Source organism: Leuciscus leuciscus (genome assembly GCF_965113295.1).
Source record: "Leuciscus leuciscus genome assembly, chromosome: 5".
Classification (NCBI taxonomy): Eukaryota; Metazoa; Chordata; class Actinopteri; order Cypriniformes; family Leuciscidae; genus Leuciscus; species Leuciscus leuciscus.
In genome coordinates, this window is record NC_138729.1 from 44,077,593 (window position 1) to 44,221,771 (window position 144,179).

Consider the following 144,179-nt stretch of genomic DNA (forward strand, 5'->3'; position numbering starts at 1 on the left):
ATTTCTTGAATGTACTCTGAACACCCACTATTGTTGTTTAGTTTGTGATTTGCTTAGATGAAACCAAACAAAATGGGAAGTGGTGAATCACCTGTCATTATCTCAGAAATCATCTTTATGTGTTTTTCAGTTATTAAATAATGACAGTCTGCTCTCAGACTTTATTTTGCATAATAAATATGCCACTGAGATAATGAGGCATTTGATTTGCTACATCATACCTGAGAGGGTTTGTTCTGTTGTTGTCTGCTTTCGTTCCTGTGGGACGGTATGAGACATGCCTCACGGGCTCCATCAACTGCACCATCTCCGAAACCTCCCTCGTGCTGTTTACAGTAAACACTCGCCGTTATGCAGAATGCAGTGCGTTTACTTCACAGGGAAATCATTTTTTAAGTGTGCCCAGAACTTATTTTAACAGAAAACGTAGGGTTAATTGTGTTTTTAAGCAATCCTACTTTTCCATCTGTGATAGTTGGGATCCGATGCTTGTGTCTTTCCCATTAAAGGAATAGTTTGCTGAAAAATCTGAATTTGAACTCTATGACTTACTTTCTTCTGCTTATAGTATTCAGAGGATGTTTCAAGCTAAAAGGGGGGGACATGTCTATTTATGTCAATAGACATAAAAGTCTATTGACAGAAATTTTCAAATGACAGATTTGATTGACATTTGAAACACTTAGGATGTATGGAGGGTTTTTTTTTTTGTTTGTTTTTTTGCTTGACATCCACGGTTTTACTATAGTTTTATGTAAACAGCAACAAAAATGTATGGCTAAACATCTCCTCTTGTGTTCCCATATAAAATAGAAATTCGGATGATAATGAATTCTCCATTGGTTGAATTCCACCTTTCAGTTTGAATCTAGAAGCAGATTCATCTCTCCAGCTCTTCAACACAGCGTGTCTCTTACTCACTGTTCAATCTTCATTCAGGTGATTAAATGCTCATTGATTCTGGTTCTGTGTTCTTTCACTCAAGTCTTCAGGTCTGCAGTGGTGAGAAATCCCTGCCAAAACATTTCTTCTTCACTCCTACTCTCAGTCCTCTCTCCCTGCCCTGTGGCACTGTGATTATTATCCTCACGCTCTCTGTCATAAATCACCTTATCTTTACTGGCTGTGACAATACTTCCCACTTTACAGCCACAACATTAACCCTGGGCTGTATGACTTTCAGTGAACATGCCATATTCTCTCTCTTTCTCTCTCTCACTCACTCACTCACTCACTCACTCTCTCTCTCTCACTCACTCACTCACTCACTCACTCACTCACTGTGGATCAGGGACATACACTACTAGTCAAAAGTTTCGAGACACCTACTCATTCTTTGTAAGGACTATTTTCCAGGGAATTTTATGGAACTTATATATCTGCCTGACAGGTTTTGGCAACTCATCCATCAAAAAAAAAATCACAAAAAAAAGAAATAATAATAATATATATATATATATATATATATATATATATATATATATATATATACTAGCCTACTATTCAATGATTTATTAAAAAAAAAAAAATTTTTTAAAGAAATAATACTTTTATTCATCAAGCATGCATTAAATTGATCAAAAGTGACAGTAAAGACGTGTAATGTTAGATTTCTGTTTCCAGTTTGTTTCATCAAAGAATACTTAAAAAAAAACAAAAAAACATTTATCATGGTTTCCAGAAAAATATTAAGCAGGACAACTGTTTTCAACATTGAAAATAATAAGAAATATTTCTTGAGCAGCAAATCAGCATATTAGAATGATTTCTGAAGGATCATGTGACACTGAAGACTAATAATGCTGAAAATTCAGCTTTACATCACATAACATTTTTTAATTTTAAAGTATATTCAAATTAAAAAACCATTATTTTAAATTGTGTTTTTTTTTTTTTACTGTATTTTTAATCAAACAGGAGATTTTCTTCAAAAATATTACAAAAATCTTAACCCAGACTTCTGGACGGTGTATATATAAACAGAATGTGAATGTAAATTTGACATTTGGTTTAATGTCTGTACAGGACATTAGCTGTGTTGAGCATCATTGATGCTGATACTTATCAGTGATTCTTGCATTTCTTATACAATTACTATAAAGTAAATGATCCATTTAACGTTATTTAGACACTTAAAAACACATTTATACTAAACCTCATTGCATTAGATAACAAAATATCAAACCAAGTGGCATCTGCAAATGCAATGCCGTTCATTCTTTGTGTGTTTCACAGCTGTGCAGTATTATGAGAAACCATTCAGGGTGAGGGCATCAGCCAGAGCTGTAGGGAGGTTCAAACCTCTGAGATAAGGCCGTGAGGCTCTAATGTACGATCCTCTCTCATTCCCTTCACCAGCTCCAGGGAGGATCTTAACCTTGTGCTGAGAGGAGCAGGATATCTGCCTGGCTTGGGTCTCTGCCATGCCCTCACTGGAGGAGTGTTATTAGATTCTGCTTTTCACAGACACCATCAGGTGCCTTCCAGACCCCAGCAGTCCGTCCTCACCCTCCCACCCACACACACACACCCACACACACACACACACACACACACACACAGACGGCCAAAACATCTCAACTGAGGTTGTGATATCCAAAATCATGCAAACATGTCTTAAATAAACATACGTCTCCCCATTTAATTTGGCTTGGTTCTGTATGCATTTATAATGTTGCGAAAGATTATTTCAAATAAATGTTGTTCTTATAATCATATTAGAATGATTTTTGAAGGATCGTGTGACTCTGAAGACTTGAGTAATAATTCTGAGAATTCAGCTTTGACATCACAGGAATAAATTAGGCTACATTTTAAAATATATTTTAAATCGCATTGCACTTAACTTACATTCTAGGGACCTGAGATGTAAATAATCTATATTTGCATTGTATTTTTGTATTTTTTTCCCGTATTTTTAGCTATGATTATATTTTTGTTCTGTTCCTACAAATAAACTAAAATATAAATATAGCTGCAAGCAGCAATAATGGGGCCAAGCACAACGAAGGCACGATCAGTCATGACTACATGGCTGGGAACATCAGACCAACTGCAACAATGAGCAATTAAAGACATTAAGAAGATTCACAATGGCTGAACAATCATAAATAGTGACTAGAATATGATTTAATGGTTTATCACTTTTGACCAATAGGTGGCGCTGTTACAAAATTGATGTGGTGTGGTCAGAGTAAGGTGACAATGATACTTTGGTGTCAATATGCCAAAGCATTGCATAGATACATCCTCAGTCAGAGTCGTTTTGGCATCATACCATCAAGTTTGTTGATGCGGTATACGAAAACAGTTTTGTTTATCGACACAAAATCCATAACTTTTTTGCAGGCATGGTCTTAAGATGATACGATTCGGTTTTGGTGAAAATTAGACTAACCGTCAAGGAGGACTTCGAAAAAGGTTTTGAAAAATGGCGGACAAAGGCAATGTTCTCGGTATGACCCAAGGAATCTATTTAGACCAGATTCATTACTATAAGCTAATTTAAGCAAAAATTATAAAAAAAATTGGAAATTTGATTAACTTTTGACCAAGGTGACACTCTCTCAAAACTTTTTGAGTACTTTCAGGGCATGGTGTCGAATACACACACCGAGGTTCATAATGATACGCCAATGCGTTCGTAAAATATAGCATTTTAGACAAAATTCTAAATGGCCGATGCCCAAAATGGCCAATATGGGAAAATTGGGTATTGTTCGACTAGGCATGATGCACTGAATCAAAAGCGTTCAAAAGCGTAAGAATTATAAGAAGAAGACCCCACACCTCTGGCGCTTGGCCCCTAATAAATAAATAAATGCTTCTGAATGAGATGTGCATTCAATAACTGATGTAGGCTATATGAAAATATCATGTTGAAGGTACAGTATGTTGAATAGAGCAGATTTCGTTGTAATGTAGCTTCTTTAGTGTGACACAGAAGTGATCACGTTAAACTTAAAATATGTGAAATGTTTTTAAATTGTACATTTACATTTTTTAATTCTTATTACTTGGTTCAATTTACTAACAAGTGGTAGGTGTGGAATCCACACGCACCAGATGTGGGCCGGATCTGGGCCGACACTGTTGTTAACTGGGCTGCAATTTTTACGTCACTGTAAATAATGTACCCCTGAACGGCTAATAATGTACAAATACAAAACAGAGCCACAGATGCTATGTAAAAATGTAAGTAAATGTATTACTATTAGAAGTGCATAATGTGCAGTATTTACTGTAGTTATTTTTCAAAAGGATCTGTAATATCAAGTTCATGCCTGACTGGTCTAAAAGAGAGGCTTGTTTGACTAAAAGCTTATCTAATTTAGTGATGAGCTGTAAGCTGACCTACACGCCCCTGTGACGAGAGAGAGCCAAGGGATTTCCTTTCCTTTTCCACCATCAAGATGGACAATGTTCGGCCCCCTCCTCAGGCCCAGGGAGACCGCAGCGCTCCCTCACTGGCATTGTGGTATATTGTGAGTAATCTGAGATGGCACCAATAATTAATGGTTACGTGGGGCATGGCATCTGACCAGTCTGAGCAGAAGATGCCGTTTTTAAGGGCCCCCTCTGCAGGGTCACCGGCCTGCCGCCTTCCATTTACGTTAATTGCATCTCATCACTCCATGACGGCCCGAATAGAATACTAGCTTACTGAATACTGATCAGTGTAAGTGGAACATGATGCATTATGCATTTTAATTTCTTGTTTGGATGAGTCTATCTATCTATCTATCTATCTATCTATCTATCTATCTATCTATCTATATGTCTTGTTTATCTATCTGTCTATCTATCTATCTATACTGTATATCTATCTGTCTATATGTCTGTTTATCTATCTGTCTATCTATCTATCTATACTGTATATCTATATATCTGTCTGTCTGTCTGTTTTTCTACCTATCTATCTATCTATCTATCTGTCTGTCTATATGTCTGTTTATCTATCTGTTTATCTATCTGTCTATCTATCTATATCTATCTATCTGTCTGTCTGTTTTTCTATCTATCTATCTATCTGTCTGTCTGTCTGTCTGTCTGTCTATATGTCTGTTTATCTGTCTGTCTGTCTGTCTGTCTGTCTATCTATCTATCTGTCTGTCTATCTATCTGTCTGTCTGTCTGTCTGTCTGTTTTTCTATCTATCTATCTATCTATCTATATATATCTGTCTGTCTGTCTGTCTGTTTTTCTATCTATCTATATATCTGTCTGTCTGTCTGTCTGTCTGTCTATCTGTCTGTCTGTCTGTCTGTCTGTCTGTCTATCTGTCTGTCTGTCTGTCTATCTATCTATCTATCTATATATATATATCTGTCTGTCTATCTGTCTATCTATCTATCTATCTATCTATCTATCTATCTATCTATCTATCTATCTGTCGTCCGAGCCTTTCTATGATCAAATTATCTTGTGATATATTTTGTATTAATGCAGATTTTGTGCAATACAAATGGAGATTATACCACAAACAACAATAAACGATTTAAACAATACTATTCTACATCGTTGTCAATAAATATGGTTATTTCGTGTTTTTTTCTATTTGGGCTACATTTATTTTAATTGTATATATTTTAATATACCCTTAATCATTTATATATAATTAAAATACAGTGTATTTATTTTAATATCATGTTTAATATAATGTTTAAATAGTAACATTTTCTTAATTCAGTTCATTTGTCACACTGAACATAAAGTCAAGTGCATTGCATTCTGATTCTGTGGACAGTATAGTGCAAGAGACTGAGTTAGTAGGTTGTTCCCACGCTGTTTGAGACTCTCACCGTGATGGGTTTTCAGAACCACCTTGAAAAAAGTGTATTAATGCTTTAAATTTCCTCATCTATAGATCGCCTCACATTCCTTCAACATTCTGCGCAGCACCTGTGTCCTTGTGGATCTTATTGTCTCATTTAAGAGAGATGAAGAGATGCATGGAGAGATGGAGTAACCCTCAGTTGAGCTAATCCAGGGCCTCTAAAGAGGTTTAAACTGCTCTGGTTACATCTAATCTTTTTGCTCAGACCCAGCTGAGCCTGAAACCTCTTCTCCATGATCGAAACGTACAAATAAAGGTCTCTCTCTCACCCGGTGCAAGTATGAAAGGCGGCTATGTGCTCTGTGGATTAGAGTGGACTTTCCCCCTCCCGGTTTCTCAATTAGAGAAAGGATGAAATAGAGGAGGGAAACAAAAAAGACCTGAACTGTTTGCCGAGTAGCTGCTCTATACTGAGCAGGGGGACTTTTCAGAGGGTTTGTGTCATTTTTAGGCAGTATCATCTTAGCATTTCACTTGGTACTCCAAAGAAAAACATGACCATGATGCCATAATAGTAAAATCAGAAAGACTCTTAAAGCTTCTAAAATTGTTTGGAGGAGAGCGCTCATTTATTTATTATGATTTTCAAATCCTTAAAGGTTCACCCAAAAACGAAAGTTCTGTCATAACACTGTAAACCCGAATAAGTTAGCAGAACTCAAAAAATGTAAGGCAATCGATTGCCTCAAATTTTTTACGTTTTGAAATTCAAAGTTTAAGTAAGCAGAACTTAAAATTTTAAATTTGTACTTAAACATTTCAAGTTAAGAACAATTAAAATCAGAGTACACTATTTCATACATTTAACTTCTATTCTATTCTAATCTCAATGTGAACACTTTCATTAGTATTAACTTATAGTTTTAACAAGCTAGTTTGCTAACATGTTATCATGCTAACAATAGTATGTTATACAGCACTTGCTGTATGAGTACAACAATATAAAGATTTAATTTGCTCTCAAATCAAGCCGCATGCACCACTTGTCACCATGATGGTAACTATACTAAAACCAACAATAACAGAAATTCTTCTAAATTAGCATAACAACACATTAATCACTACTAAATCTCCCACTTAACATTAATCTTGCACAAAAAAACATTATATTACACTTAATTTTAGCATTTACTCTCCCATTCAAGTGACATCGGCAAAGCATGCTGGGAAATAGACATCCCAGCCGTTTCAGTTAAACTTAAGTTTGTTTAAATTAAAATAAATAATTTCATAAAACTCAAAACAATGAAACAGTTCAGTTTACTTAAAATATATCAGTTCTGTGAACTTGAAAGAAAAAGAAAGTGCTAAATATTCATAAAAGTTAATTTGACTGAACAAATTAGTTTAATTTAAGTTTGTCCTACTCAAACCAATTAATTATTTTGAGCGTTATGGTTTGTTCCAAACCTGTATGAATTTCTTTCTTCTGCTTAACACAGAAGATGATATGTTAAAGAATGTTGGTAACCGTTGATGGACCCCATTGACTTACACATTTTTCCATAGGTCTACAATGGAAGTCAATCAGGCCCATCAACTGTCTGGGTACCCACATCTTCAAAATAACTTCTTTTGTGTTCAGCAGAAGAAGGAAATTCATACAGGTTTGTAAAACTTGAGGGTGAGAGCTGCCAACTCCCACGCATTCAGCGTGAGACTCACGCAATTGACACTTTTCAAACGCTCTCACGCCACACATCCATTTTCTCACGCAGACAAAAATCGTGAAGCAAAGAGGACACTGACACCGACAGACAAGACGGAGCAGGTTACTTATGATATGAAACAAATTCTCAGCTCTCAGATACAGTGCAACTTTCCGAAATGAAAATGCCTTATACATAATATCGATCAATCAGTGTTTTTCAATCGCGGAAAGAGGTCAATAAACAGCTCTGGAGATCAATAGTTACATAACATTTCACATTTACCCCAGTAAAGTTAGCACCAAATATTTATCCAAAGGAATCAATATTGAATCAAGATCGTAATCAAATCACAAGAATTGAATTGAATGAAATTGTGAAATTTGTGTCAAGCAATAATAAAAACAGTAGCCTTCCAGTCATTGTACCATGTCAATTGTAGCCTAACATGTTGTCCTGAAACTTTAAAAAAATAAAAAAAATAATGTTTTTTACATCCCCCAATCCAACCACCCCTAAACAAAACAAAAAAAGATTAAATAAATAAATAAATAAATAATCGAAATGTCAGAAAGATTTTTAAAATATTCTCACACTGTTTGATGATCTTCTAAATTGCTAATTTGCTATCAGCCTCCACTGTCAAATAAATAACCTCAATAAATAAATAAACAAAACTTGTTTAGGCTAATTATCGTTTTCCAGTCAATAAACAATTGATAATCAACATTTTGGTGGATGTTCATTTTTTTTTAAATACCAGAGTAATTAGTAATTGTTATGTAATACTATTTTTCACTCTTTTGCGAAAGAAAGCAAACGAGAAAGAGAGACTATTCTCCTTTTACTTGTTGGTAAGTAAGGTTAATAAATTAGCTTTTTTAACTTTTTTTTTCCTTTCAGGCAATGCTGAAGACAGCTCTCCTCCGCCACGGGGCTTTTCATACTCGCTGTCGCATGTTCTGATTCCGTTCGCCGCACGCGGGATTCCGCGGTTTGTACAGGTACCGTGTTTACATTCCTATAACGGATTGCGCAATGTTTGCTTGAGCTTTTACTGATGATTCCGTGCACAATAATCGTCCGCGGATATATGTTGTTACATCGCGCGCTGTTTTGTGCTTATCAATGCTTCAGTTGGTTGTGTTTATGCGATAATGTGAGCAGGTTTCTGCTTGTAATGAAGCTGTCAGTGGTTTATCACAGCTGTCAACACTGAATGCTTCACTCATCCACTGCAGTCATGCTGACAGACTCATCAGCGATCTGTTTTGTCTGGACTGTAGGGTTCGGACAGTTACAAGCTATAATCCATACTGTAGATCTACACTTATGGGATTACTATTAATGTCTGATTCGTGGTAAACTTGATGACACAAAGTGATAAAACTGTATTTGTGCATATTGTGGCCCCAAAAAGCAACGCTTAACGCATGGAAGTCATTGCATATTGCATTCAATCACTGAAATATCAAACTGGCAGTTCAATATTTCATTTTTTTTATTTTTCTTAAAAAAATGTTTTTTTGGCTTTTCAAGTAAAACAGTACATTAAAAACACTAATGTTGTACGTTTAAATTTTTTCGACCTTTCTGTTTGTCTAATGTAAGTAGAACATGCTTATAGTTATTATGATAAACACACCTGTGATTACGCAGCTAGGACAATTGTGTGATCTTGATGGAAACTGACTAAAATAACTCTGTAAACTATGAAGCTGCTAGTCAATGGCCAGCAGCGTGTATAAGTTAGGACGTTGACGTCAGATCAGGTTCAGTGGTATCACAACGTCATATTTAATGATCTAGTACAGTGGTTTTGCAACTTTTCAGAACACGAAGTATAGTCACTCACTAACATTGTTCAGTTCTTTTTTCAGCATTGCGGCAAATAGAAATCTTTTTGAGTGCTAAGGATGTTTAGGATATGCATTGCAAGCAATACATTTTTATTATTTTAAATATTCCTGTAGTTCAAATAAATCATGCAAGAGCCTCATCAGCCCCTTGACTGGACTTTTGCAGATCTGTGGAAGAGTTTTATCAGACATAAGAAATGAAACATTGAAAAATAACACTTAGAGTAAATGTTTCGGTGACACTTTGCAATAAGGTTCCATTTGTTAGCTTTGGTTAATGCATTAATCAACAATGTATAACAATGAGCAATAGATTTGTTACAGTATTTATTAATCTTTGTTAACTTTAGTGAACAGAAATACAACTGTTCATTGTTAGCTCATTAAATAATGCTGACACACAACTTTTGATTGTATAATGACGTATTAGTAAATGTTGAAATTAACATCAACACAGATAATACATAATTTTCATTGTTATTTGATGTTAACTTACATAGTTAATAAATGGACCCTTAGAAATTGTTACCCTTTTTTATTATTTTAATTGTATGTCAAATTCCAGGTCATGGAATTCTACTTAAAAGTTTGAGGTCAGTAAGATTATTTTGTAAACATTTTAGAATAATTAATACTACTTTTATGCAGCCAGGCCACATTCAATTGATCAAAAGTGACAGTAAAGACATTTATAATGTTACAAAAATATTTCTGTTACAAATAAATACTGTTCTTTTGAGTTTTCAATTCATCAGTGAATCCTGAAAAAAAAAATCACAAAAATATTAAAAACAGCACAACATCAATGATGATAATAATGTTTCTTGAGGATTTCTGAAGGATCATGTGACACTGAAGTAATGATGCTGAAAATTCAGCAAAAATTCTAATTACATTTTACGATGTATTCAAATAGAAAAGTTATTTTAAATTGTAATGATATTTACTATGTTGTTGTTTTTACTGTATTTTTGATCAAATAAATGTAGCCTTGGGGAATATAAGAGACTTCTTTCAAAAACCAAGAAATCATATAGACACTAAGTCTATGTACTGTGGTGCTCTAGAACAGATTACAGTGAGCTTTAGAGAGACAACATTAAGCAAAAATGTAGTCACTAAAATTGTATATATAGATATGCTCCTTTAAACCACTCCAAAAGGCACAATTTTGATTCTGTCCACTGCAAAACCAAACACACTATTGTGGAATAGGCATGTCTGAAATTGATGCATGTGATGCATGTTGTTATTTATAAGAAATGCATCATTTGTTTGCAGATTCCATGTGGTTTAATATTTTGCATCCAATGCAATTAAATGCATACAGTTTAAGTGTGACTTAAGCAAGTTCACATGAACCTGTCTGTCCAGTAAACCTCAGTATCACTCCATACATCATTGCAAGGAAGCAGGTGATAATGTCCACAGATAAACATGTTACCTGCAAGTCTCTTTGGTAATCAGCTCTAAAGCCCCTTAAGTCCGGGTGCAAAGACAAAGTGGCCACCATCACTTCCCTCACACGCAGCTATGCATTCAGCCCTTATCTGTGTCAGCCTCCGCGTGGCATTCACGCCATGGGCAGGAACAATGAGGCCTGTCGCTCGCCTCCGTCAGCTTGAGTGACAGTGGGTGTGGAAGCACTTGTGTCTGACTTCAGCTCTCTATCTTCCACAGAGCTGTTTTTCCAGTCCAGATACTCCCCCCTTCCCTCCGTTTTCCTTTACCGATGCACGGCAGCACAATAAAGGGTGTGTGTGTGTGTGTACCCCGCACTTCCTCCTCTGTTTGTTTAACTGAGCTTTAGAATGGACCTGCCGGCCCGTTTGCCACATTTGTTTCCTCCACTGGAGAATTTGACTTTTTTTTGGCACAAGGGGGGTCGAAAGAAACGCTGACTAATGAGTATGTGGGTGTTGGGCTCGGTGAGGTGGAAATGTCAATGAAGTCCAAAATAAGAATGAAGAAAAGAATGACTAATATCCGAGGTATGATATCATTAAAACCAGGGAGTATAGGCCACAGCTCCAGCACACAGCCATCAAAGTCATTCTACTCCCTTTATGTTCTTTTTATTATGATTCATTAATGTTTTATCTCACACACACAAAAATTGGATTACATTCAAACATTTGATAACATTCCCAAACTAGATTTTTAAATTGTGACTGGTGCTTGTCTGTGAAATGGTTGTTGGTGTTTTCCAGGGCATTGGTATTCAGTTGCTAAGGTTCTCTGAGTGGTTGTTAGCATATGTGTTTGCTTACTGACTGGATCTTCTTAAGAATATCTCTTTTTTTTTTTGATAGATGAACTCTATGCACAACAAATTTTAAAATTATAATCTGCTTGCTGTACTACTCGGATTTACTTTTATTGTAATCCTAATCCTTCGAAACTTTACTAGCGAGACGCTGGTTTGCTTTAGCTGAGAAACACGGTTTGCGTATCATCTGGCCATACATTGGTGGAATGTCTTGACGTTTCGTTCAGCGATGCGTGAGGGCTTGCGCTCTTCAGAAACAATTACATAATATGACAGAGAGAGGTCATGTTTTAAAGCGAAACACTCACTGGAATGAATAATTCACTTAAAACGCAGCGTGAGTCTCTGTTCTCTCTGCCATCTGTGATGTAATCAGCCTGGTTTTCTTTACATTAGTGCTGTTTTGGACTGATTGTTTGAATGAATTCTCTTACTGGATCATTGGACTGAAAACTTGTCCGGAGTTTAGCGTCTTAAAATGATATGTTCAGTTCTCTTGGTTTTTCTGGTCCGGATCAAAAATGAAAATTTAAATATTTAGTTCACTTAGCGTTCACACTGACATTTTTAAAGTGCCCCTTTTTATGCTTTTTCAGACGTTACCTTTCATGCAGTGAGTAATAAAGCAGTTTGTGAATGTAGAAGCTCTACAAAGGTCAAAGTGCACAATAAATGGAGTTATATTGTCTCCCAAAAGAAAAAAAGAAAGAAAAACTGCCTGAAGTGAGTCATCAGTAATTCCAGCCTTACTTCCTGCACAACCCTACGTAGGTCTGTAACAAGTGTGCATAATGCCCATCTAGGGTCTTCATTGGACAGCAACAGATGGTGGTTGAATAAAATGCTGCGTGGAGTCAACCAATCAAAATGCGGCATGAACTCAACCAATCAGCATGTTCAGCGCCCAAGTCCCACCCCTGAAAGTTCCTGAACTTTGAAAAAGTACTACCTGGCGAGCAGGGACTTTCAGAGGGGTAAATATTTCCCTGTAACTCCATTTAGACCCTGGTTCCTGCGGTGTAAACACACCGAGTATCACCCTAAAGCTCCTACTTCCCGGGGAAAGTTCCTGCAGTGGAAACGCGGCTTAAGACATGCTTTCAAACACTAGTTGTAGCTACACCTATTGTCGACATGTCAAGAAGACGCTGTTTTCTGCACTGCGAAAGCAAATCCAATTTGCATGCGCATCGATTCAATTCAAACGAACTGCAGTTGCACCTTTCGTTTTAATGAAACCATATCTGCAGTGTGAACACACCCTAAGCCTACATGATTTTTGCCTGGTGGACAGTAAAACAAATGAAAAAGCCTTAAGTCTGGTTAGATGGGTAATAGCACAATCTTTTTGGCCTTTTGCGACGTTTTTATTTACAGGGAAGAAAATGGAGAACACAAAATAATAATGCTAGAACTTAACTTGCATCTCCTGTGTGCACACCTCAATGCACTAACCACAAGGACACATCTCCTGAGAATCAAACGCAAGGTAATAAGCCTTCTTCTCAGACTTTTATTTTTTATTTTTATAATGCTTTGTCACAGCAGCGCTTTAAAGATGGCATCCACCTGCTCCACGAGGGCAGCAGTAATCACATTCTATATTCCCACAATCTGCAGGATCTTAGTTGGGCTTATTTATGAATGGCAGCACATGACAGTGGTTTGGGCAGAGGTGTGTGGCTGCCCATCATTGAATCCACTGATTCCACAGAGAGAGGAATGCGGACCGCCTATCCTCGATCTTTGAAGCCCACATTAAAATGACTGCTGCTCCCCCTCCTCCGGTAGAAGTTGCAGCGCAGGGGGCACAGATAGAGCCTGTGTTTGATCTGAAGGTCGCCAGCCCTTTGCCTGTGTTGAGAGATACCTGGCTGACGTGGCTGCTTCTTATTTAATAACATGAAGGGGAAGCGAACTCTCTCTCATAATTAGGCCTAATTACCAAGCAGGTGTTGACAGACGGCCCACGAAGAGACAAACTGCCTTTATCCAGAGTCTTAGAGTCAGATTACTGGAGCTGTCTTATCTGTTACACCAAGAGAGCTGAAAAACGCTCTCTCTTTCCTCCCATCAGAAACAGGCATTCTCATTTCATATCTGCCTTTGCTTGTACATTTAATTACAGATCCTAAATAATTATGCACAATATTGACATTCATAATAATTATGATTCAATGATCGTGACTCATAGTCATGGTTTTGCTGTCAGATGTAATAACCCTATGGTAATAACATTATATCACTGTTGAGGGAAATATCTTGCGTGAGGTAAAAATTGATATTTTGGATGGATATCAAAAATACTGAAAAAAAGTCCTTCAGATGTCTTTATAGTATGCTGATTTGGCGCTTTAGGAACATTTCCTCTTAATATTAATGTTGAAAACAGTTGTGGTATCTAATATTTTCCAATAGAACATTCAAAGGAACAGCATCTATTTGAAATGCAAATCTTTTTGTGAATGTCTTTACACATTTGATCAATTTAATGTATACTTGCTAAATTATAAGTAGGCCTAAGTATACTTGCTTATGTTCAATGAGCGTTATGTCCTGAGCGTTCCTGAAACGTCAGTGTGAGTAAAGTGGTAAAACTCAACTGTGGTAAATGAAGTAGTCTTCTCTTAATAGTCTACTGGTTAGTGCTGTGGTTGACCAATATGGGGTTTTTATTGGCTGATTCAGATATCTAGAGAGCGTGTTGGCTGATGGATGCTGTAATGCCAATAAATATAACATACAGTCCACTAATTTAATGGGATAACTTGTGACAAGTACTTGTGGAGAACAAGAGTTTCACAACAGCATGGGAACTTTTTCACTGTTGTATGATTCACTCCACTTGTTTATTTGCTATATAGAATTCCAATTCTGTGTTTTGTAACATTGTAACTTGAGTATTTTTGTTAACAGCAAAAAAATATATATATATATTGTCTGAAATGTCAGGTAATTGATATAAAAAATTCTGTAGAAAAGCTAGGCCTATATCACACTCTCTCACTCTTGTTAGTGTAATTCTTACTCAAATGGATAGTTCACCCTAAACAAAATCATAATTTATTAACCCTGATGTTGTATTATATATATATATATATATATATATATGATTTGTTTTTTGTCCATGCAATTGAAAGTCAATGGGGTCCAATCAATGTTGTTTGCACCCGATATAGTTTCAAAAGAAGTTTATACAGGTTTGGATTGGAATGACATAAGGGTGAATAAATGACGATGAAATCTTTATTTTTGGGAGATGTATCCCTTGAAATATACATTATACAATTTAATAATGCCAGCAAATGAACCCCCCCATAACTCTGTATGCGTTCTGCTCTCCTCTGTCTCTATCCATGTCTCTATCCTTTATGAAATAATGATCTTTCTTGACTCTTTGGCCTAGTTCCTCAGCCTGTTTTTCCACTCCATCCATATCTTTATTTCTCTCTATCTCTGACTGACAGCACCGTACGGCAGAGGTATGTTTTGATGCGTCGTGTTTGCACAACGAGAATATGCGTTTCCAGACCCGTGTGTCAGTGAACTTCACAATACGGGCATGTTAATCCTCTTTAAATCTATGAAAACCTCACTGTCATATGGACGATCGTCCGATAGTGCATTCCTCCAGGGTTTTTTGGGGGTTGGAGGAGGGGGGTTATTAAAGTTTAAGGTGCCTATATTATCCTATTTGAAATTCTTAATTTTATTTTGTAGGCCAGGAGGCCTTCTACAATCGATTTCCATGAATCCCATCCAAGGTCAAAAAACACATTTAATTTTCTCATAATATAGTCTGCATCACCTCATTTCTCAAAGAGTCTTAAAATGGTTTGTTCGAAAACGTAGTTTCTCTAAACCCCTCCTTTCGGACAGCACAGCCTATCGTGATTGGTCTACAGCTCACAGCACGTGAAAGGAAATGCGTATTACCATATCTGAATTTCAGGCTTCCTCCTTGTATACAGTATACACAATGATACGAAAGATGGCGTTGGTTTTTCCGTTTCAATTCAAACTCTTCTGATTATTCTTTTCACTCCTCTATAAGAAATCTTGCGAGGAGCACTGGTCGAGGCAAATTTATGGTGAAATTATTGTCTTTCCACTTCCGTATTATGGCCCCAAAAGTGCTCACTGGACCATTCAGAAGCTTAGAATGGCGCCTATAACCAATGCCATCATTATGTTTTGCAACAATTAGGTTGCGAAGGTCTTGAGACAGCTCTTTGCTTTTACCCATCATGAGATGTGTCTTGTGTGACACCTTGGCAATGAGACCTTTTTGTAGGCCATCATTTGGGACTGAACCAGCTGTTATTAATTTCCACTGACAGGGGGCTGGATTGCTTTTTAATTACTGTAAGTTTTCAGCAGTTGTCTTGGCTTTCCATGCCTTTTTGCACCTCCCTTTCTTCATGTGTTCAATACTTTTTCCCTGTGTCATTTCACATTATTACACTTAACTTAATTTCTGAACTTATTTTTGTTTGTTTCTTTGTATGTATGGCTTACTTGGGTTGTTACCAACATCTGGTGAAAATTTCATGTCAATAGCACCTTTGGAAATATATTTACTGAGAAAAATTATGACGTGTTCAATACTTATTTCCCCCGCTGTATAAATATAAATTAATAACTTTTTTAAAACAAAAATTAAACATCACTGAACTTACTTAAGCCAGACTGTGACGCTATTTTCTTCTGGAAACAAACTTTTTTGCATTATTTTCCTGTTATCTCTGTAAATCAAACTTTTCCAGGCCTCAGCTACCACTACAGTGTTTGAGAGTGGGTCAAAGTTACGACGTTCGCAGGCAGCCAGTGAAGACCATATGCTGGCATTTTGCAAATTTGTTACATTTTTGTGTAGGTATGTAACAGGAGGCGAGACTGGAATTGCTGACAAGACAACAACAGTTTCAACAGTTCAGAATCAGTTTTTTCTTTTAGGAGATAAAACAATTATTTGTCGTACAAACATATCTTTAAAACTTTGCAGACATTTTCACATACAGCTATATTACACACTGCATTAAAGGTAATATTCAAAAAAGCGTAAAGAAAAGGAAAACAGTACTACTTGTTGAATGTCAGGATTTTTATTTTATTTTTTTGCAAACTGCTAACGCTAGAAGCTAGTTTAAGATGTATTAGTATTCCTCACTTACCCATGATCCCCTTGTGGCTGGAGACTGTCACTGCTCTTTGAGCCAAAATGTCATGTTTGTATAATTATATGTATATAAAGTCAAGTCATATTTATTTGTAAAGCACTTTTTACAATATACATTATTTCTATTGACTTTGTTTCAGTATTGTGTGTGCAATAATCTTCCGAGTGTCTTCTTTAAAAAGAGACCAATCTGTATTCCAAAGCATTCATGAATTTAAGTTCAGATATGCTCAAAAAAGGGGGTCACAATTAGCAAGTTAAAGGCCCTATTGCAATTTTTTGGCCATTTTCAATGATTTCTAACTGCACTAGAAAGGTAAATGGCTTTAGTTTAAGATCTAATTCAGCTGGATAGACAGTTCCCCAAACCAGAGTTTTAATTTCAACCCCTATATGTGCAGTAGACAGGGTCTGGCTCCTATACAGGCCTGATGGCGACTGATAGTCACGGGTTCTAATCCCACTGCCTCCCTCCCAGCTCTCCTGTAAGAAACTAGAGGGGCGTTTAGTGACTGTCCCCTTTGTGAGGGGTTCATATGGGGCGGCTGGGGGCTCGACTCTTAATTAGGAAGGTAGGGCAGTGAAGAATCTCCGCTTGACAGATTAACATGCACAATTTAACCACTAACCTTCCGAAATGAGCTACCCCAAAATACCTGTGGGTCCGGTTTCAGCACAAGGGCAGAGGTGACCAGAGATGACACTGAGCAGAAGGGTCTTCATTAACCGAGCGGCTCCGTATCTTAAATCAGCAATATCAGTCACCACTCAAAAGGACAAACCTGGCTCAGTCTGTGGTTATGTAGTTATTTTTTGTTTAATTGTGTTTCAGTTTAATTGGTGAAATTGTTCGCTTCCCTTTTAAATGGTTTAATTACTAATATTATGGTTATGAAACTTTTCTCTCTGTCAAGTACCTGAAGCATTTCTAAGGTGAGTCGAAACTTGAAACTGACATCTTATGACGTCTTGCAGGTTCAAAACCACATCAATGTGTCAAATTTTGAACGTTTTCTTTTATGAAGACCTCAACAGATGTAGCTTTTTTGCGGCCATTTGAAAGGGATTTGTCGCTGACATCTAATCGTCTAATTTCCGTCTGGATTTTTGTGGTCTGTTGCATCTTCACTGTGGCCCTCCCTGCAGCCATCAGCGCCGTTTGCGCTCGCATGTGCTTTGAAACCCTTTTTTTTTTTTTTTTTGCTGTTGATGAAAATAAAAATTAAAAAGACTGTTTCCAGTCTGTTTACGGTGATTAAGTTGTCTCGCTATGATTTATGACGTATTGAGCAAGAGGGTTTACAAAGGAGAAGGAAGACAAGGGAAAAAAATAACATGATCACATCTTCCTTTTGCCCAAAGGCTTTTAGTGTTTACAGTGTTAACCAAGAGATATTGGTGTATTCATAGGGGATGGTGCTAATAATTATGAGTAAGTTGTGTAAACAAATTCCACCTGTGCTGGTCATGTGGTCGATACATTTTTCTATTCTTTTTGAATGTCAGGATTTTCTCTTTTTTTTTTTTTAGGCAAATTGCTACAAAATCCTAGGATAAAGATCACTGATGTTACTGTGGTGATGTCCCGCCCTCCTCCAGACCCGCTGTACATCCTGAGGGGTTCAGGGGCCACAGTGAACACCCTTCACTTCTGCTGTGGTGGAGATGGACCCCCATTTCTCTACTCTGGGTCGGTGTCAACTTATTATATGAACCTTCAACATTTTGGTTGCCTTAAAACTGTCATGTTTATGGTAATCTTGATGCTTGTGTGCTTTAGGTCAGGTAAAGGTGCAATCCATGTCTGGAACCTGACCACTAGGAGAGCAGAACATGTTTTAGAGAGCCATGCTGGGAACTCTGTTATCTGGCTCCACACCTTCAAAGACAGCAGCAGCAGCCTCATCAGGTAGAGGAGAGGGGGTGTATGGTCCTGTTTACACCTGGTATTAAGATGTGTTTTTGGTCGATCGGATCGCCTGTTAGAAATGGTGAGAGAACTTTGTGCTTGGCAAGTTTTTCGCCTTCAAACCAAACTTGGGTCTCAAGCTGACAAAGTTTAAATCCCGTCTGGCTAGTGCACTTCCTGTAATGTTTACGCATTAAGTCAGTAGACAGAGAGTTGGTGGATTTTTTTTTGCTGTTCGAACGCTTTCGACCACATGAGCGTTTACACTATGAAAGTAATCTGGTCGAATGCGTTTTCAACTACCTCTGGAATTAAGCGCCATCCGCTTGTAATCCGATTAACCAAAATGCATCTTAATACTAGGTATAAACAGGGCCGAAGATGTGTGTCACCGCGTAGCCTATCAAACTGCATTATTATGTGACCATCTAAAACGCATGCATCAAATATGTTAAGCTGTGATGCTCAAGAGACTTGGACTGTGGCCTCCACTTCAAATCTGAACTGTGTGTGGATCACTTTCCCCTTCTCTGTTTTCAACTTTCAGTCCTCTCTCTACTGTCTTAGTCTAGGCCAAGATCTGGCCAAACTGGTTCAGTTAATTTGTGATATTCAGTGTGATTGCTATGATAGGTTTGTGTTTTTGTTCTGCTGTGTGTGTGTGTTTGTGTCTGTGGCTGTCAGTCAGGGTCGAGACATGCGGGTGTGTGTGTGGGATCTGTCCGAAGACCGCAGCACAGTGACGGACTCTCTCCTCACGGGCAGTGTGGGGTTCAGTCAGTGCTCTCTGCTGGAGTCCCGGCCCGGATCCGCTCTACTGGCCCACCCCACAGAACATATGGAGGAGGTGAGTGACTGTAGAGATAATAGCTTCATCACACACATCTCAGGACAGTGCCCACCAACACTCCGGAATAAATTTAGTTGCTTAAGGTACTGTCATCAATAGTTGGATTTTAGCCAGTGACCAATATAAAGATTCAGTGGCAGTTCTAGCTTGCATGTCACCCTGGGCAAACCACACCTTCTTATTACAATTATTGTTTATTTGTTTATTTTAGAGGCAGTCATGGCCTAATGGTTAGAGTGTCAGACTGGTAACCCAAAGGTTGTGGGTTTGATTCTCAATACCGGGAAGAAATGACTGAGGTGCCCTTGAGCATGGCACCTAACCCCCAATCACTCCCCGGGTGCCACAGTGAAAATGGCTGCTTACTGCCCACAAATCTTACCAACCTCAGACTTTTGAATGGTAGTGTATGTTTAATTATTTAACCAAGCAAGCAGTTTCATATATAATTCAGTATCAGATTTCAAAATAGCTAAATATCGACCAATAACCAAGCATTGCAGGTACTGTATGTTAAACCACCACTAGTTAGAATTATTTTAATCTGGTACTACTGTAATTTTGGCAAGTTTTATTATGACTAATTTTTAAATCATGTTGATTCTAGTTGGTAGTGGTCATTTTAGGTAAGATTCAGTCAGACCGGAGGTGTGATTTGGGCAGTCAAGCAGACAACAGAGAGCAGAGAGTGTGAGTTCTGCTCTGTCTTGGCTTTTATTGCATCCAGATTCATGTTTCACTGTTCAGTCTGCCAGTTACTCACTTGAGAGAGCTTGAGCTGTCACTCGATCTACATTTACCATGCTTCAGCTACCAGCAGCCCTGCAGCCAGACCTAACACAGAGCTTCAATATTGCTGTTATCCTCGTCCTTTTCCCTACAATGCTCCAAATGCATCTCCCTTCCTCTTTATTTCATCACTCCATACCCCCTGCCACTGTTATATTGAAACAAAACTGAACTAGATCGCTACCGTTACAATCAACAAAGCTGACGTCAGTGTAGGCTGTCGCTGCTCCAAGCCACATTGCAAAAAAAAATTCCACATCCAGCTGAGAAATATAAAAATCAATTTTTTCAAATTCTCATTTTATTTTATGTGTGTGTGTATAAATATATACATATGCATATACACACACACACACATATATATATATATATATATATTTAAATAATCTTTAAATAATCTTAATTTTTATATTTCTATGTATTTTTTTAAAAATCTATTCATGTTTATTTAAATACATAATAAAAATATTAAATTAATAAAGTTATGAAATAGATCAAATAATGTTTGATATTAAGTGTTTATTATGGAAGCTTGTGTCCGTCATAGAATAAAACCTTAATAAGCGAACTGTGACTTTTTATCTCGCAATTCTGACTTTTTTTTCTCACTATTGCAAGTTTATGTCTTGCAATTCTGACTTTATAATACGCAATTGTGAGTTTATATCTCGCAATTCAGAATTTTTTTTTTTTTCAGAATTGCTAGATATAAAGTCGCAGTTATTACATTTTGTTTTTGTTCTGTGGCGGAAACAAACTTCCATAGTTTAAATATCTACCATTTTGCTGAAAAAGGGGTATAGGAGCATATATATAACTTGATATGCAATGTAGTGTGCACTACCCTGTGTACTCTTTTCCCCATAGTGCTCAAGCATATGGAAACATTAGGTCTGGCATTTACAGCACTCTTACATCCCCCTTCCACCTTGTACTAACTAATGAAGGCCTTGTCAAAAGCCCGTCAAGGTAATAACCGTCACAAGATAACTGCAGGCAAACTACACCACTATACGTCTCTTAAAACAAATAACAATGCTGCAAGGCATGCTGGGAGTCCGGAACTCGACCTCATCTGTGTCTTCCGGTGTTTTTGGAGGCTTTCATGTTTAGCGTTCCAGTGAGGCTGACAGTGTAGGGCTTTAATTAATAGACTCGCTGTTATTTATCGACTCTCTCTCTCTCTCTTTAACCTGGGGGGATGAGAGCTGCCCTTCTCTGCTGTTTATAGTTACAGGCGTAAACACATGTAGAACGTACAGATGTGTCTTAGTGTTAAAATATGAATTGGTCTGAAGTCAGAGATGTTAAATTGAACTTGATTAGAATGATTCTTAATCATGGCTGCCTCTGCAATCAGCCTAAGACATATGGGCCTGGACCAGTTACTCAGGGGTTATTACATTGTATGTATGTCATATACAGTGACCCCAGAAGCATTTGGACACTTAAACACCATTAAAAAACATTGAAAGTCATTGCATTAGATAATATATTAAACCAAGCACACTTTTCAAGCATAAGATGTCACCAAAAAGTGTTCAAAATTGAGATAAAGTGGATAAAGGAAACTTTCTGGGTGTCAAACACTACTAGATCATGTTCATGGATAATGTGATGAACTCCACCTGTGGTTAGTCCTGTATGAACTTGAGGAGAACTGACTTCATACATCCACTAAAAATCACCTTGAGGCCAATTGTATATCATCATTCATTCGCAAATGCCTCTTGTTTTGATATTTTGTTGTTAAATGCAATGGCATTCTGACATTTTGGGCATTTTGAGACAATCTGTATGCATGTTCACCAATGCTCATCGCACCATTTTTATGTTGTTGTTAGTCAGAAACATTAGTGGGTCAGTTACTTATTATTATTATTATTATTATTATTATTAATGGTCGTGGCCGTTCTGTGTTGGAAACTGTTGTGTTTTAAATCAATTGCCTCTGTTTGGAGTCCAACGAGTCGAGACAGGCAGAGCGCAGGAAAGTGGGAAGCTGCTGGCAACCAGCCCAATGTTGTCTGCACTCACTTACCACCTGTGAACATGCATCATGGCAAACTAACAGGACTGTTGTCTCATACACATCTGTGCAGTGCATTCTTTTGAATATAGATTATTTGGAGGGTATCACTAATTTTAGTCTGGATGTGCATTCAACTTGCAGTATTTCAACATTAATAGTGGTGACTCCCTTAAATTTAGAATAATTTTTTTCTGAAACTGCACTTGGGAAAAATACAACACTGAAGATTTTAATGTGTATGATATTTTTCAGGTGAGCGTGGTGGATATGAGGAGCTGGACTCCAGTGTGCACTCTCAAACCAGATTCAAAGCTGGGGATGCTCATGTGTATGAAGATGTGGCAGGTAAGAGTCACGACACTCCCCTACATATGTCCGGAAGTATGCTTGGGGGAAAAAAAATACTTAAAAATCAGCCACCACTATATAAATTATGGAGAATGAAAGTGATTTGTTTTATGTAATGCTGGCATTATTAGTCTATAACATTTTTCATTAACTTTAGATTATAAATCTTTAAATAAATTAGGATTTTTAACTGGGAGTATACTTAAAATATATTTTTGCACTGTTGAGGTTTACTGGATTACTTGCACCATTCTAATGTTAAAAAAGTACAGTAGTTATAGTGCATTCAAGTCATGTAGAAAAGATTATTTTTCACCAGTTGAACACACATGAACATCACCACAATGTCATAAATATAAATAGGAAGCTCTTGCTTTTCCCGAGTTTACGAGTTGGGGGCGTCAGTATATATATACCACAGTTGGTATTTATAGGTATAGGCATTTAGCAGTGACATTGTCAGGCTTTTTTTATTTACAACAAATACAGCTAATTGCCTGCACAAAATATAATAGCCTTTCAACAATATAATATGTGATGATAAAGTTTAGTGGCTTTATAAATGAATCCCCCTCCCCCACTTTAGAAGCAGTGTCAGATTTTCCCAGGTTTGTTATAGTTGTTGTTTTAAATTTCGGCATTGCCAAGTGTTGCCTTTTGAGGTACTGACAAGTAAACCAAGAGCTCACAGGGTAACTGAGCAGTTGGCAAGTGTGTAAAGCAACAGAACTTATCTGATTTATGGATGCGACCTGTCCGGGCTTTTCCTCCCCCCTCTACCCCCCCTGCACTTTAATCACAGTGTTTGGACCAACTTTGCTTCAGTTCCATATATCAGCTGCCCATGTGTGTTTTGTAAACACAGCTGAAATTTTTTTTTTTGCTTCCAATAAAGAGACCTATAATTATTTTCACCGATAATTAATATCTCTTTTCTAGTATTTACGAGTTTTCCGTCTGTAACCTGAGTTAATCTCAGGTCAGTTGACAGCAAGGAGGAGTTTCCTCGCGGTTAATTGGCAGAGCTAATCAAAGCGCTTGATGAAGACGGCTCTGGCCTCAGGCGCTTTGGCTGGTTTTATCGGTGTTGTAATTCTGTTTGTTTTTCACCGACATTCCCTCATCCTTTCTGCCTGTCTTGTGTAGACAGTGGGGCTCTTAGTGCCGCCTGCCTCGATTAGAATTGATAATTATGAAGTATTAATGGGGCGCCCCACAGGTAGGTGCTGACATCTAACAGCAGGACCCTGGGCGGCAGTGAATCGCTCCAAGCTGTCATCTTTCATTTGCTCAGACTGGGAGATCTGTTACTGTCATGCTCAGTTCAGAGGTACCCGTCTACCCAGATGAGGAACCCAGCGTGAACGTGTTAAGCAGTCCTCTCTCAGTGTGGGCACACTTGGCCCGGTCACTTCCCCAGCGGCTGTAACACATTGCTCGCTCCCGGCGTCAATCAATCATGAAGCGGTTGTCTTGTTATCCTCATGATCCCTGCTGGTGCAGACTGCCGTTTCCTCAACCTCACACACACGCACACACACAGATGATCGCTATCCTCCTCACTCTTCTCTTTGAACACGTCTCCAATAAAACAGATTTATTGTCTTTCTGACTATCGGAACGGATTAAATGCCATATTAAGTAATGCTTTTTTGGGGTTTGGCTTGAGACTCACTTGGCACTTTTTGACTGTCTCCCTCTTCTTTGTTCTTATAGATCCACGTGGCTTATGATTGGTTAGAAGCGCCTCAGTCAGCGCTGTAAGATTAGAGATGCATGATATACTGTACTGATATTGGTGGCTGATATTGGGGATTTTGTAGGCACTTTATTTGGTTACACTTTATTTTAAGGTGTCATTGTTACAGTATAATCATATAGTAATAATTACCTACATGTACTTACTATAGGTTTAGGGTAGGATTAGGGTTTGGTTGAGGGTTAGTTGCATGTAATTATGCATAATTCATTGTTATTACTATGGTAAGTACATGTAACATATGTACCAAGGACACTAAAATAAAGTGTTCCTCTTTATTTTACTGTCCTGCTCCCTATGTGAATACTTTGTACTTATTATAGTAACTGCAATAAATGGGTATTAACTAGATACTCACCCTGAACCTTCCCCTAAACCTAACCTTAACCCATGTAGTTACCTTATTTCACCCAGTACTTTCTTAGGTAAGTTAACTAAGTACACGTAAGTGCACGTACTGTAAACTAAAATGCAACCGTGATTTTTAATTTATTTCTCTGTTGATCAATTAGTGTTGTTGTTAACTATAACTATTAAAAACTATTTGTATACATTTTTGTTAATTGAAATAAAGCTGAAATAAAGTATAAATATTAGATGAAAATTTAAACAAAAATTTTAAATGTTGCCGTGGCAACTGAAATAAAATAAGTTTAAGTACTAATATTACTAAAATAAGAATAAATGAAAACTAGATAGAAATATTTGAAAATAACTAATATAATGACAAAATCACACAAAATGTAAGCTGAAAATATAAACTGCAGTCAATATTGGATAATTTAATTGTTTACAGTAGTTTTTTTTTTTTTTTAGCACTCACTTAAATCACCATCAGCATCTCTAATTTAATTTCTTTCATTCTTTAAATTATTCTTTTTAATTTTCTAATGGCAACATTCATGTATAGCTAATTTAGAATTTACCAGTAATTGATCATAACAATTAAATAATTATGAATTGGTCAGTTTTAGTATCATCACTTCCTTATTTTACTTGCACTTTTCATATTCAATTCAACATATTGTGTGTATAATTGAAATGCTTTAATCATACTAAATTTGTACCAGTCCATTGTGAAGTTGAATAGGCAGATAATGTTATCGTAGCTCAGCTTCATCCAGCTTATCTACATATATCTGTTACTTGGACAGATATATAGTATATAGATTGACTATGAAAATAAAAAGCCCCTCTGGTGTAGCTTAATTATAACTGCACATGTAAGCCTACTGGGAGAGATTAGACAAGCCTGATGTCAGGGATGCAGTGATGTTCAGATATCCATCAAAATCCCCCTGACATCACCCTCCACCAGCTCTGCTCCATATGTCCTCTCCTTAAGCGTTTGCGTTTCTTTGTACTCCTCATTATAGCCCCGTAAACCGCTTTCGCTTTCATCAGCGTGTTGCATATTCTAGTAACCCTGTAGCACATCTGTTCGCCCTTGTTCAGGTGTGGCTTACACACACGCCACCCACAGTCCTTCACACGACTTGACCTAGAGGAGCTCCTCTCTCCCGGTCTTCCTTTGAAAGCCCCCAGAGATGCGAGGAGGGTCTCTGCCGGGATCAACTCTGTGGTTTCCCACTCAGCGGGGGCTTCGCTGGTGCATGGCGACTTGTTGCCATCCAGTGGAACGCCACTGCGCTCCTCTCCTCCCCTCCGTTCTGTTGTGGCTTCAGTCTGGAGCATCCATCTGATGCAGCTGTTGGGATGATGAATCTTTCCCTGAAGCTCGAGTCCTAATCCGGCTAAAGCGCCCTCTTGTAGACCAGCCATGGAGGATATAATGAATTAGGTGTCTACCCAGGGTTCCATGACCCTTGACCTGTGACATCATCAATCAGGGAGCACCTACACTTAACTGAAGTGCAGGGGCCAGAGGGCAACAGACGGTAATGCTTAACAACTGTCTATGAGGCTTGGGGATTGATTTCCAGTTGTTTTATTTTTTTTATTTCATCCTAATACACTTTCACGGTGATGTGTTTACATGGCATTAGTGATTCGAGGGGGAATTTTGTTTAAGCGTTGCAGGAAAAAGAAATATACTGTGTAAAGAGAGGACGGTCTTTGCGAAAAAAGACGAGGCGGAGAAGGGGGGAAAATGAGTCCCAACTTTTGGGCCCTTACACATATGGAAAGAATTTTTCCTTTGCCAGCTTTGCCTGTATCAAGTACAATACTATTGCCCAAGGGCAGATGATTTGTAAAGATTCCTCAAATCAAATATTGTGAAAAACTAAAATATTGTGAAATATTGTGTCACATGATCCTTCAGAAATCATTCTAATATGCTGATTTGATGCTCAAGAAACATTTCTTATTATTAACACTGTTGAAAACGGTGGTGCTGCTTAAGATTTTTGTGGAAACTGGTACTTTTTTTCAGGATTCTTTTGAATATAAGAACAGCATTTATTGTAGCATAGTCTTCTGTCACTTTTCATTTAGTTAATTGAATGCATCCTTGCTGGATAAAGTATTAATTTCTTTAAAAATCATACTGACTCCAAACATTTGAACTGTAGTTTAAGTATTTATTACAGTGTTTCTTGTTTCTAAAAAAATTATAAGAAAAGCCAATAAAAGTGTATATTATTTAACAAGTGTTTTTATTGTGATTGATGCATACACAACGTAGTGTAAACCAAGTGTGGTAAATGGCACCGCTGTGTTGTCACTTGCACAAGGAGATGAATGATCTTCTGGAGGAGGTGTGTGTGTGTGTGTGTGTGTGTGTGTGTGTGTGTGTGTGTGTGTGTGTGTGTGTGTGTGTGTGTGTGTGTGTGTGTGTGTGTGTGTGTGTGTGTGTGTGTGTGTGTGTGTGTGTGTGTGTGTGTGTGTGTGTGTGTGTGTGTGTGTGTGTGTGTGTGTGTGTGTGTGTGTGTGTGTGTGTGTGTGTGTGTGTGTGTGTGTGTGTATTCGTTGTGTATCTGAGAAAGGAGGGGAAGGACACCTCCGTTGTAAATCTTGTTGTGTAGACAGCACGCCTGCAGCTCTGTTCTGAGTTATGAGAGTGTAGGCTTTTATCAGCTCCCTCATTCTGCTTTTATCCGCTAAACTGATTTATGAGACAATATACTGCGTGTAGCCGTGTAGCTCGAGCGCTTCTCCTTGCAGATAATGAGCGGGGAACCTCGGAGGTGCTGTAAATCTGAGTAAACAAACAAGCACATGCACCTGAGCTGTCGCTTTTTTTGAGGTTAAGTGAAAAAAGGTCTGAGAGTGTTGCAGGAAGTTAGAGGTCACACTGATTGTGGCGGTATAAAATGACCGAGGGCTCAGAGTGAAGATTTGTAGTGACGTGTTCAAGCAGTTATGGGTGTTATATGCAAATATTTTTCAGAGACTTTTCTGTTTATGGTTTGCAAATATATCTGTCTACTTGTCTGTTCATTCACTCTCTAAAGCTGTAGAGTAGGGCTGGGTGTTATTGGCCACAAAAAATATATCATATTTAATATATCTCTGTTTATGTATTTGCGCATCCATCATTGATAATAACCGAGTATCAAATCATCATATTAGAATGATTTCTGAAGGATCATAAGACACCAATGACTGGAGTACTTGCTGATGAAAATTCAGCTTTGCATCACAAAAATAAATTACATTTTAAAGTATATTAAAAAAGAGAACCATTATTTTAAATTGTAATAATATTTCATAATATTCGGGGTTTTTTTTTTTTTTTTTTTTACTGCAGGCTTGATGAGCATAAGAGACTTCTTTCAAAAACGTTAAAAATAGTAACGTTTCCAAACTTTTGACTGGTACTGTATGTATATATATATATATATATATAATATAATATAATATAATATATACACAGTATGATTGTGTACATTATATACACATGTATATAATGAAGCTCTAATGAAGTGTACAGTGACATGTCGTGTGATTGGCTAAAGGCAGCATCAGATGATTAATGCTGTGGTTCATCAGAGCATGAGCAGTCTGATAACCTCTGATAAACACTGCTGCCATGAGCTTCTGTTTGTCTCTGTTCCTCTCTCTACCTCCCCCTTCAGTATTTCTACACTCCTTTTCTTGGATCTCCATTATTCTCACATGTCCTCACATCTTCTGTTTGTTTCTCTCTATGTAGGCTGATTCTGGTCCGGTTCTGTGTGCCGGGTATGAGGACGGCTCTCTGGTGTTATGGGATGTTTCCCATCGCCGTCCGTTCAGCTGTCTGAAGGCGCATCCTGAGCCAGTCATGTGTCTAGACGTTGATGTATGCAGGCAGAAAGGTATTTCTGGATCTTCAGAGAAGATTCTCCAATCCTGGACATTTGACAACCAGCAAAACCTTCAGGTTAATTTAACATGAACACAAAACTGAGCCTCTTTACTTTCCTCACAAACTTGTCTTATTGAGAACTTTTCATCAGTAAATGTTTTTTCAGTGAAATTATCAAAGGCACTTAATACCTGGTATTAAGATGCGTTTTGGTCGATCAAATCACAAGTAGACGAGGGAGACCGATTCCCATTTACACCTGTTTTTTTTTTTTATCGGTCTCTTTTGTCCACTTTCAACCACTTCAAGGGGGGAGGGTCTATGAGAGTGTAAATGTATGGACTTTTTTAGATATTTTGATCTAATAAGCTCACGGAAAAACATAAGGCGAGCATCAGCTTTCGTTTCTGTTCTGATAGCCGCAAAATCACGCAGAACAAGGTGAATGCGTGTTAGAAATCAGGAATGGTGAGAGAACTTTGTACTTGGTACGTTTTTCATCTTCAAACCAAACTTAGGTCTTCTTTAGTCGACAATGTAAATCATGTCTGGCTACTGTGCTTCCCATAATGTTTACGCATTTGGTCAGTAGGCGGAGAGTTGGTGGTCTTTTGTGGCTGTGCGAATGCATTCAAACACATGAGCGTCTACACCACAAAAGCAATCCGGTCTAATGCGTTTTCGACTACCTCTGGAAGTGGTCGAAAGTTGACTAGCTTAAACTTTTAGACCCAGTTTACACCTGTATTTAGCGTCATCCACTTGTGATCCGTGCTTGCTACACCTCTAAATTGACTTTCTCTTTTGTCGGATTTCACCAAGGTCTTGTGGACTAATGGTTAATGGTTAAATAGCATTAATGTTAACCAATATGGAAATGGCTATTTATGTATTTTTTTAGGAAACTGTTGTAAGTAATATAGCCTTTCTAAAACCAAACTTTCCAATAGTTAATGCAGTTATTTAGTTTGAGTTATTTTAATAAAGGACAGCAATAATCACAAATTGCTTTAAATTTCGAAAAGAAGCGTTAGCATTTAGATACGTCGAGATGCTCTCAAAGGCGAACTTGACCTTCATCCTCAAAGTTCAGTCAAAAAGCCTTCTCAAAATTTGATAGCGTCAATATTTTAACAGGGTATTTTAGTCCTCCCCTTTTGATGCAAACTCACATTCTGTTACAGGGCATCCACTTTTCAGGTCCATGTTCTTGTTTTTTTTGGTAAACATTTAGTTTCACTTTAAAAAGTTACATCAAGTAAAATGGGTTGCAAATGCCTTTTCAGTTGCAAAATTATAATCTTAGCAACGTTTTGTCGTTTCTTTGTCTTTTGTTGATAAGAAACAAGGATGCCAACAATTTAACCCATTTAGTGTTGGCTATTTTTGGCCAAAGTAATATTAGCGACTAGAGATGTTTTTAGTAAACTCAGTTAATAGTAAACTGCCATCAGTTAATAGTAAACTGCCATCTATCCAGTTAGCAGCTCGGTTGTTCAGTTCAGTTCTCTACAAAGATTTAATTAAAATTTAAACTGTAAAGGCGTGTGCAGAACGATTTAAGGCTGAAATACACTACATGAGTTTTAAAATCTGCACAGATTTTAAAACACTAGGCATCATGCACTTGCCAACTTTGGTTACAGAGAAAAACAGGGCATCATACACTAAACAACTCAGGCTCATAAGCTGCTTTCTGCTCAAAAAAACTGTAAGGAATGGTTCCAGTTATATTTCCACTTGAGCTTGGTTCAGTGCGGCACGTTTACAAACCGTTCTCGGCCCGGTTGGCTAAATATGTCAAATCTGACTGCTCAACATCTGACTGCCGCAGACCTTCAGCAACTATTGCCAACTCATCCTGACTGCAAATAGCGGCAAAAATCTGAACAAATGTTGTGTAGTGAATTCCAGCCTTTAGTAGTGGACAGTGAACAGGATTGAGGAGTGTATTTAGCAGGGGTGTGTACGTGGCCATGTAGACACACACCTCCTGGTACACTTGGAAAGTATTTGGCTTGAATTTGAAGTTTCCTCATGTCTGTTATATAATAAATCAGTCTCTTTTACTTTAGATTGGCAACTCTCTGCTACACTCTGATGTCATACTGTAGTTCTAGGCCAGATTTTCCCCGTGACAAAAACATCTCTTCCCCCACAATACTGTGCGCACACAAACGCTCTTATATTTATATTTACACAGCATTCTTAAAAAATGAGCACACACCGGAGCCGTGTTTTATCTTGCATAACACTTTACTCATCTGAAAGGTAATGCCTCATTAGCGGTCATATTCTCTGCTGATTTCAGGGTCTTACAGATTCAATATTTCATATTCGACTAGAAAATCTGTGTGAAAAAGCTCTGATATACAACACTCCAGTCCTGCGCATGGATTGTTATTCTTTCCAGCGCCTTTTACACATGAATGGGTGAATTAGAAATATTCCCAAACCTTCCTCTCTATTTTGTCTAGCACGCAAAATGTATTTGCAGTAATAAGCGTTTATTCACAAAATAGGATCTGTATCGACGGTTCAGTTTATTTTGCACGTCGAAAAAAAATTGATTTAAAATGTAATTCTTGGCGGAGAGGGCCTAAAAAAAAGAGGAGCTCGGAAAAGGAGTCTGCCGGGGCTTTTAAATTACCCCGAAGTGCAGCGCAGTGTGACGTCCAGACAGCCGCTGCGAGCTCTTCCCACAGGCGTATTTTTGTGTGGCGGTAGAGCTGGGGGTATCTGCCGGGTGGCTGCTCCTCTCGCTCGCCCCGCTTGACGAACGACCCGCGAGAGGTAATAAAAACATCAAAACCCCGCAGGCTGCTAACCAAACAAAAAACACATCTGCAATAAAAGGAACAGTAGTTCACAGTGGGAGGCTCTACGAAAGGCTGAGAAGAGATGAAGCAACAGGGTCTTACACCGTCCGACCTTAACATGCTGCCGACATCATTCGTTTTCTTTTCTTTTAATTTAGTCAATTTTGCCATGTACAGTATTTTAGTCAGTTTTACTCTGACTTAGATGCTGAAATGGTATCTAATTTTAGTTGTTAAAAATAGAATTTTAGTTTGAGAGAGTGCAACATTTTTCCAAATACTCAAATATTTTATTAATTATTTACATGTTATTAATGTTTAAAGCTTAAAGTAAAATTTAACCAAAACAAATAATAATTTCATCATTTACTCAACCTCATTACTTGTGTATTTGCGTCATTTTGTGCAGATGCAAGTGAAGTTACATTTATGGTGTGTATACCTTTAAAGTTTGCGATCACTATCAACCCCAAACTTTTGAAAGGTAGTGTGTCTCTGATTAATCTCATATCTGTTTTGGGTGAATTAATTAACTTGAGAGCAAACCGCTTCATTTTACTGGAGTTTATTCGGTGTCAAGCGGGTCAGTTCCTGAAAATATTGTCTACTATTGGATTGTTTTAGACAGTCATATATTCCTTTGGATTTTCTTCAAAAAAGAAACAAACATTAATGCAGTGTTAATATAGTGTTGTGTTATTTTTGTCTCGTCCCATTTCTTGCAACTTTTTTGTCTCACCTTCGTTATCGTTGTGAAATAGAAAAATAAATTGATTAGTAAATGTGTAGATAAGAAACCTTTCAGTTTCATCATTTTGCAGAGAAGTGTTCTGTAAGATGGTGTATGTGAGCTGAAGAAAGGGTTGCGGTTTTTATCAAGCAAAGATAAACAGTGGTTCGCCTGGGGTGGCCCGCCGTTCCACACTCGCTCATGGATATGATAGCCGTGGTGGTGGAATTCAGCAGCCGCATCTGTCACTGGCTTGACTAAGAGTGATTACGCTTGCGTATCGCTTTGCATGTGTGATCCCAACAGTGTGTGTGTGATGGCAAAGGCAAGACGTTTGTTGATCAAGATTTGGCTATGGGTGGTTGTCTGCGCTCCTGACTATTGACAGATGTAGATGGACAAGATTTTAGAGGGTGAGGCAGAGATGGTTGTTGTATGTGTGTAAAGATTACTGTAAATCAAGCATGGCTGTCTGTGCATGCTGTTGGAGACGTGCTGACAGCACTCACAGGTGGATCTCCACATCTCTTCACATTCAATACCTACATTCCTACCGCTCCTCTCAATTAAACAGCCCTCCCTCCTACTACCCATCCTGCGCCACACCAGGCTCCGTGCTTCAGGTATCCAGCATCTGTCAGCACTCAACTGCCCTATCAAGGGGTGTCTTGGAATGAGGAAGCAGGATGCTTTGTGAATTCCTTTGCTTTCGTCAATAATATTAGGTATTGATTTCCCTTTTTTCATGCTCTTGTGCCAACATGTTTTTTGTTCAGGTGTCCACTAGGTGTAATGCCCAATTGAGAGGTGCATGTTAAAAAAAAAATGCGATTAAAAGCGAAAGGGGTGTGTTGTAAAGCGCTGTCGCCGGAAAATGCAAACACACCCCTCATCTGTACTGGATTGTCAGGCTCAAGTGGACAAGTGATGATAACTGGTTTCAGTGGATCAGTGTGAAGTCAGTTGAGTCTGCCAAGTCCATGCTGGAGAAAGCAACATACTGTGCTTTGAACATCCCGTTCCGTTGCTGCCAAAAATCGTTCGCACTTAGCTTTTTAATTGGCTGTGCAACCAAGTGCGCTGTGAGTCATTGTGCACCCGTGTCCCGTTGCATTGCTTCCAAAAATGATCAAGGTTAACTTTCTTTAAAATAAAGTGCTACAGGAATTGCGTGTTTTTGTAGGCTAAGCCGGAAGTTAGCATCACTATGGTTCCCTCGACAAAAAGCATTTAGAATTTTCGATAATAAAATAAGATGACTAACGAATTTTAAGATTCTTACATGTTTTGTTTGTCAAAATAACATTCATAAACAAACCCAACTTTAATGAAGCCTAAATTCAATCGCCAGAAGGAAAGAGCTAAAGTTAGGCTTTAAAGTACTACACCATGTTTGCATAACTTCAACGCCACCAACACTAAGCTTCTGACAACTTTCGGTCTTTATTTAAAATCTACAAGTTGGAAAGTTTGAGTTAGAATAGTGTGTAAGAGCCTGAGTATAAACAAAACGGGGCTGTGGAAGCAGACTACTGAGTAGATGAAGTCCCATTTAGCTAACTTGTTAGCAACTGTCTTTTTCAAGACACATAAAACATAGTAAACTATTGACTTTGGGACGATTGAACTAGAAGTGCAAAAATTCTATTTCTTTTCTGGGTTTTAGGACTCATTCCTGTGACGCTTTATTGGTCTTGATGTAGCATAACCAAGTAGATGTGTTGTCCTCCAGTCCACCATTGGGCCTAAGGCAAGGTTTTGAGGTTTGTTTTTGGTTAATCGTCAACAGGACTAGCATATGTGTGTACATTGCGTGCATAGATGACCGTTTGCTATGTATACCCCATCAGGAATCAATAATCCTACAGAGAAATGAAGGATAGTTCATAAAGACTGACCTCTTTGATGTCTGTAAGTTCATTGTAGAGGATCTAAACCCATGGAGAATGGATTCCATAAATGAAAGCTAATGATATGACATTTCTCAGACTCTAAAGGCTGTGTTTGGTATGAATGCTTCCATATTGAATTTGAACGAGATTGAGTATGGGGTAGACACACCATTTAAATTCTGCATTTGTGTGAAAAAGCGATAGCCAGCCGTGCTAATTTAGCAAGACTTTTGGAGTAAACAAAAGAACTTCTGTTTTTAAACTCCCTGGAATAGTGAAAGTTGTTGGAAAATGTAGTTCATACGATTATCATTCAAAAACGAAAGTGTGGCAATCTGTAAATCATGGTTTTCTAATGGTTATTTCATGATACAGGCCTCGCAGCTCACTTTATAAACACCCATTTACCTTTTTTATCGCTTTGCTGTGACCTCTTAATTAAATTAATGTATTTTCCTGACACAAACTATGGGAAGCATAACAAACACAGATAGACACATTAACCCATCATTATCAACTCTGTAATATGGACCAGATGGGCGTTTAGTTCAGGCATACCAACCTCGACTCGGAGCGATTCATCTTTCTCCCCCGTCCCTCTTGGCCGCAGCACGCAAACCCGTCTTTCTCCTTTTCCCTTTGTGGGAAAGTTTCTGCTCGCAGGTGACATCATGACCATTCTCCAAAATTTTTAATTTGGACTATAATGCGAGTTGATTTCAGATATGAACAAAAGTAATGCTAGAGTCTTGTTTTTGCTTCTCTGTTAAAGAATAATGTTAGGGACGGTTTTCCCGGTGCATTCTTCTATACGCTTGGGTCAGGAATACCTGACTGGCTTATATCTTCCACATGCAGGAGTGACTGGCTCTGATTTTCCAGGCAGAAACAGGAGCACGCCGACAAATTCTTCACTGTCTTCTCCCGCATGAGAGCCATTAGTCTCTCTGGACACCGCTTATGAAGTCAATTTTACGCTGTCCAGTTCGATTCCAGCTTCGGGACCAGATGCATCCCGTGGAGAGACGGCTCGTACGCTCGCGCGCACACACTTAGCACACGTGTGTGCTTTTCTCCAGGAAATACCTTGAACGTCCTTAAAGGAGAGGGGCCGAAGATAATGAGCTCTCAGTAATACTTTATACGTCACATTGTTGCCCATTACCAAGATTTATCTGGTCTCCTGGCCACTGTAGATCACAGAGAGCAAGGGAAGGTAATCTTTAGCCAGAGTTTGCTTCCCTTGCACTGTTGACCAGACCTTTCAATGCTAATGTAATTCACCAGAGACTGTTAAAACAACAAGGCCTTCACAAACAAAGATTTCAGTGAAAACAGTCCTCGCACGGTGACAAAGGTAACTCACCCCACCTCCAACGCCTCTTGCTCCAAACCAAATAGTCATGCGCGTAGCGTTTTGCTCGTGCTCGAATGTTTTACGGCCGATGATTGAGGCGCTGGAGTCGCGCACGGATTTCCTCTGCCAGGTTCAACAGCTATTTAGCCGTTCATTTGCGGCTCAATCATCAGATCAGCCAAAGGTGGCTGGTGGGGAATTGCTCTCGCGCTCTGCCCCATCCTTTTTACGGATCTAAATTTGCTCTTGCTCAGGTCATTTAACAACATGCTCATTTGTGTCTGGTAAATAGTTTATGTGTCGTGCATTTCAACTCTAATCCTTTCTACCCGACTGAGACGGAAAAACGTGAATTCCAATGGGGCCGTTTGTTAATTAAAGTCCTGCATTTGTCTATTGCGGCTCATTTGGATTAATGTCTGATTTGTGTTCCCTTACAGATGCACGACTCCGTTCAGGTGACCAATCCTGGGGTCTCCCAGCTGCGTATCCGTGCCGACGGCAAGATCCTAGCAACAGCAGGCTGGGACAACAACATCAGAGTGTTTGGCTTGAAGAAACTGAAGCCACTGGCTGTTCTGCAACATCATACTGACATGGTGAATAGTGTGGCCTTCTCAGACCATCAGGACCCCCCACAGAGACTTTTGGCCGCAGGGTCTAAGGACCAGCGGATCAGTGTGTGGTCTATATATAGCAAAAGTTGAGTTTGAAAGACGGAGGCCCACTTTACCATTTCCTTCAAACTGATTGTTGCAAATTACTCTGACTTTATTTACATACTTGAACATGGTGCTAATATATTTTTTCTTTGAATGAACGTGCCTAAATTAGTGGCTGACTGCCATTCGGAGGCGGAGCTTCAACACCATCACATTTAGCAAGACTTTCAGCAGTGTTTGCCGCTGTTGACGCGTCCACGTGAACGAGTTCCAATTGGTGAAATGCTCAAGCAAAAGCAGCTAATATAAACACACTCCATCACTGTGTTTTGTTGCAGTTAGCCACAATGGCAAATAGTTATTTAAACGCGTTTTATTGTCAAAGGCAGAGCTTAAACCGTCCTCTCCGATATGTTTGCTTTACCCCAGGTTGATGTGCTTCACTAGGCGTATTTGCTCTTGAAGTCGCACCTGAGCGGCAAAGTAATCCAGCGCTGTTTTTCTAAATCTGCCTCTGAGTTTAAGATTGCCCTCTGGACTGACCTGCATACATCACACAGGGTTAATCACAAGGGCTCAGGCTTCGCAGACAGGCCTGTTTGTTAGAAAGATTCATTGAGCAAGTTTCGTTTCGTTCTTCCTTTAAGCTCATGAGCTGATGAAGGCAGCTCTATTTTCAGCCTAAAGACAAGGCTGACCTCTGTGTTCGGATGTGGCTAAAAGACAAACTAGTTGTTTTTGTATTTATTGCTTTTGCTCTGCGAAAACTGGACGGCTCACTCAGCAAAGTAGTTTGCACTTTTTGTTTTTGTTTTCTTTTTCTTTTCTGTGTGTGTGTGTGTGTGTGTGTGTGTATAAAGACTTGAGGTAACACATTAGGAAAACTGATAGCTAGTATTGTTTACACTATTTGTAAATGAGGTTCTTAAAGGGATAGTTAACCCAAAAATGAAAATTGTCACCATTTATTCACCCTCATGTTGTTCCAAACCACAAAAGAAGATATTTTGAAGAATGTCAGTAGCCAAACAGTTGAAGGGATCCCATTGACTTCCATAGTATTTTTTCCCATACTATGGACGTCAATGAGGTCCATCAACTGTTTGGTTTTCATTTTTTAAATAAATTTTAAGTAGGCATAACCAATTTCACCTAACCATAGTAGAACTGATAGCCAATTCTTATTCAGATCCAGTTCCATAAAAAAAATTAATCACTTTTGATTCTGTTACCAATTTTCAAATGCATGAACTGTTTCTTTTTTGGTGAATCAAACATGACCAGTGTAGTTTGATTCCCTAATTAATTACTTTTTAGTGATTTGCTGTGAAAAGTCATTAAAAGTTTTTTTTTTAAGATTTTAAAAAGTTTTTTTTTCTTATTTGTCATACATGTTTTTGTTGAAATCTGAAGTAATTATTTGTTAACTCTGGCTATACTGAAGACAGTAAATGCGATAAATATTGCATTACTACCAAATGTTTCTTCATGGAAAAAAATAAAAATGAAAATAATCATTAATAGAACAGTTAAACATCTTGAATTATCACTCAGAACCAGAATCAATGCAATCCTTACGATTACCATCTCTATTTTTGTTCTTCAGTGAAAAACGTTATAAAGATTAAAACAAAAACTGTTGGTTTTCATATTTAGGCGATAAACATGGTATTTGGAAACTCAACTGATCATTTAAAGCAGACATGAATATTAGGTGATTAACATGCAGAGAGTTTACAGGAGAATATTTTTGTCAGTGTATATGCGGTAATAATAGCCATCCATGGTACTAAGCTAAGTGGGATTTCATGCGTCTCAGAGCGATGGCGGTGGAACTTCAAACGGCCCACAGCCGTCCTGCCCTATAAAGCACGTGTCTCTAGGGACGTACCCAGACTGGAATATCTCATCAGACGGTACAGGAAGCTCGGAGAACTTGGAGGCCATCCTTTTAAAGGAAAAACAACAGCGGGCGAGTCGCCGGTCGGAGAGGAAGACAAAACAGTTCATTTCACAGTCCGCCTGGTCATTAGCCTTCTCCTTGTCATCTGTGGACCCTCACGCACCTTTGTCCATGACCTCTGTAGAGCTTGTCCGATTGGTAATCACTTCCTACTTTTGTAGACTTGGTGGGGGGGCACAACAAAGCCATGCCAGGGGTGCCTTCCATCCGTTCTGTGAATAAGCACATGAGTGTCTATTGCTGGAGATTTCAGCTTATACCTCCCAAGTCAATAATAGATCACTTAAGCAGTCAGTATAAGCAGAACCTCGACATGGGCCACTGACAAAAACCTGCGGCTCACTGAACAACAGACACACGCCTGGCTATAGCATGAGGGGTCAGAGGTCATCTGACCATTCTACGCCAGCTTAAACAAACTCATAGTCCCCCATAACAGACTCTACATGGCATGTTTTGCTGGTTTAAATATACTCTGGGTTCTTAGGTAAGACTGGATGAATGGATGTTAGTTTTTGGAAACAAATAATAATCCCAGGTAATCACAGTCTGAGGAAATGGCCCTTTGAATGAGAGAAACTCAACACTGGTTGTGTTATAGTAAATTATTTATAAGCTGGCAAGCTCAGTCGGAATGAAACGAGTTCTGTTGTCTGAGATAAGCACGGGGTGATTTGTTTTTATATGCAGCGTTGACAAATGGAACACAAATTCGCTGGAAGAAACGCGGGAAAATGTGAAACACGTGCATGGCTGTAGGTAAACATCTTTGCAGGGTTGGTCCACCTTAATTTTTTTTTTTTTTTTTTTTTTTTTTTGAAGAGCTGTCTTTGGACGTGCCAAGCAAGAAAAATGTACACAAAAGATAGGCTTGTCACAACAGATGTTCCAGATGCGACCCTGTGTCAGATGATTTCCAGTTATTTTTTCTTTAGCCCATAGTGTGATGTTTTACTGAGTTTTTAGTTAGTCGTCTGATAAGAAATGTCCATATGCGGTGAGTCACACCCTTGCAGGCTTTCAACATGGACTAATATATAAAACAACATTTATACAATAAAGTGTAGGCCTATTTAAAAATGTTCTACTAATATTTCTAATCAGTTTATTCATTGCGTCTCTCCGTAGCCTACACAAAAGATAGATTTGGACAATCGTTACATCTGCATGATGAATCCAGAACATGGCAGAAGACATAAAGGTACAGTTAACTGAGAAACTGGGTCAACATTTATTTGGCACAATGCAATAATGTTCATTGGGAAATGTAAGCATGTTATTTTAGGCTCTGGATGGCTGAGAGTCCTAGTGCCAGAAAAGGTTACAAACCCGGAAAGTGCAAAGGTGGGTGATAGGCTCTCGCGCTTTAGGATTTGTATATTGATTTCTATAGCCTGTTTTCATATAGCCTATTGCCTTTTTAAGCAGGCGTCACTTCTGTAATATTGTTTTATATCCAGTGCTGACTGTACAACGTAGCCTATGTCATCTTATCTCCGCACGTCATGATCGATAATAATATAGGCTAGGCTAGGCCTAATTCGATAATGTTATCGAAGTTATAAGAGCATGAAATACCGAAATATAGCTACCTAAGCCTGCATGTTATTTTTTTATGTAGGCTTTTACTTAGTTTAATTTTGTGTCTTTGCATGGAAATACTATTATCCAAGTTTAAAAAAAAAAAAAAAAAAAAAGATCTATGATATCCAATTAATTAAGATAGCCTGCTGGATTTAAGTTTTTGCAAACCACTTTTTTTGGGGGGCGATTTTTGAATTTAAATAGTTATTTTAAATGATCCATTTGTATAAACGCATTGCTATTTAATTATTAGCCTACGTTAACACGTTTATTTTAAAATGAATTATATTATGATCTAATTTAATTAAATAGGCCTAAATTATTTACCTCAGCTTAAGCAAATTTAGCCATTTTACTTTCTTCTTTTTTTAAATAACAATGTTGAATTTGTGTGTGTGTGTGTGTGTGTGTGTGTGTGTGTGTGTGTGTGTGTGTGTGTGTGTGTGTGTGTGTGTGTGTGTGTGTGTGTGTGTTTTCGAGGCGCAGGTATTTCCTCTATAGGATCAAACAGTGTTTCAATGCCGAACTTCGCACGCATCATGTTTAAACTTCAAAGACGGATACAATGTTCGGTGCATTCGGCCCATAAATAATGATCATTTTTAGAAGCGGTCATTGTTGGAAACAGCCGTCAGTCGTCATTCATGGATGCAGGTACAGACTGCGCGACCGAGGGCCCCAGTCGGCCCCTCTCATCAAGGCGAAGCGCTACCAGAGAAAACACAGATGGGTAGACCCCTGACGGAAGAGCCATGGGTCCGGGTGTCCCGGCCTTCCTGATGGGCCAAACTCATTACCTCTAGCCGGGAACAGGCTCACGCGAAGGGAGGCACAATCCTCCAAACGGGCTCTTCCGGCCTCAAATGCACTAGGGAAATAACACGTAGGCTACGCTTCACTTCACAATGAACGGATTGTTAAAAATATTTAATTACAAATTAGTATCAATATTATAGACTTTATGAAGAACTATAATCATATTTGTCATTACGTGTTTGTTGTGAGATTAACTATTAAATGGCCTATATAGGCCTATCAAATTATTATTATTTTGGCCTTTTTTTTTTTTAAATAGCCTAATATCTACGAAAAATAATACATTTTATATAGGCTATATTTCTAAACTATATTTATTTTATTTAAAAAAAGAGTCAGAAGAACATTACATTTTAAATGTTTAATTTATTCATATTACTAATGTAATTCGGCTAGAAATAGAAATACATTTATAATGACATTAATTTGTCATTATTTGGAAACATGCATAAAATGCGCAATAATTGCCTAATGAAATTCTCGTGTTTAAAGTTTTTCATTGCTCTTGTTTTTCCTTCCTTCATTTTTTCCGTTTTAACGGTCCCCATTACATCGCTGGTCCCAGTGCATCGAGTTGTTACCACAAACAAAAAATTATACGACCAATTAGTCGTCGCTCAAATGGCTGGAAACATTGTTTAACCTTTGATACTTCAGAAAGTCGTTAGCTGTCAGAGGTCAAATGGTGTGCAAGCGTTTCTTTCCTCTACCATGGGATTACCTAAATCACTGTGTACAGAGAAGCAGTAGATATACTGCCAAGCGCGGTTTGCCGCATAGGTGAATCTATTTCAATAACGGGGCACTTTTATTTACAGTGGAATTACATCAATACTGAGCAATATCATCTCTAGGCTATAATATTCTTCTTATTTTGTGCATTTCTTTTCTTTTTGTAAATCCACTGTTAGTATTAAGTCTTCTTTTTGTTCATGGACATGGTTTTTCTCTCTAGTTCTTGTTTTCTTTATGAGTCTAAGCGAATTTGCATAGTTTGACTGAGCACATTGACTTTATGGTTAAAGCAAACCTCTTTAAAAAAAAAAAGTACAAGCGTTTTAAGTAATACATATTAAAATGTAGCTGTATTCAACCATTTCATCTGATATATTTCATGATTCATGATATTTTTCATGATATTTTCTGATAAATATTTTACTTTTAATAAAATATTTTTTTTACTATCACAGGAGATAAAAAAAATTGTTCTGAGGTTGAAACAGGCCCAAACTGACAATATTGCAATTCTCTATGTGGTAATGCATCAATAATTTCTTTCCAAATGAAACATGTTTGGACTTCTGAGGAGAATGAAAGCAATGAGTTGCGTTCCCTCTAAGTAAGGAAAGAATTAGATTTGCAAATGCTAATGGAACATGTTTAAAGGTAAAATATTTAATGTTTATTTTACAAGTTCAGCACAGTCATTCTGTTCATTTATTTATTTGAATTGCTGCAAGTCAGTGCCACGTTACAAGCTTCATGGACCTGCTAAAGTTGGTCTAGCGTTTTCACACAAAAAAAAAACTATTCATTCTCAACCAAAAAAAAAAAAAAAAGAAAGTCATTAGGGCATTTCAGCACCTTCAAAACAGCGCAACATGCAAATATTCCATCTATCTAGAAGCTCGATGGCTCAAGGGTAATATATAATTTATGGCTTTTTAAAAGCAAAAACAAAAAGTGCATCCAACACAAAAGTTCAGTTCCAGTCCGTGATAATGCATTAGAAGTCTTTGTCCTCCTCATTACTCCAAACACTGCAGTTTCCACGTGCTCTGCCATTGTTCTGAATCTGAGTTCACAGGCCGTCCAGAGCTAATGTTGGGCTCATCCTTATGATCCACAACATTTGTGACATTTCTCCCTTCAATAAATATGGCAGCTTCTCTTTCCATCTGTAAGAAGCCACTGCAAAAGATGTGCCCAACCGAAAACTCAACATGTTTCGTGATTCTGGGACACACGAAAAAAGTGTTTTTTTCATTCTGTTTTGTCCCGTGTGGCTCTCGATTTGGTGCCGATTGAGTCATTATCTGGGTCCGTAGTCGTAATTAGTGGGTGCGCTTGTTGCAGAGTACATGTTGGCTGTGGCCGGGTTCATGTGGGGGTGGTAACCGTGGCCTCTGATGCCCGGTGAGGGATACGGGGACGGCCTGGTTTTGGCTCCCAGATAGTGTTCATAACTGGTTGGATACTTGTACGGATGATGGTGCAGGGTGTCGGGGGGTTGGGGGTGTCCGTCGAGGCGTAGTTCGTGGGGTGGGCTGCGGTGGCCGGCTGTGAGGGGTACGGCGTGGAGGCCGCCGAGGACTGGAAGGGCAGGGCTGAGGACTCGGGACATCAGCTGGTGAGTGGGGTCGGAGTGGAGGGTAGTGCCGCTAGGGTCACGGTCATATTCTCGCCTGCTGTCCTCTGTGTTCGGGACAAAAAAAGAAAAAGTGTAAGCTGTAAGATTTCAAAATATTATATGGTGCAAGATATAATCAGGTGTGAGTCATATTTGCAGGATTAGTTTGCACAATAACACTGTTGATTAGAGGCCTGCATTCTTAAAAATAAAGGTTTTAAAATGAGGCGTTTCCAGCAATGCAATAGAAAAAACATTTTGGGTAAACCTTTCTATAAACAGTTTTTTTTCTTAGTGAAAACGATGATTAAATTATTCTTCACACTATTACAAATGTGGGAGGCACAAGACAATGAATGGGAAAGCAATGTAATTCAGTTTGTGGATGGATTATGGATTTAAATGTGTAAATGGCACCTTAAAAATATTATATATTATTTATAATTATAATAATTATATTATTATTATTTTTAATAAAGAACCTTTTGTGCAATAGCATAGTTCCTTTGACATTACAGGGTTAGTTCACTCATAAATGCAAATGTTGTCATCACTTACTTGCCCTTATATTGTTCCAAACCTGTATGAGTTTCTTTCTTTTGTTGAACACAAAAGAAGTTATTTTAAAGAATCAGACAGTCGACGGCAACCATTCACTTCCATAGTATATTTTTTTTCTACTATGTAATTCAATGGGTGCTGTCAACATTCTTTAAAATATCTTCTTTTGTGTTCAACAGAAGAAAGAAACTCACAGGTTTGGAACAACTTGAGGGTGAGTAAATAATGACAGCATTTTTGAGTCAACTATCCCTTTAAAGGTTCTTCTTCATCGATACCAATAATGAATATTTATTTTCAAGAGTGTGTTTGTGTATGGATGCCGTTTTGAATGGCTCTTTACAAATGTTGGAAGACCAGACAATGAGTTCAGGGGGACCTGAACTGGAATGAAAAAGTGGTGTAATTTAGTTTGTTTGTGAATGATATGTGCTGTGGTTGATTGGCAGGATAAGTCATAAGTGTCCTTCAGCCAAAGAGGTGAATTCTCACAGGAAATCATTTTACACTGAGCGTAGGACCGAAAAAATCTCAGTCTGAGCATGTCCTCCGGGCATGCAGCTGTTCAAACCTTTGTGTATCGCTCAACTAGACAAATGTAACTGTTTTGCGCAGTGGAACGTATATGCTGAGAGACCAAACAGACTGGAGCCATTACTCGACTGAAAATCCTAACTGCCTTTATTTGGGCCTGTTGCTCATTTCTAGCAAATTGGCTTTTACACGGGAATCACAGCTGAATACGGTTTAATGTTTATGCGTGTGAGTGTACATTCCTGTACGCACTGTTTGATCAGTAATGGATTTAAATGTGTAATAGGCACACAATATTATCCATACAGCAAATGTGACCATTCGTCTTGTCATATTGTAGAAATGTTCATTTGTAAACTCAGGAATATTGTTTTAAAACATTTTTTCCCGTGCTAAATGAGATTTTGTTAGTGTTTTATATACAGACCTTTCTCTGTGCCGTTCTGCTGTGGGGGAGAGGACATGGGGTTCCTGGTTCGAGCAAACGCACTCATGATTTGCAGAGAGCCCGGCCTGTGATTCCGGGGCCTGAAAAGCGGGCAAGATAGAATCAGTGACATGTTCTGGAATGCATTGTTTTGTAGTGTGTATGAATGAGTGGTATGTCTAATGGTATTCTAGCAGAAATTTAATTTTCATTCAGAGCAATAAATCATAGTCTTTCAACTTATTTATTTTAGCTTATATATGCCCTAAATATAAATGTTAGGAATTTTAATTAAAAAAAGAACATCAAAATTGGTTAACTGTAAGTTACTTTAATGAAAAAATATTTATATTAATACAGCATTTTTTTTTCATATTGTAAAAATTTTTTTAGAAGTATGTACACTGTAAAAAATTATATGATCAATAAGTTATGACAACATATTTTGATGAGTTAAAGCAATTTATAAACATAAGTTAAGCAGTTTCAACCTTTTTTATAAGTTATACAAGATTTAACTAATTTTTTAAAAGTCAGTTTAATGTAATTTAAGTTGAAATGACTTAAACATCCAAGTTGATTGTACTTAATTTAAGGCAGCAACTTTTTTTTACAGTGTTTTTACTGTATACAAATTTTTTATTAAAGGTTATTAAAAATAAAGTTAATTTATTGACATTAATGGTTCCATAAAGAACCTTTAACATTCATGGAATCTTTCCATGGCACAAAAGGTTCTTTATAGTGGAAAAAAGATCTTAAGATTAAAATGTTTCTCACAAAAATGCTCTTCTATGGCATTGCTTTCAAACTCCCTTTTGGAAGCTTTATTTTAAGAGTGTTCATGTTCGTTACTATTCTAATGGTTAAGTTAGCAAAAACTAAAAAAAACTAAAAAAAAGAGTAGTAGCCTAGCCTATGGTTATATGCTACAAATTTTAATTCCTTATCTAATTTGTTAATTGCATTAATTGTTCAATATAAAAATCAAATGTCCTTATAATATTTCCAGTACATTTATCTTAGTTGAGCAGCAGCCAAAAAGAAAAAAGAAAGATTCTCACCAGTCCTCCGGATCACAGTCTCTGAATCCCTTGGCAAACGGATTGCTGGCGATTTTCAGTTGTGTTATCTGAGAGGAAGAGAGTGAAAACGTGAAAAATGTGGCAAAATTGTTCATTTATTTTTATTAAGACAATGAGATTGTTTATATATATAATAATTTCTCAATGTCCACTCAAAGCTTGTGTTATTATAAGGCGTTTTTTAAATTGTAAACTCATTTTTCTGCAATGTTACGCTCCAATTAATCGCGTATACAGCACTGTTAATGTATGTGCAGTATTCCTGAAAGGGCGTAGACACTCGGCGATTGTATTTATATTAACAATAACACATTTCAACATTTATTTGGACACAGACTGGAAACTATTTATGTTAAATATGAACACTCGAGGCTGTGGAAAAGCGCTGGATGAAGATGTGTGCGTGATTTTCCGGAATGAGTCGAAAAACAAATGTAAAGCCCGCGGTGAGAGTTAGAGATCAAGAGGTCAAACTGATAGAAGACAGAGCAGGAAAGACAGATGAAAAAGGAGAAGAAAAACACTGGACAGCTGCGCGAGAGCATCGGTGACACCACGGTCTTTATTTAGAGCTCATCTATAGTCAATGTATCGTTTTAAATTTCATTTTAATTTTGCTTTTCATTAAAATGATTTATGTGTTCAAAGTTATTACACTGTAAAAAAAATTATAATTTGATCAGTATTTTATGTCGACATGTTTTTACATTGCTTTAACTCATCAAAACTATTTTCAACTTTAAGTTATACCAGTCAGTTTAATGTAATTTAAGTTGAAATTATTTAAACATCCAAGTTGATTGTGCTTAAAAATGCAAGGCAGCTTACAGTGAACAGTGTGCTAATTATAAAAGTCTACAATTAAATACTTATTGCTTTTAAAAGTAAATTGACATCACATGAAAACAATAGTTGTTTGTATTTTTTAAGAAGCCATCAAGTCGATTCTAAAAATACTTTCACCATACTCGGATTTATTTCTAGGTTCGTGCTTTAGGAAACCGCCATGATTGACAAACATTAAATAGCTACATACAGCAAAATAATTACATTAGCACTTCTCCGTAAACTTCTAGTGGGTTTAACTCTGCCAACAGGACGTCCTTTCTAAAAAGTGGTAATTAGTGTCAGAGATGAGCACTTACTCTGTGGTTTTGATAGGCTGTGACGGCGGTAAATCTGGTCTCCTCGAACACAAATGTCTTGTAATTTTCCTCGGCGTATTTCTCGCTGTCTTTCCTAGGATCCACGTAGACCACATGGAATCTGGGCTGGTATCTGTGCATTGAGTTCAGTATGATCTGCAAGAGCAATAAATATAATTTAGCATGATTTAAAACATTAGAAATCAGGCTGTCATCGCATCTTTTGAGGCGAATTACGTGTCGCGCTTTACCAGTAGGCTAATAATAAAATAATACGTTTTATTTTCAAAGCGCCTTTCCCAAGCTCAAGGTCGCTGTACAAGTCAAGGAGATAATACATAAACACAGCATCAAACATAAATACATGCAGGCCCTACAGTACATACGATACATACATACACATCGCCTATAGCCTGCACAATAACTAAACAAATCACTACAGAGGGCTGGAAATACTATAAGAAAATATACGAATTAGTGGGGATTATTTTTTTTATTATTATTATTATTATTACTTTTTAAAGTGTCACGAGTTAGTGAAAGAGTTTTGGAGACACTGGACTGAATAATCTACCACCCATTGATGAAAGACAAAAACGAGGTACATTAAGCAGGTAAAAGTCAGATTACCGAAGAGCATACATTAATTAGGCCTAGATATAAACTTATTTGGAAAGTGTGAAGTACTTCACATTAATACATTTGTAAAATAAAAAAACATTTTAAATGTGAAAACTAAGAAGCAATCAAGTCTAAATAATTATTGGCAATTAATGTAGCTTTCATGTGGATATCAATTTTTTCCATGCTCATTTGTGTTTACGCCGTTAATGATACAACGTAGGCATAAATAACGTCCGAAATATGCAGAATATACATAAATAGCCCTACATTAATTAGTTCCACTTCCACATCATTACACAATAATATTGTTATTAAATACTGCCTTTAAATGTGCAGATTTGTCACACGCGTAATTTAAGGATATTTACTCCTCTCAGTCTTCCACTGGTCTGTGCTGTTCTCAAATAAAAAATTACAAAAGCCGAATATCTCATAATTAAAGGCAATTTACATTTATAAACATTTATTTTTTAGGACTCTGGATTAAAAAGAAAAGGTAACACCTACATGTCCGTTGTCGTCCAACAGGTTGTTGGTTAGTTTTAGTTTATCGAAGGAAACGATCTGTTTCATCCACTGCGCGCCTTTGGCAGGTGAGTCGGGGTGATAGTGCACTCTTCCTGGAGTCGCTGGGTCAGCCTTCCCCGCCACCAGCCACGATGAACTGTGGAAGGCATACCTTCAGAACAGAGAAGAGAGAGAATGAGTACTCAGTTTGCAACGTCAGACAGTTATGTTGTGATCTTTGGGTAACACTTTATAATAATATTCACTATAAATATGATTCACTATATGACATTATGCGCATTCAAATAGTAACGAAACTTTGAGGTAACGTCGAAATATGTTTATTCGTTTTGATGCAGAGAGTGTATGCATAAAAGTAGGCGTAAACGTATGTGCCATGCATAGGCTTATTGCATACCTGTATCGTTTATCATCCACTGGTAGGAAATCCATCAGGAGCATGTAATCTGCCATTGGGTCCATTCCAAATATTTTGACTTGAAATGTAGGAAACATTCGTCTGGAGAGGAGAATGCAACCCGTTGGTTATGAATAAACAATCTACTTATTTTCTATTAATGAAATCATTTAATATACATCTTTCTCTATAAATGGACTCTTTTCATTGTGATGCCACAGTAGTTTTGCAAAATGTTGCTGACAATTTGGAATTTTACATGCATTCTTATACAGACTGCACATATGTGCTTAACTGATATGCTATAGAATATTAGGCCCGCGTTACGCGCAATAATTATCTCCAGCAAACTTCGGATCTTCAATGAAACATAGCAGTTTTCTTTGTCTCTCTCTCTCTCTCTCTCTCTCTCTCTCTCTCTCATTCACAAACACACACATAACCCTGCGCACAAGGATGCATTTGTCGATTATGCCGAACAAACACATAAGGACGCATACATTATTCTGAAAACGTATAAGCCCTTCTGCATGCAACCTTCTAAAGGAAACATGCTGCATACCAGTGAAAGTGATACTGGAATCATTGTTCAGTGAACTTGAGTGTCTTTTCAGGGCGCTAGTTGTGGATAGGTGAAGCTAAAGTAGCTTTTAAAGTGCCTTCCCTTAGATTCAGTGTAGTGAGCACCTTTGGAATGACAGATGACCTTGCGCGCGCGCGCACACACATAAGCGGACAGACAACCAGGTAAAATGTCGCACTATTGGTAGCTTGTTTTAAAAAAAATGTCCCTTCATCTTTCTCTTTTAGCCGCATCTTTCACCGTTTAGCATCGAGCATTACGCAGATCATTATGAATCAAAGCTGTGACTTCATAAGGGTCATTGATGATCCTCTTATGCCATATTGCAGATAAATTAAGATCAACCTTAATACGCGTCTTTGGGCGATAAAGAAAATCACACTGTTTCTGCAGTTTGAATCAGTACTTGTAGTCTTATTATTTGTTTTAGTTAATTCATTTTTATGAATTATTGGTTAAATAAATTTATGTTTTTAAGTGTATAGCTACTTAGCATGGTGGCTATTGCATTTTAGATATTTGGATATTAAACTTAATTTGTTATTTCACAAAAATTTCCAGATTTCTTTTCTTTTCTTCCTAAAAGCATGCAGTGAAATAATTAATAGATTTTCTTGTTTGTTTAGCTGACATTCAATATATACACGTAAAAAGAAAACTACTCAATTTGAAAATTAAGCTGTCTTAATTTATTGAAATCAAATTGGTGCTAAAGTTAAAGTGATAAGTTAGTTGAAGTAGTAAATTCATTGCCATTTTTGACCACTTTTAATTCAATCCGGCCTACTGAAAAAATCAGTCTTTAAAAAGAATGAGTAGCCTAGCCTATGAATATAGCAGAAATGTTGAAAAGCTAAATGAATGGTAACAAAAGAGCTATTTCGCTGTAAAACACATGACTTAAATCTAAAATTCCATTTCGAAACATTTGTAATGTGTATAGTTTTTCCTCCAGACGCACAGCCATTCATCGCTATAGGCCTATTGGAACGGATAGTGACGCTATAGCTGATGCACCGAGAAAGAAAAATTGTTCTGTGCAAATGTTTAGCCATAAGGCAAATTGGACTGAAATATAAGTAAAATAATACATGCCTTGGGGAAAAAATGCATTTATGTGAAACATATGTCTGGGGTCTGTAGCCTATAGCAAGTATTAACAGTGAGATTAGTGTTATCGCGATGTTCTGCTACCTATCAGAATAAAAGCCAAATTTGATTCCGACGCCTGCAATGTTTTATTCGCCTCTGAACTGCTTCGAGTTGAAGTAGCCCAAAGCAGCTGCAAGAAATTAACTCTAAACTAGATGAACTGTCCATGTAGTGGTCTAGTGACCTCATTTACAAAGATGCGACGCTTCTAAAATTATGGGATGTGTCATTCAGCTCCCCTTTGCCTTCTCCCTGTATGTGATTTTTATTTAAAAGATAGGCTGATTTGCTGATAGAAACGTACCTTGGAGCATAACACTTCCTGGCTGAGGCCTGGTTATACCCAAATACATGTGTGAATTTGTATGTGTGTACGCTCGCGCGCATTTATCTTAGTCATTTAGTGTATATATATTCATTTATTTTGTATTAATTTAATCATGGTCTGTTTTGCACGAAGTAAATGCAAGCTAAAACTCGACATTCACCTGAATAAACAGACCGTGCTGTACAAACAAGACACTATAGCTATGTATATTAATCGTGAAAGCCAGCAAGGAGCCCTTTAGCACACAGGTGAGCTACAAACTGTACTGTATCTCATGCTATCTGTCTTATCACTGTGTAAATACACACAATAGACTGTTTACACTTCATTTTAAATGGCCATGAGGATTGTGCTAAGCTAATGCACTGTTAAGGGAATTTATTCAGAATCAGTCCTATTTAACTTTTTGACAATAAGATGATAAATGTGTCTTTCCCGTGCAAGAAGTCGATTTGAAGATTTCTGAGTTGCTCCTAAAAATGAGCAATAGTTTATTAATTAATTAAGAAACGATATGTAATGCTTAATCCATCAGTAGTTCAAGTACATTGATTATGAAGTACATTTAAAACATTTAATTGTATGTTAAACATTATACGTTTTTTGTGTGTTAAATAAAAAATCGCTACAAGTCTTTTATAATTTCCTGCGCGTAAAAGTCGATAAATTATTTTAAAACAAATTGATGTCAAATGATCTCAAAGTTCAGTATAGAAACCTGTCAACTCACCTCCCAGCTTTTGTGACAATCATTTCAGTTCCAAGTTGATTAAATTCATCCCAGAGCGCCTTCATTTCCAACTGTACATTAATATTGGCTACTTTAGGGTTCTTTTTGATCAGCGTTTTGTTCGGAGTTGAGCTTGAAGACGACGAGGAGCAGTTGGACGTCCCGCTGTCTCCCTGTGCCGGGGCCTGTGTTGGGTTGGATCCGGAATAGTTGTAGGCATGCTGGGCAGCCGGGCACGGCTCAAACTGGGTTTCATGATGGCTGTAGGGATCCCCAGGCGACGGAGAGAGATGGTAACTCCCGGGCGTATTGAGACTGCTCAGGCTGCTGGTCGTGAAGGCTGCAACATCGCAAAAATGGGACAGCTGCGTCAGCCACGGGCTTGATATTGCTGAAATCATTCCAAAAATTGGGTTTACAATTTGCGCAGGACTCGAGTGTAAAAGCAACAATATGCAAGTGAATACAGGAGTTCGCCTATGATGATCAAATATACAGTGATGTCCTCGAGTGTGTCGCGTATGGGAAAGTTTCCCGTTTTAATGAGTGTATCCAAGAACTTTTAGAACGATGGTCTTCTTCTAGGCTAACGCATATTGCCTAGATGAAGTGCTTAGAAAGGCCGCCTTAGAAATTCCTTCTTTTTCGCTGAACCTGTGAAACGCCTTCCTAAGTAGCTTCGTATTGATTACCGATGGTCTAAAGCTGTGCGTATATGCGCGGTCCGTTGTCTTCAAAGGCTTGCGCGCTGTGAACTGTTCCAATCGGCCTCTGTCCTGCCCCTCTGCTAAACTGAAATCCAGACTTCTCTCTTATCTCACACATAGGGCCTCCCCTTTGCGATAAAACCGGTTCTTATTTCTATTTAGATAAGGAACTGCAGGTAATGTGCCTTTCCTCGCCTTGGGACGAGACTGATTGACAGAGAAGTGCGCCCCTTATAATGGGCTTTCCGGCACCCATTTACTTTTGGATAAGTGTATCGCCCACACCACCCTCCTCTAACAATAGAATGGTTAGCTGGCACGACGGAGAGTAATTTTTTTTCGCAAAGCAAACAAACACCCGCGCAACATGGACAAACAACTAATTTTGCAAAGGAACAAGTCTCCCCGTCTATTTCTTGAATGCTATTTCCTTTTGTTCACAATTTTGCTGTTGGCCACTGCTCGTCTGACAGGCTCATCCTTGGGTTGGAGGTGGAATCGGAGTTTCCTAGATTTCTGCGGCACTTTGCAAGCTTTTGCATTGCGCGCGCTACTTAATGCTTACTTGGTCGGTTTATGTTATTGGAGGACCATGCAATGACTATCCTGCTTTACAAGTTGCAGCTAATGTGCAACTTAGGACATATTAGCCTTATTTGTATTTCTGTCTATTGTTCAAATTAGTGCACGGAGAGGAAAGCGCGGCGGTTTATTTACTCAGTGCGTTGGGCGTAAATAGTCAGAACATGCTGTTGAATGTTGCATTACAATATTAAAACAAACGTGTCTTTGGCGATAACTGAACGTTTTTTCAGTTGAACGCGAAAGTATTTAAACAAACTGCGCGAGCCCTTCAAATCACAAGGTTATTGTCAATATCGTACCCGTACCTTCCATCTCCCGCGTGACAGTGCTGTAGTGCATTTTAATGGATCTGGAGCAGTTTTGCACCACTTGCTTGTCCAGGCTAGTGGTGTGTTTGTCAAATGTTGTGTTTCCTGCTTGATCCCTCGCTGAAATCAGACAGGCAATACTGAAAGCATTTGCCTTTGGAGAAAGGGGACTACTGTCGTCCATAAGCGAGAAACCGAGTCAAGGAACACCGCTTCCACCCCTTCCGAGCTACTCCATGTCGAGAACACAGACAGTACAAACAATAAGTCGAAGTACACGAAGTTTCATTCTTTGAGAAAAGGACCTATTGGCGATGTTGGTGCTCTCCAATGTTTTCAAAACAAACTATTCCCACGGAATTTGCTCCGCTTTATACGCTCCAATTAAAAGATCTGCTCGAACACGTCCGGCTGTATTAAAACATCGCTCTTCCACACACACACGCACACACATACACACTTGAGAAAAACAGTTTTCTTCAGCCGCGGTGTCTGGGTGATGTCATTAAGGCTCGCTGGAGAAGAGCTACTGCGGGAGAGAGTGTCAGAAGCGCGAGCTCCACGCCTCCCATGCACGGTTGAAAAAAAAGTGTGCACGCTCTCCACGGGATGTTTTATTTGAATAGGACCTTGTCAATCATTGTACCAAATTTGAATTCACTGGCAAGAAAAAAAAGAAAAGAAAAGAAAAAGAAAACGTCAAGCGAATGTCCTGCTGTACTTTTACAGCAAATTATATGCTGTGACTTTTCCCACTGGTAGAGGAAAGCATTACAAGCACAGACACCCTGAACTGTACACCAGTGATCTGCACGCAGACACTCTGAACTGAGTGCTAAATGGATCCAGTTTAAAGCGGTTGACCTATCAGTGCATTCAACGAAGGTTCTTCAGTGGTTCTTTGCAACATCTGAGGCTCGCTGTATATTGTTCTTGAGCTGCTATATGGTCCTTTAAAGATTCTACAGTATAGGCTCTTCAGATCGTCATGCTTGTGGATTTTAAAAAGCTATTACACTGTAAACATTATTGTTGGTTTAACTTAATAAAGTTAATTACCTTGTTGCCTTTAATTTAAAAGTCAATACAACGGTGATTGGTTTAATCAACAGAAAAACAAAAAACACTTTTAAGTTTATTTGACAAGAAAAAAAGTGTTCTAAATCATGAAAATAATTTTTACAGTGTAATCATTTTTATTTATTTTTACATTTCAGGAAGTTTAAGAAATGTATACTGCGGCTGTAAACCTTTTTTATTATTATTATTCTATTGGAACCTTTAAAAATATAGGCTATAACTAACCCATTGGCTATTTTCACGCATTCTATAATCATTTAGTTAAGCTTTTCTTCTTTGCTTTAGGACAGTGCCCTTATACACTGATGACAGCTACTTTTATATTTATAATTTTTCATTTATTCAAAATGCTAGTTTGTGTCATGCCATTTTGCTTTTTTTCTGAAGTAATTTATTTACTGTTCTCAATGGGCAATAACTGTGAGCAAAGACATTGTCTTGCTGAAATGTTTGTTTTTTTCTTGTTGTTGCAAGTAAGTCTGTCGCCAAGCATGCACGTCTGCAGCCAGCCTTGCAACCCAAGTGCACGTGAAACGTAAGCAGTGTATCGCGTGGCTCAGGCACTTGACCCTTCTCTCTGGTATACAATATCTAACTGGTTATCGGCTTATCAAGGTTCATAATTAATGAATAGAAACAAAAGTTATGTTTTGTTGACCTGCGGCGATAGCAACCGGATTGAATCTAATTTACACTCGGGCGATTGAATAACAGGCAAAAGCAGCAGGGCTCTAATGAGATAACCTAGTTAACGACACCACTGTTTTCACTTCAGCTTAACACTATTTGTTTTTGGATGTTTATCTTACGCCTAGCATGCTATCGTTCGTAAATAAACAAATGTTCTTTTCTTCTATAAGGAAAGATCCTTAAGGAAAAAATCATTTACATGATTTAATTAGATTTGACATACAAATCCTAAAAGACTTCAAAATTATTGTTGTTTCATCATTATTTAGTGTTGCATTTTAAAGTGCTTTTGCAGTAGCATTAAAACAGACAACCAAATTGTTGCACTGGTGACGCATTCCTCATTTGACTTAGTTTTTCTTTCTTTATTTGTAGGAAAGATTGCAGTGATTGTGATTTTGTGCCAGATCAAGAGGCAGGCGTGCGTAAGTATTTCCTTCTTTTATCAGATGCTTCTTTTGATTCCAGATCACTTCATCACTGTCAAGTCGGAAGCGTCCTTTGTAAATACTCAGGTGATAACAGACACAATTCAGAGCTTGATAAAAAAAAAAAACTGGACAGACCGTAATGTTGCGTAACGGAAAATAGATCTTATATTTTGCGCAAGGAGATTATATTCAGATAATATTCATTAAGTGGCACATAGATTGTTAAACAGCCCCCCTCCCCCTCCCCCTCCCATTTTTATTTTTATTTTTATTTTTATTTTTTATAAAAACCTGTTGATTTTTCCACAGCATCTACAAGTAGCCTACAAGTTCAAAATCGGCCAAAGTCGTTCCGACCTTGAAAAAAAAAAAGCATTTAGTCTGTATCTGTCTCGTATAACCCAATTTGCCTCACAGTGAAGTTCTGTACACCCCTTGTCTTTTTTTATCCGTCTTTTTTGGCATCCGTCTTTTTTCTTTACAAATTATGTTTTAGAAAAAGAATATTTAAAAATAGACAATACTGTGTAGATTTTTAAGATTCGAAGCATTTATTATATTTTTTCTTGTATCGGCTATGCAAGCTCCTCTTTATCAGTATGTTTTAAATTAATCAATTCAATTCACGTTTATTTAGCGCTTTTCACAATAGGCCTACATATCGTTTCAAACAAGTATAGCTTTAGAGAAAATCCATGTGTCTATACAATTTAGAGTGATTTGTTATGAGATGTACAGATGAAATGTACAGTTGTAAGATAATACAAATCTTTCAGGTAGCTAACATCATTTTAAATTAAGGAAGAAACAATGAGCTCATAAAAGTAATTTTTACAAATTGTGAAAATAATGATTAGCCTACAATATAGGCTATTGAAAATTTGGCAGTGGTGCAATAAATAGTCTAATAGCCTATGTTTTTCTGAAACTTCCGTTGGATTAAAATTGACGTCCACAGTTTAATCACAGTAATACGATTGCATAAATGATGCTTTAGTGGAATTAGCATGCATCATTAATTTGTGGTTTGGATGATGTTTTCAATGGAGACACACTTCCTGTTTTGTCTCTCAGCGGCGCTCCACCAGGTGTGTGTGTGCGTGAGTGATTTCTTTCTGGATACCGTATTACATCTAAAGTAGAAGCCATTTTTCCTCAAGACACAGATAATACGAAATAAATGTCAAGTCTTTAAATGAATCATTATTTTGTTTGTTTGTTTTGAGAGATTTTGAATGTATTTGAGCAAACTCTTTTTTTTGCAAGTTAACGTCTAGACTATTGTCACGAGTTGAGGACATTTACACAGGTTGATAAAATATTTATTTATTTTCTTTAAAAAAAATCATTTTGTAATGATGGCCTTTATTGTTCATATGCAATTTGAGAACAAATTGTTATTTCTCTGTTTTAATATCAGAGCACCATTTGGAGATGCTTGAATAAAATGAAAATTACAGTAAATGTTTTAGGTAATCAATTATTAGATGTTATTTTCACCTGAAATAATGAAAGTAATGTTGAAAATCACTGCTTACAATTCATTTAGTTCGGATGATCAAATAATCAACGTTTTTAATGAATAAGTAGGCCTAGCCTATAATTTATTCTGAGATCATTTTTCATAATTTATTTTACGGCTCTTTTGTTGTTGGTAATACTTTCTTACAAAACGCCTAGGCCTATATTGTTTAAGAACAAACAACACAGTGATCATTTATGCAAATATACAGAATATATTATTAGCATTAATTGACTCGACAGTAGCCTATTAATATGAGGATGTTCTTTAAATGCTGGATGCTGCTTGTGGAACATGAGAAAATTAATTTATAAGCCTTAATTATTTACCCCCGACAAGCCGTATAAGAACATGCTCCATAATAATAGCCTTTTAATTTAATTTATTATTAAATGAACAAGATTGCTCAAAGAAAACAACTTCATATCGAATTATTTTTTAAGTGTTTTTTTAATTATCTTGTCATTATTTTCGGAAGCAGTTCTTGACATAAAAATATATAAATAAACTTTTTCGTAGCCTAAAATGATTCCCGTATACATGTATTTCTGTAGCCTATGACTTCAAGTTTTCATGTTTTATTTCGGTCTTCAGTTGTAGATTTACCAAGGTTTGTGAATCGACCAGTCTGGGGGGAAAAACTATATACAATATATTGAAATATAGGCTATTGTTTTCTCGTTGTGATAGGCTATATTTTTCTTGGTGGTTCTTTTTGTTGTTGCAGCAATATTAATAGTAATGCGTTTCCTAATCATAGTAAAGAAAACGAGATTTTCTGGAGGATGTTGATGAATATTTATGAAGGGGCATAACTCTCTCAGTGTTTGGTGAACTGTGTGGTCCTGCGCGCGGGATTTGGGTTCTGCTGGGGTAACACGAGACTCGATGCCTCATTAGAAACTTTCATATGTTAAGACATGTTCTGTATCCTTTCAAATGTGTGAAGGTGATTAACCTGCAGGGAAAGGCATTGCAAACACCTAAACAACAATAGCCCCCTATAATTTCCGTCGTCGTTTTCATGTTTTACATGGGATCTGTTTGTAATATTTGCGTCTATCAGCATCCAATGATCATGAATGGGATCCTTCCACACTGCATATATCTCCCAGTGCCTTCAGGCGTTTTTAGCTATCTCTCCAATTTTTACAAAACCCTGGAGAGAGAAAACGGTCAGATGTTAATTAGAACCCGATATCAATTAGCAGATAATAAATCATGGCGTGTCAGAGGAGCGCGCGGCGCTGATTTTCGAGCATTCATGTATGGGGACGGTATATAAAATCCTATCCTATATAAATATTAGCCCAAATCCCTGAATAAGACCCGCAGGAAGTGAGCAGTTGACCGCTGACAGTTGGGTTGCTGAGTAGATGTCCCTTGATTCCCAGACCGGTTTCACATAGCAGTCGTGTGCAAATACCCCCCCAAAATAGATTCTGCATGGCTAATTGAAAAAGTAATTGTCTTTTTGCAAATACTGCATAAAGTTGGGCGGAATGTTTTCATTCATCATGTCACACATGATTAATGAAATCTGTTTCAGAGGTAGGCTATTGTAATTTTGTGATCACATAATAGTGATTTGTATCACACAAGCCATTCGAAGGCTATTCGCGGGATTAGTTTTATAGTCGTGCATGTAAAATATGTTCTATTCCCGGTGATAGGAATGTTATAATTATAATAATACTATTATTAATAACTTGTTGTTAGTGTTAGTCAAATGACGGTTCCAACAGGGGGTTTTCGCAGCGATGCCATAGAAGAACCATTTTTTGTTTCCTCAGAGAACCTTTCAGTGAACAGTTCTTAAAAGCGTGAAGAACATTTTATAATCTAAAGAACATTTTTCCAGTATAAAGAACCGCGTTTGTGCATTGAGGTTCTTCATGAAACTATACATGCCAATAAAGAACCTTTATTTTTGGGATGGTGGTTGTGTTGGTGCATTAGATTATTATTGGTGGTAGCATACTTTTTTGTTACTATAATAGGTTTTTTGTTTATGGTTGTGAAAGTCCTAAACAAAGTTAATAAAACAATCATATTCGAAAAAAAAAAAAGATTGATGTGTTTTTTTCCCCCGTTGATTGAAGAGACCGAATACATGTTATGTTCGAATCGTATATGTACAATATTTTCTGTTCCTGGTGAGAAGCTTAACATGTTATAAGAGTAAAATTGATAACAATCAATTAATAATAAGATTATAGCAGTTGTTGTTAATTTAGCCAGGCTGTTTAAAAATCGATCAATATATCTAAATGTAGGCTATTAGTGGGGTTATTATCAGTATGTTTTATCAGTATGTTTTGAAACAAATTCATCGTCACACATTGTGGTGTTTGTCGTGTCTTTAGAGATTTTAGAGTTTTGTTCAGCATCCCTGTCATGGGATCTGTCTGTCAGAAACGGGAAATGTGACAATAACTGGGGACATGAACTGGGCAGGTTAAAGAACATTTACTGTAAACACGCTTCCTTTTTGGCTCAAAAATTCATGTTTCCTGTTAAACTGTTCGTTTTTTTATTTTGGTCATTTGAGTATTGGGACATAAAAACACAATGGTCATGGATACAATGAAACAGTTATCCTCATGTGTCCAAACAAATATAGGAATTGTTTGTCACGCACATTTTGCGCTTTAGGCAACAGAGAGTTCAAATATCAAGTTGACCCTTGAATTTGTACCCGTTGCGTTAGATGACAGTATAAATGCTTTTTTTTTTTTGTATTTTATTTTATTTTTTGCATTTATTATTTGTATTATTTGTTTTTTATTAGTAGTAATTCAGTTAATTGTTAGATTTTAGATGTACATGTATTTATTATTATTATTATTAATAGTACAAATTTGTCCACCTCTCTTAGAGTTTTATAATGTTAAGAAATTTCATAGACCACTGAACTAACTAGTACTCACTGAACCAGATGACACTTGATCTATAGCTCAGTATAGAGGAAATTTAAATGTATTTAAAAAAAATACAGTTTTAGACAGAAATGCCTACATTTGCATAATGTCATTATTTTCATTAGATCCACATTTCAGTTCCACTGACTTGTGATGAACCCTGCATTGATTTTCTCTTTGTATAATCCAAATGAAAAATATATGTAATATTTGTGAATTCATGGATTCATCTTTCCAACTGTACATTTCCTTCAGTATGGGAATGTTTGGGAGGATGGTAATGATTTGATAGGTGCCTGCTTTTAATGTTAAATGTGCAGATAATTGACAATTTCTGACAGATTTCTTATCCTTTTTTCATTTTAAACTTGGCGTGTATTTTTTTCCACTGTATCTAATGATAAATGTGGTCTTCCACAGGTTCACGCTGCATATAAATCCAGGCAGTCTTGAAAGGGTCACGAAAACATATTTTGTCGAGCAGATTTCTCACAGAACACAGAGAGACCCTGGAATGTCCCACGAATGAGGTTTTTCAGAAAAAAATCACCCCCCTCCTTTGTTTTAAAATGGGAAAGCTTTTAGCTTTTGAAAAGTATCCTTTTCCTATCTGAGCAGAGGCGGCAAGCCCATCATCACCTAACCCCTCTCCAGCTCTCTCATTGGCCAGCTGATAAATAGCTGGCATTCCTCTTACAAAAAAACCCCATGATATGGACTCACGGCCGCAGTGATCTTCCAAATTAATTAAGACCTTTTTCTCCGTCTCAGATGGATCTGGTGCAGTTGCATCTCTAATTTGTTTTAAGTTCTGAATAAAATATAAGGAGAATCTCTGTTACTATTTAATGTAGAGTCCGTATCTCACCATTTTCCTCCAGTTGACCTCTTCAGCCAGTGTTTATTTTAATATGCGAAGGTCTCATGTTGTTATTCCGGAGAGATTGCAAGCTCATCTCTTTCTTTCTCTCTTTCTCCCCCCCTCCTGCTGCTACTGCTGTCCTCTCTCTATTACCTTCACTCCGTTTCTGAGAACTGGACCCTGTTTTCAGCTGCTCGTGTCCTTGGACTGTACTGTAAAGATCAACCATGATCGACAGCAGTTAAGGACTCCATGTCTTGCTGTTTTTTAATTCTTCTCCCTAGCTCCCACTTTTCTGTCTGTTTTCTTCTGCATTTCATTCACTGGTGGACTGTAATTCAATGAAACTGCTCCATTATGCACAGGATGAGAGTTTTCGCCATTTTAAGGAGGTTGATGATCTTTGCACATGGGCACATAACTTGTTCATTTAGTCAAATTCTAGCATAAGATGCTTTAAAATCTCTGAATGGTGAATTTATACTCATCACCCCTAGTCACAATGACCAAATGATGTGGTTGGAAAACCAGCTAAAATAAAGTTTGGTCCACAGAGGGCAAAACCTAGAGGAAATCACCATGGCTCTTTCCTGTGCTCCTCATCTCTGCCATCCAGATGAAGAGCAGGAAGTCACATGGGCTTGTGAACAATATGGGGTTTGAGTGAAATGCTAAATTTGGAAGAACTCTGGTCCTTCGCCAAATGTAAATTGATAGAACATTCACAAAGAAAATACAAGGTCAGTCATTCTACTTAAAAAAAAAAAATCAATGATTTACTTGTCACTTCTTTAATAATTTGTGAAATTTACTATAGCAATTTAGTAAATAATACCAAATTTCATGCATTTGGCAGATGCTTTTATCTAAAGCGACTTGCATTTAAGGGATAGATTTTGTCAAGTATTCTCTGAGAATCGAACCCATGACCTTGGCATTGTTCACGCCATGCTCTACTGTTTGAGCTACAGGAATATGAGAGTCTAATCTCAATCAATAAATTCTAAATCAATGGCGTAATCATAACCATGGCAAATTAAATTGTTCAAAGTTGTGACCAAATCCAAATCCGTGGCACAGCCTTATGAGAAAGAAAACAGCCTCTCAGCCAATCAGATGGCAGGGCAGGTCAGACGATTACGATTAGAGTGATTCATCATCTTGACGCTGGCTGCCTCCACACGTTTGTTTTGATCTTTTTGTGAAGTGTGTTCTAACACTGAGAGATGAGGTTGCATTTGGCCCAGTCAGGTAGCTGCGGATGGTGCTGTGCACTGAATGTCTATGGAATGTGAAAGTGCATGTCTGCATGTGTTTATTCTGTTGGTGTCATTGACAGAACTGCATATATGCAGGTGCATATGTCTGAAAACGTGTGTATGCGTGCAGTTGTGTGTGAAGACCACGGCATGTTGACGTTTGCTCACTGGGACCACTCACCAGTTCTGGAAATCCCTGGCACTGCAGGAGAACCAGGGCTAAGGCTGTTTGGTGGCCGGAGTGTCATGGGAGAGGTGGAGATTGACCGCCGTGTCTCGCAAAGCACGTACAAGCCATGTGTTATGTTTGTCACGCACTTCCGCCATTTGCATCCATTAAGGCATGTTTAGTAGGTGGCACAAACATTTGAGACTGAGAAAAATAGTACAGCATGTTTCCTGTTTATAATGTAAGGGTTCATTCTGTTCTGGCATTTCCATTTTCTGAATTCCTAAGATCTTCGTCAAAACATATTTGTTCCTAATAAGGCAAAAGAAAGGAAGACAAATATAAAGTATAGTTATCCTTCTCTGTTTTGATTTTTTTTTACCTCTTCAAAATGGTTTGTTTGTATTATAATTAATGCCTTCAAATAAGATTAGTGAATATCTTATTATATAATAAGAGAATAACTTAATAACTATATTTTAAATAGTTAATAAAAGATATTTTCTTCTTTTTTGATCTTTTTACAATTCTAATTTACAAACTTTGATCTAATGTTGCATATAGTAGAGCTGAATTCAATGCAACATCTTTCTCAGAATATACTAATATATTTTAATTATAAGTACAATATTCATCATATTTTATGTTTTTCTACTGAATATTAGTGTATTTATGGTGTTTTTCTTATTGTTATACAGACAAATTATTAATTTATATTTCAGTTTATGTTATTTTAGTCTGCTGAAATAGAGGAAGTGTGTGTGTTTATATATATATATTCTAAATTAACTTTTAGATTCTTTTAGATTTAGATAGAACAACAGATTCTAAATGATCTTTCTAAATGAACAACCAAAAAAATCAAACAGTTTGCACATTAACTCTTAAACATATACTGCATTCTTGAGGATTTTGCATGTACTTAAATTAAATATTTTAAGTCTTTTTAAGGTCTGTGTTGTGTTTTAATAAACAAAAAAAACAACAAAAAAACACATGTATACAATTTATTATTTTTTTGTCTCCTTCTGCATAATTTCACAGTTTCTGAATCACCTGCCCCTCAGCACCTTAGAAATGCAATCACACACCACCCTAAATCCCTAAAATCCTTCTTCCCGTATCCAGTACATCAACACAAAACGTTGTGATTTTCTCAGGATTTTCTTCTATTTTTACTAGTCAAAAGAATTGTGATTTGTGTGAGCATATTATTTGTTTTTTTGGTCTCCTTTTCTACGCTCAGCCACACAAAATTCACAACACAGACCTCTTTTTTTACACCCTCACCCAGATTGAAATATGGAGCGAATCTTGGGCGAGCGGAGAAAAGAAAAACAGACAACAGAGTGAAGTCTCTTGCTGCAGCGTGTTGTAGTAACCTCCCATGTGGTTAAAACGAGAGGAGCGAAAACACAGTAATGAGACGAGGGTAAAAAAAAAAAAGACAGTGTGTGTGTGTGTGTGTGTTTGGGTCCAATTTCTCCCTCCATTCATCTTCACAGCCCTGGGTTTGTGTGGGACTTGGAATGATGGGATATTTGGCACAGCCCATGTGTGATGATATTTACTGAAGCGTGTTTACGCCCTTGGACCGCCTCGCAGTGGTGTTGTGCTAAAGACTTTTGCGATTTATTCTTGAAGTCTTATTTAGAGTTTCTTAAAGTTATTAGTTTGTTGAATTGTCAGGGGTTTCTAGACATGGAGCAAACGTGTGTGTGAGAGAGTGTGTGGTTCAGATATTCCTTACATTGTGGGATGTTTTTTGGTCCCCATAAGGAAAACAGTCTACAAATCATACTAAATTATAAGTTTTTTTTTGAAAATGTGAAAATGCAGGAAGTTTTCTGTGCTGGGTAGGTTTAGGGTAAGGGTTAGGGTATAGAATATAGAGTTTGTTCAGAATAAAAAAATCTAAAAGTTCCCATAAAACACGTGTGGGTCTGCAGTTTTCCAAAAAGCTGCAGCTCCCCTTTGTGGTCCTGCAGTGCTCTGCAGTGCAATGCGATGGACGTGGACAGATGGAAGGGGAACGGAAACCCTGTTTTGTGTCAGCCTATGTATAGAGCCAGGAATGATTGTCCATCAAAGATCAAAATAATTGCTTTTGTCATTTTATGTAATTTTTCCACTCAAAAGAATGCTTTTAAGCACACCGAAATTCTAAATTGTTATATTCTTGTTTCTTTTCACATGGGATATTTTTGTTTTGTTTTTTACAATAGATCATTGAATTGCTTCCTGATGTTTCTTGTTTATGCATATGGAAATTTGCAGATGGATGAAGAATTTTTGATGGGATCCTAAATGCAACATTTACTGCTAAATCTGCCATCCTCATTGAGACCACTCACATGCACAGCCGATACACTTTCAGTTGTTTGCCCATGGCACTTTAGTTCAAGTTTGTGTTTGTGGTGCGGTGATCATCAGAGGAGTACTGCTTCTCTAATGTTGTATCAGGTGACTCATCTATATTAAGCGTGTTTGGACACACACATGTTTTCGGGTCGCAGGCCTGAGATGGCTCACTCTCTCTCGTGATGGACCACTTCACCTTTCACACACCTGTCGATGCAACCTGGGTGGCAATGAATGCGCATATATGCAAACACACTTAGAGCACACGATTATGCTTTCTTTCTTTCTTTTGATCATGCATATTGGACAAGTACAAACCCTTATGCAAAAATACATACTGGAAACTTATGCAGAATTGTAAACATGAAGTTCAATGGTAATTTACATTGGAGCAAGAATCAATAAATGAACACACGCACACGCACACACGCACATTCCAGCATCATGGCTCATTGCCCGCTGTGCTTTGAAGGAGCTGCATGAATGTTTACTGATGCAAATTAGGCTTCAGAGGCAGAGCCTGTAGATTTTCAGTGTGTGTTAATGGAATGTTGAGCGAGGCAGTGGCCTCTGCTGCTTCCTGCCTTTTCCTCTCGTTTCTACAGCTCTTCTCACTACTGAAAGAGCAGATAGAGAAAGAAATGTCGACACCTATCAATGCTTAGTAATTTTCTTTTTAGATCAACAAATATGAATCCATTGTTTAGCTTTAAACAGGCTTTAATCCCCCCCAGACTACATTTGAATCTTAATTTAGAATCTTAGAGGGATCTTTAGAACGTCCAAAATATAACATTTTTTAAGTTTCTAAGACATAGGGGAAAGTGATACCCTAAAAATAAAATGTTCAGTATTTTTGTCTTGTTTTGCTATAAAAAATATCTAAACAATCTTGAATCAAGATACATTTACTTCAGATGCTAAATTACGTTATGTTTTATTTTCTAAAAAAAATATTTGAGTTTTGGAGAAAACAGCCAGTAGATTGAAACATTGCTCCTTAGGCTATCTTGATTTAATAATATTTTAATTGTATATTTAAATTAAGATATTTGTACTGGAAAACAAGGCAAAAATACTGGGGGAAAAAAACAATTTTTTCGTAGTGTATTTTAAGTGCTGTGACTGATCTTTTTTTCTTCTTGTCTTTCTTTCTGTCTTTCTTTCTGTCTTTCTTTCTTTCTTTCTTTCTTTTTCAGACAAATGAGAGTTTATACGTACTATTCATAGTCAATTAATGTTATCATAAAATCAGTATGCTAATACAATAATTCGAAAATTAAATGAAGTAATCAATTCAATTTAAATACATAATAATTAAAATCATTCTAATTATAAAATAATTCAATTGAAAACAATTAACAAATTAAATGAACAAATTAAAACTATTACGATAGTTTTAAATATCATGTCAAGTCTACTACTGTATTATTTGTTATGATACATGCAAAAAAATGCTGATAGGTGTTTATTTATTTATTTAAATGCAGTTCTCTGTTAGGGTTAGGTTTATGAATTTATCAATATGTGTTTCTAATGTACACAAGCTATACGTTTGGCAGAGAGAGTTCTCAGTGGTTGGTACAGTTACTAATACATGACCTCACTTGACCCCAGAGAGATGAACTGTAGCGATTAACAAAACGGATGGCATGATTGGCACCCTATTTTATAATAAATATGAACCATATATATAATTTATATATATTTATATACATATATATATTTAGATTTATATACATATACATATGGATATTATAATATATATGAATAAAACCGTTCGCTTCAATGTGATTCAATGGTGAAATCAGTGTCCTAAGTCAATCCTCCTGTACGTAAAGAATGTTTATGGCTTGTAAAACACCCAAATTTAGCCCCTATAAATAAACTTGCAGTGATGAATGGGTCTGTGATAGCTTCAGAAGCCTCGCTGAATCAGGGCTGGATTTTCTGCGGTGGTTTTAAGTGTGTTTTTTCTGGCTCTGCACAGCAAGCTCATTATTGCTGATGCAGATGAGCTCCTATGGCTTAAACCAGCAGCGGGTGTTTTTCTTTTAGCGGCCGTGTGTTGGTTTCTCTGCGGAGAGAGGAAGCCAGACCACAGAGGCTGACTGCACGACCCCGAGAGGCAGGGGTCAAGCCCTGCGCAGAGCTCAGGAGCTTTCTGTGGGGAAGAGGAGTTGCAGAGGTACGAGCTTGTAATAGAGATGCCAAATGAGTCTATGAAATAGGGAGGAGAAATGTCATGAAGGAGAGCTCAGATGTTTCTCCTAGACAGCAACAGTCTTCCGCTTCTCAGGGTTTTCAGGAAAAAAAAAGTTCCTTTTATGTTTTTTCTTCTTCATCTGTAACGAGTATGTATTTATATTATGCTTTTATTATGTAAGTGTATTAAATGTGTGCTTTTTAAACTGTGCTTTATGCTTTTTACCTGTTATTTTTCTTTCAGGCAAATGGAGTGTCGATGAAAACATGGGTACTTTTATATTAATGTGAATATTAATGATACATATATTAATGTGCACGTGGAGAGTGGGACTGGCAGATATCTGAAGGTGTGACTGTTTACCGCCACGCCTAATATGTTTTAATCTGGAAAGATGTGAGTTAAGGAGCTATTAGCCTTTAATTGCATTTCAAGTTAAGTCAAACTTACTGTTGGAAAAACAAACAATGATGTGACATAATGCATCTGCCGTTTCAAATTACATGGAATCTTGCTGCCATTTTTCAATGGCGTATATGTGTAGGTGTGTAACGTGCATGCGAGAGTGTGTGAGGGAGACGGCAGCTCTCTCCCTCCTGGTGGCTGTTTGTAGATGGAGCTCTCGGATCTCCTCAGGGTCTCATCACTCCTCCAGCAGTCAATGATTCAGTGGGTGGTCCATTCTCTCTCTCTCTCTCTCACTTTTTCCTCCTGTACTTTTAATGTAACAAACATGAAGCAAATGCGGGCCTCTTTGCCTACACAGCCATTAATGTGCAAACCAAACACACTCACACACACAGTGTGTCTGGAACTGGAATGGTGAAACTCTGTGATTATCGTCTACTGACACCTGTGCGGTTTGAGACATTTTAAAATTCCTCAGATCAGGTGGTTTTTCTTTGCTCCCACACCCTCTCTCGCGCTCTCTTTCTCTCTGTCTATTTCCCAGCCCTACAGCTGTACTGGTCTGTGTTGTGAGTTATATTTCTTCTGAAGTATGTGTGTCTGTATAATAGGTTGTGGCGTTTAAAGTGCCTGAAGTGCTTTGGCTGTTGTGTAATATGTTTCCTGTACTTCTCTTTACTCATTGTACAGATACATGATTCAAAATGAGCTTTTTGCCACACCTGCCAATGGCAATTGAATCGAAAACATTTACTATAATGTAAAAAAAAATAAAAATTTAAACCCTGTGACAGTGGAATAACATTTTTATTAGGAATTTTAGTCACTCTTTATACTAATTGTCTTTAACTATTATGTAGTTTCATCAATAAATAAGTTCAGTGTACTTATTGTGTTCATGATGTGTTGCGAAACACTTTTGCTGCTATTTTTTTATTTTTATTTTTTTATTTTATTTTTTTATTTGTATAGCGCTTTTCACAATACAGATTGTATCAAAGCAGCTTCACAGTATTAAATTAAAATAATACAACAAAGTTTTTTCAAGAGGAATTTATTGATTGATCAAATTAAATTAAATATCCCCAAAATATCCCCAACTGAGCAAGCCAAAGGCAACAGTGGCAAGGAACCGAAAAACTCCATCAAGTGACCTAATGGTGTCCTAAAACTCCATCAGGTGACCTAATGGAGAAAAAAAACCTTGGGAGAACCCAGGCTCAGTCGGGGGCCAGTTCTCCTCTGGCATTTATGAGCTAGAGGCCGGATTGTAGTTTGAACTGTAGGATTATAAGAATGCCTGGCTGAAGAGATGCGACTTTAATCTAGTTTTAAACTGGGAGAGCGAGTCTGAGCAACGAACAGTATCAGGAAGACTATTCCAGAGTTTTGGAGCCAAATGTGAAAATGCTCTCCCTCCTTTAGTGGTTCTGGATATCCTAGGTATGACCAAAAGCCTTGAATTTAGTGATCTTAAAGAGCGCGATGGATTATAGGGTGATAGAAGATCCGTTAAATAGACTGGAGCTAAGCCGTTTAGGGCTTTGTAAGTCAGTAGCAATATCTTATAATTAATACGGAGCTTTATAGGTAACCAATGCAGTGATGATAAAATCGGTGTTATATGATCATATTTTCTTGATCTCGTAAGAACTCTAGCGGCGGCATTTTGGACTAACTGTAGCTTGTTTATTGAGGATGCAGGACAACCAGCTAATTGCTGCTATTGAGGTGGGATGCAGGTACAGTTAGGGATAGGTTTGGTTGCAAGTTTAAGGGTCGGTTAAGGTGTAAGGGAAAGGGTTAATGGTGTATAGATGCAGTTATACAAATGTGAAAACATGTAGGTACACAATAAGTGCATTGTATCAAATTATTAATTTAAATCTTAATACATGGTATTTAAACACCAAATTTTTTTAATTTTTTTTGATAATAAGAAATGTTTCTTTAGCACCAGATCAGCATATTATGAGTTTTTTCCTGTATTTTTGATCATATAAATGCAGTCTTGGTGAACATATGAGATTTCTTTCAAAAACATTTAAATGATAATGTACTGGAATTTTCTCCCTCTTTTTTATCTCACTGCTATATTTAATTAGATTTATACTTAATTTGCCAGTGGGGTAAGAAAAATTTATCTTATTAAAAATATATTTGAAAATAAGTCTTATCTTACATAGTTCAGTAAATGTATTGCTTTAAGGATGTTTAGATGTTAACTGGAAAACTTGACTTAATATTTTCCAATACTGTCCAACTTGCGAAAGCCAATTTTACTCTCATTTGATGTGTGTTGTGCAGACACACATGGGCATAGACATCCTCATATCAAAAGTGATAATGAAACCTGTGATGAAATAGCTGGGCACTGTCCTTATTTTTCTTCCTTTTCTTCCTCCTTCTCACTCTCTCTCGCGCTCTCTGTTTTTTTCTCTCTCCCTCCCTCATGCTGATTTATTTGGTCGACTGTTTTCTCTAGCCCACATGATCCTGGAGTTTGCATGAAGCTTCCTCAACCAGAACCGATGTCATTTAAATCCAGTTAAATGAATGACCCCATAAATTTTCTCCAATAATAAGCGGGACAGCTGAGAGGAATGCCAGGAGGTGAGATGGAGAACCAGCGTCTGGCCACTGTGTTCTGCTTAAAGAATCTGCCATCTCTCTCTCTGTCTCTCTGTCTCTCTCTCTCTCTCTCTCTCTCTCTCTCTCTCTCTCTCTCTCTCTCTCTCTCTCTCTCTCTCTGTCTGTCTCTCTCCGAGGCTGTTCCCTGAGAATAGGACCTCAGGGAGGGGATAAGACAGCCCACCCAGGGTCTGGATTCACTTGAGGCCACTAAACCTATGCATTCATGAGAAAGAAACAGACGTGTGCTTTTCATTTTTTTCTCAAACATTCTCCTTCCTTTCTACATCCACATTTCATGCCTCTATTTCATGTTACTTTTGCGACTCCACCCCCCTTCGCACTATCAGGTGTCTTAATCTTAGGCAGGCTGATAAACCCAATAAACCACATCACCTACACTTTCTGTGGCCTTGGTGCTTGGCATTTAATTCATCTTTATAATTTAATTAAAATAATTTGTTTTCAGAAAACAGCACGAGTGTCCTTTATACTGCAATGCTCCATCCCATGATACACATTTAAAAGTTTTGGGTTGTAACGATCTAATGTTTTTGAAAAAAGTCTCTTATGCTCACCAAGGTCTCATTTAATTGATCAAAAATATAGTAAAAACAGTAATATTCTGAATTATTTTTACAATTTAAAATGTCTGTTTTCTATTTTGTAATGTACTTTTTTTCCTGTGATAGCAAAGCTGAATTTTACTCCAGTCGTCAGTGCGACGTGATCCTTAATAATGAATTATATTAAGCTCAAGAAATCATTCTATTATGCTCAACTTGAGCTTGAGCTTGAGCAGCTCAAGAAACAGTTGTTGTTGTTATCAAAGTTAAAAACAGTCGTGCTGCTCAATATCAATTTTTTTTCAGGATTATTTTTGTAAAATTATAAAGGTCTTTACTGATACTTTTTTGTCAATATTATATATGCCGAATAAGTAGTATTTATTTTTTCCAACAACAATAGCAAAAAACGTACTGACTCCGACCTATTGAACGGTAATGTAAGTAGCCAGCTAGGTAAATAGCCATAGTTAGCCTACTATTAGGCTACCTAGATTGTTGAGACTCAACAGAATAAAAATGGCCACTTTTTCATTTCCAAGGCAACAACGGCTTCTATGCTTCTTTAGGTTCATGGAGACGTTCTTTCAGTTGAAATTAGACGAATTCAGAAACCCTTTGTTATTTGCGACACCGGTGGCCGTTAAGTGAACTGCAGCCAGCAACTTATTGCTCGTGCTCGCACTCTCGTGCTCACGTCACGTAACGTACCGGTACCAGCGCGTGATTAATTTCATACTCCTCCTCACGGCTACTCACAGCGAAGTTCTTTTTCGCTCTTTGCTCATATATAAAAAGTTGTAAGTTGCAGCAATGTACTTTTAACGAACACCCCGACGGCACTCACGATGCTGAGAACGACGTTTAGTGTAGCTTAATGTGCTGTGCGCTTTCCACACAACAAAAATGACAGCGGCGAGAAAGCAACGGTCAAGAAAACATCTGATCATAGCGATGTGGATATGTTTGTGCCACAAGCTCTGCACTTCACAGGCATCATGTCGATAAATGAGGTAATTAAACACTGTTATTATATTTTGATTACAAAGTAGGCTATATCTGACACTATAGAATAGCCTACTAGCCTATAGATCTGGCTATGTCCTGAATATTGTGTAGGTAAGCATTCGATTCATGTGTCATATTACTTAAGAGCGGGAACTCGGGAGCGCGCGCAGATTTCCTGGGCAAAAAGTCTACAGGCTTTTCATAGACAGTGTTTTGTTAAGCTGTTCACACATTGGCAATACAAATGTGATTCATATTTTTTATACAACACAATTCTTATAGGCCCCTTTTAAACTTTTTTTTTTTTTTGTTTAAACCCCCCCCCCCCCCCTTGTTTGTACTGTTTCCTCGTGTGCTTTATTTGTTTTAATATAGCAAGTATTTTGCTGTTGACAACAATACCCAGATTCATTTGGGGTTGTAAGCATTGCAGTAGAAACTCCTAGGATGTGAACTTGTCTGTTGACATCTCATAATTACATAATTACTGTGATTCTGACACAAAGTAAATGCAGCACTTAATGGCTTTTTACCTCACAAATCCTACTCCTGTTGTAATGTGGTCTGAGGGCACTGACATGTCAGGTACAAATCTGAGCTGGGATGAATCTCTCTCTTGTGAAGAGACGAAGGGCTTTTTCAGGTCAAGTGTTTGTGAATATGTGTGTTGGACTGATGTGACATTTACTAAGGCTTCCACAACTCTGTAGCCACTGCTGCACTGTGGGAAACAGGAAATCTCAATATTATTCCTGCTCACAGCTCAGAGATGCGCTAAAGTGAGAGAGGTCGAGAGAGATGGAGTGTGCAAGCAAGACGGGATCCAAAGTAAAGGGTAGACTTCAAGACAGCCTTAAAGTAAGGGTGATGCAGGGTGTACGCATTACAGGCTCTTTAGCAGAAATAGGGCTTACTAGTCTACTATTTTTTCTAATGAAAGTAGCATGCTGTTTGTTTACTGTGGAAAGTATGCAAACTTGCAAAGTGAATATTCTCCATAAGTGATGTGCAAAATGCATAAGAAATCACAAAATGTGCAAAGCAAAACACTGCTTGGAATGCTATCTCACAATTCAGTCACATTTTTTTAAATGAATTTATTCAGCCAAATATTTTGCTTATTTGATTGGACTGCTAAACATTAAGACATATTTGCATATGTCTTAATGTCCCCCTCCCCAAAATATTATGATATTTGTGATGTCAAAAAAGTAATGTTTTTAGGCTGGTCTGCCTCAGTGCTCTAACAGCACTCGTCAAAATAATTGAGGTACCAAAATAATAGATTTTTTTCCCATTTGTAATTGAAAATAATGTAGGCTATAATTTACGTATATTAATTCATAAAATTCATACTAAAATTCAACTAAATGTGACTAGACCAAAAACATTAACAGGCCAGTTTTCAACATTAACAACCCCCCCCCCCACCCAATTACAAATTACATTTTCAGAATAACCATTTGAATGAAAAGTTTATTTAAAAAATAAATTTCACAATGTGTTATTATTGACAAAAAAAAAAAAAAAAAAATCTGCCCTTTTGTACAATGGAGTTCAAAAGTTTTTTTGATATAATGATACAAATGAATGATATATTCAATTCAATTTGGACTCAAACTTTTGGACTCACTGTAGGATTCTAGATGTCACTTGCTGAATTAAACATGCAACATGATAAGGTTTTTTTGACGAGTGTAGCATACTACTGTTTGAAACATGAATTGTTTCCACATAGCATTAAAATATTAACATAGTATGCAATATATATTGTGCAATACGTTGTAAGCAGTATGCAAGTATTCTGTTCAGACATAGCCGTTTTCTGCTGCATTAATAAAGACACAAATATACAGACCCTGCCATCCAACACTGTGTGAAATGAGGAGGCCATTGAACCCTCGTACCCCAAACTTAGAGCGAGAGGAGGGAGTAAAGAGGGTGCCGTGCTTCCCGGGGAGTGTGCTGACTGAGGTACTGTGTGATTTCAGTGACCCAAATCCCATAACTGCCTTTCCAGGTCTACTTAAAGAGAAAAATGGGTGAGATACTTTTAAATGGGGTGGTTAGGTTTAAAATGAGCCGCTCTTCTTATTTCGTATGGCTGTAGCTAATATGTTGGTGGACTTTTTGTCCCCCCCCCCCCCCCAGAGGGCTGGGTCTAGTTTGCTGCTGCTGGTTGAAATGGGCCAAATTAACCACTACTGACAAGCCGTAAGTTGATGGATATTACCCAGTTTATATGGCCTACAAATGTAAACCAGTAACTCAATATTTAACAGCAGAATCATCATCATTAAACATCAGAATGCATTATGTAACTACAATTCCCTCCTCAGTGTAAAATATCCTCTCGTCTATGTGTGTGTATTTGAATGCGTGTGGCTTGTAATCAGCGGAGCACGTACATATATCATTTTCATTCTGCTTACCTGTCGTCTCAGTCATGTGTAAGTCGAAAGTAAACAACATTTATCATTGCATGCAAATGACCGATTTTGTATCTTAGTATCAACAAAGAAGGCCATTCAACCAGTCTGGTTTCTGGCCTCAGATGAACTGATACAGGAAATTACAGACTTGTTCTTTTCCCATGTTTTTCTCGTTAAGCAAACTATAAGCATAAACACTTCTATCTACTCATTTACCTATACAATATGTATGTGTTTTTATGTACAGTACGTGTGCATGCATGTTAAGAGCGTGTGTTTAGACAGTTTGCATGGTTAAACTCTCTCAGAAATGTTCTTTTTTTTTTCTTTTTTTTTTTACCTTAAAGGGATATTTCACCCAAATTTTTTTATTTTGTCATAATTTACACACACTCATGTCGTTCCAAACCTGTAAGATCTTCGGTACACAAATGAAGATCTTTTTGATGAAATCTGTGAGCTTTCTGTCCCTCCATTGACAGCTACTCAACTACCACTTTGACACTTCAAAAAGTTCATAAAGAGATGGTAAACCAATCCATTTGAATTGAGCGCTTTAGTCCAATTTGTCTGAAGAGACTCGATTGCTTTTTTATGATGAACAGATTTAATTTATTCACATTTAAACAATGATCAGCGAACATAAACAGAAGCTCAACCGAATCTGCTTGACGCACGAGAACAAACCTCATTGGCCTCGTTTACACTGCAGGTCTTGATGCCCAATTCTGATTTGTTGCCTATATCCGATTTTTTTGACCGTCTGTTTACACGTTCTTTAAATTGTGACCCATATGAACATTTGGATTGGTTTTATGATCTCTTTATGAACTTTTTGAAGCGTGAAAGTGGTAGTTGCTTAGCTGTCAACAAAGGGTCATAAAGCTCTCAGATTTCATCAAAAATATATTTATTTGTGTTCCGAAGATGAACAAAATTCGTACAGGTTTGGAACGACATGAGGGTGAGTAATTAATTTAAAGTCATGATCTGACTGCTTGCTTCATGCCCATTTTTTTAACCTCCACTCATTCAGCTAGATGTTCAGGCGACCCACCTCCTTCTCTATTTTGAAAATCGCTAATGTAGAGCTTTAGCTGTTTGTTCTGAGTTGATGATGAATATCGTTTAATGCTAAAGCCAAATGGCGGTAACTTGGATTTTGAGGTTTACCTGTAACTCTGAGGGAGGTGTAGTCTACACTATTATTGTAGTAATTTTGTGGTAAAACACCTTTGGCTATATCCGCTTCTTGTGTGGTTAAGGTTATGAAGTCTAACGTGAAGTGTCAGTACGGAAGGAGTTGATTTATGTGCAACTAATAAGCAGTGTGTGTATTTTCAAAGAAAGGTACAGACCGTCTCAAAATGAAAGAGACAAACAGAGAGAGAGAGAGAGGCGAAGCGAAAATTGAGACTCATAAATAACTGACTCATGCTGTTTTGGATGCACACCAGCGGTAATTAGCTTTCAAGAATTTAAATTCAAGATGCTAACGCATTTGGTTTCTGTAACCAGATTCTGCCTCTGTTAAACTACTTCACAAGTCATTTCAAACCAAAATAGCTAATGGACAGTCAGACTCAAGAGTCTTAAATGCTAAGGGCTTCCAATGTAGACAGCCCTGCTGATTTGTGATGGGTGCAATCTTATTTTGAGCTGCTTGTAACTTAAAAACCTCACACTATATATACACTATACATTACCATTAAGGATTTTGAAAATGGATTTTTTTTTTTTTTAAGCTTTTATACCCAGGCACTAATGCTGCATTTATTTGATCAAAAATACTGTAAAGCAGTAATGTTATGAAAACTTAGTTATTTCAATTTAAAATAATTGTTTTCTATTTAAATATATTTTAAAAATGTAATTTATTCCTGTGATGCAAAGCTGAATTTTCGGCATCATTACTCCAGTCTTCAGTGTCACATGATCCTTCAGAAATCATTCTCATATGCTGATTTGCTGCGCAAGAAACATTTCTGATTATTATTAATGTTGATAACAGCTGTGCTGCTTAATATTTTTCTGTAAATTGTGATGTTTCCCCCCCCCCCTCAGATTCTGTAATGAATAGAAAGTAAAAAAAAAAACACAGACCACTGTGTAAGACCACTTTCACACCCGCCAACCTGCCAAATGTGGGTGGATTTCAGCAGCGGGGTGTAATACAGTCACTCCTAGCCACTTTGGCGGGTTGAATTTTATATATAACATAGCCTATACATTTTTTGATAGTAGTCTTTTAAAAAGCGCTCTCTCATCTCTCCGACAGCTAGTTGACACACAAACCCGCCTACCCCACTTAATTGCTTGCTTCTTTTGCTCCGGATGAATATTGTTGGTGTTACAGGGCTTGAATTTCGGCGTTGGATTGCGTGTATTGCGCATTATTTTACTCATTCCCGCAGATTGTGTGCTCACACCCAGAGCGTGCTCACATAAAGCCGCCTATCAGTACTAAATGTAGTTCTTTTTTGCTGCTTATTGTGGTTAAACATTCAAATACACACAAAATAATGTCAGTATGCCGGTCTTGGCGAGTATTCACGTAAACACAGTCAGTTAGCCTATGTTTTAAGTGAATGTAAAAATTTAGAAAGAAAATGCATGTGTAACTGTATAATGGATCTGTGTGTCAGGTCTTAAAGTGACAGCAGCCTAATATCCCTTCTGCTAAATTATGAGATAATAGCCTATTAAAAAGATCTATATGGCAGTTTTTCCCCATGGTATCAATGTCAAAATTGTGGCCAGTGAAAATGCTGAGTGGCTAACTTTGGAAAACCACTAACCAGTGGCTGGTGAGCAATAAAGTTAATGTCAAGCCCTGTTAATATATGTTTCTTTGTGTCTCTGTGTATGTCTTTAATTTTAAGAAAAATATTAGACGATTTATTTTATCTCGCATTTGCATAATGAATTGCATTTGGGGACTGCATGAAGTCAAACTTCTTATTTAGTCAAAATTCTTATTTAGAGTATGTTTCAAGCCCCCTGGGTAACGGTTCTTCATTCTGGACAGGTACTTAAGTAAATTGTTTTCTCCGACTAACGTTTTCTTTGCGTGTAACTTATAAATTGCTTTAAGAGACCCTTAAAAAGCAATAGAGGCTCTTTGTAGGTTACTGGGTGAGGACTAATCACACACTGCAAACACAGTAGATCCAGGTTGGTTGAGCGTACAGGTGTCGGTCCAGACATGTTCCTCCAGCTGCCTGAAGTGCATCAAAGTGCCGTGTACTAGTCTGAGACAAGCTAACAATACACGCAGACCTGTGCAGGTAGACAAGGCCCTTTTTTGAGAGGGGGGTGAATGAAGGATTTGGTAAAATCACTCAGTTTGAGAAAGACATGGGGAATGAGGAACCACACAAACTGCAGGTGTGCAGCGTCTTTCCAGACAGCTGTCTGCACACAAACACGCACATGCACATACTCATTCACTGATACATTTTTTTTTTAGACGTTTACTTATTGGTGGCAGCTGCCTGACTTTCTCAGGCGTTCGTAGAAGTGGGATTACAGGGCTTTTATGAAAGCAGATCCTGTGTTTATGTGTGTGCATGTGTGTGTTTGTGCTCAACCACCAATGACGGCGCAGTGCAACTCCATCACCTCCATAAACACATTCTCCAGCCTTTACATGCACAGCAGCAGGGATTACAGAGGCTCACTTTCACTCGCTCTACATATACACATTTGCTGAAACGCATAAAAGTATGTTGATGTTATAATCTTGGTTATTTCGAATTTTAAACACTCATGTCTTTCCAAAGCTGTATGACTTATTCGTCCTTGCAACACAACATGAGAAATGTTGAAGAATCTATTTCTTTTTTTTTTTCTATGACAATTTACAGTGAATGGGGACTGGAGCTGTCAAGATTAAAAAAGGTTTAAAAAACATCATAAAAGTGGTCCATACTTCTGAAGCTGTATGAAAACTTGACTTAACGTGAGACGGACAAATGGAAATTTAAGTTGTCATTCACTGTTAATTGTCCCTTCCTGTGAGCAGTTAATGGAGTTTAGTCTGATTCATGAATGAATCATTCAAACTGGTTTTTGAACTGGGTTTTAGCAGATTGTTTGAAAAGGGTAACACTTTATTTCAATAGTCCACTTTAGACTTCTACTAACTACAAATAACTTTGCAACTACTTGTCAACTAACTCTCATTAGAGTATTAGTAGACTGTGTGCTTAATATCTGCTAACACTTTATTTTGATGCTCCCTCAACAGATTAAACTGTATGCAACCTTTCAAGTACATGGAAATTTATTCTACTAACCCTAACCCTACCAGTCTACTAAGGCCCCATCCACACTACTGCGTTTTAGTTTAGAAACGGAGAATTAAAACGAATACGATCTCCGTCCACACCAGTGTTTTAGCTGCGTATTAGAATTGATCTCCGTCCACATTAAAACGACTGAAAACGCGGATCACGTGACCATTCACCAACACTGGGCATGCGCGTGCCGGTGTAAATCTAGAGACTTTCAAACATAGACTGTAAAAAAAAAAATGCTTTCAAACATCAAAATGTCATTTATTAATAATATGTATTGTGTCAAAATGACATATAAACATCTTTTCCTATTCTATTTTGCCTGGAAACGCTTCCAACACGCTTACGTGTCGCATGAAAAATAGGCGTCGGTTCTATTTCTAGCATGCACGCTTTTTCAGCGCGAGCCGCGGCAGTTTCTTACTGTAAGAAACTGTTCCAGCGGGTGGAGTTTACTGGTACTGAATATTACCTGTGTATACTCCATGACTGATGACACCCAATCATAGAGCCGAGCGTGAGCCTCTGCGTCATCGTTTCTAAAGTCCTCCGTTTTGACCCGTCTTCACTAAAACGCCCTCCGGAGATTCAAAACACAAAACGGGGTCGGCAGCGTTTCTAAACTTCTCCGTTTTAGGTCTTCGTTTTTGCCGTTTTAGTCTGGACGGGAGGTGCAAACGTAGCAAAAGGTCTCCGTTTCTAAACGAAAACGCAGTAGTGTGGATGGGGCCTAATACTCTAATAATGAGAGTTAGAGTGTAGTTGCAAATGAATGAGCTAGTTGCCATGCAATGCAAAGTTACTTTGTAGAATGTCTAAAGTGGACTATTAAAATAAAGTGACTCAGAAGAACTGAATGTGCCAAGCAGTGTTATTTTTGTATTATTCATATACTATTATAGTTTTATTTATATTTGCAATACATTTTTAGTAATTATGTAATGTGATTCTGTCATTTTTATTAGTTTTTTTTTTATATAGCTTTAGTTTTAGTAATTACAGCATTTTAACTTATTTTATTTCAGTTAATTGTCAAGGCAACATTTCTAATTTTCATTTACGTTTTTGATTTAAGTTTTTCATACAGTGTTTATATTTTATTCTATTTCAGCTTTATTTGAATTAGGATATTCTTCAAAATTAAAAAAATTAAATAAAATCACAGAACAAACTGAGTGTGAGTAAATAATGACAGAAAAGTCATTATTGGATGAACTTTTACTTATTATATTCAACATTATGAAATGACTGCTTGGCTAATGACAGTTTATACTGAGGTTTCCTGGATGAAGCTTGTGGATTGATGATGCTTTTGTCCGTTGAGGGCTCCACAGGAAAACGCTGTAATTAGGAGTTAGAGATGTGGATCCATCTATTTACTTTCCCTGAGTGATCATTAGTCCGACTGTGGCTGTTTCATTAGTCACTGATGAAGCATTTGGCATCAAACCCACCTTCAGTCTGTTGGGCCTATCCCACGATCCCTCTGTTCTGGGGACATCATTAGGACATTGAACACTTCATGGCATGGGCTCTCAGAAATGAACTACAAAATTACAAAATTATAATTTAGAGCTGGTTGCTGATTATTAGACTGAAAACTATTGAAGGTCAATTAGATTTGCATGTTTTCTGAAGAAATGGCATCTGAGTTGCTGCCACAATTTTGAGTGTTATGACCGGTTGCCAGGGCGTTGCTATGTGATTGCTTAGGGCGTTCTGAGTAATTCTTAAAATGTTACAATGCAGCGTGTTCGAGGTAGTACAGGGTGTTCTAGGTAGTACAGGGTGTTCTAGGTAGTTGCTAGGATGTTTTATAGGTCAGCCCAAGTGAAAAGTTTCCATCCTCAAGTATTTACACGTTTCAGAAGTTTGGAGGCAGTAAGATTTAAAAAAATATATTTTTGAAAGTTTGTCTCTTATTCTCACCAAGGCTGCATTTATGCAAAATCATGATAAAAAATGCAGTAAAATAGTAATACTGTAAAATATTATAGCTATTTAAAATAACTTTCTATTTTAATGTCATTTATGAATGTGATGGCAAAACTTAATTTTCAGCAGCCATTATACACCCTTCAGAAATCATTCTAATATACTTATTTGACACTCAAGATTTCGTATCATCGTTGAAACCAGTTTTGCTGCTTAACATTTTAATGCATGCTTGCTGAATAAAAGTATTTAAAAAACAAACAAAAAAACTTTTGTGTGCTTGTTTTATCAAACGGCAGGCGAAAACCATATGCCAGAGCCACTTAGAAAAAAAAAGTAATAACACCTCTCCTCAAAACCGTTTGGTGGTTTAATAATTACATTTTGTTTGTTTAAAGTGTACTGGATCAGACCGTGAGAGATTTGTGCTGTCGTAAAATTTGTTTTACATATGCTAAGGTATAGAACAAGAAAAAAAGAAAAAATGTTTAGTTGGTGTTTAGTGAGACCAACTACTACTTAGATGGTAAGTTATATGGTACAAGCTATAAGTTAATGTGCGTTTATATGTGTGTGTGTGTGTGTGTGTGTGTGTGTGTGTGTGTGTGTATGTGTGAAATTCAGAGGGGTCCAGCAGCTGTGATTTATGAGGCTGGGATTCTCTCTGACTGCAGTGTTTAGTGTATGGCTTGCCCTTGTCAGCTCACACTACACAATGCCATAAATTATTGATCATTTAAAACAACAAAGCAAAAACGTGCGTGTGCGCATTGGAGAGCGTGTGCATGTGGCTTTTTGTTATGATGTGTATACATTTGTGTGTGTGTGTGTGTGTGTGTGGAGAGAAAGAGGGAAAATGGAGAGCAAACAATTGATTTACGACAGGGCCATAGAACTTAATTTCACCATTTAGCGAGCAGCTAGCTAATACCCTATGAATCTTCCATGTTTTTACAGCAAAACGATTGACTCTAAATCAAACGCTTCACTTCCCTCTTGAGTGCGAAGACAAGACAAAAGTGAAGTGTGTAGGTGGCATATGGCACAGCAAACTGAAACCTTTATTTTAAAGTTTTGTGAAACTCTGTTTTAAAGGTTGATTGGGCTATTTGTTGTTGAAAAAGTTTACATTACATCAAAAAATGTCTATTTATAGCCAAATTAATATTAAACGGCAAGATTTTACAATAGAGAATCACTTTGGTGGTGAGAGTCCAACTAAAAGGATGCTGAGCCTGCTCAGTTTGAACATTGATAGTGCACTTGAATATTTTGTTTTTGGTCAAAGCATTTTGGAGACTTAAAAAAAAAGAAGAAAAAAAAGTGTTATTCAAAATTATTAGATGTTTTAGCTCTATCATAGTGATTGTAAGTATTTTTGTAAAAGTTTCAAGAATGTTTCGTGTCACCATTACAGTGATTAGTGTTCACTTCTGTGAAGTTTCTTCCATTTTACTAAGTATAAACAACTTTTTTTGGTATATAGAAATAACTCTATATAACCTTTTTAGTTTGCTCAACAAACTGATACAATGCAATTGCATACCATGCAATTTTTTCACTGAGGAATCTAGAAATGGCAAGTAACACATTGGGCCCTATCTTGCACCCAGCGCAATTGACTTTGTACACCGACGCATGTATCATTCCTATTTTGCACCCGCGCAAAGCACGCTTTTCCCTCCACAGAAGCACGTCGCTAAACTAGGGAATGAACTTGCGCTCCCTGGGCGGTTCAGCGCAAAAAAGGAGGCGTGTTCCGGCGCAAACGTTCCTTCATGCTATTTTGATGGTTTAGAAAACAATTGCGCCACTAACCAGGAAAAAACTGTTTAAAATCAGTGGCGCGTTGCGCATGTTATTCATATGCTATTTTAAGGGCGCATGCTTGGCCATAATCAATGTAGCGTGTGCACAACGCGCATACACTTTGATTCTCTCATCTACACAGAAGCAGCAGTTTTCATTTTTGCAAATCATACATTATTACGATAGATAGATAGATAGATAGATAGATAGATAGACAGACAATTTATTATAAAAGCATACATCTAGCTTACACATTTACCCAAATTATCATACGCCTGTTTAACCGAAGTTAATTTGGGTTAGGGTTAGGAAATGGTTTCTCCATTTCAATGTAACTTCTCTCTTTTACGGCTGTGACGTGAGCGTTGCTCTCCTCGGCTGTGAACCGCTGCTGCCTGCTGGCGTGCGCCTGGCAAATCCGCCGTTACAATAGCAATCCGCTATGGAAAAAGCGCGTCTGCTCTTAAAGGGAATGTGAGATGACGCTCTGATTGGTTTATTTCACGTTACGCCCAAACCACACCTATGAATAATGAAGCTACTTCAGACCAACTCATTTTAGATTTGTGCCTGATCCCGCTGGGAAAATAGCAACAGCGCCCAAGACCCGCCCACAAAGTTACTTGCGCTTTGCGCTTGACACTTGCATTTGAGATCGTTAAAATAGGGCCCATTGAATTAAACATGAAATTCTGAAGTAGAAAGACTGAAATAATATTTTCTTGTCAAATGTAATCAATAATCTTGGTGCATTTAAAACTTTGAAAAATATTTTTTGCAGTCAAGTCGCTGTTATGTATGTAGCGCTTTATACAATACAGATTGTTTCAAAGCAGCTTTACAGAAGCTTTTTTCACTTTTATGACATTTTTATCTTCAGTTTAACTTCAAATGTAAGCTTATTGAACTTGTATACACAAATAAAATGTCATTATTTTTGAGTTTTTAGAGCTTATTATGTTTAATGAAAGTACAGACCAACTTTAATTTAACTTAAAAGTTATGGAAGAAAATGTCATCCTTTTCTTATGAATGGGAAAGAAAGATCCTGTTTGGACTTGCACGGCCCAATAAAAGACTGAGACAATTAAAATCTTGTTTCCTGGAGACAGCCCACAGATATGCTGTGAGCTCCTCAGGTGTTTACTTGCGGCGTGAGTGCATGTGCGTTTCCTCCACACACCCTGGAATGTGTGTGTGTGTGTCACATGTAGGAGAGTTCTGTCTACATGAAGTTCATTGTAAACTGATACTATATTGGCAGCTCCTCTCTGGTAGGTGGTCCCATTTTTGCGGTAGGCCACATACAGTATGTGTGTGTGTGTATGTTTCTATATGTTTATCAGTTCCGGGCCGGCACTTGTGGTACCCTTTAGAGGCAGGGTTAAATTCTGAGCAAATGTGTGTAGGTTACAGTGTGTCTCTCCGAAAGTCTTCCCCAGGGATGGAGGCTGGTCTGCCTGCCTCTCAAAGACAGCCTTTTTTCATCCTGGGGGAGCTTCCCCTCCCTCCTGTTCTGAAATTTATGCAAAGACAATACTCTCTAATTGCAGTATCACATTACCAGCACATTCTTCCAAAGCCCATTACAATTTGCTGATGTAAAACGCTAGCATTTCTCACAGACAGAGAGACAGAATGAATGAGGGAATGAAAGAAACATAAATAGAAAGAGATTATCATTATATGTGAGTGCCTCTGTGTCTCTTTCATCCATTAACACTGGGGATTTTCCTTTGGTATTAAAATTTGGCATGCAACTTGTCCGGCACCATTTGTTGAACCGACTTTTTGTTGAACTTGAACCACCAACTTAACACAGAACAACCTAGCGATCACATATGCTCTAAGAAACGACTCATATCACCTTAGCAATGGAAAAATATACAGTAAACATATAAATTAGGGCTGTCAAATCGATTAATAAGTGGTTATATAATATGTGTGACTGTGTATGTATGTATGTGTGTGTGTGTGTGTGTATATATATATATATATATATATATATATATATATATATATACATATAGCCTATATATACTATTTTATATTATTGTATATAATAATATATATACACACAAATATTATATTAAAACAAACTATATATAAATATGAAAAAAAAAATCAACTATAACATTTTTATCCTAAAATATTTTCTTATATTCTGAGAGAGAGAAATGGTGAGAAGAAGATGGAAATAGAAGAGAAAGAGACCAAACTCTGAAATCCATAAACATATTTTACAGTTCCATTCCAGTTCAAGTAGGTGTATTACAAAAATGAGATGATTCACTGTTTTCCAGAGCGACACACTGCTCGGTCTCCTGGTAAAACACAAACATGGCTATATTTCTTTTATGATACAAAAATACTGGCTTTAGACTGTCTGTCCCGCACTGTTTGGACATGTTAAAGGTCGTCTGTGGACAAAGACACGGCTTATCCTCAAAAACCAGTTGGCTGTTTGCCCCATGGATGGAAGTGTAAAACAAGCCAACACCCCCATCCGTCTTTGAAGAAATGGTACAGCTAAATCTCACGGCACACAAACCTCACCGCAAAACCACACGCCCTGGCAGAGACTCGTACAGCTGGGCACCTCTCTATAGTATCACACATTTCCTCTCTCTTTCCCACTCTCTCCTCTTAAGTGGTTTCCATTATCAAGATTGTTCATTTCAGATGCGATGCATGGTCGAATCTTTTCTCTGCCCGGGGGTTTTACGTGTCTTTGTGCTCTCAAAGCTGTCTAAACAGACAACACCTGAGAAGCAAGGAGGATTATGGGCCTTTGAGGGTGGCGGGTGCACATGTGTGCTGTAGTGTCTGAGTCAGATCTAATATCGGTCAGACCCGTTCACCTAAGCCTGCTTTATTGGGTCTTCTTTCTATTCCTTTAATGTGAGCATTAAGCACTGCCTCGTGCATTGTGCGTGTCACGATGGGCCGACGGGTGCGGGTAGGAGATGATATGAGGATCAGTTTAAGATTAAGACGAAAGCAAACCCCTGTAATTAAAAGGTTGCAAATTGAATTTGAACTTTGATGTGTTTGAGTGCTGGTGTCCACATGGTAGTAGTTTAGAGGAAGTCAGAATATGAGAGATTAACCTTATTATGTTTGTCTCAAAGCTTTTCATACCAGTGTCTGGCTAAATGGGAACAGCCATGATGAAGAGTCTGAGTATGTTGATTACAAAAGGAATGCAATGCACACAACCCTTAGGGATACACTAAGATTCTGTAAAATTTACGGGCGGAAAAATGGCACCTGTAGTTGCCAGAACTTTACCGTAAAAAAATACAGTAGCAATATTTTAAATTTAACAGATTGAACTTTAAATGTACAGTACTAAAACGTATATTCAGTAACTGAAATAATGCTAATATTACTAAAATATGTTTATAAGGGAACTTATTTTAACCAACTTACAGGTTTTTTAAGAGTTAAAATTACGGTCACAGAAATGAAAATTGCCATTGTTCACAAACCACTAAATTTGTATGACTTTCTTTGTTTGATAGAGAAATTCGCAAGAGTGTAATGGTTTTCCATGCAATAACAATGAATGAGGACTAAAGCTTTTATTCTTTAAATAGGACAAATAGAGACTGAAATTTGTCATTGGTCTCTGAAAAGAGAAGTAGTGATTTTATGAACATATTATATTACATATTATTATTATTATTACAAATAACAAATGTATTATGAAATTTTAATGGAAAATTTTGACTTTTTTGGTTCACTTTTAAAGTGGACACAAGTTTGAAAACATTCAACATGAACATTCCACATGAATGACATGAAATCAGACAAATCTAAAAACACAGAAATTTTGTGTTATAGATAAGAAAGAAAGTCTTACAGGTTTTGAACAACAGGAGGGTGGGTAAATAATGACATAATAAAACATTTTTGGTCAATAATTCCTTTAACTTTTTGGTCATCCTGTGTTAGCAGAGTCCTGAAAGTCAGGAATTCATTGTCCTTTCCTTCGCTCTCTCTCTCTCTCTCTCTGTCTCTCTCTCTCTCTCTCTCTCTGTCTTTGCTCTTGCTCTGCAGGCAGTAGATGTGTTTATTAAAGCCCACAAAGGCCCAGCAAAGCGAATCGCTGGCCCACGGCTCTACATTTGCCCCCTCTCCCCTCCATATCTGACGCTACGGCCCCTCTGTGTCTGTCTACAGCTGTGGTCCTCACGACTCACAGAGGGCCCTGCCAATCACGCTGCTTTCTGTGCTGCCATTAATAACACATGAACACGCATCCTGTCTGCACTGTATCTTCCTGTTCGTCTTGATTTTTTTTGTGTCTCATAGTTTGCACATCTTCGTGTTTGACAAATGGATTCTTTTGAATTCTTCAGGTTGGGACTTTCATGCATGGCAGCTCTTGAAAAGTGTGAGTTAAAAGTCATTGTAATTTTCAGCCTAAATGTCAAGACAAAAATTAGACAATGTTGGCGTCCCCAGCAGATAAGCTAATGGAATGGTGGCAGCGTGGGAGTTTTAGATGTAATCGGTTTGTTAATCCTTGAGTGAAACGAGTGCGAACCTGCAACCGACCACTGAGCTTACAGTCATACATGAATTAATGTGAACACTCCAAACAAACTCAGATCCCCTTTAAGTAAACCAAAGTAATGTCGGGTTTAGACTACACAATAATTTTGTCTGTTACGATAGTCACTGTCATATTATGTGATTTTGACTCCTATATTCTTGTGGTGTCATGGACAAGAAACATGTCAGACTACACGTTGCTTCCTGACCAATTATTGCTTGCCGTTTATAACGAGATGGCGGAACAAGCGATTGACTTCCGGAAACAAGAGCAAACAAACTACCGAAGTGGCATGTTAGCTTAATGCTAATTCCAATACTCACTGGGTTGCTGAAGTGCCTCCGTTATCATTCGACACCATTTATCTTTTTTCACTCTGTCATGGTAGTCACTCAAGAAAACACCTTAAAGGCAGGAGTACCTGTCATAATTCCACCTAGAAGCACCAATACCATCGTCTCTCTCTTGTTTCGCCATGTTTGAAAGCGGCGTACGGGGCACTTCTGTGATCCTATTGGTGTTTACATCACAGATGTGATGGAACCTGTTGTGGATGACAGGAAAAAATTAAGCATACCAGTCTTTCTGTCGTGACATTGTGAAGTGGCGCAGCTGCAGCGTCAGTTGTTGTCCACTATGACACACTATACAAGATGAAACGATTGATTCTTGCATCCCCTTGCATTACGAATCACCACGACACCCTCTGTCAAGCGGATCATGCCAAAATCTGATCAGACTGATAGTCTGAACCCGGCATAAGACCATCTCAATAAGTTTGCTGTGTCCCAAATCTCATACTGTCTGAATAAGTACTACATTTGAATTAGAATTTTCTTTGCAACTGTTTAAAAAAGTATGTTACATATATGCGTAGTATGATTTCCATTCACACTATAGTATTTTACCATTATTGTGATTATTATTTATTACGCAACTGACACTTTGACGCTTCAAAAAGTTCATAAAGAGATCGTAAAGCTAATCCATGAGAATTGAGCAGTTTAGTCAAAATTTTCTAAGAGACACAATCACTTTACATGATGAACAGATTGAATTTAGTCTTTTACTCACATATAAATATTCATCAACTCACTCATCAGTTGTGTAAACAGAAGCTCAAGCATGTTCTCTTGACGTGCGAGAACCAATGAGGTTAATTCTCATGTTACGCAGCACGTTTGAGCTTCCGCAAGAACCAATGAAGTTTGTTCTCGTGCATCAAGCAAGTACGGTTGAGCTTCTGTTTATGTTCGCTGATCAATTTAAATATTCATATTATTATTACATTTTAAGGCATGATGTGAACATAAAATCAACTTTGTTCTCTTTTTGGTTCATTTAAAAGCCTCTGTGTTTGGTTCTTTCCAAAGAGGACACAAGTGTGAAAACTTCCTTAAACTCCTGCTACTCATTGTAAACTGCTTCATCCTTTAATTCCTGTAGTTGTGCTGGATAAAAGAGAGCTAAATGATAAATGACTCCATATTCTGTCTACTGACAATATACTGGTGTGCGCTCACTTTTGTAGTGGGGATTACTCATCCACTTATGTTTGTGTCTGCACAATAGATATACAAACACAACAGTACCATATTTGTTTGATCAGTCTCTTAAATGCTTGCTATAATTTGTAGTAGGATCTAAGGCCTTGCTTAGACAGGATTGTGCTCGCATTCTGTCGTATTTGTCATGTGTGAAAAAAATCGATGACTCTAGATCTAAAGATTAGCTGAGTACACTGTACCAAGATTTGTCACCTTTGGCCCAGCAGACGCTTGAAATCCAGCAGGAATTTACTTTCAAAGGTGCTACACCTGAGCACACTTGTACGCAAAACACAAGATTAACTGTGCCCATCTATTCTGAGCAACATGAGTGTAAAGCAAAACAACTCTCATTCTTATAAACGGGTTTGAACAATCCAGACTCTAATGACATTAATGAAAGGGACGGAGAGTGCTAGATAATTCCGCAGGGTTAACTAACCAGAGCTAACACACATGCATACACAGCACAACCATTCCATACTGTGCATATCACATATATTTTTATATACTGTATATATATACATACACATTTAATAATGTAATGTAAAAAAAAAAATGTTTTATTGAATAATGAAAATGTAAATAATTAAAATATAAAAACCTAAAATACATTTTACAACCCCAAATCCAGAAACGTTGGGACATTTTGTAAAATGTAATAAAATCAAGAGTCTGTGAATTATTATTATTATTATTTTTTTTTTTACCTTTATTTAGGCTAACTGACAAAAGTACAAAGATAAAATGTTTTGTAATGCTTTGTTTTGTAAAATTTTGTAAATATATATAATATTCCTCTTGCAAAACTTCAACAATTAATATCCTCAATTCCCAAACATTTAAGAAGTGCAATTAAAAGGAACGGTGATGTAACACAGTGGTAAACATGCCTCTGTCCCATCTTTTTTGGAATGTGTTGCAAGCCATCAAAATCAAAAAATATTATATTTATAAAATACACTTTAGTGAAAACTTTTCTGTGTACTTTTGTCTGTTAAAATGGTTAAAGAGAATTAACAAATCACAGATTCTTTATTGCATTTTACAAAATGTCCCAACTTTTCTGGATTTAGGTATATAACCTATAAAAGGTATATCAATTACAAAATATATTTGAATATACATACATACAAATAAAACATAATGAGTAAAGTATAAAGTAAATCCTTGATACTGTCATTCAGTTTTTTCCCCCTAGAGGCCTCGTACTACTGAAGAATTTAAGAGTGTGCATTTTATTACAATGTTCGTTGCAAACACTATATTGTGGGTCGTAAAGTGGGAGATTCAATTCCTGCTCGTGCCAGATTGGCTTGTAGCTTTTGATGGTAAATGACAGGGTGAAATCTCTAACAGCTAGCATGTAATTTGGCTGGCCCAAATGTGGATGGGCACAAGCCTTACACATCATGTAAGAAACCTAACCTTGGCATTTTTCCGAAAATCTTGTCAGAGAAAGAATTAATGCATTGCCCTCTGGCCTCTCTCCTCCTCTGGAAGCGGAATACAAAAGCACTGCAGTCAGAACAGATTCTTCAGTCTTAAACATGTTGCCGTGGCTTGCCAACTGTTGTAAAAATATAAAGCAAGAAAAAAAAAGAAAAAAGATTGTAATCGTAAAAAAAGAGCAGAAAGGGCAGGGATGCCAAGCTGAATATTATCCCCAGAGTAACACAGGCGCGCCTTCTAGAATGACTCCACCGCTCGGCGCTGTTATTTTATATGGATGACAAATTGCAGGTATCTTCTTTTGGCGTTTACTAGGCTCAGATAGGGCATGCTGCCAAAGTCTGCGGTTGGGTCTGAATTCGCCCGACTACGCCATCTGAAAAAACACAAACACACACATACATGCACATTGTGTAGCGTGACACTCACTTGTACATGTCCGGTCTGTCAGCCCCCACTCTCGCCCACCACACACCCTGAGAATGCACAACTGAAATCTGACATTAAGTATAAGTCTATAATAGCTCATGCACTGATGAATGAGTTGATTTTTGCACAATATGGAAATTACTTGATTTTGTCTTAATGTTAACTGACAAATCAGGCATGTCAGTAGGTTTTTTTTATGTTATTTTTTTTAAAGCAGACTCTTACCACACCTATGCATTAGGGGTGGTTAATCTGTCTGATTTCCCGATTCGATTCGATTACGATTATTGAAGTCCCGATTCGATTACAGTCGATTTTCGATTATTAACGATTCTCGATTAGCGATTATTGATTTTCCATTTCACAACAGTAAACGAAAATACACTACAAAGTGATTGCAGTATTAAAAAAAGTCAGCTGCTGAATTACTTAACTCTTTTATTGAGTAACAACAACTCAAAGCACTTTCTGTGTCGGGTAGTTATAACTTCAGAATTATTTGTATGTAGCTTATGTTCTGTAGAACACAGAAATGAATACATCACATTGTGTTGTGACTCATCAAGTTGAACTAAACAATAACAAATAAATGAAAGGCTTATTTCCTTTAGGAAGTAGATCAGAACCAACATACTGTAGAAATTGGACAATTTTCTTCTAGAAAGACAAGGTGTTCAGGTGGAAGAAGACTGCAGGTTGCAGTCGAAACATGTCAAGGTAAAGAAAAAGTTTTTTCTCCACCTGAACACCTTGTCTTTCTAGAAGAAAATTGTCCAATTTAATCATTAAGAAGACAAAATTAACATTTTTGAACAACTTACTGTAGCTTCAATTAGTAACATACAAAGCCACTCTTATACACAACTAAATAATAAAGAGTTATGACAGAAATGTTTGCTGTATACTACAATCAAAAACAAGAATGTGAATGAACATCTGCAGAGAGCAACTTTTTGTGACTGAAATTGCACATATTGCAGTATAACGTACGTATAACAGATCGGTTTACACAGTGTACTGATGTGAAAACTAAACAATACAGAAAGCAGCTCTCATACAAAAATACTAAATAGGTAACAATGAAATTGCCAATTTTACATACGTTAGCTTTTAACGAAGAAGGTGCCGTTCGAATTTGGCGCTCAGCCATCATGAGTCTGTTATGTATGTGCGCGACTCTGTTATGTGCGCGTCTCTGTTATGTGCACGCCACAGACTGTCCGCGCACTGCACGTCCGCTTATAGTTCCGCCTTTTGCGTTCCGTCAATATTACGTTATTAGAAAAAATATATATATATATTTTTTTAGAAAATCGATTTTTTGACATTTGTGAATCGATTCAGAATCGTCCACGTCCGCATCGCGATGCATCGAAGAATCGATTTTTTCCCCCACCCCTACTATGCATTGAGTTTGGTCTCAGTAGTTTATCTGCAAGAAAACGCTGATGGTACATGCGTCTAGATTGTTGCAATCTTGACAGCCCGCATTGAGAGACATTGATGTATGCAATTCTTGTCATATTTGTAAGATTTTTAACATTTGCACGTGTAGATTAGCACTGGGAAGAATGCGTGCCCGTTGTTTCAGGCTGAATCTGGTTTTGGCAATTACAACTGTGTAGTTGTACACACCGTGACACTATACTGAAACTATACTTTAGTACACATTAGAGAGGTTCTTCCACAGTGTAAAGGGTCTAAATTGTAAAAAAAAAATCTAAATTCATCTCTTTTTTTTTTTTCTGTGAAGTCGATCGATAGGCCTGCACCTTTAAGACTTCTGTTTGTTCAGTAGTTTATAATTGGCTGATCTCTTCGCATGTAAAATAAGTAATTATGCTGCCTTCATGTGCTATCGGAATTAGCGTAAATACGAGTTTCCTGGTTGGAAATTGGACATGAACACCCTCTCAAGTCATATTTAGCTTACTACAGGGATACTCTGAGATAATTTTACCTGATAAAGATACCTGAGTTTGGGTGTACCATAAACTTCAAACATGGCGGAGGGAGAAACAATTGCTGCCGTGACTGGTATTCTTTATTAATTTTTTCCACAACAGCTACATCACCTTGTCTTGTCATTAAAGTAGGGCATATTAACATATGAATAACCATTTGAAGCATATTGTATGTTTTATACACAGTGAAAGCATGTATTTGACTGAAATTCCAGAATAGTCAGCAACAACTATTAACATTTTAGTGAGGATCTGTAGGCAACCTTATCTTGTTTTACCTTAACCTCATTTTAACTTTGTTGTGAATGTTCTTTCCAACAACTAAGCACTTGAACATGACAAATTTGTGACATAAGTTAGTTAGAAGTATGGAGGTAGGGAATTTCTGATAATCTTGAGAACAGTTGTGCTGCTTAAAGCTTAATATTTTTGTGGAAACTGATAAAAAAAAAAAAAAGATTTTTTTTTATATAATAGAAAATTCAAAACAGCATTTATTTGAAGTAGAATAAAAAAAATAGAAAAAGAAATAGAAATAGAAAAGTCTTCACTGTCACTTTTGATGCATCCCTGCTGAATAAAAGTATTAATTTCTTTCAAAAAAATCTTACAAATCTCTTTTACTGAACTTTTTTGGGGGGGGGAAACATAATGTACCTTTAAATATACATTTTTTTTTAAGGTTTTGGGATGGACTTTTCTAGTAGCTGACAAAACAACAGAATTTAAACATATAGGCCTAGTTTCACAGACAGGGCTTAGATTAAGACAGGATAAGGCCTTAGTTCATTTAGGACATTTAAGTAGCTTTTAAAACGTGCCTTAGAAAAAAACATTACTGGTGTATACCTTGAGACAAAAAATGGCACTGACATATTTTAAGATATCTCAGTGCAAGTTGCTTTCAGTTAAAACAGCGCAAACATGCATTTTAGTCACTAGCTTAAGCCTTGTCTGTGAAACCAGGGGGTAAGACCATTAACCTTTAACCTTTAAAGAAGAAATGCATGTATTAAGTTTACGTTGTGTATCTGTGAATCATCTAATATTTCTGCAGATATTTAGTGGATGCAGATGTGTTTTGCTGGAACAAATGGATGAACAAAAGCATGTGATTGGAGGGTTTCTTTAAGATGATGCAATCAGTCATTCTGTCAGAGTCAGCGCACAGGCTAAAGCCGTAAAACGTAATAAAGATTTGGATGTTTCAGGCCCTCATGAGCAAGTATGCCTTTCGGATTCCTGCTGGCAGACCTGTGGCTCCCTCAGGCAATGAAACTCTCTCTTCTACCCTGCAGTCTCTTTCTCCATGAACTTCCTTCCCTGCCAGATCATGCTGAGCCAAGACAGAAAAACCAACAACTGCACTCCATGATGAAAGCAGGGACAGTGGGGGGCTTCCCATAAACGACTCTCCCACTCTTTCTGCTGTCATTCCGATTTCCACAGAGCACCATTATACACGTCGCTCTGATGTGAAAGGCATGCTGACATCTCTCTTTCCATGCAGGCGAGGGAGCGCGTCTGTGTGTTTGTGTATAGATTAGTTCAGGTGTATGACACCTGACAAAACTCCTCCCCATTTTAAGTCAAGGCCTCTTGCTAAATCTAGTTTGTCCTGTTTAAAAAAACAACAACAATTGTTTTTAAGAATGTATGGCAGCTGTATAACCTGCAGTCTTCATTGTTATCTTTTAACCGACTGCCAGCGACCCATATAGGAAAAAATATATCGGGTGCAAATTGATTGAAATTACATGGTAACACTTTACAATAAGGTCCATTAGTTAACTACTTTAGTTAACATGAGCTAAGAATTAACAGTACTTCTTCAGCATTTATTAATCTTGGTTAATATTAATTCCAATATTTACTAATACGTTATTAAAATCAAAGGTTGTATTTGTTTATTTGTTTATTAACATTAGTTAATGCACTGTGAAATAACATGAACAAACAATGAACAGCTGTATTTTTATTAACTAACATTAACAAAGATTAATAAATACTGTAACAAATGTATTGCTCATTGTTAGTTCATGTTAGTTTATACATAACTAATATTAATTAATTAACCTTATTGTAAAGTGTTACCAATTACATAATTTACAAAAAAAGGTTGAAAGTAGAAAGTATATATATATATATATATATATATATATATATATATATTATTTATTTACTTCAGTTTTCATGATCCTTTAGAAATCATTCTAATCATTTTGAATTTTATAATCTATACACACACCCTAAACAGCATCAAAAACATTCTCCAATAATGCTTTCATATAACGATAGAGACTGTGTTGCATAACTCTTTCACAAATTTGTGGTGAAGTTTTCCAACCCCCAGTCATCTCCGTTTCAAAGCACCACCATAGTGCAGACCAGTGACTTCCTGTTGGAGAAGATGTAATGCCCCAATAAGAGCAAATAAATACAGCAAAAACCCCATAGCAGCCTGACATGGGCCTTCCATCTCTCCGCTTACTCTTTTGATTCCAAAGACAGCAATACACACAAACACTCTCTCATACCAGGACAAGCTATTTGTTTTCCTGCTGGCTCTCTGCGTTTGTTCTGGTTGGAGCGATGAGGAAAGGCTTGAAAAATCCATGTGATTTGACTCTCGCTCTTGTGGCGAAGCGTTTTTGCACATGGAGCCCATCAGAAGCTAAATGAGCTGTTAATACCACGTTAGCTGAGCTGGAAAGAGCTTTACGTTACCGTTCTGCCACAGATTCAAGCAGGAAAATGTATGTAATATTATCCCTGCAAACCAACTTTTTTAGTGCCTGTGTGAATTTGGTCCCACAACAGTCAAGATAAGTCAAGATAATCAAGATAAGTTTTGTGTTGTTGTTGTTAATAAGGCTTTTATTTTGGCGTACAGGAAGATTGTGGGCATGGAAGGTCATTTTCTTTGTGATAAAGATCTGGAAAGACTGCTTGTTAATTCTTCAGAGTGTTCATACGATCTAGAATCTTGGCACGCGGTACACAGGGAAAGCGTTCGCAGGAGGCGGGCAAGTTAAAACCTAGCTCTTTTCGATAACACGGAGGTGGTCTTACACACCTCCTCTGGAGGCCCCAACAGTAACATTGGTCAACAGAGACACAGAATATCAAAGTGAGGTTTCATTTCAGCCTCAGGCAGTCATCTCAGTGAAACACTTACATAGCCATTAATTTGTGGGCCAGGAAACATTAGTGACAGAGTGTGTTTGGACAGAAATCTGGTTATTTTAGAGGGGCTACTATTGCACGGCATAGAAGGCGGAGCTACATACTTCGCATGCAGAAATCATGCTACACTTTTTGTTTTGTTTTTGTTATGTTTCTGGACTTTTTATTCTTGCTAAGCATGCAAACAAACACTTTAACCTAAGTATTAAACTTTTGGAACATGACTTATCTTGCATTGTTTGTGCATTCAACATTTCTGACTTGTTGAAGAGAGATGTGCTTTTACTATTTTAAGCTTTTGTGGGTGATAAATGGGGGGTGTGCATTGAAGGACTATATTAGGGTCTACAATATCACTTGAGTTTGGACTCATTTGTTTTTTTTACTAAAACGAAAACAACCAAAAAACACTAGCAAATTCATAGCAAAAACTGCCAACCACCCTAACATACTAGTATAGTGATTGCATGGACAAACACACTCATTTTGTTCAGAAAAAAAAAAATCTTGTTAGGCTTATGTAGGTCTTGAATATACTGGATCATATTACAGCACTCACACAAGTACATACACACATCAAAAGACCATTACTGTTCAGTGATATTTTTTGGCTGCTGTCAGTCTATTGTCTGCTCATTGCTTTATAAAAGAGCCTGTACCCTGACAGAAAGGAGCTCTGCCTTTTTCTTGTGACACCTTTTGGAAAAGTAAGCTGATCCTTATCACTGCCGAAGCACGTGTGTGAAATTGTTGAACAGTATGTAGGTCATCCAATAGCTGCAGTTCAAGAAGCCCCATCAGAATTTCCCTTGCATGCCAATTAAAACACATTACACATCGCAGCTCTTCCGCAAGGAGACTGGCTCTCCAGGGTGCATTCGGGGGAATATAATCTATGAGTTAGTTAAGAGTGAAGTCAGCAGAGTTTTTATTTTTCTTTAGTTCAGTCCATGTTTGCAGAACATTTGATATGTAATGCACCGTCGTTCCAACACACAGAGGTCAGAGGGATTGACTGATATGTATCAGTTTGGGTTGACATGCTGGGCGCTGGTTTAGTTCATTTAAATATAAGTCATGCACACTTTATTGTTACACATTTCCAGACAGTACGTATTCGTATTTTGACAATGCGCATTTTTAAAAATTGAGGTTTAGAATTGATTTGTTGCCGTTGTTTTGTCTTTACTTTTCTGGCACATTTGGGCTACTTGGTATACCAAAGTTCACATCATACAGTCTTTTTTTGGGTGTATAATACTTGAGCACTTCCTTTATATGAGTTTTGCATTGATTAATGCCCCTTGAAGTTATTAGAATTTATAATAGAATATTATTAGAATTTAATTTTCTCAAATTGATTTGTGAACTTCGGTATACCAAGTAGCCCAAAATGTGCCATTTTCTTTTCTTTAAAAAAAGAAGTTATTAGAATTTATAATGCAATATTATAAGAATTTAAATAAATGGCTTAAACTATATTCATTCCAATGCTGCCTTTTTCGAAGTATACAAATTAATTGAGTTAATGTTTTCAAAGAAAATACTCTTGCTTTATCATTTAAATGTCTTTGTTTTAAATACACGAACCATGTTTTTAACATTTTAAATGTTCATCTTCCTGAAGTCAAATTGAGTACTTCACCTTTATTTGAATGACATATCCTTTTTTTCTAATAACAATTATTATGTTATTATATTTCATCACATAGTTAATAGACAATACAATTTATGAATATATAAGTCTTGATCATTTCAGTTTGTGATTCAGTTTGTGATTTGAGACATAAGTGACAAAGTTTTTGATGACCTGTTAGTAGCCACTGACTCATGCTCCTAGATCTTACGGCAGATTTTGATACTGTAGACCATAATATCTTAATTTCTCGTTTGGAGCATTGTATTGGCATTAAAGGTACTGCGTTGGAGTGGTTCAGATCTTATCAGTCAGAATTTTTTCTGTCCGCCTTGGGGATTTTGTGTCCTCCTCGGAATCTCTCTCATGTGGAGTCCCTCAGGGCTCTATTCTTGGGCCTATCCTGTTCGTCTTATACATGCTTCACTTAGGGTCAATTTTTAGGATGTATGGCATCTTGTTTCATTGTTATGTAGAAGATACACAACTCTATCTGCCTTTGAAAAGGAAAGATGCTAACTCCCTAGCACCATAGTTGGACTGTCTTGAGGATATTAAAGCCTGGATGGCCTTCAATGAAGGGAAAACAGAAGTCGTGGTATTTGTACCCGGCGGTGCTCTTGGGTCCCCTTATCTGGATATGGGTGCTATAAAACCATATGTGAAGCCCACTGTAAAAAAACAACAACCTTGTTGTTGTTGTGGACAGTGACTTTAAACTGGATAAACAGATTAATTCAGTAATTAAATAAAAAAATTCCAGTTGAGGCAATTATCAAAAGTCAAGTCTTTTCTGTCTTTTAATGATTTTGAAAGGGTTATATATGTTTTTTCTTGACCCACCTTGACTACTGTAATGGCCTTTATGTAGGTATTAGCCAATCCTCCCTAACACGTTTGCAGATGGTACAGAATGCTGCTGTTCATCTGTTAATAGGAATGTGCAAGTGAGAACATACCAATATTGGCCTCTCTTCACTGGCTTCCTGTTCTGAGTTGAGTTGAGATAAAATGAAATGGTCAATGTTATTTATTTCGATTTATGCAACATTTTATATTAACTTGTACTTTTTAAGTTAATAATTTAAAATTCAAATAATATTTAAGGATTAAATTGACATTTTGTAAACTTACAAAAGTTGTTTCTCATTCCTCAGATACATTTCAAGAATAAATCACTGTCCCTCTGAGTGGCAGTGCCTGTGGGTAAAAGTGTGATTTATTCCATCCTCTTAGCCTCTGCTCTGCCGCTGTGGGAGAGCTGACACAGCTGATGGATGGTGGAAGCCACTCTGCCCAGCAGGCTTTTGTCAGGCTTCATCTCTTTCTGCTGTTGGAATTAGTGAAACCTTAATCAGCGAGAAGTAACTGATATCTTTCAAATGGTGAGGCAAAACTGATCAATTTCAAAAACTGATAATGATCAGTTCAGTTCTGATCTCCTCTACTGACCCACAGCCAATCACATATTTGTGAACTCTCCTCCTAAACATCATCTTTTTATTCAGAATGTTACTCACCCTGCAACGTTTATTGCTCTGGTTATGGATGATACCTCAAATTAGGTACAGTGTAACTCGTTGAGGAGAGGCGTGTTGTTTCTTTTTAAAGCAATCAGACTTTTCTGGTCCCATATCTAGACTATACATTGGGGTAGATTCTTTTGACTTGGGCAGGTAAGCAACCAGATTAAAACGGACGCCCTCAGAACACCATAGCAACTGCATAGCAACTGGCTGAAAAGTACGTCTTACATTTGACAAAAGTACATCTTAACCAGATGACAAGACCTTGGTAACCACTCACAACACCATGGCAGTGAGTTTTGCAGGTAAAAATCAAGTTTATTATTTGATTCAGTATCTGTAAATTAACTGAAGCAATATTCAGATATTAACTCTTTCCCCGCCAGCATTTTTTTTTTTTTTGCCAGCTGACATTTTTGACCATTTCAACAAGTTTCATGGCCCTCAGAATATATATTTTTTGTATGAATATCTGAACATGCAATATGTGGTAGCAATATATAAGCAGACCCTCTACTCAAAAAAAAAAGTTATATTTTGAGCAAAAAGCTGAGAAAATCACGTTTTTTAACGTTTTTTTAATACGTCTTTATCGTATTCAGAATGATGATCAAAACACAGATGGAGTAGATCGAGTCCATCAACACCTCCAAAGCTCACAGTCCTATAACTCGTCCTGGGTCGACATTTCATTCGTTTTTTTTAATTTAAATGCTGTTTAATGTTGATGATTGCGTTATTTTACATATATGCATCTGCTTACATATGATATCGCTTGTTTTCTGCTTCTTCTTCGCATGTGTTTTGATCACTATATTCTGTACTCTTTCAGAAGATGCACTATAGCGCCCCCTACCATAGAACAGTGAAAACGGAAAGCCGGAAAATGCCGTCAATGGAAGGGAAAGAGTTAATATTTGGATATCATTTTGTTGCATAAGAAACATAATACATTCATAGTGGAAGCAATTAACTAGACTATCAGCATCCAATATTAATAACATTTAAGAAAAAATATGATGATTTGCTTTCATGTTTCTTATTCTATAGATTACTTTCAAAATTTGAAGTAGATTTGCTAGAACATTTTGACCAGATGCCAAAACCACAAATTTTATAAATGTAGGTAAGGACGGTTGAGTTTGCTGTGGGAACTTGCGAGCGGGAGCTGAGGTTGTCTGAAATTATAAAGGCGATCAAAGAGTCTGCTGGAGATAACTGATGATTCCTCTGTTCTATTTTCTCTTCTCTTTTTCTCCCTTTCACTTTCCACATTGTTCTGGAAAAACCAACGAGCTGCAGCTGAACAACATTTGTAACAAATTCCTCATGCTTTGACAACATGTGCGGTGGGATGTTTCTATAGTTCGGGGCAGCCCTGGTCTTTCGGCCTGTCCCATAGGTTTTACATTACATCCATGTGGAAATGTCCCAAAAAGAACAAGGCCGACTGGCACACATGTCCTTGTACGCTCCTCTCTTCTTAAACACAGACCAATTGTCCGAGATATCTCCCTTGAATGATTTGCAGTTGGTTTATTTTTTCATGTTGCTGTTTTCCACAGAGCAGTTTTACAGACCGCAGAACTTCAAAAGACGTGAGCTGTGTTTCAGTAAAATTAGGCTCAAAAACAACTCTTGATGCCAATTTTCCACCATAAGTAGTAAAACTACCTGTTGCTCTTGGCTTTATTCAATTGCAGTTTTGTGGCTGGAATAGGAGAATCTTGCCACGCCCTCAAAAAAGTCATATGAGGTAACAGTGTAATTAGTGATGGAAGAATTTTCTTACGGAGTATCTATTCTTGGTAATCACTGACATAAGGAACTTTATCCAAAACAATGCAGCTACACCAGATCATAAATGTTACCCATGGCAGGATACTTTGTCCTATAAAACACTAGCATATTAAGGTAATGGTAAAGTTTTGCTGTAGGATTTTCATGTACTGTTTAACTTCTTTTTAACCCCTGATTTATTTTCCTTTTTTTTTTTTTTTTTTTTTTACATTAGGTCTAATTATAATATTAGTCATTTTAATAAGATTTTTTTTTAATCTAATCATAAACATTAAAATAATAATCAGGTCTAATCAATAATCATAATATTAGTGAAGTACATTTTTCTGTACAAATTTTTACTGCACCATAATTCTGATGTATTGTATTGTGTCATCGACATCAGATAAAGTCTAAACATGATGTACAAACAAAGTGAACTGTAGTTCACCTCTTTATGTGTTGGTCAGATTTAAAAAAAAATTTTTTTTATTTAAATATGTGATTCCTATCTAGGGTTGGGTATTGGTTGGGTTTTATCCGATACCAGTACCTACTCGGTATTTTTCAAACGGTTCCGGTGCTTAAACGGTTCTTAAACCGGTACTTAAGAAAACGAAACTGCACACACTTTATCAAAAAAATAATATCTGTGTGTGTTTTCTGAAAAAGATTTTCTGATTTCTGATTAAATTAATAATTGTGCTGATGTAGCCGAAAACACTTAAGTTAAGATAAAAAATTTGTCTTCTAATATTATTTATATATATTATATATATATTATATATCAATTATATTACATATTATATATTATAGACTTTTACAAAACAGAGAAATATCTGACACTGAGCAGAAATATTTAACACACAAACATATAAATATACTTGATATACTTCATACTTGATATGCAAGATTTGCAGTTGGCATTAAAATACTAGACTTACCCGAAGAGGAACACTGCAGCTGAACTTGAACTTTAGTCAAGAATGTCAGAGGTTTGGGGTTCTAATCCGCATGCGTAGTTTTTTTAAACCGATAATGCTCATCAGTGGTTGTATATCAAGCAGGGACACTTTGTGTGCATTATATGTTGTGATTTCACCAGAACGAATAGATATGAGGCGCCGTCTAGGGCTTAAATCGAACTTCATTCACGCACACATAAAACGCTTGCATACACATATACTAAGTAGTCACACATACATGTATACTGCTGAATGCTCCAACTATACGAAATGCACAACGTCACATCTAAAGTCGCTCACGCACACACACACAAACCGCGCACATACTCATCTGAGACGCGAGCACATCTCACACACACACACATAAACTCGCGCACATACTCATCTGAGACGCGAGCACACACACACACACACACAAACTCGCGCACATGCTCATCTGAGACGCGAGCACACACACACACACACACACACACACACACACACACACACACACACACACACACACACACACACACACACACACACACACACAAACTCTCCAAGCACATACTCTTATAGACGGCGCCTCATAAATAGATCGATCTCTGCAACGTATTGAAGCGCGCGTCCGAGTGCGGTGTGCGCGAGCCACAAGAGAAAAGAATTTTCAGCGCTAGATCGTCTCTTATTTAACAAACGAACGAAATGAATGCTCTGCTGGTTAACTGGAGATGTTTTGTTATTGGATCATTCGTGCCGCGAGATGTTTTATAGGGGGCGGTGAAAAAAGTCAGGCACCGAAATCAGGCACCGAAAGTTTCGTTCTTATTCGGTCTGGTTACTACTGTTTACGTCGGAACCGGTTCCCTATTGGAACCGAGTTTCGGTACCCAACCCTATTCCTATCTAGAAGAAGCTTCTTGCCGTCTTGTCAAAAGTTTTCGTACTAGTATCATCTTGCTTTCTCCCTATGATCTCATTGTGAATGGGCTTGCAGGTCAGATTTCTGAAATATGCATTTTGATATGTGAATGTGATGTATCTGAATAACATCATAAAATTGTGGAAGTATGGAACGACCCCCTTTTTTCAGTTTAAACAAATGCTCTTTTTGGACAGAGGAACACGTTTTAAGATCTGAAAGTTCTTTATTTAAAGATTATGATGTGGCAGTTGATCAGTTGATTAAATAATTCATCGTGCTTCTTTGTGGATAAATGTGGCCCCCTTTAATGTCAGTTGATTAAATAATTCATTGTGCTTCTTTGCAGGTAAGCAGTGTGTGTTTAGAAATGGTATGGAATGCCCTAGTTGAATGTTCTTTGCCAACAATCGCAACTGTCAATGCAACTCACTATAACTTTTTCTAAAGTTGGTTATAAACATCATAAATGTTGCATAGTTTTTACTGAAGACCTGCCAGTCAGTTCGCTTTTGGCTACTTGCCATTGGAACTATCCCCTCAACAACCTCATCAGGCACTGAGACACACATGCAAATTGGTTATGCATTCATACATTTTCGCATTTGCATATTGCTCAAGACAACCATGCATAAGGCCTGAAAATATTTCAAGGTATGCCTCAGGTGAGTTTCATGTCTTGGGTGTGTGTGTTTGGGTATGTGTGCTTCCTGCAACTGCCAACAGACAGGAGTTAAGTGCTATGCTGTCCTGTCGGCCAACTCCTCTGTCATTCAGAAAAACAACATGTACAAATTATCTCAATCACACCTACAACCTGTCAGTCAACACCTGCTGGGGGAGTTTCAGGAAGACGGGCATCCTCAAAAAGAAAGCATGCCTGACATATATACATACATACATACATACATATATATATATATATATATAGAGAGAGAGAGAGAGAGAGAGAGAGAGAGAGAGCATTCCTGTGTGGCTGGCTCTGTGCCATTGCATTCACTGCTTTTTCTGTGAGTGTTTGTGTTTGTTTATTTTTTTTTTAAATGTCTAGTATAATTGTATACATATACTTCTGAAGAAATAAACTGCTAGGACTCCTCTTTTCATTTGGAAATTCTCAAGTTTTAACTTAAGTACATAACTTTACACTCTTTAAACGAAAGCTTTTAATTTGAACCAATAAGGCTATGTTCACACTTAGCCTCTTTTTTCAAACTGCCAGCGTCTGTTCTACATTATAACCCTATGGAGTAAACCGTTTTTTCAAAAAAGTCCTGAGCGCTTTTTTAGACGCCACCGCCGGCGTCTTTTTCTGCAGCTCAGAGCGTCTTTTTAAGTTGAAAAAAGTTCAACTTTTCTGAAAAGAACGCCCTACGTCAAGCGCCTTTTTGACAGCTGACCAATGACAAGCGAGTAGCGAGACCTGTCGTTTCCATAACAACAAGAACAACTGTCTGTCGTGCACTCACAAACGTCTTTGTGAACCGACATTCTCCTCCCCGGTAACTTCAAAAGCCAACGCAAGAGCCAACTTTCTCTTTCTCCACATTTTTTGCATCACACAGCACTAGGCTACTGTTGCAGCTCTTGTTATAGCAGCCCGGTCTCACCCCAAAACGTCATATACTGACGCGTCTTGACCATGCGTCAACATACGACGAAAAGGGTACCCCTTTAACGTCAATATGAGACGCAGACAGAAGCGCACCAGCAGCGCCTCCTAGCGGTACCCTAATTTATACTTCTGCGTCGAGTGTACGCCGTAGTGTATGTCGTAGGGTACGCACGTAGGCGACGCCGTCGTGAGCATTTATACTTCTGCGAATGTCTGTGTTGCTCTGCAGTTACACCGCCGAAACGCTAGTTGGCGCGGGTGGGTTTTAATGTTCCAGTTCCACTGTGTTTACATTCCTCGCGGCTGTTTTGAGTTTAGGTTTCTACGAGCAATAGCGACTGAAGGAGTCATACAGATGGCTGTATTTCCGCACTTCTTCAAGCAATCTCTCGGTCACTTGGTCTGTTTCCATGGCTCTTCACTGATCTTCGGAATTTAAAAATGGCGGGCGGGCGGTGCAGAGTGCAGAAGATCATTCCGGAAATGCGTAGGAGGAAACGCGATGCTATCCAGCCGACCAATCACAGATCTTGCGGTCCGCGTCGCCGCGACGCGTAGTTACATTTTTGAGGAGGTGCGCGTCAGGGTACGGCGAAGGGTACGACGTATGGTACACGTCAATGCGTATGCTACGCCGTACCTTCTACGCGAACCCGACGCAGAAGTATAAATTGGCCTTAACGCATACCTAAACCTACCCATAACCCGAATCGTCACATATGGACGTTATGGGGGTATCCTTTTCGTCGTATGTTGACGCATGGTCAAGACGCGTCAGTATATGCGCCAGCCACAAAAGACGCGCTCGGCTGCTATTTGTAACCGAACGCTGCCAGCGTTTTTTTTTGCTAAAAAAACGCCGTTGTCAACTTTTTCTTGTCAAAAAAGACGCTAAGTGTGAACATAGCCTAAGGGTTTTATATCTCTCTAGGATAACCTTTTCTCTACTCAGCCAACATTTCATTGTGGGACCAATCTAGACTAAAAACACTAGGGATGTCCCGATACCACTTTTTCACTTCCGATATGATACCGGTACCGCAGCTTTGGCTATTTGCTGATACCGATATCAATCTGATATTTTTCTTTTATTCTTGAACTAATACTAGTAATACAATATATGGAAGCACTTTGCTCAATTAGCCACATAAAAACATCTCACTCAAATGGAGAACAAATACTTCCCAGTATATAGTCCACAACAACAGCTGATAATGAAAGACTGAAACCCTTTATTCAAAAGACCTTGAGAAATGTTTGGTAATTGTACCTGAATGAATTTAAAATTGATTTGCTATATTTCAGATCAATATATTTGTTTCCTTAAAATTAATTAACTTTAACGTTATTCTCATCTGAATTATAAATAATTTATTTCTGTACAAAATAATACTACCATTAAAAACACATTTGATTTTCTTTTTTAATCAATGTAGAATGTGTAACTTAAAAATAAACAGATTAGTGCTCTGTTTTAGGACAAGAAATGAAAATCAATGCAATATGATGAATGTCCAAAAGATGAGATAATTTTTGCTTTTAAACAGTGTGTGTGTGTGTGTGTGTGTGTGATTTTGGTTGGGTGACAGTTGTAGGTTACAGTTTGACAAGAGTTTACAGTTTGACAAAAGCACAGTGTTGTGTTTTACACAAATATAAGTAGGCTAAACACTTTTTGCAGTTTTAATGATGTCCTGTATGAACAAAATGACGGAGTATGTTTTTATGTTTCCGTTCAGAGCTAAGGCGGGGCTACAGATTAGGTGTCCCTAAAGAACCCGCATATGTCTATGCGCGTATCTAACAGTAGTTCCGCACTACATTAATTAATGTGCACGCGAGTTTTATTTATTTTTATACCGTGTATTCTCCGTGTAAATCCATGCACCGAACCGTGATGCACGTACCGAACATACGTTCAATACGAATAGCTTACATGTAGCGTTCCACCCCTAATAGGTATCGATCATAGGTATCGGATTTATTTTTTTTTTCCTCCGATATCCGATCTAGCGTTCTGGGCCAGTATCGGCACGATACCGATGCCGTGGATCGGATCGGGACATCCTCTTTAACCTAGCATACACATAGCACATTATCAATTTCTATTATTTAAATCAGTTAAATGATTGTTAGGCTGCATAAATTACGTCAACTGGAACCGGGAACACTTCCTACACCCGATGTACTTGTTACATCTTAAGAAGAATGGCATCTACGCTAATATTAGCGTATTATTATGTAGCGTCCCGGTCTACATTAATCGGGATACATTTGAAAATGCCATTTTCGTTTAAAAACGCTCTCCGTCCACACTAGCGTTTTCATGCGTTTTCCGACGTTACAGTGTGGATGAGAAACTTTTGGGAAACGGCTGAAAACGCTAAATTCACCTTACTGCCCATGCATAAAACCTCACAAAAGCTCACTGAGATGTAGACGGAAAAATAAATAATAAAGTTATCGGCCAATTCTTCTGAGAGGATCATTTTATTTCGCAAAATATCTCAGCATTCACTGATGTGTCCAGGTCACACTCAGTCACTATATGTTTGGCCTAAAACGCAACTGCTCTCATGTATTGCTGCGGGACAGCAAATGTGAGTATTTTTTTTCTGTCATCTTTGCAGGACTGTGATATGAAGAGTGTGCAAAGTAGGCCTAACATATTTTAGCTACAGTGTGAAAGTGAATAGCATATAACAGGCACAATACCGGTATAAACATGAATATCTATTGGTACAATATGCGTCACATGACTAAACTTACGTTAAATACCTCCGTTTTGACAGTCCACACTACAACACGAAAACTGCGTTTTCAAACATATACACTTTGGAGAGTGTTTTCAAAAAGAGTCAGTGGTTGAGTCAGTGTTTTTGAGAACCCCACAGAGTCTAAGGGAAATCAACTTATAATGCTCTTAAGGAGCATTCACACAGATTGTGTTTTTGTGTTTAAAAAACGAAATATGCAAGGGCAGTGGAATGAAAAAAAGGCAAGGTCTCAAGACGTGTTTTTTAAACTTTTTTTTTTAGCTTGAGGACTGTGTTTTTAGAATACCTTGTCATTCGCAAGATGCTGCAAAAGACGCAAGATGGGAGGAAAACTGTAAACACCTCAATAGTGCAAGTTTACACAGAAACGCAATGAAAAAGCAGCACAGTGAAATGCAAAAACACGTTCTGTGTAATTGGCCTATTATAATCGTTTTGGAGAGTGTAAATGGTCTGTTTTACATTTTTCTGTAATGTTTGATTAATTATAGGATTATATGTTTTAAATGGGGAAAGTAACTTCTCAGTAACTTCATAAACCAACATGAATTGTGATAAGATCGTGGATTGTGATCGTGCCTGAAAAAAAATGGTGATACGGTATTTTTGCCATATCACCCACTTATTTTTCAATTATTACATCTGAAAAATGTGACACTTTATATACCGTTATGTTGTACAAAGAACATTTATCTTTTAGTTCTTTTAGATTAGTTATTTCTATACTGGTGCTTTACAATAATTCACCAAGAACCAACAGACAGATGTGAAGAACCTAGAACATGTTTAATCCCCATTGAACTGTATTTAATTTGTTTAATTTGTTGCATTGTTGTGCGGTTGCTAGGGTGTTGGAATGTTCTGGATGGTTGCTAGGTCTACAATTCTCACACCCAGGTTTCTATGATATTCTGGTCCCAAGATATGGTTATAAGGTACATTATGTCATTCAGTGTTAGTCAATGGATTTTTGTTGTTGTTTTTGCTTATCATATTGATTGCTTGACTAAAATAGTTTGTCTGATCACTTATAAAAGAACAGCACAGCTCTTCAGCAAGTAATTCGTCAATTTGGCATCATTTCCATACCACGAACTATAAGAGATGAGTTTTGCATAACAGTTTAATAGGCTTAGGGGTTTGTTCAAATCTCTAATCTCAATGTATATGCAAGAGCTGATACACTCTGACCCTTTCAGACACTCAACGATAAGATATCCAGGATGTGCAGGTAACAAGTCGCCACTCAGTCACAATCTCCAGCATTACTGCACACATCCTACTGTCTTATCACTGCTCTCTTCTGATACATTCCTCTTTGCAGCAGTCTGCTCTCAGCAAGAATGACACTGACAGGCTTTTAATCTGTTTTACGGCTTAGACGGTCCCAGAAAACTGCACTTGACCAAGCTAGTTGCCATATGGACCAGGTCTACTTTTTAGTTTGTGTTTTTCAATAATACACTGTTATAAATAAAGGTTTATTATTTGCACCTATGATTCCATAATGAGACTTAAACATCCACCGAACATTTTTATTGCACTAAAGAATCTTTATAGTGTAAAAGGGTTCTTTTATTTTTTTATTTTTTTTTTTAAATGTTCTTCACACACACACACACCAAAAAGTTATTTTAAGAACTGTTCACTGAAAGGTTCATTGGAGAACCAAAAATGGTGTTTCCATGGCAACCCCTTTTGGAACCTTTCTTTTTAAAAGGGTATCGACTTCACTCATCTTTAACTTATAACTCAGAAGGGTGGAAATTGTCCTGATATTTCTACTCAAGTCACCAGTTGTAATGCAGTGACAGGGATTTTGCCTTGTTGAAATGAAGATTGTGAAATGTAGACTTGATTTTTTGTTTTTTTGGGGGGGGGGCTTTCAATCACTTTTGTAACCGTAAGTGCACTTTAAAAGTTTGATTTCAGTGGGACTAAAGCATTACTTGTTCTTTTTAAATTGTCATGTAAATGCCATGTTAGGTTGCCTGCATGAGCACCATAACACACTGTGTTATTACCACTTGGTTATGATGGGTCAGTGCATTTCGTGTACTGTTAAATTACCTCATTTTAACAATAGTTGATTTTGGCATCTGAACTTGAAATATCAGTTTATCATACATCAAATCACTGAAGCCTGATGTAGTGATTCAGATTTCTTGGCTCTAACTGGAGGAAGGTGCTGTTTGCATGTGAGTCTGTGTGTGTGCTCATTGCATGATTGGTTGAATTTATAGGTTTGCTTCATACCTCTGCCATTCATGGCAGGTTAGAAAAATAACAGCTTTCACTTTAATTTGATTGATTGTTAAATAGGAGCTTCTGCAGTTTCAGTCAAAACAGCTCTAAATCAAACATGTCACAAATTTCCGGATTTAACGAAGGCATCCAAAGTCAAGGAGCAGAGACACAAAAGTTTATTGTACACACACACACACACACGCACACGCACACGCACACACACGCACACGCACACGCACACGCACACGCACACACACACACACACACACACACACACACACACACACACACACACACACACACACACACACACACACACACACACACACACACACACACACACACACACATTCATAAACATTTGAGGTATTCAGCTCTCGTATTCACACACTCACCCATAACTCGATGTAAATGTGTGCTGTGTTGACATCCGTTCTGATTTGTGTAGAGCTAAAACATTTTTTGTTGTTTATGGATTTTTTAGATCATTTGACTCGATATCTCTGTTTATTTTCCCACCAGGACAGGAGGTGTAACAAGGTGTGAAAGCTTCAAATTCTATAAAGACGTGAGATTGTGTCAAAGGTGTTCCAGTGTGACTTTAATGATCCTAGAGGGACGTTTCCCTGTCGAACTGCTCCAATAAAACTCCAGGAATATTACAATAATGAGAAACTGAGCAACACACACATACACAATTCACCAAGTCTTTATCTTTAATGGACTTTTGGAGTCCACCTGGACTTCATCATTTCGCTCTTTGCAGCAGCTGTTGTGTGTGTGTGTGTGTGTGTGTGTGTTCAGACAGCCTCTTACTGTGATGGATCAGTATTCTTTCTGCCCTGTGGCCTGGACTAGATCCATCCCATAAGGAAACAAGTGTGTTTGTCCTGTGTGGGTGTGTTTTGTTTATCTGGCTGTAAATGACATAAAACGTTCAAATGTTAATTTTTAATTATATTTAAAGAGATAGTTCACCTAAAATGGAAAATTCGGTCATCATCTACTCACCCTCGTGAACACAAACGATTTTGAAGAATGTTCAAAATAATTTTGGACCCCATTGACTTTAATTGTATGATGAATAAATAAATGTTGTGTTCTACAGAAAAAGGAATATGTAGGTTTGGAAGGACATGAGGGTGAGTAAATGATGACAGAATATACATTTTTGGGTAAGATATCAGTTTTTGCAATATACCGTTGTGCATTTCTGTGATTCTTTGAAAGAATCAATTTAGTGAATGAATGAATGACTCACAATTTTTGTTACTGAATGAATCCGTGTTTTGAACAAACTGACTGACTCACTTATAAAAATGGTCCAGGTTTGTTACTGAATTGTTACTGGATCAGTGTTCTGGGATTGACTGAATAATAGTCTCGCTCATAAAGACTACTGGTGTTTAAATGTAGCCTACAGAAAGAGTCAATGAAAGGTTGTTTGATTCATCAAGCATGTGAACTCACAGTTCTTTTGGTTACAGTTCCTTAAGCACTATACTAAAAACCCATTGAAATTCCCAAGCAAATTAGTCATCATGAATGAACAATTCTATACGTTTATATCATGGGTGTGGTTCTGTGAACTCATCCAGTTAGATTGCCCAACCATCACAAACTCTTAACTTATTTATGTGTATTTGCTATACAGTAGCCGCACCCTGCCATGTGTGAATGACATCAGATGGAGGTTCAGTTGGTGTGTTTTGAGGTGCTAGCTTGCTAAGCGTGAGGCCCTGACATAATGGCGCTGTATGTTTACACTTCACTCAGCATATTAGCTCTGCCTGCTCTTCACACTACCTTCATGCTGGTACCAAAAGTGTGTGTCTGTGAGAGAGAAACTGAGAGAACAACAAAGGAATGAATGTTTATTCACAAGCAACACAGTGTGTGTACAATGTCTGGATCATGGAGATACAGCGCAGAAAAACGGACATACATGCTCTCATTCAGACTCTCATTCTCTTTCCGGCTTATCAGTCTTTCCTGGTTTCTTCTAACGGCACATCCATGTTATCTTTCTGTCTGGACCTGATATACATCACATATGGTCTGTGCACACTGCCAACAATAACTTCTCACTTAGAAGTAAAAAAGACATTTGTTTATTAAACAAACAGATAGCGTTTTTTTTTGAGCCATGGACCTCATGTATTCCAATTTTCCCATTAAGTCTGAACAATTAACTGCATGCAAACCTTAGTTCCAAACTCTGTCTATAATGGTTTAAATATTGACTATTCATTTTTATATCTATTGCTTTATTTAGACTGACAGCCCAAATTAATTTTAGACCATATTTATTCAATCCTGATTGCAATTCCATTTTTACAAATCTGGTTCCTTAACGATTCCATTAATGATTCTTAAAGTAATTTTGAGTGAATTTTGTCATAATGAAAGCTTTTATATGCCTTTTGTAACCAGAGATGTACAGTAGCAGTCAAGTGTTGTTTAGAGGAAATTAGTTTTTAATGAACCTATACAAGTTTGATTGAACCATCAAAATATGAGAAAAATATTGTATATATATATTTTTTTTAAGATTTTAAATACGAGGGAAGAACAAAAAACTAAACTTGGTTAAGGTTGGCTATATATCTGGCAAAAAAATTTGCCAGAAAAAAGGGGCAAACTACATCTACAGGTTCTCTTACGAGAGGTTCTCTCGTATTGCGTAAGTTTAGCTTACGCTACGGGTAAAGTCATCTTTTCTCGAGATATGAAGCAAAAAAAATTATCCTTAATTTTTATATCTTGTCAACGCAGTGCGGCAGCAAGCAGACCTAGAGCAGGCAATCTAGCGTGCTCATAGGCTGCTCTGCGGCAACTGCAGCAGCCTATCACTGAGCCCTTGGCGTGACGTCACGCCCAATGAGCGCGAGCAGCGCGCCTACGCGTCACGGCCCGAGGCGGGGTGTGGCAGAGGGTATAAATATGGGCTGAGAGGCTGCTTTCACTGATTTTTGTCTCTTCAGCGAAGCTCTAGGCATCGCTGATCTCTGAGGAAGCCGCCGTTGAAACCAGCGCCTTGCAAGCCGAGGATTCTGCCTGAGGAAGCCGGCCGCCTTCGCCGCCTTCAGCTATCCCTGCCTGCTTCGCTATCCGGCGAATATATCCTTTATTTGCTCTATGTGTGTGTGTTGTGTGCTCGCCCCGCGACACACTTTGCATCTTTAAGAGCGCGAGGCGTTGTTTCAAATGCCTCGCTCATCCTGTGGCTCGTGCAGAGCCACGCTCAGCGACGGAGACCGCCTTGTGATTGCGCTCTCTGCCTGGCCTTCTACCCGGACGGCTGCGTACAGCGAGCCGGGTATGACAGCTGAGTGCTCGCCGGAGCCCCTCCCGCGAGCCTCGCTCTCTCCTTCTCCCCCGCCCTTCACCGACGCGCAGCTGCCGGCCATTGCCCGCACTGCCGTCGCCTCAGGGGACGAAGCAGATGACGTCAGACCCCTCTGTCAAGCCGCGCAAACGGCGCCGCTCACAAGGGATGTCAGAAACGGACGGTCTCGGGCTATAGCTTCCTTTACGTTACAAGAAAGCTACCCCCCCCGTCACTGGCTAAAGGAGAGTAGAGTGTTAGCGGACTAACCTCCATTCCTGACATATTTCTCAGTCCCCTCCTAAGCTCAGGCGACTGGAAATACATATATTGCAGTAACGAGCCTGTTTTTATGCACGCACGCCTGCAAACTAACGCTACGCAAACATGACGACGCTCGCCCTTCCTGCGCTCTCCCCCTCTGTTCGAGCCGCGCAAACGCGCCGCTCACAAGGGATGTCAGAAGTAGGCGGTCACGGGCTGGCTTCCTTTACGTTATAAGAAAGCTACCCCGCGTCTCGGTCGTGCGCGTCACCTACCGGCCACCTCCATTTCTCAGTCCCCTCCTAAGCTACAGGCGACTAGAAATATCTATGTTGCAGTAAACGAGCCTGTTTTCATACACGCACGTCTGCAAACTAACGATGTCACAGCACATGATGACATCTTCCCGCTCTCTCTCCCTTTGTCCGAGCCGCGCAACCGCGCCGTTCTCAAGGGATATCAGAGCGGACGTCACGAGCACCGGCGAAAAGAGGAAGTCCCACCCAGGTCGGACTAAACTCCGTTCCTGACATATTTCTCAGTCCCCTCTAAAGTTCAGGCGGCTGGAAATACTAATACTGCAGTAAACGAGCCTGTTTAATACACGCGCGCCTGCAAACAAACGCCGAAACGAAACACGACGCTCTGTCATATGCTCGCGCTAACTGAGAGCTTATGTGTGCCCCTGTGGCTCAGTGGCAGAACACTAGGCTTCCCCGCGGGAGACCCGAGTTCGAATCCGACTCTGGCGGCAGATAAATATATTTTTTTCTGCTGGCTTCTCCGAGCTCGCGGCAGCTTTCTTACATACAGAAAATGAACCCGCATCTCGCACCCTCCCGCTCACAGGATGGTGCTTGAGTATTTATGAGCGTCTAAACATATGAGCCATCAAAGCATTCGCTCTATCAGTTTCCTATAACGCCAATGGTGTTATAAGTGTAGAATATGTGCCCACTCCCACGTGCTCACTGCTACACACAAACACGGTCTCCCCGGTAACGCTCACAGAGCGCACTCTCATAGCGGGCATGCGCCGCTCGAGTGCTAAGCGTAGAGAATGTGCCCACAATTCTGTGCCCACACCTACCCACTGCCCGCTCTGTTACACAGTTACCCCGGGTTGCAGATCCTCCAAAGCTCACAAACATTCCGGCTCTGGCCGAAGGTGTCATAAGTGTAGAAAATGTGCTCACCACTACACACAAACACTATCCCCATGGTAACACGCTCAGAGCGCACTCTCATAAAGCGGACACGCGCTCGAGTACCAAGTGTAGTAAATGTGCCCACAACCCTGTGCTCACAACTACCCGCTGCTTGCTCTGCCACTCAGTTACCTCGGGTTACAAAGCTCCCAAACACTGGCCGTGTTATAAGTGTAAACTCTGCGCCCGCTCACGAGCACGCGCACCCACTTTCAGACATGACAACCCCCACGCCGCTCTCGCGCCAGGGGTGTTTAGCAGCAAAACGCGCTCCATCCGTAGCGATCGAGCCATCATATGCTGTACAGCCAGTCAGCACTGTTTTCCAGCCCCCGTGTTCGAGCACTGGCGGCGCGTCGCCGCCCCATCCTCTCTGATACAGGTTCCCCATCCCGCTCAGCGCGGCGATCTGAACCCAGAGACCATTCGACCCCTAGCTATGCGTGCAAAAGCATGGGAAGCTATTCAGGGCGCGTCAGAATGGGTGCTGAATACTATATAACACGGCTATTCGCTTCAATTCGCTCGTCGCCCCCCGCGCTTTCTAGCGCAGACGGAGACAAAAGTGACTTTAGAAGCAGCGCACCTGCTTCAAGCAGAAATAGCGAAGCTGCTGCGCAAAGGGGCTATAGAACAGGTTTATCCTTCTCTGAGCGAGTCGGGCTTTACAGCCGTTACTTCCTCGTACCCAAGAAGGACGGAGCGCTGAGACCTATTTTAGATCTGAGACATTTGAACAAAGCTCTCATGAGACGGCCGTTCAAAATGATCACAACCAGACAAATCCTCGCGCAAATTCGCCCGGGAGACTGGTTCATCTCTCTCGATCTAAAGGACGCATATTTTCAGATTCAGATAATACCCCGTCACAGGCCATTCTTGAGATTCGCCTTCGACGGTCGGGTATATCAGTACACCGTCCTGCCGTTCGGTCTATCTTTAGCACCCCGTACATTTACGAAGTGCATGGACGCGGCTCTCTCTCCCCTGAGGAGACAAGGAATGCGGATACTGAATTATCTGGACGACTGGCTAGTCCTCGCGCAGTCAGAGGCAGAGCTTTTGTCTCACAGAGCAGCGCTTCTCAGCCATCTGGAATGCTTGGGTCTCTCGGTCAACTGGACCAAGAGCTCATTACTGCCCCGCCAGTCGACTTCCTTTCTCGGAATAGAACTGGACTCGGTGGCTATGACGGCCAGATTGTCAGAGCAGCGCGCGCGCCGCATTCGACATCTCGCCGCGTCTTTCCAGACGGGCAGTCAGGTTCCGCTGAGGACATTCCAGCGAGTCCTGGGGCATATGGCCTCAGCTGCAGCAGTGCTCCAGCTGGGCTTACTGCGCATGCGCCCGCTTCAACGCTGGCTGAAAGCGCGAGTGCCTCACCGAGCCTGGACGGCCGGCCGCTTACGAGTCAGAGTGGATCATGGCTGTGTTTCAGCCCTGCAGCCCTGGCTAGCAGCCGAATGGTATCGCACGGGAGTGACGATGGGAGTTGTCTCGCACCGGAAAGTTGTCTCGACAGATGCGTCCAACCTAGGTTGGGGAGCGCTATTAGAGGGCAGACCGGTCTATGGCCCTTGGTCAGACCAGGAGAGTCACCTTCATATAAACTGTCTAGAGATGCTGGCGGTCGAGAAAGCGCTCAAGCACTTCCTCCCATACCTACAGGGCCACCATGTACTAGTCCGCACGGACAACATGTCAGTGGTAGCCTATGTGAACCGTCAGGGCGGTGTCAGATCCAAAACACTCTGCGCCCTGGCGGAACGCCTCCTTGTGTGGGCTCAGCACTCACTGCGCTCGCTGAGAGCCGCGCATGTGCCGGGTCTCCTGAACGAGGGTCCAGACAGACTGTCCAGGGACAATGTTCCCCTGGGGGAGTGGTCTTTGCATCCCCAAACAGTCCAGTCACTGTGGCGCCGTTTCGGCAGAGCGGAAGTCGACCTCTTTGCGTCAAAAGACAACGCGCACTGCCCACGGTTCTTTTCCAAGAGCGAGGACGCGCTGGCCCAAACCTGGCCCAGCGGCCCGCTTTACGCTTTTCCCCCTGTCTCTCTGCTGCCACAAGTCATCGGGAGAATCAGGGAAGCGCGCCACACGGTGCTCCTCTTAGCCCCGTATTGGGAGAATCAAACGTGGTTCCCAGATCTAATACGGCTGGCGGACACACCCCCCTGGCCGATACCGGTGAGAAGAGACCTTCTCTCTCAAGCCCGCGGCTCGATCTGGCATCCTCATCCAGAGCGCTGGTCTCTGCATGTATGGATAGTCAACGGATACCCGTTGACTTGCCAATAGGGGTTGTGAACACGATCACACAGTCTAGAGCTCCCTCTACGAGACGGCTCTACACATCTAAATGGTCTGTGTTTAATAAATGGTGCACCGCCCAAGGGCTGGATCCACAAACATGTGAGGTGTCGGGTGTGCTTTGTTTCCTCCAAGAGCTGTTGGACATGGGCAGGTTCCCCTCCACGCTCAAAGTATATGTTGCGGCCATATCAGCTTTTTCCGACTCGGCGCTGGGCCGCGCATTAGGGAGGAATGAGTTCATTATCCGCTTCCTTAGAGGAGCTAGGAGGATGAACCCCCCGCGACCCCCCTCGGTTCCTTTTGGGATCTTTCCCTGGTCTTAGAGGCCATGAAAGCGCATCCCTTTGAACCCATGGAAACTGTGGATATGAAATACCTCACGCTCAAAACCGTTTTTCTGATAGCCCTGTCTTCAGTCAAACGTGTGGGTGACCTGCATGCGTTATCAGTTAACGCGGCATGTCTCGAGTTCGGACCTAATGACTCTAAAGTCATTCTCAAACCGAGACACGGTTATGTCCCCAAAGTGTTGGGCACACCCTTCAGAGCACAGGTCATTTCTCTCTCAGCTTTGCCGGCTACCGGCAGCGAAGTTGACAGTAATCTCCTTTGCCCTGTCAGAGCGCTGAGAAATTACATTACGCGCTCCGCCGCCATGAGGCGCTCGGAGCAGCTTTTCGTTTCGTTTGGTGGGCGCACCAAGGGTCTCGCCGCCTCGAAACACACTCTGTCCAGATGGATAGTGGACGCTATTGCAGCTGCTTATGCGTCTAAAGACCTGCAATGCCCTTTGGGCATCAGAGCCCACTCTACTAGAGGCATGGCCTCGTCATGGGCTTGGACTAGCGGAATTTCTATTCATGACATTTGTACGGCGGCGGGCTGGGCCTCCCCGTCTACATTTGTTAGATTTTACAATCTAGAAGTTCCCGCCCTGCAGGCTAAACTTTTATCAGTCTAAATCTCGCGTAGGCCGGCCCACTTCTGTGCGCGGGCTACTGCTGTTTGATTTAGCCCTCCTGGTTGAGCTGTACAATATAAGGGTTGGTTAGTCAGACCGGCCGCGCCGTTCTGTTCCCCCTACTATGTGCTTATGTACTTGCGCTAGCCATATCATTGGCCGCCTGGCTCACACTCTCGTGTTCCCCGGGCTTCCCTGGGACTCATTCAGTGGATGCCGGGCGCGCACGGCGTTGACAAGGGAGTTCCCGTAGCGTAAGCTAAACTTACGCAATACGAGAGAACCTCTCGTAAGAGAACGTACTCGGTTACCTAACGTAACCTCTGTTCTCTCTAGAGAGGGAACGAGTATTGCGTAACCCGCCGTGCTAGCGCCACGAGCTCACTCGCTTCTGCGACAAAAACCAGTGAAAGCAGCCTCTCAGCCCATATTTATACCCTCTGCCACACCCCGCCTCGGGCCGTGACGCGTAGGCGCGCTGCTCGCGCTCATTGGGCGTGACGTCACGCCAAGGGCTCAGTGATAGGCTGCTGCAGTTGCCGCAGAGCAGCCTATGAGCACGCTAGATTGCCTGCTCTAGGTCTGCTTGCTGCCGCACTGCGTTGACAAGATATAAAAATTAAGGATAATTTTTTTTGCTTCATATCTCGAGAAAAGATGACTTTACCCGTAGCGTAAGCTAAACTTACGCAATACTCGTTCCCTCTCTAGAGAGAACAGAGGTTACGTTAGGTAACCGAGTACGTTTTATTTTACTATACAAAAAAAAAAAAAAAAAAAAAAAAAAATCTCAAAGGAAAAAGCACATTGACTACAACATAATGCGTTATTTTGTTGATTTTCTCTTGTTTTTGCATTTGTTCATAACTTCTTTGTATGACAGCCTGGCCAAAAATTATTGCTGCACAATTTGGCATGTTTCATTGCATTATCACAAGTAAAACAATTGACTCCAAGCACAACTACGCATTATGATTACAAAATCTTTAACAAATTTATAATAATATTTGAATAAAGTGTGAAGATGTCCATTTTTCTATGCCAGACATCACTTTTGGCCTCTACTGTATGTGCAAACAATTTTTTTTTGCTGCTTTTTAAAACAAAAACCTGGTTCTGAATAAGAACTGTTATGATTTTCAACCTGATTTCCAAAATAACAGTGCCAAAAACCAGTACATTTTCTGCAGTGTGAACATTGCCTAAGAACAGTGGTGGAGTGTAACGAAGTACAAATACTTCGTTACTTTACTTAAGTACATTTTTCACGTATCTGTACTTTACTTAAGTAGAATCAATAGTGCATACTTTTTACTTTTACTTCGTTACTTTTTGCAGCAATTATTATACTTTCTACTCCACTACATTTCTACAACGTTTCGTTACATTTTCGTTACATTTTCGGATCAGTTTTCCCCCTGCCAAAACAGGGATTGAAAAAAAAATCTCAATGTTTTCGGTGCTGACGCGTGCGTTCATGGTGGCGCTGCCAGTAAAGCACCTAAAAGCTGTCACAAAGAACCAGCAAAAGTAATGAATATGTCAAATATAGCAAGGAGACATTTTAATTGTTTATTAATAAACAAGTGTTTTCTGTGTCGGCTGCAAAGATGAGGTTGACGATAGGCCTACAGATACGCGATCTTCGCAGTAGTGAACGCGCCAGAGAGAAATGCGCATTTCATACGGATTATAAGCAGAGAGCAGTCGGTTTTCTTTCGTTTTGAATTGTTCTGTTTAAAAGTACACATTTAAAGCTGTCTAAAGATATATTTATCAGGTCTGTGAGGCAAGTAGGATACCATATACGCTGAGTTTCGGTTCATTTATGAGACGCGCTTCAGTTCACTCGCCGGTGCCTACGTGTCGAGATTATCTATTTTCTACTATTTTTACTTATTTATTAAATCCTGGCAATTGTTTGATGAAACATTGATTAAAATTAAGATACAATTAATACAAAACGAAATTCACTTTAAAAAAGGCTTTGTGCTTTCTGTTTGAGGTCTCTGTGAAAGTTTTAAAGCAGTCTTTTAGTGCCTTTCAGAGCGGTCACGTCTGTAACATTGTTTTTTCCTCATAAATGGGAACACGAAAAATAAAATAAAATGAATATTTTATGTTCTGTGGAGAGCCAACCCTTCATCCGGTGGGTAGCTATTACTTTTTTGTTTTGCGCAGTGTAATTCATAGAATTACAAAAAAATATTTTTCTACCTAAAAGTTAAAGATTTTTTGTGTCCCGTAACGCATGTGTAGCCTAGGCTATTTCCCATTAAATATAAAACGCATACTGATATTTTTCAATATGTATTAAATGCATTTTCTGAGAATTTATATTTCACGTTTTTACTGCAAATGTCCCGTTTATAACGATGGAATTGCCCAATATTAAATCATTTATCCACAACTAGTTTTGTGGTGTAGGTCTACGTATTGTAGTTAACTTCAAAAAAGTGGTGTGTCGCGATTCTGCCTTCTCACACCGCGACACAGGTTCGTAGATCTGAGTGTAGCGATTTCGGATTAATATTGTTACAGGCACAGCCCTAATTATTAGAATATAGACATCAAGAGAATAAATTGTTATGCAAGTACTTTTACTTTTAATATTTAAAGTACATTTAAAATCAAGTACTTTTTACTTTTTACTTACTGTAAGTAGGGTTTTCATTGTGGTACTTCTACTTTTACTAAAGTAAATATGTCTCTGGTTATTTGTACTTTTACTTAAGTACTGAGATTCAGTACTTCCTCCACCACTGCCTAAGAAACATGTATAAGGTAGACTATCCTGGAGCAGTGTGAATGGAATGTTGTGTCTTTGTGGCCGTTTTTTAGTGGTTTGCAGAGAAGAGAAACTAGGGCTAATGACGGTGGCGGAGGGCAGCTGGGTCCTGTTTTCAGCATGATGTTAGAGGAGATCATGATTTACTCAGACAAAAGCCTTTCTTCCATTATATGCATTACACAGTGACGAGCCATGTCTGCAAGTGTATCAGGTTATATCGAAAAGAAACAAATGAAAGGGACAGAAGATCACCATGGTGTGTCTAAACCCAACTTTGTGCATTAAGTAGCATATTTTTTCGTAACACTTCATTTTGACTATAAGTAACTTTGCAACTTAATGTCAGATAACTCTCATTAGAGTATAAGTAGACTGTCTGCTTAATATCTGCTAACTCTTTATTGTAATATTCCCCCAACAGTCATTCTACTGACTATAAGTAACTTTGAAAGAACATGTCAACTTATTCTAACCCTAACCCTATACCAGTATACTAATACTCTATTAATACTCTAATGAGAGTTGGGAAGCATGCATGTTTCCAAATACGAAAAATATAAGCTAGATTTTGTTTAAATTATTATTTATTACATGTACATTGGTATATTTTAGTTGGAATAATGTAGTAATAAGATTGTTGTGCATCATATATTTCCCCATTTAACTTAATGAAATATTTCATAAATAAAAAAGGATAATTACTGTACATAATAATTTTAACTTTAAGAAAGTTAATTCTTTGAGGACCAGCAAATTTCTCCTTTTTTATTGCCTCTTTATTTTTTTTAAACACATTATTTGTCTGATAAATTGTTTCAAAAAAAATTTTAAAAATGGAAAAGGCATCTTTTTCATAGAATAACCCATAGACTCTCCCTTTAACATCAGCTGGTCTGGTCATATTAATCATCATTGTTTTGTGGGATTAAGTGTGCATATTCCATTTCTTTGTATGTATCTGCCAGACCCTGTGTGCCGATTTCTCTGGGTAAATTAATTTGTTGCCCCCCCCCCCCCCCCCCCAATTAGACTGGCAATACTGAAATAAACCTCCCAATACACTTCTGTTCGACCTTTCTTTTAAGCAGAGCCGTTCTGATTCGAACTGAATTTATAAACTCTTGCTGTATCTGTTCTACACCATATATATTTTCCCTAGTTTAGATTCCTTGAATACCTGGAAATAGGCGGTGCATGACCCAATGAGGCCACCAGTGGGAGAAAAAAAAAGTTTGAATGCTGTCGAGAACAGATGATTGAATTATTTAATGTATATCTGTAATTGGATCTATTTTTCTGTGATGCGGAGGTACTAGAGAGGTTCATTTGTCTTGTGCCACAGCTTGCTTTGGGTGGTCTTTTTGTTTGGATGGTGGATGCAAGTCTTTGAATGGCCATATCGGGCTCGAAGAGCCCCCCTGAGCCCCTTTACCCAGCCTGCTCTGTTTAATGTGGTCTACGATTGCAGCCGCCTCATTTGAGTTTTGTAGTTTAACAGTATTCACTTTCGTCTTTTTCTTTGTGTGTTTATTAAGAGATGAAACCCTACTATTTAAGAATGTAATATTAGCAACTGTTGTGTGATGTTTCATACGAGTATCTTTGTAATGTAAAGCTTTTCTTGCTTTTTTAAATAATCTGCCAGCATGCCCATAACTGACATCAAGGCATATGACATTGAAACATACGCGATACTCGTATACATTCTCTTTTATACTTTTTCCTCACTCTATACACACACTGGCTCGGATGACTGCAGACTTCACCTGTCAAGTTATGTTCAGAAACAAAGCAAATAGGGTCAAAACAGGGTTTCTCACGTTTCTCATCTATCTATCTATCTATCTATCTATCTATCTATCTATCTATCTATCTATCTATCTATCTATCTATCTATCTATCTATCTATCTATCTATCTATCTATCTATCTATCTATCTATCTATCTATCTAATCGTATATAAGTCTCCTGGGTTATAAAATAGCACAAAAAAAAAGAGGGCACTGGGAAGGAATAGTGTGATTTTAGGCCTTTATTATTTGTGGTTTATTATGACATGAACAGCCTTTGAGAAAAGATTTTAATTGTCTTGCATCTTTTCTCCGGTGTCTTTTTTCAAAATGATTAATACGGCTACAGATTGACTGTGAAGTCTCCTCTATTTTATGATTCATCATCTGAAACGAAGGAATAAATTAATGCGTGCGAGGATGTCGGACTCACTCTACGTCTGGGGTTCCTGTGATGAAACCTTTTTTAATTTCCCTCAACACCAAAAGGAAAAGAGAAAAAACAACAGAGAAGGAACAAGAATCATAAATCACTTCATTGCAAATAGTGCTGACAGGGAGTCTGATCTGAATTTTGATATACAATTCAGTCGACCTAAAACACTGAAATAGGATGGATCATAAAAGACCTTATTTTAGTCATAACTAAATTTTTACAACACGTATAGTCTCTGTATATGGAGCAGTATGAGAATCCCAGTTTTGGTCCATTATTAATTTGCAGAACTTCTACACAGGACGCTCACCCATTTATAAACTTCCTTATTCGAGACAATGGACATCATTCAAGACCACTCACCTTCCATTTGTCTCCCTCCATCCTCTCCTACCCGTCCCTTTCCTGCCATCCCTCAATGTCTTGACAGAGACATTAGTTGGGACCTATTCAGAGTTTAGACCAAAAGGAGTTTGTGACACAGATTGCTTGCTAACATGGTAAAGAGAGTGCCATCCTCTCCTCTCCTTTCTGACCAGCTGTTGTACTCTAATTTAGGAAAGAGAAGAAGCCATTTGGGATTCATCAATCAACATTATAACTACTTGTGACCCCGAGATCACAGGCTTCCTTTCACATCACCTGCAAGCTCTTATGCGCTAACCCGATATTGCGTAGTGAATTCACAAATTAGAGTCTCCCACTTAAATATATGTATTCCTCATCTGTGAAAATATTTTCATCATATATTCACAACTTTTCAAGAAATATGACAATTTTGTGACTCTTTCCTCTAAGGTCCAACCAGATGTGTCGTGTCAAGGAGACGCTAGCTATAGGGTGTCGACGGGTGGCTTTTATTCACAGCTGCTGATGAGAAAGACTGAATCCATCCGGTCACACAAGGTGAGTGTCGTCAGAGTACTCTGATTAAGATCAGCACAATTGCAGATGTTACAATAGAGATGTTTTAGAGCCTGATATATACCTGGGAACTGCTGTTTATTTATTATTCATGGTGTTTTGTCTCTTATCACAATGAACTGGCACTGTATGGTTTCTAGATTACTGGGGAACAAAACATAATCAGCGTGCACCATAATACAGCCATAAAATCATAATACAGGCTCATTGTCCACCTCCACACGTAAAAGCATTCAGACTGAAAGGCACATTTTGTCCTATAGTAGCTTTTAAAGGATGTCAGTTAGTTAGCATGTGTGTATGTCTGTGAAGTCTGTTATTGAGGTTTCGGATGGGTGCTCACAAGCTCCCCCTCTGTGGCAGATTAGAAATGCAACACTCATGGTACAAGTCAAGATGCTCAAAATGTGTAAGACCATAGCATTGTGCTTTAACCCTTTCAAACCCTTACAATGGACATCACTTTTCTGCTTTTTTTTTCCATTTTGTCCAGTATTATTTTACAACCCCCAGCATCATTACTCCAGTCTTCAGTGTCACGTGATCATTCAGAAATCATTCTAATATGCTGATTTGCTGTTTTAGAGATATTTCTTGTTATCAATGTTGAAAACAGTTGTGCTGCTAAAATAAATTTTTCTTGATTCTTTAATGTATAGAAAGATCAGAAGAACGGCATTTATTTAAAATATAAATCTTTTGTAACATTATAAATATAGTTATTGTCAGTTTTGATCAATGTAATGCATCCTTGTATTTATTTTTAAAAAAGACCCCAAACTTTTGAATGGAAGTGTAAATCCATATTCAGTACAATTCAATTAAATGTATTGTCATTGAGTAAAGCACGAATACAAAGCCAATTGAAATACAATTAACATCTAACCAGGATGATAGTAATAAGATATTATTCATTGCAAGTAGTGCAAAAAAAAAAAGAAAAAAAGTGACTGAATATAACCATGTATATGCATACATGACCATATACATTCACATACACACACTTGCACATTAAAATATGTATAACATAAAATAGTAAGTACAGTTAGATGAATGCACTATATGAATCTCTGATCAGGCCAACCACCGTGGTATCATCTGCAAATTTGATAATGGTATTTGAATCATACAGTGACACAATCATGAGTGAAGAGAGAGTATAAAAGAGGGCTCAACACACAGCCTTGGTGGCAAACCAGTATGCATGGTGAGAGTGGAGGACGAGCGGTTATCAAGCTTAACAGCCTGGCGTCTGTTAGTCAAAAAATCTAACGTCCAATTGCAAAGTGAGGTGCTGATCCCTAACAGACTAAGCTTGGAGACTAGCAATGAAGGAATCACCTTATTAAACGCTGAACTGGACATGTAGAAATATCTGGCTTTTGCTGTTGTTCAGAACCCATGTCCATTTTAAATAACTTAAGAAATAGACGTGTAAATATTATTAGAAATAAATTAGGACAAACATTGACCTCACTATCCAACTAGTATGTTGCCAGTTCATGAGTTTGCATTTCAAAAATAGGTAGCATTGTTTGTGAAGATTTCCGGACTAGAGTGTCTGCTGGCCCGGAGGCAGCTCGATGTTTGTTCTGGAAGTGTGTATGTTTGTTGTGTTAATGGCTGCGTTAACTATTCAGCAGGGTGGAAGAGTATATGCTCTGCTAATTAAGATAGGACACACACTGTTTACCTTTCATCGCATCCGCTCATGTGAGATGAAGAGATAAAGAGAGAGAGAAAGAGATAGAGAGAGGAGAGAGAGAGAGAGAGAGAGAGAGAGAGAGAGAGAGAGAGAGAATGAGATGGTTCATCTGGAGTGGTGATAAAAGCTGTCACACATAGTCTCTCTCTCTCTCTCACTCTCTGCCAGTTCACGGAAGGCGGGTTATCTGTTCTCATATCTTCATTCTCTTCCTCACACCTGTTGATAAAAGAGATCCTTGCAAGAAACCTATTTCCTGTCATCACCTCACAGTGTCTTGTGCTTCTGATCTCTGAAGTGCCAACGATATTTTAGTGCCTCCCAGTCCTGCCTAGTCTCTTTCTTTCCACTGTTCTCTTAAATCTATAATTAGAATAGGATAATATGCATCATATAAGCATCATATAAGAAGATAAGATAAGATCTTATAAAAAGTTCAAGGCTAAACCTAATCCCTAATGTATGTATTTTCGTTTGGATAGTAGACATAGTAGATAGTAACACTGATAATAGACAGATAAAACATTGAATAGGGATATTAGATTCAATAATGATTGATATATGCCTTGATGACAAGAACCCATGAAGAAAACATTGTTAATATTTGTCTTGCATTTAATGTCTTTAAAAAGCACTTTAAAGTAAATCTAATATGGAAATCCAAAGATTCAGTGCATACAATACTGTTTAAAAGTTTGTGGTCGGTAAGATTATTTTAATGTTTTTGAATGAATACTCACCGAGGCTGCATTTATTTGATCAAAAATACAGTAAAACTCAGCAATATTGTGAAATATTTTTAGAATTCAAAATATCTGTTTTCTGTTATGTATATATTTTTTTAAATGTAATTTATTTCTGCTGGCAAAGCTGAATTTTCAGCATCATTACTCCAGTCTTCAGTGTCACACGATCGTTTAGAAACCATTTGAATATGCTAATTAGGTGCATTTCTTATTTTTTTAGCAAGGTTAAAAACATTTGTGCTGCTTAATATTATTGAGGAGAAATATTCTATTATTTGATGAATAGAAAGTTCAAACGAACAGTGTTTATTTGAAAAATTTTTTTTTCTGTAACAATGTCTTTACTGTCACTATTTATTAATTTAATGCATCCTTGCTGAATAAAATAATTCTTTCTTTCAAAATAAATAAAAATCTCACTGAACTTTTGAACGGCACTGTATGTCATTTTTCTTGTATAATTATTATTGTTTGCTGAAGCAAGCAACACTATTGATATTTCTCATACTTTATGTTAAGAATTGTCTATGCTATTAAACTCTGGTGCATAATTGTATAATTATATTTTCGTTTAGCAGATGACAAAACAAAGACTTTGAATAAGACTTTGAATTGACAAAACAAATTCTTGAAAGAATTTGAATATGAATATGAATATGAATCCAGAATAATCTTGCAACCAGCAGAACACCACAATTTACATGCCCATCTTACTGGCTGACAAATGACCAATCATGCTGATGTTTTTATATTCAATTATGTTAAGTAGGTTTAATAATCTTGCCAATCATACAGTACATCACATCGATCAGGTTGCCAGTTTTGCCAGCTTTTTTCCAGCTTTTTTCCATCATGGAAGAGTATACACCCACCTTGGGGTCAAGAGGTGTAGAACTCTGACTTGTTATCAAAGGAAGTATCGAAATAGCTATTTGAAACCAAATCCATTTATATGTACTTCACATGTACTACCCTATACTCATTTTTCACTCTATTCAGCCAAACACTGTAGACTGCCTTTAAGGGGGTACCTTAGCACTAGATGAGAAAGACAAATCAACTCCTTCCATGTGTACAAGGTTTTTCTTTTTCTTTTCCTTTTCCTTTTTTTTTTTTTTTTGGTCTGGCTTTTATGCCATTATTTTCACTGCAAGTCTACCCACGGCTTGCAAAACACCAGTGAAATGTTGATTTTTCACTTTCTTGGATGCCAGTCTGATGTAATAATGCCAGTAAAGCATGCTTCAAAATGCATGCATGACTTCTAAACTGAATTGAGTTCAGTGCTGTTGCTTCAGTGTTGACTCACAAAAGTCAAGTTGCTCAGTTTTCAAAACTTAGTGAGCTGCTCAAAGAAAGCATTATATGTGGACTCTCAACATGAAGGCTATTATCTAGTCCTGTCATTAGAACATGCTAACATTAAAACCCTGTTGAAAACAATTGTGAGTCTGGGATCCCACGCACAGCACTATTTGTATGACGTTCAGTTGCTGCCTATGTAGAGTGTTTCAAGAAGTGGTCAAGAAGATTAGACATACAAATTCAGGTTTATTGTATTTGGACACCAAAATAAATATTCCCCTTATGAAATTCTTGATAGCATAAGCTGATCACAGATCAGTCTGTGCCCAAGCAGGCGTAGTGACTTTGCGAGTTTGATTTAATTTTTTCTACCCTGATACGGGAAAAGACCAGCGTGCTGCCATGATTTCTGTTGAGGTTGGCAGGGCAGGTAGACACACCATTGCATGTTTGTTTGCTGTCAGGCTTCAAAAAAGAGACAGTGCAACCCGAGGCGATCCAGAGGTATGCTGTGAATGTGTGTTTTGAACGGCAACATTGATACCTTGGCACTGTGTCATTGTGAGAACTTTCACTTTAATTCCTTTTAGATCCTTTTGACTACATGAAAGTGCCTGCTGCTATACCACACTGTGACCCAGGTGGTCTTTTTCTCTAGCACATTCCCCTTCCCAAATCCAAAGCCATACCTGTCAACCTGAGATGTATGCAGGAAAAGGCAGGTTTCCTGTCTGAGGGCCGAAACTCCGATGATGTGTACAGAATCCAGTGGTGTTGGTCACGTTAAACGCAGTCAGTTCTTCAAACGCGCTCTGCTTTACATCATCCAAGTCATTTTAAGGCAAGAAGAGGAAAGAAGACACAACAGTTCTTCTGTTACATAGTGTGATCTTATAAGTCATGTTTTATTATTTATTGTGATGTTTTCTGCGTTTTCTGTGTCTATACAATGCAAGGATTTTTGTTAATCAGTATCTTTTTCTAGTTTTCCAGTAAAAATGTACACTTAATGTATCTATATATATATATAAAAAAATTATTTTATCTTATACAAACTTGCTCAATTTATTATATAATTTTTTAATATATTATTTAATATATAATATATAATAAAAAAAACTAAATTTTTCTAATTTTTATTATTAATATATTTACATAATAAAATATTTAAATTATTAACTATATTACAAATTACAATATACACATTGTTTATATAATATATCATTTTTATTATATTATATTTTTATATGTTATGTTTATATAATATATCATGTTTTATTATATATTTATTATATTATATATAACATTTATGTATTATTTATAGAATATATACATTATTAAAATAATAAAATATTTCATTGTAAATTCAATTAATACAAATTACAAATACATTTTATAAAATGTTTCTTGTTTTTTAGGATGTTTAGGTGTTTTAACAGGAAACATGACACAAATACTGATTTAGAAACTGATTTAGTGTACTGCCGATTCATGGTATGTCGTCCAAATTTAAGTTACAAATTTAAGCTCTGATCCACCTTACCCCTGATTAGAGGTGTTTCTGATGTGGCTTTGCTTCTGTGAAATGTAATGCTGTTTGTATTTCCTTGATTTTTTTTAAAAACATTTACTTAGATTTTGCACTTATGTTTCCTTTTACTGTGTCTTTTCATATTGGTTCTGGCTCCCCCAGAAACTGTAAAATGTCCCTCCTCCAACTCAGTGTAAACCTGACTCCAGACAGGTAAGACAACCACCCACTCAATCCTCGGCAGAAAGAGAGTGAGAGAAGATAAATATTCCCTTCACGTGGGGAATGTGGTAATGTAGGCCTTTGAAAAGCATAGGCTGTTCTTATCCTTCATATTGCATCATATTTCACGGCAGGCAGACTCCTCTGCTGTGGACAATGTCACAGTGAACTCATACCTCATTTCTCACTGAGACCTGCTCAACACCGACTATTAGTCATTCACAAAGCTCTTGGGTCTTTGAAGGCATTGTGAATATGGTATTTTTATGACCCCTGACAATTTAGAGGCATTCTTGACAGCTGGTTTAAGTTAGGCCACATCGAACTGTCCAACAATTTTGTGACCAAATTATTTCATTTCATTTTCATTTACTCTCATTTCATTTTGTTTTTTGTTTTGTTGTATTTAAATTTTTTATATTTTTTATTTTATTCTATTTATAAAAAAATGTTTACAACTTTTTTTAGAGGACCCCCAGCCTAAAATATAAATGCAGCTGTATATTTTCATGTTCATGTCATGTGTATGTGTATATATATATATAAATATATATATATAAATTTTTTTTGTTTTCCTTTTTTTTTGTTGTTGTATTTTATTTATTTATTTATTTTAACTTTTTAGAGGAACCCCAGCCTAAAATATGAATGCATCTTTATATTTTCATGTACATAGATTTATTTTAATTTTTTGGGGGAACTTTTCTCTTGTTGTTTTTATGTCTGGTTAGGATGAAAATGTGGAACAGACTGATTAGGACAAGGAGGTTGAAAATAAACTTTTTATTGTTAAAAATGTAAGCATAGCCGGACTGAGGTAATTTTCTCCTTATTGCTTCTACTACCATTGCAACACTCAGATATAGCTAATTCTTTCACCCAGTAACGTCTAAAAAACTGTTTGTATCCCAGTCTGCTGTAAGGATTTAATGGAGAGAACAGTGGCACAAGAGCAATATGACCTTCCCAGATTATATCCCGCCAATTAAAGCACATCGGACTGAACGTTCTCCCTCTCAGACTACATTTGGTGTTTGCATTCAAAATACCAGAGCCCAGAGAGCCAAAATTACCCATTGTTTTATGCTTTACATAAATATTTACAAATGCAGAACCAGAGAAGTTTAGGCTAAATGGACCATAGAAATATTCTGAGCACAGGGAGAAAGATGGTCCCACGAGGGCCACAAGTTGTTAAAATTAATGTTTGTGGCAGAGAGTAAAGGGGATTACAGTTAAACGCCATGAAAGCTGTTATTTTTGGTGGATGCTATTTTTAAGAAAGGTTTGCTGTTCTCCCTGCTGAACCTAAAGCTCAAACATTCTGTTTTTCTTCAGGTTGTCAACTTGTGGGATAGTTAGCAGAGGGTCCGGAAGAAAATTTCCTTGTGTATTTAAAGTCATAATGAAATGGGCAAAAACTAAATAACAGTTGATTAAATAGGGGGAGATTTATTTATTTACGACCTTATCTAATGCATTGAGACCTGCATTCTCAGTATTTATGAGTACGTCATAAATATCAAAATACTGAGTCAGCATTGGTTACTGTTGCAACACTGAATGTGTGGGGGCTATTTGTTTCTACTCAAAACAAGAAGGTAGAGTCAGAACCACAGAAACTTGAGTGTAAAGATGATGATGATATTAATAAATTACTTTCAGTCTATTCATAACCATTGTATAGGTTTTAATTTTGAACATTGGTGAGACGTTTTTCAAGAATCAGGGAGCGTATGCTGTAGGCGTTACTGCGTGAGCTGACTTATTATAGCAGGAGCATCGCCAACCTCATTTTTAGCTTCATTCATGTTTTCTGCTGTTTTTTAGTTTTCTGGTTGTTAATATTTCTGTGCTCTGGATTGGGTGTGTAATAGGATGTTAAGATGTTAACATTCATGTTGATATTGCTGTAATTTGAGTATGTTTATGTGAAATAGTACAGAGTGTTTGGATTTCATGTAAGATCTTTACGAGTCTTTTGTTAGTGTGTTACCTATTGAAACACATTTTGGATAGGGCATATCAAAGTAATCAACATTCTCATTCTAGAAAGCATCTGTTGGATAAATATTTGTGTAGTGCAGGATGAGTCATTAGTTTTGGTTTATTTTTCTTGGAGACAGACTACATTTTAAATGTAATATATACAATAACTTCTAATGTAATATTACACAATATACGAATGTGAAATGATTAGAATTCAAAATCTTCTATTTTAATATTTTTTTAAATGTAATTTAAAACATTTGACATCAAACAAACTTTTGACATCAAACCTGAATTTTCAGCAGGTATTACCCCATTCTTCAGTGTCACATGATCCTTCAGAAATTATTTGGTGCTTTTAGTTTGTGTGTTTGCATCGAGATTTTATATATAATTTCAATTCATATTTTCAAATGAGCAAGATTTAGGGTGACATTTAACCTTCTTCCTATGGTTTGCAAATGAATTAGTGAAAGATATATATATATATATATATATTGCAGATGAGAACTAGGCCACAGCAGAGGCCTGTTAAAGTGATTGTATCCTCACTGGCTATTTCACCTACAGCCCAATGACTCATTAATCTAATTGTCCTGCTCATTCTCATTCTCTCCATCATATGAATTTATTGTTTTTGGCTACCATAAGTCACTTAAAAGCCAACTTTATCTTAAGGGCCGATTATTTGGTTTCTGAATCAGCCTGACTGCACACTGCCAAGAGTCTTGACCTCTGAATTAACCCACTGATAGTATCCATTTAAACTAAGATGTGTGTGTGAGAGAGTCCTGTGCATCTGCTGAGCCTCAAGAGGACTTTATCGGAGTTTATTAATGATGGTTTGATTCCCTCAGAGTTCAGCGCCTCTCTTTAAACTATAACCTATCAACATTATCAGGGCTTTCTGTTTTCTGTCTCACAGATAGCCTGTCAAAGCCCAGGGGCGGACCTCAAATCTTTCTTAATAATACTCAAAGATCAGAACACAGCTGTGATGCTCATATAGAAACTAAGACACATTGCTTCCTCAACTAAGTGTTTTATATTTACTGCTGCATACTATTGCTCAAGCTTAGAGTTAAGGATTTAAACAAACCCTAAGCCTTCAGCTTGTAACTCGTCCTGCACAGTTTCACTGACATGAATGATACCTAATCGTGTGGCTTGCTTAGGAGAGGTGTGCTGTTATTTTCTTAATCGGACAGATTTATTTTCCCCTTGTGGTCGATAAAATCAAATAGACTTACATTGAAGTTATAACCGTACCTAAAACTTTTGGGTGGGCTTTTTGGACTTGGACCAGTAAATAAGTACCTAAAAAACACTTTTCACTTACCACCTTGCAATGCCCTAGAAACCACCTTAGCAACCATTCAGAACATGTTAACAATGACCTGTAAACCAGCCCAGAATTGTGGTGACAAGCATAAACAAGCTTCACACATCAAGGTTACTATTTACTAAAAGTTAAATCATTTAAAAAAAAAAATCCATTAAAACAAAAATAAATATTAACTGAAATAAAATAAAATATGATTTTTTTTTTAGTTCAGCTAGTTGCCAAGGCAACATTTCTCATTTTGTTGAAGTACTAAAATAACAAACTAAAACTTAAAAACTATGGCTGTGTCTGAAATCTCCCCCCTATACCCTTAAATAGGGCACTTTTTGAGGGGACATCCATTTATGGTGGTGTCCGAAACCATAGTGGACATTATCGAGTCCGCTCATTCAATCTTAAAATGCACTGCAATAATGAGTGTACAACTGCTGAACACTCAACGGCTAGAGAATACCCATAATGTGATGGTCGCGCCAAATGAATCATACATCCATTTTCCAAACCACTGGTTCAATGTGGCAACAGCATAATATCATACAGTATAAATTCATTTTTAATTGATTATTAAATTGTTTAATAAGGTTTATACGTATATAGTTTTCACGACAGAGTTCAAGATAAATCTTTTCATCACTGCTGGAGCTGGCAGTTTGCTAAGTTTTTAATGTTTATTAAACGGCAAGCACTAACTTTGCAAAAGCGGCAGCCCTTCTGGCGCACTCAGGGTCCAAATTAATGGACTAATGTAGGGAATAGTGAATGAGGGTATAGGGGGAGATTTCAAACACAACCTCATTAGACACAATAAAAAAAAAAACTAAATAAATTACACACAAAGAACATGGAACAGGTGTGTAACTCAATTAGCAACCTTAGAAACAAACAAGGAACTAGAACTCAGGAAAACAGGAACAGGGGAAATGTTTACAGGGTACGTTTACATGACAAAGTACTCCTTTGCTTTTTTCGCATGCAGACGAAAAAAGCAAAGCAACAACTTTGAAAAAAAGCAACAACTTGTCAAAACAATCCCTGTTCACATGGCTCTGCGAAAACTACTAAAAACGCTGTATTTTGCTGCCAGGCCAGTTGTTGGCGATGTCACTGTAAAGAAACACTACACTCCTATAGACTGCACATAATACGCATACGACGTCATCGTTTTCACAAATTCACGTTTTTGTAGTTTACATGGAGACTATAACGGTATCATTTTCAAAAACTTGCACTTTGAAACCCGTTTTTAAAAAGTTGGTGTTTTCAGGCCCCCGAAACGCAGTTGTCGTGTAAATGAACGGCCAAAACACAATAAAAAGTTCACCGTTTTTAGTTGAAAACAGTGTTGTGTAAACGGCCCCTTAAACACATTGAAACCAAACATAATCCTAACAAAAATATTGTGGCAGAGAACAAAAACTATAATTGTTCATTAAAGACACTAAAATAACACACCGTTCGTTCGTTCGTTCGTTCGTTCGTTCCTTCAGGATACCTTAGCATTGTGGCATCAAGTTTTTTTTTATTTAAATCCACAATACCTTAACTTAGAGGCAAGTCTTTTATGAATAACATTTATTTATTTGTTTGTAAACCCAGAATAACTTAGTTTAGTGGCAAGTTTTGCACAGATAAGATATATTTATTTATTTAAACCCAGAATACCTTAGTTTAAGGTTTAAGTTTAATTTAATGAATAACATTAATTATTTATTATCTTTTAATTTATTATCTTTTTTATTCTATTGTTGATTTAAAGGTCTTCAGTTTGAAAGCTTTTGCAGTACTCTCTAAAACAGACACAGACATGTTGGCCTTCAAGCATGAATCGACGTACAAGCTATTTCTTAAGCCAGTCTGACAGCAGAATTTGATTTTTTAAGACACCTTCCATGACTGCCTTCCTACCCATCCTTAAATAATAAGAGACTATGGATAATCTCCTCTTTTTAAGATACGCTGAATTTCACAGTGCTAAAATGGTCGTAAAGCTCGCAGGAGGGGCCAGAATAGAGGAAAAACCAGCCCTTTCATAGTAGAACAAATGTTAAAAGCTAGAGCTATTTCAGGCAGGTCTCCTTTTATGTCTGAGAATGAATTGAAAGAAATGTTAGTTCTTAGAGCGATCCATTTCATTTGTTTATGTAACGTACAATCAGTGTTGTTCACCTAAGTATGTTCACAAAAAGTCAACACACTTCAATTTCATGCCACAACAGGCTTTACATCAAAAGGCAAATTGAAAGATTGAAAAGCCTGTTTTCAGCAGGCTAAATATCAAGACATGGTCAGCCTTCAGACAAGATTGTGCTCAATGTGTTCTTCATTCACAAGTGATTGTCTGCAATGCATCTGATTCCCCAATGCCGCATGGTAAAGACATTTACAAAAAAACTTTTGAGTGATTGCACTTGCAGGTAACTTAAAGAATCCTATTTGTGCCAAAAAATGTATAGAGGGAGGCACAAACATACTATGAAGAACTGATCAGAAGCATTTTTTTAAATGTTAATAATATGTAAATGTAACAATATACTTGTCAGCGAGATTCTGTTAGTTGTATATGGAGAGAGAAAGTGCATGTTCTAGTAGTTTTTAGTGTTTTCACATGTGTTTAAAGCGTTTGGGAGTTGCGTGCATGTGTGTGATTGTGTTCGTTTGTCTGCTATGCTTAGATAAGCTGAAAGATTTGATTGTGTTTTTGCCAAATAAGACGTGTCACTGTGAGCTCAGTGCAGCAGAGACAGATGAATATTTAAACGAATATCTTTCTGATTGATTAATCCCGGACATTTTCTTTCACCACCATCAAAGATTAGATTTTCACCACCGAATCCAACCTCTATTAATGTCTTTTCCAGCTAAGCTGCAAAGCTTGTGGTGACATTTCCAAATGTTTGATGTGGACCTTTATTATAGTTTTCAGGACAGTGACTCAAGTTCCTGTAGCTCAACTGGTAGATTGTGGCTCTAGCTATGCCAAGGTCATGGGTTTGATTCCCAGGGAAGTGTAAGCTTTGGATAAATGTGTGCCAGATCCATCCATCCATCCATCCATCCATCCATCCATCCATCCATCCATCCATCCATCCATCCATCCATCCATCCATCCATCCATCCATCCATCCGTCTGCTATCGTTCTATCATTCTATCTATCATTCTATTATTCAAACTTTCATCTGTCTATATTTCTATGGATCTATCAATTTCTTGTTCTATCAATTGTTCTATGTGTCTCTCAATCTGTCATTCAATCTATCTATAACTCTTATCTATCCATTTTTGATCCATCAAAACTTTTACAAGGCTTTATTAAGCCAAAGTTTATCTTAAAACTTCAGTTAATTTTAATTCAATTTCTTTGCATTCAAATACAATTCAGGAATCAAACCATTTCAAATCAAATTATTTTTAGTTCAATTCTGAATGGTGCGCAACCCCGCGCAAGTGTGTTTCTGTCCTTTGGACAAGCACCACAATTTATTGTGTTTTATATTTCTGCTGAAATATCATTATTTAAAGGGTTAGTTCACCCAAAAATTAAAATTCTGTCAGTAATTACTCTGCCTCATGTTGTTCCAACTCCGTAAGACTTTCATTCATCTTCGGAACTCAAATTAAGAAATTTTTTATTAAATCTGAGAGCTGGATCACTCCTCCATAGGCTTCTATGGGATCAAAACTTGCCGGCCCAGAAATATTAGTAAAGACATTGTTAAAATAGTCCAAGTGACTACAGTGGGTCAACCATAAGTTTATCAAGCGACGAGAATACTTTTTGTGTGCAAAAACCCCCCAAAATAACGACTTTATTCAACTATTCATTTTCTTCTGTGTGGGCCTCTGAGTGAGTTCACGTAGTGTAACAGTGCTTTGCTTCTGTAGCTGTGTTTACATTACCCTTCAAATTGCGCAATTTGAAATTGCGAATTGAAAATACACCCAATGGAAATACGTCAATTTGGCAAAAACTCCATTTATCGCAAAAAAGTTTTTACGCTCGCATGAGGTGGTTTTTCAGGCAATTCGAAAAATAAATATTCCGCAAAACTGCAATGGAAACAGTTTTTGCGCATTTACAAGTCACCTGACGTAGATGACGCGGTATGTTTGGACAGAATACGAGACAGTTCTTTATTAAATTCATATAAGACAAAAGAATTACAGGAATTATGGATTCTAAACCTCAAATAAATGCCACAATCAAGACCTCGAAGCAGATATGAGGGAGAAACACCCAGAAACACCTCATATGTGCCGCTCACAAGTATAATAAGGGTCGTTCCTTACCATAAATGCTTGGAAAACACACATACATCTCCTTCGATTAATAATAATGGCTAGTGCAGTGGCTGGGATATAGTACATAAACCTACCAACGTCCGTTGCCATGGTTTTTGGAATGATTTTACTTATTGCGAGAGGAAAAAATTCAGTTTTAGTCGCATAACATCGGTCAATGGAAACGCCGTCATTTCGCAATCGTTTTTTTGTCGACATTTAGAAAAAATCGCGAAAGTTTTGCGCAAATCTGTAATGGAAACGCGCCTTGTGTTGTACATCACCACGTAGGCTCACGCATCACACACATGATCAGCATCGGCCAATAGTGAGCCTACGTTCTGACGTACAACACAGAAGCGCTGCTGAGATCCAGCTCTCAGATTTAATCAAAAATATCTTAATCTGTGTTCCGAAGATGAACGAAAGTCTTACGGGGTTGGAATAACATGAGGGTGAGTAATTACTGACAGAATTTTCATTTTTTGGTGAACTGACCCTTTAAAAAGTCTACACCATAAACTGTATATTTATTTCAGATATGTTCTGATTGGTTGTGGTTGTGGTTGTGTCATATTGTTCAGTGGGAAAAGACAATTAAGGCCTCATAATGCCTCATGTTCTGTCATCTCTGGGAAGGGTATCTGTTGGCATCAGGCCTGAACCACTATCAGAGTATCGCAGCACGGCCGTCTGAAAGCTGCACTGGGCTGCTGTTTGGAAACGGCTTTACAGCTGTCAGGTCTCATGACACCTGTCACCTCAACACACACACAGCTCAGAGGAGAGCCGGATTAGAGACGAGGCCTGAAAATTACTGCTTAGAGAGATGGGGGTTGGTAGGGCTCGCTTATATTACTGAAGTGAAGGAGTCACAAATGGATAGTTCAGATATGGTCTGTCAATCTGTCATAAAGAAACATCCCAAACATGAAAAGCTAGTCGTCACCTGTCTCACTGATACTGTAACACAATATATCAGAAGTTTCCCATTTAGTACTGATAGCAGACTATAAAAATGTAACATGATATTTACAATTCTTCTTTTCTCTTTGTATTTGTTGTTGCTCCTACAGTTACTGTAGCAAGCATAGATTATTATTTACTAGATATGTGCCCGTAGCCGAAAACTATGTCCGGAAAGGAAATTACGTATTCTATGGAGCCCCTAAAGGGGGGGAAAAAATTAGATGGGAGGAAAAAATATATTTTGACGCTTCTGCTTTCTCTCGCAGTTATATAGTTGAGTAATTATATTGTATATAAATTGCGGGCATCATGCAGCTGCTATCAATGTGTGGTGTATAGAAATTGCTTTTGAATTCGGTTTCGCGATCACGCGTACTCTGTGTGTAGGGAGCTGTGGTACTGACCACACATTTTACAAGATAAGATATTTGTCTATGGCGCTCAGGATCTGTTGCGCTCCATATTCTTCAACAGCAAAATCAATGTTTATTAAACGAAAACGAAAAACACTCAGAAAACAAGGAAACAGAACAACCGGTATAAAACGACATAGAACAAACAACTGAACAAAGGAAACCGAGGACTTAAATACACAGGGGTAAACAAGGAAATGAAATGAGCAACAGGTGAGCTTAATTAGTGAATAACTGACACACACAAGGAAACTAGGTCAACATACCAATGTAGGGAACAGAAACCAAACCAAAACACATACTGAGCAGAACAAAACATAATCCTGACAGATTTGCTACTTAAGAAATATTTCTTATTATTATCGATGTTGAAAACAATGTTTTTTTTCTTCTTCAGGATACAAGAATAGAAAGTTAAAAAGTTAGAAAAATACAGATTTTTTGCAACAATGTAAACAAACATATTTACTGTTACTTTTGATCAATTTAATGCATCCTTGCTGAATAAAAGTATCTCACTGACCCTAATCTTGTGATTAGCCATCACAATATTGTTGTCCTTAGATGTAAGTTTACTGTTAAAATCTAGCGTTTAAAATCTCCCGACTACTGTTACCGTAGTGGTGTCTGTTCCCTTAGGCCTGATAGATAAAATGGAGCACGTCCCATAACGCGGGCCACTTGACTGACTAAGCTAGTTGTCATCGTCTGAGAGAGATTCCAGGACTTGTAAAAACATAAGGTGGAGCCCTTCACTTCGGCTCAGTTGTTCGTTCCTGTGATTGTCAGGTTAGTAATAATATCAAACGCTCCTGTGTTTCAACACCTCAACCCAAGACACTAAAAAGCTGTAAAAAATACGACAGCTCATTCTCACAGGTGTCATGCTGTTACATGGCAGAGCATGCTCTCCGTGTTGCTGTAAAATGACTAAAATTAGCCCTAATAGTGGCTTGTATTGTGAAGGGTAAAAGCAATTATGGTGTTTCGCTGTTGTTTAGATATTGCGTGCGTTTGGAGAATAGGATATGACATCATACAGTGCATGCGTGTGGGATTTTTTAACTCAGTTGAAAATGTGATGCTTTTTGTGCAGTAGCTTTAGAATTATAAGCTGAAATTAAAAGCTGTTTTATTTTAGGTACTGTCCTATGTCCAAGTCTTACCGTTTTTTTCTTTTCTCCTCACATGTTCTAGAAAGAAAAAGAGAGAAAAATAAAATGCCTGAGTTAAAATGACTGACAGTCTGCCAGCACGGTCATGTTTGATGTGTAGAAAAAAGGGAAGAGCACCTTCAGATTCTATGAAGCCTGCATAGCTGGATTTGACATACCACATAGGATTCAAGTTCAAGTGCACTATTGATTTTAACACAGCTTTGGTTTTGGCCTTCTTTACTTTTTTGGCTTTCACTATAGCAGATTGAGCATGTTTTTGTGACTAAAGTCAGTCACTGGATTGCTTGCAAACTTGATGATCAGTGCTGTATTGTCATCAATGTAAGGAACACTTAAGTACAGTTAGATACACTAGAATAACTAAGTAAACTAGCGAATAAATACAGTCTTTTTAATGGAACATTGGAACGGGTAATCGATTCATTCGGATAGTTCATGCAACAGAACGGATAAAAAATGGTTCCCTGCTTATTTTTGGTTTTGTTTTTTTAAATAATTTACAGCACAATATTTAGGGAAATGCTGCTTTTCATTGCTATGTTTTCAGTTTAATAAATTTTGGATGTTTTCTAGTTTTTTAGTTCTATTTATTGTAAATGTATCCTTTTAAGTTTTATCAGCCTAATTTATATTTTTCCTTGATAAAGGGACATGGTGAAGGAAAAATAAATTATATTAAGGAAAACAATATTTGTCAATGCTTTTGCATTCCTGAGAAGCTTTGTGTTCCCTCGCAAAATCTTTGCGTTCGCTCTCAAAGAGCTCAAAAGGTTTTGCGAGCGAATGCAAAGTTTCTTGGGGGAACACAAAACATTTGCTATAGAAGGCAAAAGCATTGACTCATTTTTCCCACCACCATGGCCCTTTTTTATTTTTGTGCTAGGAAAACATGGCTCTGATTAAATTATAAACTATCTACAATTTCATTGCACAATTACAGAATATTGCCCCCTCTATTGTAGCTTTATTGTATTTTGCTTGTAGTCTAACTAGCTACTTTTTCCAAAAGGGAAGCATAAATCATTTTATATTGAATAGATTTATGTAAGATGCTTGTACTTTGGCAAGCTTAAGTTTTAAAGTAGCTTCCCTAACGATGATTTCCGTATGTCATTCATTGTGCATGTTGTTGCATTCAGAGGTAAATGTGCAAACTAAATTGATTAAATGAGGTGTAAAGTGATTGGTGAAAAATGCATGCTCGAGGGCGAATGAGTCCCATTCATGGTGTCTATCCTAGCATGTGATCATTGTCTTGATCTTGTACCTGTATGTTAAAAAAAATCTCTTAATTGTTTTCCTGGAAGGCTTAGGATGCTGTAGCATTAACACAGCCAAGCTACACGTTTTGTCTGTACGCTGATCAGGAAGCAATAGAAACCGTACTTTCGCAAAGAATCTCTGGCACCGATTCCCCGCAGGAACATGATCCGGGGGCCACTGTCTGCGTTAAACCCCTCTGTTAGGTGTCAGACACGCTTCTTTGTAGTCCTCGCTTCGAACCCTGACGGTAAACACGCACAAGACAAATCGTCACCTAACCATGTTATGCTTTTCATCTGTGCGGACACCCAGGCTAAAATATAACAGCATTTTACAGTATGAAAGGGATCTGAGCCATAATTACCCATGAGAATGTCTGATTTTGCATCATTGTGCAGGAATGAGTGGGAGTTTGGCATAGCGGCTGGCACCCAGTGCCACTCATTAGCGGGTCACTGCTTGGTCAGCCAAACCACCCGCCTCAAATACCTTCTCTTCTTCATCCAGCTCTCCCTGTATATGCTCGGTAAAAGCTAGAGTTATATAAAAAAAAATTAGACTCTGTTTTCCCCCCCAGTTTTCTCTAAGGGGGGAATAAAGGCTCTTTCTTCTTAGGCACTGATGGTTTGGCAGGAGGGCAGTCAGGTTGGAGTGCTGGGTCAAAGAGGGCTCTGTGTCCTTAGCAGTGGCTATGAGCTCATGCTAACTGAGAGGCCTAAAGCCCACGCTGGTGTGTGTGTGTGTGTGTGTGTGTGTGTGTGTGTGTGTGTGTGTGTGTGTGTGTGTGTGTGCACGCACGGTGGGTCACGGCTATAGCAGCTGCTCTCTCTCATATCTCTCCTAATGGAGGGATTCATTTCATTCTGACCTCATCAGCTCTGCAGTCATCCTCTCGGCTCAAAAGCTTCGTTTTATCATGCGGGACACCCCGACGGAGTGTTTTCACTCTCTTTTCTCTTTCTTCTCACTTTGTTAAAAAAATTCGTAGCTACTGAATGTGTATTGTCCCTGTGTTCTGTGGTCGATCGGTCAAATCCGACAGCCTGTTGTGGCAATAGTGATATTTCAGATAAATTAGAAGTTTTGGGTCAATTACATTTTTTTAATTGTCATTTTTAACTCATTACCATAGTTAATAATAAAATGATAAAAACTGTTTATTAGCAATGTACTGTTTATGAACAAATTGTTTTTTTGAATCAGATCTTTTGAGAGCAGATTGAATGTTTTGTTCATGAAACAAACTGAATTGATCTGGGCTGCGTTTCCCAAAAGCATCGTGAGCCCAAGTTGATCTGGAAGGTCATTGCCACCAATGTTTTCTATGATCAACTTAGCTCACAATGCTTTTGGGAAACGCAGCCTCTGAACGATTCTTAAGTCAGAGACTCGCCTGACCCATGAGCAGAGAACCAATGTGTGAGCTGATAGGAAGAGCATTTGGAGTGAGCTGAAGTTACTTTGATAGCTGAACAGCAGAAATGTTACAAATAAAATGTAATGGGAATATATTTGTGACTTGATTGTGTGACAGTTTTATCAACTCTGTATTGAAAAAGTTAATAGACACTTACACTACTGTTTAAAAGTACAATTTTATTTTATTTTAAAGGAATTCATACTATTATTCAGCAAGGATGCATTAAAATGATTAAAAACAGTAAAGATGTTTACATTGTTAAAAAAAATGCTGTTCTTTTGAACCTTCTGTTCATCGAAGTATCCTGAAAATACTGTATGTATTATGGTTTCCACAAAAATATTAGGCAGCACGACTATTTTCAACATAATAATTAGGTTAATGTTTCTTGAGCAGCAAATATGCATATTTTAATGATTTCTGAAGGATCATGTGACACTGAAGACTGGAGTAATGATGCTGAAAATTCAACTTTGCATCACCGGAATAAATTAAATTTTAAAATGTATAAAAATACAAAATTAAATTGCGATATTTCACAATATTTCTGTTTGTTTTACTGTATTTTTTTTAATCAAATCAATGCAGCTTTAGTTAGCTTAAGAGACTTTTTTCAAAACATTAAACATTTTTACCAACCCCAAAAAATCTTAACAAACCCAAACTTTTGAACGGTAGTGTATACACAGTACATACAGTATGCACACTAAACATAAAACATGTACAAATCTCTACAAAATCCTGTACATATAGCTACAAAGACTTGTGGTGAATATAGTATGACATTCACATAGTGCTTCCTAGTGGTTTTGCTATAGTATGAAAGGGCCGAATTGCCTTTTTCCTCTTCCGCAGCAGCTCACATAGACCTTCCTCGTCGAATAGATGAATAGAATCAATACTGTTTCGGTTAACCCCCTATGATTCGTCATCATAATTTGTCAGCATGGGCCTTTTGAAGCGCTGCTGTAGCTATTTTTGGGCACAGCAGGGCTGCAGTGAGCCTTTCAGTAAGCTCATTGCTAACGTCAGTGAGAGGGATCGCCCTGCCATCACACACCCCAGCGGTTAACATGGTCAGTTGCTCTGCAGCTGCGATCAGTCATTTCTCTGGTAAGCCACAGAACGCGGGCGGCCCTGTTGCTTTTGTCTGGGAAAAAAAGCCTGACACAAACGGATATTTTATTGATGAGAAGAGAGACTGAAGAGAAAGAGTAAGGGGAGGAGAAAAAGGGTAAAAATTAGGTGGAGAAAGAAAGAAACAAAACCGAGAATGAAAGAAAACCCTTTTGATAAAAAAAGATACAATGGTAAATGTGATTTTACTATGTGCAACTTGTTCCTGGATCAACATCTTCGTTGGCCCTGGAACAACATTCCAATCAACCAATCAGATTTGAGAGACAAGTTTACAGTTTATGTCAAGTTTAGGCTTACCACCAGGGTTAGGCGCTTCTACATCAGTGTTATTCACACAACATTTCCCTCTGATTTTAGGGATAACTTATGGGTTGGGTTAGGGTTAAGGGTAGGGATATGGTTAGGACAAAATTTTCATACAAGAATGTTATTCCAGGATCAACAAAATATGTTGTGGGGGGGTTGTGGTTCAAAATAATTCCTTTGTTAATAATTTGTTACACAGAACTTTATATTAAATATTAATCAAAAATGCTTCACACCTTCACAAAATCCACACACCCAACCCAAAATCCACACATTTAACACCCTAAAAATGACATAACAGCTTTTATAGTGTTTTGACCTCGACAACCTCGTATGTATGTGAGAGAGACGCGTGAGTGACAGAGAGACGGATGGAGAGCAGGGAAAGGAAATGCAGCTGAACGAATATGCTGCGTGTTTTAAATAGCAAAATAAAAAAAATAAAAAAAAGAATAACGAAATGCAATATATGATATATATTGAGTATTATTTCATATTTCTTTACAGGATTAAAGCATTGAAGCTACAATATTGACGTTTGTACAATATTGGCCAAGTGGTCTATTATCCCTGCCAGGAAGTACACTAGCTAGTAAGCAAGCTTGTTTTAGTTTGATTTCCAGTATGCAGAAGAAGGAGTTAGTTGCAGGAGAGTCTTTTCAGAGAGAATAAACACTGAGGGCTATTGAGACTCTTGCACACAGATTGGTATCATGTTTTAAGTACTGCGGGTAAAAGCAGGGCCTCCCACTGTGGTATGGCAGATGAATCTGAATACGTTTCACTGATGCAGGTCCAGACTGACCCAGGCTGAAAATAAAAACATGGCTACACAACATTTGGTCTCCAGGCAACAGGACAGCTAACAGTGGTAGAACAGAGTTACACAGGACAGTGGCACATGACTGCACTCATAGATTTGGTTTCAGGGTCTCAAAGGAAAACAGAATGAGAGAAAGGACTGGACACATCTGTCCTAAAATGTCAAATGTTCATCATGGGAAACAAGACTGGGATTCTGGAATCCTACAAGGACTTTGTGTGCCCCGCTCACATAGTGAGAGCTTACATGGTTTCTGCACTACATGCTACAGTTGATTCTGGGTGACACATTTAATGAAGAGACATGATCTGGAAAATACATCAGATATGCTAAAACATGACAGATTTACACATTTGCATTCACACAGGATGCTTTCTTGTGTTAACACAGACAGAGCACAACGGAATTAGACAAGAGGTACGTTTACAGGCACATTAACTTCTATAAACCACTGATAACAGTATACTGTACTCTGAATGCAGTCAAGAGGCTTGCCCTGTTCCCAGATTCATCTGATTGAATCAGATTCATTTCTTAATATTACATAAAATATTAAACTTGTGTGTGTGTGTATGTGTGTGTGTGTGTACCTGGTATTCCCTACGTCATGGGGACCAAATGTCCCCACATTAATAGTAATACCAGTAGCCTATTATTTAAAAAAAAAAAAAAATTTGTTTCAAGTCATACTAAAAGTTTTGAAAATGTAAAAATGCAGAAAGTTTTCTGTGATGGGTAGGCTTAATGTAGGTGGATACAATTTGTACAGTATAAAAATCATTATGTCTATGAAAAGTGTGTGTGTGTGTACACTAGCGTTCAAATGTTTGGGGTTGATAAGCTATTTTTTTTTGAAATGTTTCTGAAAGAAACAATATTGTGAAATGCATTCTTAAGTATCTCAGAAAGCATTCTAATATGCTGATTTTGTGTTTAAGAAACATTTATTATTATTATTATCAATCTTTAAAACAGTTTCATGATTATTTGATGAATAGAAAGTTTATTTATTTGAAATAGATCTTTTGTAACAGTATACATCTTCATTGTCACTTTTGATCAATTTACTGCCTCTTTGCTGAACAAAAGAGTTGATTTTCATTAAAAAATGAAACTTTTAAGTGGTAGCATATAATATAAAATATTGTATATGTTATTTCTTTTTTTCTTTACATACTCCTGTGAGTCCAAGACTTAGAAAATGTTTTTATTCAATTTCTCTGGAAGAGAGGTGTATTTTTCATGGCATTTTGTTTGGTATGTTTTGAAGTGATTCGGGTTGCTCTACAGCATTGATGATCACAGTTTTCCTTTACAATACTGAATCAAGTTTATTTACTACAATATATTATGTGCCTAAACAACATCAGTTGTTTGTTGGTCTGGAAATTAATTTAGACTATTTCAGCGAATAGTTCTTTACATTAGGCTTTTAACTTTAGGGTCATAGTGACACCATGGCCCACTCTGATCTAAATCCCCACCTCTGCTAATGGACAGGAACGGCACATTTTTAAGCCCTCTCTAAAGCCAATAGCTTGAGTAGTTGATGGGTAATATGGCTCAGAGAGTGGGGAGAGGGGTTCCATGTAATTAGACCGTAATGTGAATACTCTAGAGAGACTGAACTGGCTGACTTGTGCCATCAACAACACATATGAAAGGCACCTGTCACAGTGAGGAGCGATGCAGCCTGTTGTCCATGTTTCCCAGAGGAGACCCACTGAGTCTGGGTCTCATCCGTCTCGCTGTGTCTTTA

At 37.9% G+C, this 144,179-nt stretch overlaps 2 protein-coding genes and 1 long non-coding RNA gene across 4 annotated transcripts; 2 read left to right on the forward strand and 1 right to left on the reverse strand.

The window, feature by feature from the left end:
* Positions 1–18,350: 18,350 nt before the first annotated feature.
* On the forward strand, positions 18,351–37,558 carry gnb1l (guanine nucleotide binding protein (G protein), beta polypeptide 1-like). Its single transcript, XM_082170375.1, has 6 exons — positions 18,351–18,482; positions 18,573–18,701; positions 19,386–19,548; positions 22,625–22,717; positions 28,597–28,806; positions 35,970–37,558. Exons 1-6 carry the CDS (start codon positions 18,373–18,375, stop codon positions 36,234–36,236), a joined length of 972 nt encoding a protein of 323 aa, XP_082026501.1. The 5' UTR covers positions 18,351–18,372; the 3' UTR covers positions 36,237–37,558.
* A 4,371-nt stretch (positions 37,559–41,929) lies between these two features.
* Positions 41,930–53,574, reverse strand: tbx1 (T-box transcription factor 1). 2 transcript variants are annotated; one of them, XM_082170341.1, is made up of 8 exons: positions 52,596–53,574; positions 50,999–51,338; positions 48,206–48,307; positions 47,788–47,959; positions 46,657–46,812; positions 45,491–45,558; positions 44,427–44,527; positions 41,930–42,969 (listed from the first exon to the last, which is right to left on the reverse strand). In XM_082170341.1, the coding sequence occupies exons 1-8, from the start codon at positions 52,780–52,782 to the stop codon at positions 42,587–42,589; spliced, it is 1,509 nt and encodes a 502-aa protein (XP_082026467.1). In that variant the 5' UTR covers positions 52,783–53,574; the 3' UTR covers positions 41,930–42,586. The 2 variants fall into 2 exon arrangements, with proteins under 2 accessions (XP_082026467.1, XP_082026466.1); XM_082170340.1 differs by having other exon boundaries at positions 50,999–51,389; positions 52,596–53,571.
* LOC309499262 lies at positions 51,396–61,965 on the forward strand. The gene is made up of 3 exons (XR_014206183.1): positions 51,396–52,273; positions 54,744–54,793; positions 59,663–61,965. It is a non-coding gene; the product is annotated as an uncharacterized lncRNA (long non-coding RNA).
* Positions 61,966–144,179: the final 82,214 nt, after the last annotated feature.

Excerpts from the sequence above, each read along its gene's own strand:
- gnb1l (XM_082170375.1), top strand. The coding sequence starts at position 18,373 with ATGTCCCGCCCTCCTCCAGACCCGCTGTACATCCTGAGGGGTTCAGGG. Across the intron at positions 19,549-22,624 it reads CCACAGAACATATGGAGGAG|GTGAGCGTGGTGGATATGAG; the intron begins GTGAGTGACTGT and ends GATATTTTTCAG. Across the intron at positions 22,718-28,596 it reads TGTGTATGAAGATGTGGCAG|GCTGATTCTGGTCCGGTTCT; the intron begins GTAAGAGTCACG and ends CTCTCTATGTAG.
- tbx1 (XM_082170340.1), bottom strand. The coding sequence starts at position 52,782 with ATGGACGACAGTAGTCCCCTTTCTCCAAAGGCAAATGCTTTCAGTATT. Across the intron at positions 45,559-46,656 it reads CAGCCTATCAAAACCACAGA|ATAACACAACTGAAAATCGC; the intron begins GTAAGTGCTCAT and ends TCTTCCTCTCAG. Across the intron at positions 44,528-45,490 it reads GACTGTGATCCGGAGGACTG|GCCCCGGAATCACAGGCCGG; the intron begins GTGAGAATCTTT and ends CCCGCTTTTCAG.